Source organism: Zootoca vivipara, chromosome 1, assembly GCF_965207765.1.
Source record: "Zootoca vivipara chromosome 1, rZooViv2.hap1.1, whole genome shotgun sequence".
In the NCBI taxonomy this organism is placed as follows: Eukaryota; Metazoa; Chordata; class Lepidosauria; order Squamata; family Lacertidae; genus Zootoca; species Zootoca vivipara.
The window spans coordinates 111,517,594-111,630,554 of record NC_142582.1 but is presented as its reverse complement, the minus strand read 5'-3'; the positions used below and the strand labels follow the sequence as shown (position 1 = coordinate 111,630,554).

The 112,961-nt window shown below is 44.0% G+C and overlaps 1 protein-coding gene across 1 annotated transcript; it reads left to right on the top strand.

Moving 5' to 3' along the window:
• Window positions 1-24,794: 24,794 nt before the first annotated feature.
• On the top strand, window positions 24,795-96,311 carry KCNK10 (potassium two pore domain channel subfamily K member 10). Its single transcript, XM_035117643.3, has 7 exons — window positions 24,795-25,502; window positions 56,212-56,549; window positions 68,962-69,079; window positions 77,419-77,579; window positions 86,526-86,712; window positions 91,899-92,041; window positions 94,448-96,311. The coding sequence occupies exons 1-7, from the start codon at window positions 25,451-25,453 to the stop codon at window positions 95,066-95,068; spliced, it is 1,620 nt and encodes a 539-aa protein (XP_034973534.2). The 5' UTR covers window positions 24,795-25,450; the 3' UTR covers window positions 95,069-96,311.
• The last annotated feature ends 16,650 nt before the right edge of the window (window positions 96,312-112,961 follow it).

The window sequence follows — 112,961 nt, the reverse complement described above, 5'->3', positions numbered from 1 at the left end:
TATAGGAGCGCGGGTGTCTTGCGCCGCGCAGGGTGGACTGTAGGATGGGCGGCTGTTTTCCACGGCGAAGGTCCACTCCCTGGTTCATGCTACCACCTATTTACGTGGGGTTGGCAGCAAGGCCCCCTCCGGAATCCCAGAGAGCCACTGCCGCTCATTGTAAACAGCACTGAGCTACGTGGTGCAAGGGTCTGGCTTAACCTAAAGTCGTTTTCTATGCTAGCCTGTGCACATTTACCAGGGAGTAAACCCCCTTGCCTCGGAGTAAACAGGATTAGGCGGAGGGGAGAGCAGTGTTGCTCTAGACAGGTTGCCTGACGCCCCTCTTCTGTGATAAACAAATTTAATTTTTGCTTGCCTTTCTGGAAGTCACAGTGATCCTTTGAGGAACCCGAAGACCCCTTTGCACCTTATCCGAAAGCATGTGCTTGCTCAGCATGGACATAGCCAGAATGTATGGGGGGGGGCAGGCTTTTTGTTGGGGAGGGGACAGAACAAAGTTATCTGCAATGCAAATGGTCAGTTAAGTGTTTTACTTATTTACTTGGTTTAGGGTGGGGTAGCTGCCCCCCTGACTGCGCCCATGTTGCTCTGGGTTATGTACACATCCCTGCCTAGCAACTATTTTCCCCCTGAAGTACCATCTGGAGGAGGCAGTGAAAGGTAGTGGGCCAAATCATCGCCACTGTCACCAGATGTGTGGTGTTGAAATCACCATTAAGGCATGGGTGTAGCCAGGATTTTTGTTTGGGGGGGGGCAGCCCAACTTGTTGAGCTTTTTTCAGGCTCTGCTTCCCTGCTGCAGTGCTCTGGATGCCCTTACCGCCCTACAGCCTCCCCCCCCCTCACTGCCGCTCTGGGATCCCCCCTGTTGCCCAGTGTGCCTGCCTTTGTTACTGAGAGTAGGGGGGGGGGGCAGAACCAACCAACGTGATTGGTACGCCCATGCATTGAGGTGTTGCCTCACAGCTCACAGTTAGTTAGCTGTGAGTTAGCTCACAGCTCCAATGGGACCCACTCCTTTCTCCTCAAGGATCAACCAGACACTTTGCTTGACCATAGACCGGGGGGGGGGGGGATCTGCTGCCTTGTTGGCATAGGATTTTGAAGGGGAGAGGTAGCTTGCAGAAGGCACAGATCTCATATTCCTGACTTTGCTCTCTGCTTGCTCCAAGATAAGCTACGCTTTACCCCTCCTTTCCTTCCTTTTCTTTTCTTTTAGTGTAAGTGGTATGGAACTTTGCTATGCTCACTTTCTTTGGGCTTGGGGGCATAGCTGCCAAGTTTTCCCTTTTCTCACGAGGAAGCCTATTCAGCATAAGGGGAAATCCCTTTTAAAAAGGGATAACTTGGCAGCTATGCTTGGGGGTGTTGGAGATTTTTTTTTTTAGAACTAAGATATTTATTTATATGTGCTTAGTGATAATTTGCTACCTGCATATTTGTCACCTTTGCTATCCAAAGCAGCACCCCTATACTCTGCCTCTTTCATTTATGTGTAACAAACCCATATATAAATTTTACTTCCTAGTGTGCCGCATTCTTTGTTAAGCATAAAAGTTAAATGTATCCATGCATTTTTATCAGAAGCACATCCTGTTTCCATGCAATAGGTTCCATTCCCCTCAGTAGTGTACGTTGGGTACATTGGTGGACATTGGGGGAGGGGGAAATATTCAGTGAACCTTGACACAATATATATGAAACAGGTCTTGTATCTGGAGAATTGAGAACTAACCAGAAAACCAGTGTGACCATGTTTCATGAACACTACACAGCAAACCAGCCAACACTTATTTAAAGAGCAATGCATTGGAAATGAGAAAGAAAATGTGGAATTCTATGCTGAAAAAAATGTTACCGTCTGAAAGAGCTACCTGTCTGCCATTTAGAACTTGGCTTTGTCTGCATGCTAGCAGTAGCATCAAAATGTGTCAGTAGCATAATTTTCACATTGATTTGAAGAGTGTTTACAAATGGCAGCACATTCTACTAATTTTCATTCTTTGTAAGATACGGCTGTCTTTTAAAATGTTCAATATTTACAAGGCATTTGAGCATGTTTCTCCAGATCTAATGTCAAAAACTAGATTTTATTTTTTAAAAATTCATAGAAGACACTTCAATGAGTTTAAGTACATCAGCTCCATGCTGGGCCGGTCCTGTAAATAGTGTCTGTTGATGAACCAAATTTGGATTGCATTGGCTGAATTGTATATAATTCTCTTAACATCCTATATAGACAGTACTTGCATTAGTTATTGTCCTCAGACAGGGGCAGCCAAATACAATGCAGAAACATGCACTTTAAGTTTCTAGCCCCCTTACTATGCCAAAATTCTGTCTGCAGCAACAGCTTACTCTTTCACCTTTTTGTACTGTACTCTGAAAGTTCATTTTTCCCAATGGAAGAATTCTGTGGATGAATCTGCCCCAACCGTCACTTGATGCATTGTGCTTCCAGTTTCCCACAAAAGTTGGGGGTTTCATTCACAGAATACATTTTTTTAAGGGATGGGGACAGTCTCCCACTGAGCAAACAAACATTTCAAAAGCATCACAGCTATTCCCTTGTTACCAGGCAACGCACTATGCAACAATTTCTATTGCTTTTCTTTCTTGTCCACTGCAGTTTATTAGAATTACCCTTGTTCCAGAATTCTGGCCCACTGGTGCCAATACATTTCTACAGTTTTTAGCACATTGCCATTGGCTTGAATAGCCTCTTCTGTCTTTTACACAACACCTTTCAAGGGCAGTTTCCAATGTAATGCATGCATGGAGTTGCTTTTGGATTAATCTCTCTGTGTGTACACTGCACACATGTTTTTAAAAAGCATTTAGTTGGCTGTCTTATTCGGGCAACTTATTCATCAATGAGCCTGTGAACTCAATGATTTTAGAAACCTAACCTTGACTACCATGATAATCTTTGCACAAATTGCATGAATGATGCATTCTAACGATATGCTTGTGAATGTAACCATGCAAATAACACCAAAAGTCATGGATGGAAAAAATGTAACCTAGGAACTGGGATAGCTTTTATGATAACCCTAAAGACATTCAGATGTAGAATGACAGTTCTTTGTGATATCTTTAAAAACCACATGTTCTTATTTCTTGCACTGCTCTGCCAGAATTGAAAGCACATAATTTCATAATTTAATTCCCGCCCCCTTATATATGACATTTCTGTGCCACCCCATAACATAAAGACTGGATTAAAGTAAATGACAAAAACCCAAAACATAAAAACACTATTAATAAAATCAAAATCTAGCCAACCTCTCCCTGTTGGTGACCCACCTCACTTCATTTGTCAGAGGCACCCAGTATAGGCCCACTGTAGGGGATGCTGAGGTATGGGGGAAGGTCCCTATGGATTAGTAAAAAATGGTGGTTGATGTGTAAGAAAACCTGCTTCGGTATTTCTACCTAAACTGCACCATTTTCTGTTCACCCATTTCCTCCTATAAACTTTTTGGAGTGGAATTAAGGACATGACAAACTGCAGCTATATTTTATCACTGCTAAGAGCTGTTTTATTCTCGCTGTTTCAGTTTGAAATGCCAGGCATTAAAGAACACAGACACTAATTAGCAGCGTTAACTGGAAGAGTCAAGAAGTTGAGAATCTGACTTTAGTCATCCAGGCCATAAATTCCAAATTTTTACTTCCTCTGCCAGGTGACACCAGCCTAACGTGACATATGCAAATGCCCCTTTGCGATAATTAACGATCAAGAAGATGCATATTCCCAAAGTATGTCTATATGCCTAAAATAACAAAAGTAATGGCTCAAATTAGTTTTAAAAAAGAAGAAGTTTTGTGACAATGTAAAACAGATTTATAGCTGTGTATTTGCAGAACGGGAAATAATCCCCACTGACTCTAATGGAATTTATTTCCAAATTCGGGGGTGGGGATTGTGAAGCCCCAAATTCATGAAACTTGTTACATGCTTTGAGACATTCTGAAACGTTGGCTTTGGAAAATCTCCAGGATGAATTCCATAGTTTGTGAGGCAGGTGCTGAGAATGCTTCTGTATGCGTGCCCTGTCTGCTTGAACCTGGAACGCAGATGGTCTAATTGCCAGGAGACTCTTGGTTGAAGATTCAGATGGGACCAAGGGTTCCCAGTGGTTCAATGCAGCATGTGGGCAGCTGACAAGCAGAAGCTCTCATGGTGCAGATGTGAAGTCATCCAAGTAGCAAAAGCATTACATGGACAAGACCCTAGGGGTGGCTTAGAGCTAGGGCAGGTTAAGAGCTATTTAAAAAATAGAGGAGGGGATTACTTTGCAAAAAGGATCTTATACCAGGAAACTCCAACCTTGGAAGGGCTTTCAGGTCTCTGAACCTTTTGCCGAACCTCTGCCAAGTGAAGTGCTGGAACTAGGCATGAATTCTGGGTGGACCCTGGGATATTTTCTCAGTATTGAATCAAGGGCATTAAAAAGGGGTCGGTGGGTTATAATTTCCAGAGATTTTGGTTGGCAGTCATCTGCCTCAGGAGACAATTGGAGGAGAGTGCCTTCAGGAGTGATGTCAAAACACCAGGGAGTCGCAGCACCTGTTTGTGGCTGTAGAGACTGATATGCGAGAGACATGTTTTGCTGCAGCTGGGGCAGATGATGGCATGCATTTGTGCTGATGCAGGTGTACCATGACTTTTCTTCTTTCTGCACTCTCCTCAATGGTCACTCCACTGGCCACTGCTGTGGATACACAACCTGATTGTCCCCAATCAGAGGTACATGTGTAAAGAAGGATAGATTTGCATAGGGTGGAGGGACCTCCGGCCTGGGGACAAATGTAGCCCTGGGGGCCTCACTGGCTCATGGAATTATGCCCAGGTCACCTTTCTTCCATTTTTTTTAAAAAAAATCAATTTTATTAAGAGTTTTCAACATAAAACACACTAAAAGCCAAACTAATCTAAAGAAGATAAATAAGAAAGAAACAAGAATAAACAAGAGGAAAAAATGAAGAAGAAAGAGAAGAAGAAAAATAAATAAATACCAGGCCCTCTATCACAATTATATCTTAACTCTTATTCCACATGCAGAAGAGTGAACCCTCCCAGGTCTCATCTTGGAACTTCCCCCTCTTCCCCCAGCCTCCCACCCTGGGAGATCCTCTCTACCCTGCCCCTCACGTAGGGCCCTTTTTTTCTGTCTATCACCTTCCTGTGTGTATCTCCATCATCCAAGATAGGAAACTTCAAAAACCAAACCAAAGATATAGATAGACTTAACAGAGAGAGAATTAAAGATAATAGAAAAATAAGCTAAGAAGAGACATAAAGTCAAAGAAAAAGAGGGTCTTTGATTCTCTGTCAGCCGATTATGTATGTGACAATTATTAAAATATTCAAAGCATGCACTCTGGGATAACATCTTGCTGCCTTAATATCCAGCTTTTCTCAGTCTGCTAAGTGTTGTTTTCCCAGTCTTCAGTCCCAGGCATCCCACCCCCTCTTCCAGGGCCACACCCATCATTGGCTCTGCTTTTCACCCAAGTATTTTTGCCAGGTTGGAACATGTTTTTGAACTCTGGTTTTGCAAGTGGAGGGCAGTTGTGGATGCAAGGTGAAAGTTGATAGTTTGCTAAGTTTTCATCCCTTGGCTGAGCTGGGCTTTCTCTTTATAGCAAGCAGCATCACTGTAGTTTCAGACTTTTCTACTATAGCTTGGGATAAAAACTTGCTTTTTGATTTTGTAAGGAAGGTCAAACTATTCTCAAGCCATTAGATTCCATATCCTGTGGCATGCTCTGCAGTAAATGGCCCAACTGACCTCGTTGTATCTGGAAAAGTATTTTCAGCTTCCAGGTTTAGTGGTGATTGAAAAGTTCCGTGAACATAAAAGAAATAAGGGTCCACAGACAATGAAATAATGTGTGTTTTACTGAGTTTAGGGCTACCTGCACTACCAGGCAGTCTGACATTCTGGAATATCAAAATATAGCAAGCCTATTATGAGCTGGAAGAAAACTCTGAGTCAGTTCCCATGGCAGCACCCACAGCTGTAAAGATGCCATAGACAGTGACACTGTTATGAGCCTAATGTTTGCAACAGCTGGATTTCCTCCTCCTCCTATTCATGAATAAGAAACAAATGGCAACAACGGGAGGCCAGCTGTCTCCCACTACTTACCCCTGATTAATGAATAGGATGGTAGAGACAAAAATAGACCATGATGTAAGATGCATGCTTCCTGGAGGCTAAACTAAGCCCTTGTTCTTCCAAACAGCAGCTGAAATGGTAAACCTGTTTCCAGCCTGTGCCACTTTGGACTGCAGGTGAGAATTCACCCAGCTGAATTTTCCTCGACACACAAAAATAACATATATATAAATACCTGTGTATAGAAAACTAGATGTCAATGAAAAAGAAAGGCCCATAGCTCAGCGCTGGTGTATGTTCTAAAACCAGGACACTTGAAAGCACAATCTGTTCATAAATAAACCCAACTAGGTACAATGGGGTTTAATCCTGGGGAAGTGTGTCTAGGATTTCAGCCTTAGTGGTTTCTAGAAGTAGGAAGAGCCACTTTTCAACTTTCCCACATGACACAGGTAGGAAACCCATGGCCCGCCTCCAGAGGTTGCTGGACTACAGCTCCCATCAGCCCCAGCAGGGGGGGCGTGAGAGTTGTAGCCTAGTAACATTGGGAGGGTTACAGGTTCCCCACTCCTGCCTTAGAATATCTGCCTTGAGCTCTGGTTTGGTGTACAATAGTCTTGGCCAACCAATGCCAAGTGGCCATTCTATTGCTGGTTCCCAGAGCAGAGCTGCTTATTATTATTATGTGCAGATACACTCTGTTAGGGATTAGTTGCATTTATTCATCTTATTTATTTACTGCCCTTCATCAGACGATCTCAGGGCGGTTCACTGAATAAATGAGGCTGGTCAGACTATACTAGAGACAGGGAAGTTGTGGCCCTCTAGGAATTGTTGGACCACAAATCCTGTCATCCTGACTAGGGCTAATGGGAGTTGAAATCCAGGAACAACTGAATGGCTTGAGGTTCCCCACTTTTGCTTTAATCCAACAGGCTTTAACTGTGGTAACATATTCCACTGTTGTGCCTGCTATGCAATGAAACAATTTCAGCACACTTGTGAAAGCAACCTAAGCAAACATTTACCGGCTACAGCACTTGCCTTAATGACAGCAAACATCTTCTGCTGTTTTAGATGGGTGTGCTTGTGTGTCAAGAGAAATGCCCTATAATTCCCATAGCTGTATTTGTGGAGATGAGGAAGAAGAAGAAGAAGTAACAGAGAGCTTGGCTCTTTTAAAAATGCCATTGCCCTGCAACTAAAGAGTCTCTTAGTAAACGTTTCCATCTTCTCAATAGTCATGAAACATTGGATGGATTTACAGGAAACAGATTCCCCTTTTGCTACTGCAGGTAATTGGATGATACAACAAAAGCTATAGGAAAACAGCACCAATTGTATTTTTAAAGTGATGTGATGGATGGTTCTACAATGACAAGAGAAGCCATCGAAGTTGAAGGCTGTATTTTGAGCAATGGACAGACTTGTATTTCAATGGTTAACTCCAACATTTAGTAGTAAATGTTACATTTTGCTACTTTGTTATAGCTTCTGGTCAAACAAATAAATCATATATCTGCCCACTTGTATGATATTAGGAGCAGGAACTGAAACGACAATTGCACTGCAATGCTTCTTAATGATGTTTCTATTGACACAAATGTCAAGCTTAATCATAGGTTATTATTTCAATTCTACTGAGCGCAAAGCAGTTATATGGGAGACTGAAAATGGCTTTAGAGCTCTAATTGTTAACAAAGTTTTGAAGAAGTTGAGTAATGCAATATTCTCCCATCAGAATATAATTGGTAAGGACTGATTTTTCTCAAGAAAATGTTCAGTATTTCATGAAAGTCAGTTCCTTCTCAAGACTTTATCAATTAAACAACTACAGGATGGAAGCATCCAACTTTAGTCATCATTCCTAAACGGTTTCACAAGGCTGCTCATAATGCAAAATGATAGAAAATTCTCCATATCATGTTCTAGTTTAGACATCTTATGTCATTTTTAAAAATCTGTCTATAACTGGAGTATTATCGAAGCAAACCAATTTCTGTACTTCTATTTACATGCTGTAGATTCAGGAATCTGGTGCCAAATTTGATTCAGAGTCTTTTATCTTTAAACAAATGCAATTTTCATTTCTAACCCCAAGTTTCTAGCCATTATGATTGTTGGGGGGGGGGACCACATGCAGGTAGCACCTTCTGCAAGTTCAAGATCCAATTGGGTTTTGCAAGCAGTTCCAATGGAAAGCATGCATGATTAAACTCCAGTATGCTACACATGCCTTGTTCATAGCAGCTAATTCCTATCACCCTGCTCGTGGTTGCATCCTGACTCACAAACCTCCTTTTTTTTTGCTATCCTTTGCCATCTCACTTCCCAGAAAAAATATGTTACTTTATGCACATCTTCATCAATTTATTATAATATCCACCCTACAGAGATCTGTTCTAGGCAGTTGGATCATGGCGAGGTAGATCAGGTTATGAAATAATATGAAAGATCATGTCTCTATTAAAATTCCCCTGTAAATCGTGTTATGTTACACCTTTCCCAGCGGTATGCATTGGGAATCTATAGCATGCCTTGAAACACCAGCTGCTGTTCATGGCTGCAACACCCCCCCCCCCCGAGCCTGACAGCCGATTTAGTTTGCAGTGACAGCCTCTCCATGAGTGACAAAGTGCTGCATCCTCATGTTCATTCCACAGAAGCAATTGCTTTCTCATTATGTTCTCACCCAGAAAGTTAAACTTATTAAGATGGCAAATACCATTGGTGCTGCTTTTGTCATAGGTGCCAGTTTTTATATTTGGGGGCAGCTTAATATACTTAGTGCTATGTTTTCTCTCTCCTGCCTGATGGCAGAAGAGAAATACACAAATTTAGCTTTCCAATTTTCTGTATATGAAAGTTGTGAAGAAACCAGTGCCAGGATACATCTGCTATGTGCCTGGATATGTAAAAATGCAAGTTGGCTCCTGATATCTATCCTATTATCCATCCATCCATCCATTGTATCAGTTGTCCAACAATAATTGTTCTCAGGGTGATTCACAAAGAATAATACAGTTTAAAACCATAAAGATCCACATCCATCAAAAATCCACATCCACATCACATCCATCAAACTAACACTAAAAATAATAATTTTAAATCCAAGAAGTCTAAAGATCATGACTAGTAGAAATTAATACAAAGCCTAACAAAGGGATAGGGAATCCATGGAACTCCAGATATTGTTGGCTTTCCATCATCTCCAACTGGGGATGATGCAGTCCAGAAACATCTGAAGGACCACAGGCTCCTCATCCCTGGTATAACAAGTTCCACAGGGTCGAAACACAGCATAATAGCTGAAAATAGAAGCAATGGCCCATGAAAGTAAAAGAAACTCTTTGCCTGATGCCAAAAGGACATTAAAGTGGGTTCCTGTTGAGCTGCTCTGAGGAGGGCATTCCATAACTGAGGAACCACTGCTCAGAAAGTCCTTTCTCTGTGTCCAGCTACTGCATCTCAACTTCCGAAGGCATTAGCCATTGATGGTCTCTGGGCTCTAGTAGGTACATATGGGAAGAGATAATCCTTCTGATGGGTTTTTAATGATACTTTTATTAATATACTAATACACATGCTGCATAGGGTCTGGTCATCCAAAAGCTTGCAGTCCAACATTCAACCCACATTGATGCTTGAGGTGGAATGCAAAACTGCACCTTCTGCTTGTAAACAGGTCTCTTTTTTTTTTGGGAGGGGGGCAATCACAATGGGCAAAAGAACAATGCTGAATGCAGCTATCCTTCTGCCTATGTACTTCTTTTCACATTGCACAATTACTCTGTGGAATTTATTTCCACCAGATGTGGTGATGGACACTAGATCACATTTTTAAAAAAAGGAAATTAGACAAATCCAGTGATTATTTGCTATAATGGATATGTGGGTTCAGAGTGGCTGGGGGAACCCGGCCAGATGGGTGGGGTATAAATAATAAATTATATTATTATTATTATTATCTAATTAAATACCAGCTGCTGGGAGGAAGCCACGAGGAAGGAATATTGTCTTCAAGTTCTATTTGTATACTATCCAGAGGCACCTGGTTGGTCACTGATGGGAGGCAGGATCCTAGACTGGATAGACGTTTAATTTTATCCATAAACATTCTTCTCAGTCAAGTGGCAAGATAATTAAAATGCATTGTGTAATTGTGTGATACACACACCATGCATACTCTAAGGACTTGTTCCACACAAATGCAAGTTAATCAATGCCAATACTGACAATGCCATATGAATCTCTCTCTGTCCTGTTGTGTCACATCAGGCCAAGCTTTTTAATGCAGTGACTTCAGACCAGGGCTAGGGTGCCGGGCCACCAGGGGGCGCCGCTGCGCCCACTGCAGCGGTGCTGTGTGCTGTGCCCGCCCGCCGGCCGCAGTGAGAAACGGGGCAGGGGGGGCGCCGGAGCGATCATCGCACCATGGCGCCAGGGCACCCGATATGCTTAAGACAGCCCTGCTTCAGACATTCAGCTGTCAATCAATGTGTACATCAATCAAGTCTAATTTGTGTATATTTGAATCATCCACATTTCTGAAATCTGATTCTAGTTGCTAAAAGAATCAAGTTCTGGCATCTACGTATTTTCACTGGTTGTTCAGACATGAGATTCATTCTTGAGACCATTTACCTGACTAGTAAATTTGACATCTCAATGTAATTTCAGAGGCTGTCACCAGTGTGGTTATTATAGGCAAGATTCTGCACATTATTACTGATGCCATTATATTATTACTGGTATTAATATGAAATTGTTTATTCATATTAACAATTATTTTGGATACAGGGATCGCCACAAAAGAGAATTATGCAAATAGCTGTCCAAGGTCCTGAAATACAACTCACTATATTGCTTGTCAATTTGATCTACCTATATTGGATTTCTTTCATAATGCTCATGGAATTAATGAACTGGAAGGAAAAGCTGAAACACTGAGTTAGAAGCTACCTCCTCCATTTACTAAGCTGCTCTGAAATTTGTAGGAGGTCTGGATGAACTTTTAAAGGAAAGAACATGAAGGGATTCACAGACCAAGGAACAAGTTTAGCACTTCCAAAAGACATTATCCCTTGATTCTCCAGGGACAGCTAACATCTGTAGAACATCTACAGATCAAGTTTTTGTGTTCAGATCATTACTGCAGCAATTTCATGGTAAATAACTGAAACGTGTTACAACAGCATAGGGTATATACACCACACACACACACACAGTATCATATAACACTACTGTAAATAGCATTTATTAGTAATAATGCAATATGATGACCTTCAAAGTTGAATATTGTAAAGAATGTGTCTTTTAGACTGCCAGTTTGATTTAGTTCTTGCCACTATGGTTAGGATGACAATAGGCCTCAGTCTTGGGATGCTCAGTTAGAAGCAGAGGGCAGCACTGCCGGCCCAAGACACTCCGCTGCCCGACGCAAAGGATAACACATTCAATGTACAGGTCAACTGGACTGGCACCTGGATTTTAATACCTACAATAGGATAGTGTCCTCCATGACACCTGGGGGTCGTAGGGTACTTATGGGTGTGCAAGGCAGGCATAAGAACATGAGAAGAGCCTGCTGCTATTTATCTAGTCCAGCATGCTGTTCTCATAGACCACACATTTAAAGCACATGGCTTCCTCCAAAGAATCCTGGGAACTGTTGTTGTTGGTGCCCGTCACAGAGCCTGCTGTGGCTGCAGAGACTGGTAACTCATAACTGCTGTCTCCCACATTTTTATTTCTGCGTTAGTGACCTTTCCAGGGTGAAAGCCTGGGTAGTGTGTATGGAGGTCCTGGGCTGCCCAGGTAAAAATATAGCCTCTCCGCCTCACTGATGTGGTCCAAAGCAGAGCAATATATTTGGCGCCAACTTGGTTGCAGGAGTTGCCAGAAGGATCTGAAGATGTGTGCATGTACACGAAAGCTCATACTAATGGCAAACTTAGTTGGTCTCTAAGGTGCTACTGGAAGGAATTTTTTAATTTTCTTTCTGTACACTGTAGTTTACCCCTTACAAAGCTACCATTCCCAACACCCTTAATGAATTACAGCTTTTCCCCACCCCCAGGTAGTTCTGAAGGTACCATTAGGAGAGAGGATGCTACGTCAACCTGTTTAAGTCCTTAATGTAGCTCGGCCCTTTAAGCAGTCTGACAGCCATAAAGAAAAACCCACATTTAAACCTACCATCAGTTAATCAATACAACACCAATTGATCAATTGGTGCTTTCAGTCTAATTTGAGCCTCCTCCATCAAACACCACAATGGCAGGTACAATATGGAACATGAATTATTGCTTGGTGGAACATTTTTATATTTCAGAAGTAACACCACCACACAATTAAACATGGTGGTAATTACAGTTTAAAGGGGTAGAAATAATTCAGCAAGATTTGCCGATAGCATTTATCAGCTGCATTGCGGTTTTCTGACCCTGGGTAGCTTCAACATGCAAAGGGAATACTACTGGCTTGTCATGAGCTGCTCAAGCCATTTGGAGGATGTCAAGACAACTTTTCTTTTGGAACTCTTGACATAATGCTCTGTTCATAAATAATGAATTGTGAGTAGTCTCATTAATATGGCAGACGAAACTCTTGGCACTTAGAAAATTAGCCTTGAAAACACCATAGACACCACTGCAGCCACGGAAGCACTAAAGTAATTTTTTAAATTCCAGTATAAAACAAAGGTCTGGACAACTCATAAGATTAGCAATGACCTAATGTGATGATGTGAATAACAATGTCCATGACATTTATTTTTTTATAAAATACTTCTTACCTTCCCATCTTTATAAGGTCCCAGGTAAAGGTAAAGGTACCCTGAACGTTAGGTCCAGTTGCGGACGACTCTGGGGTTGCCCGCTCATCTTGCTCTATAGGCCAAGGGAGCCATCGTTTGTCCACAGACAGCTTCTGGGTCATGTGGCCAGCATGACTAGGCTGCTTCTGGCGAACCAGAGCAGCACATGGAAACACTGTTTACCTTCCCGCTGGAGCAGTACCTATTTATCTACTTGCACTTGACGTGCTTTCAAACTGCTAGGTGGGCAGGAGCTGGGACCAAACAATGGGAGCTCACCCCATTGCGGGGATTCGAACATCTGACCTTCCGATCCGCAAGCCCTAGGCTCTGTGGTTTAGACCACAGCGCCACCCACGTCCCATAAGGCCCCAGGGCAGGTTACAATCATAAAATATATGATTATAAAAATGGATGAAACCATTAGAATTCGAAAGCATGCAAAACCATTCCAAATGGAACAGAAGAGTGACAACCATTGCAGTTTAGAGTTTGAGATTTGTTCATTCACATCAGGTTAAATTTAAACATGTAACAAAGAACGTGTTTTTTCTTATACTGTATTTGCAACTTTAAAAAAAGAAAGGGATCGGATTTAATTGATTACAATGCCAAAAATTACCTATCACTGCAGCCTTATACTTGAATAATGTGTTATTTCTATATTGTTATTGATTTATGATTTATGACATGAGACTAGTTTTGGCAGACAGAGGTGGAACTGAAAGGGACACTGGAAAACCTGAAAGGAGCTCCCAGGAGTAGAACCAAAAGAGACCAAGGATGGCCACACTCAATTCTAGGAAGAACACAAGATTACATTTTCTTTTAAGGGTGTAATCAAATTGTTAGGCATACTCAGAGTAGAACCATGGAATTACCCATGTTTTTAAAGAACTATAGTAATACTGCTGGCATTCATCTGTCTCAGGAGACAATGGAGGAGTACGCCTTTGGAGTTGACGTCAAGCTGTTGCAGCACCTGCTGTGGCTGTAGAGAGCAATGTGGGAGAGACATGTTTCGTTGCAACTGGGGGCAGATGAAGGCATCCAGTTGTGCTGCTGCAGATGCACCATGGCGTTTCTTCTCTCTGCCCTCCTGCAGGTGGTCATTCCTCCTCTGGTCACTGCTATGGATACACAACTTGACCAACTGTCTCCAAACACTCTGGTCATCTGCAAGGGATTCCTACATGGCAGGGTTGATGTTGCCAGCCTTCGTGTCACATTTGCAGAAATCTTTTTAATGCAGAGTTGGTCTGCCAATTGGCCTGGTGCTGGAAGCCTGCTCCCCATAGAGCACGTCCTTGAGGATCCTGCCATCTTCCATTCTGTGTACATGACCAAGCCAGCATAGACATCACTGAGACAGGAGTGCAAACATGCTGGGAATGTGGGCTTGGGATAGCATATATAACTTTTAACTACATAAAATATGTCACCACAGATTACAAATTTACAATGCAGCAATAAAAACATCAATGTTAATTACCGGCAATGTGTGTGTCTTTATAGCACTTCTTGTAATCTTATCCAAATCTGCATCTGAATGATGTTTTTTTCAGCTGAGGTCAGTAGCTGGATCTGAAAGTCTGAGAAACGGGAGCTGGAATTGGCAGGAATATAGAAAACACCAAGTTAAATTATTTGTCCATCTAACCTATCAAAGTCTACCTTGACTGCCAGACTCCCGTCTCAAAACATGATAGCCGTGACTTTAACTGGAAAGTAAAGGAAAGGTCTTTATTCAAGCTGATAGCAGCACAGGATCAGCAGCAAGCAAGAAGTCCTGAAGTCCAGATTCCAAAGCAAGGCAAGAGGTTCATAACTGAACAGGCGCTACAAAGATGTCCCAACAGTGACATGCCCTTCCTGCCAAGCCTTTAAAGATGAGGCAAGGGGAGCACACTCATGGGACTCTCTCGCCCTATGAGTCTGCTGTGCACATGCCCATGTGCTCCATCTGGATGGTGCATCTAATCCTACCCATGAAGGCACCATCTAGTTCAGGCATCCCCAAACTTTGGCCCTCCAGATGTTTTGGACTACAATTCTCATCATCCCTGACCACTGGTCCTGTTAGCTAGGGATCATGGGAGTTGTAGGCCAAAACATCTGGAGGGCCGCAGTTGGGGATGCCTGATCTAGTTCTTGGCAACAAGACTGTGTCCTGCCCCTCTGTCTCCAGCTCCCTGCTTGGCAGGGGGTTGGACTGGATGGCCCTTGTCGTCTCTTCCAACTCTATGATTCTATGATTCCTCTGCCATCTGTTCCACCTGTTCAGCTGGTCAACGTCCTCCTGCCTCCCTGATGAGGCTCAGTGCTCTGCTAGAGGAGGAAGCTGGCAGATTTGTTTCTCCTTGACAATACATCTAGAATCACAAGGGGAGGACCTTTCTCCTCCATCCCCAGGTGCCAGCCTTCCAACCCCACATCTGCCCCTTCTTCTTTTTCCTCTTCCTGATCTACCTGAGGCTGCCAAACCTGACAGACAGGCTGCCAAACCTGAGCGGCCCACAACACTAACTGGAAGAGGCTGTCTAGGGAACTGGGTAGAGTGTATTTCACCCACACCACCTACTCAGTAATTTTAGATGGTATTGCCAGGGACTGAACATTGGACCTTTTCCATGCAAAGCATATGCTCTCTACCATTGAGTTAATCACCTTGCAGGAAAAAGGCATTGCTCTGTTAACCAGGCAGCAACATAAAGTCAGGCTCCCAGGGCTTGTCAATCCAGAGGTTTTATACTATCCAATTGTAGGGGCTGGTGTCGCACCTCCCCTGTCCCATTCCACCAATAAATAGAAGTCTGAGAACACACAATCCAGGCCAGTGCATTAGGCTAGGGCCTCTTCCTCTGGCCTGCATTACGCCTCCCTTTGGGTTTTCAGCTTGTAAAAAACCACCTATTGCAACCAGTAGGAGGTTTTATTCAAGAGTTAACACTGGCATGTGCAGTCACAGCTGGGGAGAGATTAATCCCACCGCCCTTTTGTGCTGTGACCCTCCCCCATGCCACACAATTTGGTTTGAAAACAGCCTTCTGTTGGTGCAGTGCGACCGTGCATTCTAACTGTAGCGCAAGGGGGTGGCATTTTCAGGGGGAATCACAGCTGGGGGAGGAAGCATTGATCTCCCCTTCTCTGTGCACTGTGACCCCAAAGTGGAAAGCATCCGTGTGCTGCAATTAAATCCTTCTGTTGAAGGCTGTTTTCAAGCCTAATTGACAAAAGTGGGAGAGATCTTTGTTAAGAGTGAAGCTGGCCGGTGGGGGAGGGAGAAAACAGCGGCCCCGCCTACTCTTCTTTTGGTCCCGCCCACCACTGACATGCACCCCCCCTCAGATGGTAGACCAAGAAAGAACGCAATCCTCAGGCTGGAAAAAGGTCCACAATTCCGAGGTGTAGACAGTACTGAGATTGACCACTGGTCTGGCTTGGTATATAAGGCAGCTTGCTATGATTCTCTTTGGGTCTTCCCAAGGTCTATAGGTCTGATGTACCTTGCTGTTAGTGCTGCAACTAAAGCAGTGTGCTTGAAGCTACTGAGACTTGTTTTCAGTGAAACCAAGGCTGTGTACACATGATTGGCTTAAAATGCAGCAAGGCCATTGTTTTTTCTCAATTCGGATCACAGCTGGTTTGGAGGGAAACAACAAAACATTCCCATGATTGTAATTTGTTTTAACTGTTTTTACTTCTGAATTTAAATTTGCTGTAACTGGGACCTGCTGGTGATGGGTGGATAATAATAATAATAATAATAATAATAATAATAATTGGTTATTATTGGTTCAAACTGATTGGTTCAAAATTGGGAAAGGAGTACGACAAGGTTGTATATTGTCTCCCTGCTTATTTAACTTATATGCAGAATTCATCATGCGAAAGGCTGGACTAGATGAATCCCAAGCAGGAATTAAGATTGCCGGAAGAAATATCAACAACCTCAGATATGCAGATGACACAACCTTGATGGCAGAAAGTGAGGAGGAATTAAAGAACCTTTTAATGAGGGTGAAAGAGGAGAGCGCAAAATATGGTCTGAAGCTCAACATCAAAAAAACCAAGATCATGGCCACTGGTCCCATCACCTCCTGGCAAATAGAAGGGGAAGAAATGGAGGCAGTGAGAGATTTTACTTTCTTGGGCTCCTTGATCACTGCAGATGGTGACAGCAGTCACGAAATTAAAAGACGCCTGCTTCTTGGGAGAAAAGCAATGACAAACCTAGACAGCATCTTAAAAAGCAGAGACATCACCTTGCCGACGAAGGTCCGTATAGTTAAAGCTATGGTTTTCCCAGTAGTGATGTATGGAAGTGAGAGCTGGACCATAAAGAAGGCTGATCGCCGAAGAATTGATGCTTTTGAATTATGGTGCTGGAGGAGACTCTTGAGAGTCCCATGGACTGCTAGAAGATCAAACCTATCCATTCTTAAGGAAATCAGCCCTGAGTGCTCCCTGGAAGGACAGATCGTGAAGCTGAGGCTCCAATACTTTGGCCACCTCATGAGAAGAGAAGAATCCTTGGAAAAGACCCTGATGTTGGGAAAGATTGAGGGCACTAGGAGAAGGGGACGACAGAGGACAAGATGGTTGGACAGTGTTCTCGAAGCTACGAACATGAGTTTGACCAAACTATGGGAGGCAGTGCAAGACAGGAGTGCCTGGCGTGCTATGGTCCATGGGGTCACGAAGAGTCGGACACGACTAAACGACTAAACAACAACAACAACAACAACAACAACAATAATAATAGAATATACAGGCCAAGACTGCTTTACTTCTTAAGCAGCCATGTTGTCAGGAAGGAGAGGGTTTTCTTTTCCAGAAATACCAGTAAAGCATTTTCTACAAGCAGTGTGTGTGTGTGTGTGTGTGTGTGTGTGTGTGTGTGTGTGTGTAAGGTGATTTTACAAGAACTCTTTCGAGGCCTCACTGATATCTGGAGAAGGTCCGGGTTTGGAATGTACCTCCCTCAATGTGGGTTTAGGAAAAGATAACCTCGAACAATCTAAGCTCCCCCGTTTACAATCAGTGTTATTGTTAACATGACTGTAAAGCACAGCCTAATCTCATTCTGTTTCCCATTCAGGGTTGCTGAACTTGTGTCACTTGGAATCCCAAAGCCTCTTCAGACTTCAATGGGATTTTCTTCCATTCAGAGGAAATAAAGTCTTTGTCCTGGTCCCATAGCAGCAACAATCACGTTAAATCCAAGTCTGACAGAACAAGCTCATTATCATTCTTGCCATGTCTGTGTGCCGCCTGGCAACTCCTTTCCCTACTATATCGACAGCAACTGAGCTCCACGGGGGTGTCAAAATTAGAGAGAAAGATGGAATGCAAACTGACAAAACTTCATGCAAACTTGTTATATGCGTCTTCCCACAACTTAACTGTCATTCATGGAAACTCTCTTGCTTGCACATGCCAAAATGATGCCAAATTAAATGGTGCCACCATTATTTTTTCCTCTTCCTGTTCCAATAGCAATGTACAAACTTTGGGATGATTCCAAAGGCTCCTGGACAAGATGTACTGGCAGTTTTTTTTTTTTTAAGGAACACGTTGGAGAAAACGTAATGGAATGTTTCCAACGATGTTCTGCTCATGCAAGAGACTTTTGCTTGTACAGTGGGACTCTCTCCCTCCTGCACTCTGATGTCCCATTGCAGATGTAGAACTCTGTGCAGTGCACAACTCAGTGGTTCCCCCAATATTATGCATTTTCTGGACTGCTCATAGGCCAAAGTCTTCTGAGTGGCTTATGACATCAAATCAAATACAAAACAAGTCAATAAAACAGTCTTGGCAGAAATGTCATAAAAAACACAGCATAAAACATTGTCAGAACAGCACAAAAAGAGACCAGTATGAAGTGCTGTTGCTCAACTATTAAAACACCAACAATAATGTGAGGGACAGGACAGTTCATGGCAAACATAAATCATGGTTTATATAGACTGAGCAGTGGCATGCTTGAAAGCGATTTGTGCCCACGATGAACGATTCAATCAATTTGCCACTGACATGGTACAACCTAAGCATCAAAAGCGCTGCTGCCATGCACAGCTGCTTATGCAGTGTGATTTGAGAAGGAGCCCATTTTAATGATCACCTTCTGGACTTATTTCAGTGTGTATAATCATCTTTTGCATTATCTACTGCATAAATTGAATGGACTGGTGTGGTGATCCGGCCCTTAAGGCAGGTATGTTGCAAAACAGCATTCCAGATACTTTGATCACTCAAGTGACTTGGGCCTATGGGTGGTTCACGCCCCCCCCCCATGAACCAACCTTGACCCAGTGTTCATCATCTGAGAAGAGGCACCTGCTTGTGAGGGCTGACATCCCAACTTAGCATGCGAGACATAAGGAGGAGCCAGGGGTGGAACCAAACACGGGGGTCATACAGCTCAAAGGCTGGTGGCTCCTCCTCTTCCTCTTCTGCTGCCACCAGTGGAAGGCTGCTCCAGCCCTCCTCCCCCTCCATGGCAGAAGGAGGAGGAGCCAGCCAATGGAGGTATGCCACACACAGCTCTGCGCTTTGGTTCTGTGGTTTTGGGACATTGGGGGAGCAGCCCCTACCCCCAAAATATAGGGGTCACCAAAAGGCCTCAACCCCCAGGAGCTGCTGTCCCTGTATCTGAGACTCTACTCTGTGTGTTTCCACCGAGGGAGGTACAGAGGGTGGTGACATGAGACATGACCTTCTCAGTGGTGGCTCCCCATTTCTGGAATGGTCCCCGCAGGGAGGCACATCTGGCACCACCCCTATCTGTTTTTAAGCACCTAGCAAACCAAAAAAGCAAAAGCATTTTTATTCACCCAGGCTTTTGGACCTTAATTTTCTGCTTATTTTTTAGTGTGGCAGGGCTGAGCTGTATCTGCTCTTTTATATAAAACATTGGTGGGCATTTTTTCACTTGTTCTGTAAGCTGCTTAGAACAAAAGCATCTAAACAATGCCAATGTGCATATTCACTATGCGAAAGAAAAAATAAGCCTCATAGACAAAGTCTAAAAGCAACACCCAAATCACTGACTGAGCTAAGCGGCCACACTGCTAATTCCAAGTCCCAACAGAGCTGAAGATTGTCTCGTTTTTCTGTCTGGGTGAGTGTAGTCAAGTGTGCAAGGCTGCTGTGATTCCGCCGTCTCCAGAACCAGCTGATCCTCCCTTGGGAGTCCTTTGGTGCCAACCTGTCTTTGACCAGAAGTCAACCCCGGAGTGGGAGGAACAGGGCAGAACCAGCAAACAACAGCTGTAGCAATGCAAACTGTGTGGCGTGTGTATGAACAGCAGAGAATCCAGTGCTCCAAAGTTGAGGGAAATTTCCTTTCAGCATAAAGAAAAATCTGATGAAGAAATTTCCCCCTTAAAAAAAAATTATAATAGAGGGACATGTATCAGAAAAAGGGTGAACTGGTACCTGCATACTTTCAAGGGAGCTTTTTTTTTACTCATTCATATGTTACAAAATTTCCATACTTCTTTTCAGTTGCAGATAGGAATACCAAAGTGTTGTTCTTTGAGTTCCTCCATGAACACAGTTGCTTCAAAACATAGTAAAAGCTACCATCCCTTATCCAGGAATGGGAAAACTTTGGCCCTTCAGATGGCGTTGAACCCCAACTCCCATCAGCCCCAGTCAGCTGATGCCAAAGGTCAAGGGTGAAGGGAGTTGTAGTCCAACAAAATCTGGAAGGCCACAAATTCCCCATTTCCAGATCTAGTCACAATGCATGCCTTGCTTGGGATAGTGTTTACCTCACATTGGACTTGTGCCAGCAAACCATGGGCAAGTGTGTTGGTTAATGTGCTGTTTATCTGCAATGAGTCTTGCACCAGCCATTTTGTGGTTTTGAAGAAGAAGAAGAAGAAGAAGAAGAAGAAGAAGAAGAAGAAGAAGAAGAAGAAGAAGAAGAGGAGGAGGAGTTTGGATTTGATATCCCACTTTATCACTACCCTAAGGAGTCTCAAAGCGGCTAACATTCTCCTTTCCCTTCCTCCCCCACAACAAACACTCTGTGAGCTGACTGAGGCTGAGAGACTTCAGAGAAGTGTGACTAGCCCAAGGTCACCTAGCAGCTGCATGTGGAGGAGCGGAGACGCGAACCCGGTTCCGCAGATTATGAGTCTGCCGCTCTTAACCACTACACTACATTTTCCTGAATGCAGAAAACTTGTTCCAATGGCCTTAATGTAACTGTGCATGGCTTTTGCTTCAGAAAAGAACGTTCTTCTTATGCCACGTGGAGGGGAAATAATTGAACACAGAAGGTCTGTGACCACAGAGGTTGCAATTCCATGCACATTTCCCATTAAATACAGAGGCGGCAGCGGCCCATTGGCACTGACGGGATGGAAGGAAAGGTGGCACTACCAGCAGTGCAGAGCTGGATTTAGGGCAGTGTGGGTGATTCCCCCACAGAGAGCACCGAGCTGAGGGGTCGCAAAATTGATAAGGCCTATAACTGAGAAGATCCATTTGAGAGCGCCAGATTTTGGCCTCGCACAGGGTGCCATATTACAAAAAATGACCAAAGTCCGGTCCTGGTAGGCGGAGCCTGAGCCAATGACAGACAGAGCCACCACTGACTTATTGTAAGAAAGGCAGGTGAGCAGGTGAGCAGGGGCTGGCTGAGGTAAGAGGGGCAGTGCTCCTCCTCAGCGGCGGAACTAGCCGCTCAGGCACCTGGAGCGGCCCTAGTTCATGCACCCGGAGTGTGTGCGATTGGTGCAGCGTTGATCCGCCCAGTGGGGATTTTGTCACCCCTCCCTCAGGGATGACACCCGGGGCAGGCTGCACCCACCACGCTCTGCTCCTCCTTTCACTCTAATGGACCCCCTGTCAGTGACAAACTCTGAAGTTGCACCTCCTAAGAAGGAGGCTGCCCGATTGTCAGGAGCCGGAGTCAGGGGCAGGTCAGAAATAAAACACCCGGGGTCAGTGAAGTTAACTCTTTATTAAAAGGAACCGAAACAGCGCAGACCTAGTGATCACAGCAACTCTTCCCAGTAGGTCTTACTCCAATGCAGCAGTGGCAAGGACTAAAAGGTCCCCACCTTCCCACCACTCCTCCTGCAGCAGCCCAAAGCTCCATCCCCTTCTCTCTGTTGCTCCATTCTCTTCATTTTTCTGTGTGTCCTGGGAGACCAGGAAGAAAGGGGACTCTCTGGATCCTTCAGCAGTCTGGCTCATCTCTGTCTCCTGGGCCCCCTCCTCTCCCGCCTCTGAGTCTGGAATGCCCTCTGCCACTGCCTCTTCCCACTCACTAAACCCTGTTACCTCTTCAGCTTCCCACACTTCCTCCCCCAACTTTGCTTCCCCTGAACACTCACTGTAGTCCCAGTGTCCCTCTGAGCTGTAGTCCCTCTGAGCCTTCTTCCCCTGGGGGTTCCCTTGGGGGGTTCCCCAACTGGCACCACTCCTCTGCACCCAGCCAGACCATGACATTGATGGTGCTCAGATTGCTCCATCTAACTCAGTATTGTCTCTACATCAACAGCTCCCAAACGTTTCCCTCCACGGACCACTAGAAAATTGCTGTGGGTCTTGGCCGACCGCTTAATGATATTTCTGTCTGCTGCAGCAATGGTAATGCACTGTGCTAGATGTTGTAGGCTTTTTAAATGGAACTCTATGGGATTCATATCGTAACGTGATAAAATGCCATCAGAGAAATAAAAGAAGCAATAAAAAGACAATTTAAAAACAATATGCGCGCGCGCACACACACACACACACACACACACACACACAGTGCTACCTCTAGTGAAGAACCTAATTCGTTTCGGAGGTCCATTTTTAACCTGAAACTGTTCTTAACCCGAAGCACCACTTTAGCTAATGGGGCCTCCTGCTGCCATCGCACCATTAGAGCACAATTTCTGTTCTCATCCTGAAGCAAAGGTCTTAACCTGAGCTTGTTTGTAACCTGAAGCGTTTGTAACCAGAAGCGTTTGTAACCTGAGGTACCATTGTATATATATATGTAATATAATCTTTATTGGTTTTCCAAGCTTCATACTTTCCATATATATTACATTACATTGTACATTTGTACAATTGTACACATGAGCTGACTTCCCTTCTTCCTTCTTCTGACTTCTTTATGTCACTTTTAAATTATTCGCATTGTCTTTGTTTGTTTTGAACACTATTGTTTGTTTACAGACTTATCTATAAATTGTTTGTAAGTAGATAAACCCTTCTAAATATACAGATTTGTTGTCTATCTTACTATTTGTAGATACATTTAATTATTTTAATTACCTTGTAGTTCATGTTGTCATTATTACTGTTAATACAATAAAAATATTTATATGCACATTATGAGGTTTAATTCAATTCTACTGTATATCATAAATCTTCCCCATTCTTTTTGAAATGTTTCATCGCCCTGTTGTCGAATTTCCCCCATTAATTTAGCCATTTCTGCGTACTCCAATACTTTCTTTTACCAATCTTCCGCTGTTGGCACTTGTTGTTTCCACATCTGAGCTAGCAATAGTCTCGCCGCAGTTGTATCATATAGGAACAGTTATTGATCAATCTTAGCAATATCTTCTCCAACCATTCCTAGCAAGAATGCTTCTGGTTTTTTCTGGTATATGTACCTAAGAATCTTCTTTAATAATATCCCAGTAAGTTTTCACATTGTCGCATAACCACCACATGTGGAAAAAACTACCCCACATTTCCAACAACTTTTGTTTCCTGTTTTATACATCTTTGTTAGTTTGGTTGGAGTGAGGTACCATCTATACATCATTTAATAGACTTTCTTTTAACGATGGAACAATATGCATATTTATAACGTGGGCATCCATGGAGCTGAAACTCCTGGGGTGCCTCGAATGCAATCCAGGAATCTAAGCTTCACAGGCCCTCCAAGTCTCCTTATTTTCCAGGGACAACCCGGGATTTACAGAAGCCGCCCTGTTTCTGATTTGATCCTGAAATGTCCCGCCGCTTTTCCTTAGGTCAGGACACCTCTATTTTCATCAGAGAAATGTTGGAGGGTATGTGACCACGGCTCTACAGAGTTTCAGGGTGGGAGTCCTTCCAAGGCCTGCTTGGAGACTGAACCCGGCGACGTTTCGCACGCACAGCTGCTTCGCCAGCGCTCAGCGTTGGACTCGCCTTTTTGCGCCAACGGTGGAAGTCCTTGGCGCGATCCAAAAGCACCCGCCTCGCCTGGCAAAACTTCTCCCGCCAGTTCGCTCTCTCTCTCCCGCCCCCGCTCCAACGTTTCCTCTTTTCCTTTTGCAGGGGCTCCCTCTGCAGCTCTTGTTGGCGCGTCCTCCCCCCCCCCCCCCAGCCATGTGCTCGTGCCGCCTCCGCCGCTCCTACTACCCAGCCAAGCGCGCATCCGCTGCAAAACTCCACCTAACAACACTGCACTGCAATCTCCTCCTCCAGGCGAGGAAGAGAGCCAGTAAGTAGCCAGCCCCCACCCGCGCCCCCACCCCACCCGGAGCTCAACTAACCCCCGCCCCCTTTCCCCACCACGTATAGCCGATCCCCCTCTCTCTTCCCCACCCCTCCCTCGGAGCACACACACCCCTCTTCCAAGGCAAGGTGCCCCCACTGAAGTTTGACATCAGCTGTTCGAGGAGAGTCTGCGCTTCCTTTTAGCTTGCGCCTCCTGCCGCCGCCGCCGCCTGCTGTTGCTGCATTCAGATGGGATGATCTCGCCCACCCTCCCACCAGCCATGCGGCTGCAGCTTCCACCAGCCAGCAGTGGGTGACTTTCTCCCCCTCCTCTCTCTATCGTCTGCTCTCTCCTGGTGTCTTCTCTCCGCCCCCGCCCCCCCCCCCCGCCACGCGCACATCTCGAGCTGGGCTCGCCCTTCAGTGGCTGTTGAGTTTGGTGGCGGTGCAGGGACGGTGATGGTTTGCTTGAACGCCTTCTCCAAATGTATTAGCAGGGCGGAAGCAGCGGCAGTGGCTGTCTGGCTCTCAGGCGAGGCTTGACTGAGTGACTGGCTGGCGAGATTCCCTGGCAGCCTTAGATCTGCATCTGGCTGGACGATGCATTCACGTGTGCGCCAGCCCAGCGTGTAATGCTGCAGTGGGCACGCTCAGCAGCGCCCAAGGAGCATCTGCAAAAAAATAGAGGGACGGGTGAGAAGACCAGCCAACTGCTGTTGGAGCGCGTATAAAACCAGGCAGCGCCTTGGATCTGACTTCCTCCTTTCTCCAGCAGGCGATTTCGACTCCCTCTCAAATTGTACCAAAGCTCATTCCACGGCTGCTTCCTTTGCCACTTGCTCTCCAGTGCAAAGCCCACTCTTCCTTGTTTTCACGTGTAGCTTATCTTTGCCTGGCAACCACTAGTTCTCTCTCCCTCCTTACACACACACTCACAACGGCGCACACTCCCCCTGACCTGAAATTAATTTGTTTGTTTGGTTGCAGCACCGAGCCAGAAAAAGGTTAGGATTTCATTTAGCCTTTTCCCCATCCTGGTGCAAAGGAAGCGATGAAATTTCCAATTGAGACTCCAAGGAAACAGGTGAACTGGGATCCTCAAGGTTGGTGTTGCTTTCTCACTCATTTTTTGTTTGTGTTTTAAATTATCTTCATTGCCCATCTTCCTAACTGGGATTGTTATTCCTCCTACCTAATGAATGGGAGAAAGGAGACAGCTTTGGTTATGATTTGGACTGGAGGCTTTGTTATGGACCCTCCTCTCCCTGCTGACTCCCGTCTTGGAAGATGGGCAACAATGCTATGATCTTTCTGGAGTGCAGAGTGGGAGGGAGAGAAACTTGTCCAACTGAAAAACAAAACAAAACCCAAGAACCAAAAAAGCAAACGTGATGTTGCTTCTCGCTCCCCCACTCTCCAATTATCATCCCCCCCTCGTACACTATTTTAGTCTTCTGGATGATAACTTGTCTTGGCTTGATAAGGTCCTGGAGATCCTTATATTTTGTTTGCGAGATTCCTTTGTTGCTTCTGGGGATCATTGTCTCCCGTAAAAGGGTCGGTGGAGGTGGAGAGTGAGCATCCGCTGTCCACTTTGGTGCCCTCAATGTCAAATGTCTCTTAGCAGCTTGGTGGGTGGGATTAAAAAGTGAATGCGGTAAGACTCCTATTGGGATTGCAGTCAGAAAGGCATGGTAAATAACAAAGCTTGACAAGACCTTCAGCTGTTGGGTCATCGCCCTGTTAACAACAACTGAGTTAGCACTCCTGCCTTGGTGGGTGGGTAGATCACCTCTGTGTTTAAGCGGAGGCTGTGTTGTGAGAAGACTGTTTGGGTGGGTGATGGTATAGCACACAAGGCTCGTGTACGTGTCACTGCTGTGGCTTTCTGTACAACGGTCGGAGTTGTTTAGAGCACAGGAGTACACACAAATGCTTGTTTTCAGCAATCTGTAGCATGTATTGATTGTGAAATAAATGCCCAGTAGCATCCTTTTGCTTTATTCTTCTTCTTGGGAGTGTGGCACATATTTATCTGGGTGTACGGATCCGTTTAGGTTTTGGAACCAGTTGAAAATGCATGTCCATAAACTTGAAAAGAAATATTCTAACAGTTCAGTGTTGTTGATGCATGTCAGGTTTATATGTTTTCTGAAGGACTTGGTTCAGCTCCTTCCTTTCCCTGCTCACCTAATTCTTTGTGCTCTAAAATGTGCATGTACTGGGGAGAAATATCCAATTCAGTGCTGACTTCATGCATGGCCATGTCTTTAACAGCATGACAACTGAATTATGGAAATATCCCAGACACTTGGATTTCACCAAGGATACGTGCAGAAGAGGTGTGCTTGCCTCTACCTTTCAGAGAATGATTTATTACCATCATGAAAACGATGACGATTCTGAAATCTTTATTGTGTGACAGCTGGGAGAATGGCTGTCATGCGATTCTTAAAAAAAAAAAAGTTTGATGCTTCTCCAGTCTAAAAATAAATAAATTGGGCATTGCATGATTACTGTGGTGAGGATGGGCAGTGATGCTTATACATGTGGCCAGAGCCAGATATTTAATCAGCTGTGAAGGATGTGATCCTTCGTTCCCAACAGGTGGCTGGCTCCAGTTCACCAATTGGCCTGAGATGTTCAAATCTTCAAGTGGCAGACAGCCAATTAGTTCAAATGCTGGGATTTGTTTCTCCTGGGTGGTGTGCTACTGTGTCCGTTCCCACGTTTGTGCTGACATCACGTATTAGTCATAAAGTAACGCCAAGTAGAAGGATAGATTAAACTTCAGCTATGTTGCAGACACTAGGGCTAGAACAACTTTGGCTGTACTTTTAGCATCACGAGAGCCGCTTTTCCATACGTTTGCCCAAGAGTGCTGTTGTGAGATTGAAAGGTCTGCTGCCACCTCAGCCAGTCCAGTGCCTTGGGTCCTTACCACCTGTTTGTCACCCTCAGTCTCACCCATGATGACCACAATGTGCCTGGAGTGAAATTGTAGGGCATTAGAGCAGTGGTTCTGTGACCTGGAACTGTCATGGTGTGAAAGGAGATGATGATGCCATTTTGCTGATGCTAAGCATGTCTGAGTATGGTCAGTAGCTGGATGGGAGGCTGCCTGAGAGACATGTTTGCCACCTCAGATTCCACAATGGGAGAAAAAGTGGGCTATAAATATTAAGGTTGTTATTTTCATGATTAGCAAATATTAGTAGCAAATGAATAACAACAACAACAACAACAACAACAACAACAACATATGGTCATATAGTAATAATATGGTATTGTATTCATATATCTCAGTACTCTTAAGAGTCAGCATGGTATAGAGCTTAGAGTGCTGAATTAAGACTGGGGAGACAGATTCAAATTCCCACTTGAATATGAATGGGTGATTGGGGGCCAGTCACCTACCTCACAGTGTTGTTGTGAGGATAAAATGGGGGGGACCGAGAACTCCCAGAAGTGCAAGCTGGATTTCGAAAGGGCAGAGGAACCAGAGACCAAATAGCAAACATGCGCTGGATTATGGAGAAAGCTAGAGAGTTCCAGAAAAACGTCTACTTCTGCTTCATTGACTATGCAAAAGCCTTTGACTGTGTCGACCACAGCAAACTATGGCAAGTTCTTAAAGAAATGGGAGTGCCTGATCACCTCATCTGTCTCCTGAGAAATCTCTATGTGGGACAAGAAGCTACAGTTAGAACTGGATATGGAACAACTGATTGGATCCAAATTGGGAAAGGAGTACAACAAGGTTGTATATTGTCTCCCTGCTTATTTAACTTATATGCAGAATTCATCATGCGAAAGGCTGGACTAGATGAATCCCTAGCCGGAATTAAGATTGCCGGAAGAAATATCAACAACCTCAGATATGCAGATGACACAACCTTGATGGCAGAAAGCGAGGAGGAATTAAAGAACCTTTTAATGAGGGTGAAAGAGGAGAGCGCAAAATATGGTCTGAAGCTCAACATCAAAAAAACCAAGATCATGGCCACTGGTCCCATCACCTCCTGGCAAATGGAAGGGGAAGAAATGGAGGCAGTGAGAGATTTTACTTTCTTGGGCTCCTTGATCACTGCAGATGGTGACAGCAGTCACGAAATTAAAAGACGCCTGCTTCTTGGGAGAAAAGCAATGACAAACCTAGACAGCATCTTAAAAAGCAGAGACATCACCTTGCCGACAAAGGTCCGTATAGTTAAAGCTATGGTTTTCCCAGTAGTGATGTATGGAAGTGAGAGCTGGACCATAAAGAAGGCTGATCGCCGAAGAATTGATGCTTTTGAATTATGGTGCTGGAGGAGACTCTTGAGAGTCCCATGGACTGCAAGAAGATCAAACCTGCGGGAGGCAGTGCAAGACAGGAGTGCCTGGCGTGCTATGGTCCATGGGGTCACGAAGAGTCGGACACGACTAAACGACTAAACAACAACAACAACAACAACAAGCTCAATGAAGGAAAGGCAGAATATAATTGTAATTAATAAATAAAAATAATAACTACATTATCTTGAATTATACCCTCTGTTTTCTCCACTAGGGATCCCTCTAGTTGGAAACATGGGCCAATTCAGACTAAAACTTCCAAGCTGCCACTGCTAACCTATCCTTCTTTTCTGAGAAATCAGCAGGGAGCACCCCTTCTCCCCAGATTGTGAGCATAGCAGGATCTGGGAATATGAGATCTCTTGAGCACATGTCATTATTGGATGATGTGCTGTCAGAAGGTTCTGGTGGTTTGATTTCAATGAGCAGTTTCCCTCTCATAGCAAACACATTATTTGCAAATGCTCCTAGCTTGCATTAAAACAAAGCAGATGACCTATCTCTCCATTACACATTTGCCTTGGTGCATCAAAGATAATTCAATGTACAAAGGGTTGGATCCAGAGTTCCCATGAGAAGAACTCTGCTCATGAGATGCTCTCAAAGGAGGAAGGGTGTGGGCGAGGAGGCAGTTTCTGGCAGTTCCTTCTTCCATTTGTAGCCATCTCTGCCCACTAAAAAAACTGCTGGAGGGAGGCAGTGAGTGACCCTCTGGAATAGAGTGTGACAGGCAAAGGTGAATTGGAGAAAATTGCTGCTGTCCACTTCAGCGTCGGCCTCCCTTGAGGCAAGGTGAGGTGACCTCAGGTGGCAGATTCCAACGGGGCAGCAGATCTCAATGTTGATATCTCCTTGTTTCTGATGAAAAGCTTCCCTGATCCCTTCTTCTCTGGTGTGGACAGGAGCACCATTTTGGAGTCAGCCTCAGGTGCCAAAATGTCTTGAGCCAGCCCTGCTCTCCTTCCTCCAGAAGTGGAAGGTTGCTAGATCTCAGTCGCTTCCGTGAACAGAAGGGAAATCCTGGATTTCATTCAAAGAATTAATAAAATAAACAAATGAAACCAATAGGAAGGTTGTTTTCTGCTGCTCCAGAGAAGCAGACACGGAGCAATGGATTCAAGCTACAAGAAAGAAGATTCCACCTAAACATTAGGAAGAACTTCCTGATAGTAAGAGCTGTTCGAAAGAGGAATTTGCTGCCAAGGAGTGTGGTGGAGTCTCCTTCTTTGGAGGTCTTTAAGCGGAGGTTTGACAGCCATTTGTCAGGAATGCTTTGATGGTGTTTCCTGCTTGGCAGGGGGTTGGACTGGATGGCCCTTGTGGTCTCTTCCAACTCTATGATTCTAGGAAACTTTCAACACACAACTCCATTAGTTTATCCTTTTTTTTGAGGGGGGACACACCTGAATTACTAAATTACTAAATTACAGTGGTACCTCACAAGACGAATGCCCTGCAAGATGAATTTTTCACAAGACGAATGCATCTTGCGATCTGATGGTGACTCGCAAGACGAATTTGTTTTGCGAAAAATTCGTCTTGCGAATCGCGGTTTCCCATAGGAATGCATTGAAATTTAATTAATGCGTTCCTATGGGCAAAAAAGAAATTTCAATGCATTCCTATGGGAAACCGCGATTTGCAAGACGAATTTTTTGCAAAATGAATTGACTCGCGGAATGAATTAAATTTGTCTTGCGAGGCACCACTGTACTTGTTCACAATGTATGTTAATGCCTTATATTGAGGTAGGGGGTCATATAATATAGTTTCCTTAATACCATTGAAAGGAACTGGTATTCTGGGTCTGTGGTTGGCAGTATCATCCACCTATGTCTGTTGATTTTTAAAAATGTGAACTGCTTTGAGAACCATTATTATTATTATTATTATTTATTGAATTTATATACCTCCTGATACCAAAGAAATCTCAGGACTGTTCACAGAACATTATGGCTGAAAAGCAGTATAGAAATATGGTAAATAAATACATTATATGGCAAAATGTAGGGGATGGTTTCACTTGGTACCATAACCTTGCACAATTATTAAGATAGACACTTAGAATTTCAAACCTCATGGATCACTTACATGCGAGAGATTGGATGAGTATTTGGAAAAATAGAATAATGTAACCCTGACCCTGAATCCAAAGTAAGAGGTCTGGCAGATTGCTTATTTGTTTGTTTATGTGCATTTTAGTTTTCATGGCCATCAATTGTGGGGTAATAATAATTATCTGAAGAATGTGGGGTGGGCAATGATAAACATAATTGTCAACTGTTAAGTGATTTGACGTCTGACATGGATGGAAGTATTGCAAGGTAATTACAGTGCTAAAAACAGTTAAAGTGGGTGAACAACTTCAAAAGTCTACCTACATTACTTTTCTGAGTGTACGTGTTGTGAAATGTCTCTAAGATGTGTGCCTTGTGATTGGCAAGTGACTAAATGTGTGCCTGACTCCTGGGCTGAGTTCCGATCACCCTAGCTTTTAATGTGATGAATGATGTTTGCTTGAGGTTTTTAACCCACAAATATATCCAGTATTTCAAACCCTTACACTTGGTATCTGTCATTGAGACAATAGCTCCCATTTGTTCGAATTATCACTCTGCAAAGTAGTTGTTGACAGACTGAATCTATACCCAGAGGCAAACTCAACCATTCTCATGGAAGAACCAAGGACTGGTCCAAACACAGCTTTGTATCCTGCTTTCTTCGCACAAGTGTGAACAATGGTAGGTTTGGAACTTGTGAAACTTAGAAATGGCAAGTTCTGTTGGGCTCCCTGTTGAACACACATGCTCTGAGTGATAAGTGACATGGCCCCGAGAGCACCATGTATAAGACAAGCATTGATAATAATTGCAGAGCCGCTCAATTCACTTGAATGGAATCAGCATGAGCGTAAGACGATGAAGTGATGAGGAAAAGCTAGATAGATTGGCAGAGATGCTGGAGAATCATTTGCAAACTTTGTGGGACTAATTTTACGGTGCTTATCTGCGGCTCAGTGTTTTGAACTTCTGTAGTGTTATAGTTGTGTAGCCTGAGAGAGAGCGCAAGCTCTCCACAGTTGCCACGGTAACACTAGTCATTTGGGCCTGTCTTTGTTGGGGAGAATGTGCGCAAGCTCTTCAGCCTTAAAAGAGAACTTTGTGAGATCTGAACACCTCTAGAGTTTCTCACCAACCGAGCTTGGATCTTTATGATGTATTGCCTTTTGCTTTTGACAGGCTTTTTGAGATACAAGATATAAATGGAACCTGCCACATCTCCACAGAAGACTATAGCTTATGAGAAACTACACACCCACCCACCCTTAAATTTCTTTAGCAGGGGCAGAAATTCTCAGATTCTCAAAAAAACCCACCCCCCCCAAAAAAACCCACAAAAAACACCCAGTAAAACCACCGAGTGAAGAATTTGAGGACTGTGGCCTAAGAAAAAGGAGAGGGCAGTGAGGCAGTAGAGACACCATAAATGACCGAGCACACAAAAACAAAACAGGATTACAACTGTGTGTAGGAAATTGCCTACAGTACAAAGGTAACATTCACATGTCTTGCTCTGCCCATTTTTCCTTCTGACCCTGCCTACCACCAGCATGTGGTCCCTGGAAAGTTGCCCAGAAGGAAATGTGGCCCTTAACCTGGACAGGATTTATCACTCCTGAACCACATCAGTGCCAAGTGCTATATGTGGAAGATGGAACAACCCCCCCCCCCAGCTTGCCTACCTAGGCATGTAATTTTAGGAGGCATGTAATTTTAGCATACAATTTTAACGTGATTTCAGTAAGTATAATAACGTTTAAATGACTGGTTTTGTTCTATATTTTAACTATTTTAATGTAATTTGTTTTTAATATTCACTTTTACTGGTGCCTTTAAGGAATATCTTAGATTGTCTTTTGTCAACTGTTTAGAGGTCTTTCATTTGAGAAAGCGGTGTATTCCGGCAGGCGTTTTAAAACGGATTATATAGTTTTAACTCTTTTTCAGTCTTATCGTATTAAATCTTCTGTACACTGCTTAGAGGTGACTGTGATTAAGTGGAATGCAAATTGTTGTTGTTGTTTAGTCGTTTAGTCGTGTCCGACTCTTCGTGACCCCATGGACCATAGCACGCCAGGCACTCCTGTCTTGCACTGCCTCCCGCAGTTTGGTCAAACTCATGTTCGTAGCTTTGAGAACACTGTCCAACCATCTTGTCCTCTGTCGTCCCCTTCTCCTAGTGCCCTCAATCTTTCCCAACATCAGGGTCTTTTCCAAGGATTCTTCTCTTCTCATGAGGTGGCCAAAGTATTGGAGCCTCAGCTTCACGATCTGTCCTTCCAGGGAGCACTCAGGGCTGATTTCCTTAAGAATGGATAGGTTTGATCTTCTAGCAGTCCATGGGACTCTCAAGAGTCTCCTCCAGCACCATAATTCAAAAGCATCAATTCTTCGGCGATCAGCCTTCTTTATGGTCCAGCTCTCACTTCCATACATCACTACTGGGAAAACCATAGCTTTAACTATACGGACCTTTGTCGGCAAGGTGATGTCTCTGCTTTTTAAGATGCTGTCTAGGTTTGTCATTGCTTTTCTCCCAAGAAGCAGGCGTCTTTTAATTTCGTGACTGCTGTCACCATCTGCAGTGATCAAGGAGCCCAAGAAAGTAAAATCTCTCACTGCCTCCCTTTCTTCCCCTTCTATTTGCCAGGAGGTGATGGGACCAGTGGCCATGATCTTGGTTTTTTTGATGTTGAGCTTCAGACCATATTTTGCGCTCTCCTCTTTCACCCTCATTAAAAGGTTCTTTAATTCCTCCTCGCTTTCTGCCATCAAGGTTGTGTCATCTGCATATCTGAGGTTGTTGATATTTCTTCCGGCAATCTTAATTCCGGCTTGGGATTCATCTAGTCCAGCCTTTCGCATGATGAATTCTGCATATAAGTTAAATAAGCAGGGAGACAATATACAACCTTGTCGTACTCCTTTCCCAATTTTGAACCAATCAGTTGTTCCATATCCAGTTCTAACTGTAGCTTCTTGTCCCACATAGAGATTTCTCAGGAGACAGATTGTTGACATAAGATAAATAAATAATATATACATGTTGTTAAATAGAGTAATACATAAATAAATAAGCCTTGGCAATTGTTTACAATCAAGCATAGTTTTTTTTAAAAAAAAAACTGTAAATGTCAGTTAAAACAAAGAAAAGATAGACAGAGCTTGATTATAAGAAGAATGGGAGAGAGAGAGAGAGAGAGAGAGAGAGAGAGAGAGAGAGAGAGAGAGAGAAGGACTCTTGGGAACTGTTCGTGGTTAAACTGTGTTAATCCTGGGCTTCACTTTAAATGATAAATATCACACTTTATACTGTTGCCACATATGGATGTGAGAGGTCCATTCATTGATTTATGGATAGTCCCTGAATAATCTCTCATTTCCATGCATTGCCACCTCTAAGCCCTTTTGTGCCTCTTCTACAGAAGGAGGGGACAGTGAGAAACCACATGCCATTGGACACACCTTGATTTACTATGGATTAGAAGATACTTTCATATATACTTATTTCCCTGTAGAGATGTACAGAATGTGCTAAGGTGGCATTGCAGCATGATTCTCGCAGTCATAATTTAGCATAATATTGTTGTTGACTTATTTTTACAGCAGCTACATATAACTAAACCTCGTCCAAGCCTTTATTCAAACCACATTGGTCTCATTGTGATCAATAGCAAGTCAACCGGTAGTTCCTCAGTATCGCAACCACCAATTCAGGTTGTCACAACTGAGCCACTAAATTGGCAGTTTGTTACAGGCAATTTTGGGGTCCACACATTCACCTGGAAGCCTGAAAAGATGCTCAGGTCACTGGCATTATCAGAGGGACAAATGAAAAACTCATGGTTAGCTGCTTCCACTTTAACTTCCTCCAAGATTCATGGTGCCTACTCTATAGTTTGGGGAGCTCATAATACAGCAACAGCTTCCTTGCCATGCAGCCAGAGATGTCCACCCTTCAGCAAATTAGTCATTGAGAAACAGTGTCATCTACAAATTGGATGAGCACCCCTCTCAGTTCCTTCATCCAAGTCTTTTATGAAGACATTGAACAATAATGGGCCCAGGACAGAACCCCGCAGCACCCCACTTATCACTTTTTCCAGGATGATGCTTCACAGGAAGTCACTCATAAATGAAATAAATAATAAAAGAATAATGATACCGTAGTAGCAGAAAGCTGGGACTTTGGTGGAGCCCTTTGACAAAGTCCATGTATTGCTTACTGCCCTTTAGTGGAGCAGCAACAGAGTGATTGAAATCTGTACTAGTGGAAAAGGATCGGGAACTGATTCCATGATTCTGTACTTCACAGTCATGGGACTAGACGTGACCCCTCACCTTCTTTTTGTACATCTCCTGCTGAAAGCGTGGAGCTGTCCCTAAAAAAATGGGTTGGGTAAATCTTATAAAGATGCTTTGTTGTGGTGAAGCAACAATTAGCACTACTATAGCAACACAATCCCACAGGAACTGCTTGCTGTTTCGTGCAACAGGTATAAAACACTGAGATTTGCTGCAGCCGCAGAGTTCATATCCCCGAAGAACTGACTCAGCCGTTCTCTTGCCTAGGAAGATAAATAGGAAGCTATGCAGTTTGCTATAAGGAGATCTCTGGAACAAGACCTTAAAAAAAGTGGGTATGCTTTATTTTCCTTTGTGCTCCTTGAAGAGTAATGTGAGGAAGGAAATTTAATTATATTCCCCATTGAGAGGGGGTTTAAATCTGTGCTTTAAAGAGAGCATACAAGATGGATTCAGCTGCACCATAAATGCGCAGAACATGAATTTTTTTAAAAAAAGAAAGCTTTATAGGTCATGTGATTGATGTTTGGGTCAGCAGGAAGCTGCAGGTGTCCACTATGGAGTTATTTGGACAAGCTTTCACCATCCTTTTCACGGTGGATGTAAGAATGGCTGCCATCAATTGTCTTTATATCAAAGGCACCTTCTGAAATGCCCTTGGGGTGAGAAAATAAATTAACCTTGTGAATGATTTTATTCTGATTGCGGTGACTGGAAACCCCCCTCCCCCCAAAAAAATATAAACAAGAAGCTGCTCAAAGGCCACTGCCCATGAAATCCAAGCCACATATAAACTGCTCTGTGTGGGTAGATGTTTGTGTGTACTCCTGCGCTAGGCAGATATGGCAGATTCATTGTGTTGCTGCAAAACATGTTCTCTGTAGGCGCGATCAGTATGTGCCTCCTTTGTTTAGAAGTCAAAATCCTGTGGCTTGTTGTATCTGATGTGGTTCTGAATGGGCAAAACCGAAGAGAGCAGGACTGAGATGGGGGAGGGGGAGTGACGGGGGAGGGCAGGGGGTGGTGATAGTTTCACACAAAAAAGGTAGAATAAAAAAATCTTAACCATTACTCCACTGTATCCAATTTATGATAAATATAATTGGCATTAGGCTACTTTTATGGATCCAATATGTTTGAAGGGAGAACCACTTGCCTAAGTGGAAAGGCACAAAAGAGGAGTCTTGAGAAATCCTGGACTCTACTTGTTTGTAACTCAATAACTTCCTTGACCATTGGGCTATTGCAATGAAATGTGGTGCTTAAGTTCAGGATGCAATTCTACGTTTCAAGCTAGAACACCTGTTTTCAGAGGGCTGGAAATATGCAACACAACATAATATACTATGTTTCTTGAGCACTGAGATATTTTAGTGTATGTTTATGACATGATTCTCAGTTTTAAAGTTCAAATTTACAGGAAGCACTAGCTGCTTCAGGTGTCTTGTAAATACATCTTTTTGCCCAGACTTTCCCTGGCCCATAAAATTGAACCCTGTTATTACTTAATTTCAGATATTGTTTGTTTTTATAATTCTTAACTGTGTTCCATGATGTATCTCAGTTTTTATGATACAGCTTTAATGTTTTTAGGTTGTCTTTTTGTATAGCACTTGGTGATTTTTTTAAAAAAATATTAAGCAGTTTAGAAATGCTTTTAAACAAACAAACTTCTCGGGATGCAAAGTACAATGAAGTGTGTTATTTAAACAAAGCTGCTTGAATATTGTGCTTTCCTAAAAGAGTAGAGGAACACATGGAATTGGCCTCAAGAAACTTTAAATGGATGTGCAGACGTACAGTACTGGTAAAACATTAATTCTTTTTTTGGTCACTTATCTATGACCAAACATTTCAAAATATGGTTACTATGTAGAGTAAGATGTGTGGAGCACTTGCATGAGGAAGAAACGAAGGAGAATTCTAAGCCCACAATTCAATAAGTTTCATCAAGTTTCAGAAGGCTCGAAGCATTCATAAGGCTGTGTGTATAATCATGGTTTAGAGAACAGGGATGTGACCTTTTTTGAGACTAGTTTAGGCCACAAAAGGGGATCCTGAGACCCCCATTATTGATTTAAGATAGCAGAGCCTGATATCTGAATGATTTCAAAGTTATTACTATCCATAGCTGCTAGCAGAAACAGGGAAGGCAAACTTTCACAGGTGGCAAACATTACTGACTGTACTTAACTAAATTGGAAAAAGATACATCAGGGATGCAGGGTCTTGTGGAAATTAGGCTGGAACAAGAAAGTGGGGAATGGAACTAGTGGACAGTGAAACTAGCAGAGCAAGTGTTAGAGGCACTCTGCGCATGCTTGCGATCTAAATAGATACAGGATACAGGCAGATAGGTAAGGTAAATGGCATGGGTTTTGGATGGAATATCTGGTGACTATTTCAACAATCAGAAAAGGGAAATGTTATCATTTCGAAGCTCTTCATGAACATGTAACCAGGGTGAGCTCATGGCAGCAAGGACTCTGGGGTGTTTCTTCTAAACTAGGGTGGCACTAGGGAAGGAGTTGTGGTTGCGGCACCCCAATGCTTTTCAATATTGTTAATGCGCCTCGTTGCCCAGATTGTCCGGAGTTTTGGGCTGGGTTGTCATCACTATGCTGATGATACCCAACTTTATCTGTTGATGGACAACCATCCTGACTCGGCCTCGAACACATTGACCAGATGCTTGGAAGCTGTGGCTGGATGGCTGCGTGGGAGCCGGTTGAAGTTAAATCCTTCGAAGACAGAGGTCCTCTTGCTGGGTTGGGACGACATGGGCTTGGGGGGGCAACTCCCATCTCTTGCGGGGGCTCAATTAGTGCCAGCGCCTTCTGTCAAGAGTTTGAGTGTAACCTTCGATGCCTCCCTTTCCAGTGAGGCGCAGGTTGCAGCCACAGCTAAGGTGGCATTTTTCCATCTCCACCGTATTAAGCAGTTGGTCCCTTACCTTTCTCGCCCTGATCTGGCCACAGTGATCCATGCAACGGTCACCTCCAGGTTTGATGATTATAACTCGCTCTATGCAGGACTGCCCTTGAAGCTGACCCAGAAACTCCAGTGGGTGCAGAATGCTGCGGCGATGCTCCTTATGGGGTCCTTGCTGTGGGATCACATTCATCCAGTGCTTTACCAGCTGCACTGGCTCCCGGTGGAGTACAGGGTCAGGTTTAAGGTGCTGGTTTTGACATTTAAAGCCCTATGCGGCCTAGGACCCTCATACCTATGGGACCACCTCTCCTGGTATGCCCCGCAGAGGACCTTAAGGTCCATAAATAACAACACTTTGGAGGTCCCGAGCCTCAAAGAGGTTAGATTGGTTTCAACTAGGGCCAGGGCCTTTTCAGCATTGGCCCCGACTTGGTGGAATGCTCTGTCACAAGAGACCAGGGCCCTGCAGGATTTGACATGTTTCCGCAGGGCCTGCAAGACGGAGCTGTTCTGTCTGTCCTTCAGCTTAGACTCACTCTGATCCCTTATATGGGATTTGGTATATAAATTTTCCCTTGGCTTTTTTGCTGGCCCATGTAGGACCAGCATGGATAGCTGGCTCAGGTGAATATCTGATGTTTCCTCCCTTTATGGTCTTGATTTAAGGGCTACTACTAAAATGAGGCTGCATTTTAAGCTGTATTTTAAGCCGTATTTTAATTGTTTGTTTGTTGTTGTTTTCTATTACAATTTATTGTAATTTATATTTAGTGTTAGCTGCTTTAAGCCCGGCCCTGGCCGGGGAGGGCGGGATATAAATAAATAAATAAATTATTATTAATAATATTATTATTAAATAGTTGTGTGACTTTATCCTGTTAAGTGCACATACATATTCTTGAATAATATAACTTTTTTAAAAAACAAAAACAAAACCATAGCCTCATTTGCTGTGTTTGTACTATAAGTTCAGTCATTTAAACTGGCATTACTTCATTCAGACAGTCATGGACCAGTTGGTGTTTTCACTTATTTCCAACCAGTGTCAGATGTTGCCAAAGCTAGTTCATTACCTGTTTCCTTAGATGGCTCACATGACGATTATTCACACTGAATGTGAATCTGTAAATAGTAGAGGCTGTTTGAACTCATAGTCCCCAAATATTCATCCAGAGGCTGGTAGAAGTATATAAAAGCCTAGGAATAGTTCGCTTTAAAACTTTAGATGGGGTAAATACACACACACACACACACACACACACCCCTCCAAGAATAGAGCCCTTCAAAGCGGTTAGACAAATTCATGGAGGATAATAAGTCATGATGGCAGCATGACAGTGAAGGCCAGTGGCTTGAGACCAACAGTAGGAGAGGGCGACTGCATTCGTGTCCTGAACTTGGGTTTCCCATACTAGGCATCTGATTGGCTTGAAACTGGTTGCTGGATTTGATAAGACTGTTGATTTGATCCAGCGAGGCTGCCCTCGTGCTCTGAAGAAGGATATAATGAAGGAAGGCAACAAATGAGAAGATTTGGAAGGAGCTAAGTATAAAGACAAGCAGACAGAAATCTATATGGCTCATCAGCCTTGTCCAAACACTGTTTGGCAGCTTGCAGGTGCTGATGACCGCAGACAGGATGAGGTTCCAAGCCACAAGTTGAGTTAAAGGAATTGATTTCAGATATTTTGTTTGTGTGTGTGTGATTTTTCTTGGAATCAGGGCAGAGTTGGGAGTCTTGAACAGGATCCAGAGTCTTGATTCGTGATCAAGCCTCCATCCTAACCAGGCAGCAATTGCTATTTATTTATTTATTTATTGAATTTATATTCCACCCCTTTCTCTCAAGGTGGTTCTCCCCTCACTCCTAATTTAATCCCCACAACAAACCTGTTGTTAGGTTAGGGTGGGAGCTGCTGGCCCAAGGTCACCCACTGAGCTTCATCCAACACCCTTTTAAATGTGTTTGTGGGAGCAGGTGGAGGAGAGTGGGGTTATAGTTTTTATTATGTATTTTGCGTTCTTTATCTTGTGTTTTTTATGTTGTCAACTGCCCTGAGATCAACGGATGAAGGGTGGTACACAAATAAATTAATTAAATATGATGATGATGATGATGGCCTCCCAGGTCCTAGTCCAACACTCTAATCGCTACCCCACTTGGGCTCTAGTTTAAAACTACCATTGTTAAATGCGACAGTGCATTTAACATGATGCGCCATTTGGCCCTTAGCTATACATGGAATGCGGTGTGGTGCAAGAGAAGTCAAAGGCACAATAACTTCATGTAATGACAGAAGATATCATTTCCTGAAGGTTAAAAGGAAATCTCCCCCAACCCTCTTTAAAATATTTTAGGTCTTCACAGAGCAGTCTCCAGGGTGTCATAGTCCTTTTCCAGACTTGCAGAACTTGTCCAATCAGGAAAGAGGTGCAGCGTAAGGGAAGGGAGAAAGGACAGCTGCTCATGCCTGTGATGTTTATCTCAGCCCTGAGATTTTGCGTGGGAATTTGTGCACTGCTGAAAAGCCAGCCTTGGGGCTCCTTCCCGTAGTTTCACTGCTCTCATTACTGCGGAGCACTTGTAAAACTCCCTCCCCTGAGCAATCTGACCTTGGTTGCAGTAGGGGCAAATGAAAGTTCGGACTGTCTTTCATAGTTCAGTGTTGCATTTTTGCCTGTGTCAGATCCATGGAAGATGCTTGCTGTGACAGGTAGGTTGCTGTAGCATCCAAATTGGTCCTTATCAACTGGGTCAGCCTTCCCTAAACTGATGCCCTTCGGATTTTGTTGGACTGCAACTCTATTCAGCACCAGCCAGACTAGCCCATATTAATAATCAACTGAAAGGACTATCAACAAATTGATGGTGTTTAAACATACAATTGGCTCTTACCCCATCATATCAAACATGCTTTTTAATGCACAATTTCCCACTTGTGAACCAGCCGTACAATTGGCTGTGAAGTGTGGTCTCCCTGCTTTATTTCATTGTCTGGACGACTGTTTTCTACAAAAGCAGTTGTCACAGATGGGGTGTTGGCTACTCCCGAGTAAGCACTCCACACATCCTCTGGATTTTCATAGTTTTATTGTGCATGCTATATACAGTGGTGAGATGTCTCAAATCATGTCTGCTCTGCATGGGGCAGAAGCCCACAATGGCGTCTCGTGGGCTCTGACCCCCCTTTTAAGACTCCAAACGCCCCTCCTCCTTGCTCTATGGGTCCTCCGTGGTCCCAAACCAGGCTCCTGAGGTGCCGTTCTCTCTCCTCCCTCCTTTCCAGCCCCTGCTGAAGCTAGCTCCTCCCCTGCTTCCCTGCTACCAACCTGGAGCTGAGCCACCAGGACTCTGCAGAGCCCTGGACCCGTCTTAACCCTTCCTGTTCCTGATTTGAACTCCCAGACTTGCTGCTGCTCTCTCATCTGATGGAAGTAAGCAGAGTGGGCTGCTCTCTGCAAGCCCTCTCTCTTACATCCACCCCCCCTCCAGGCTCCCCCCCCTCTTTCTGAGGCCTGGTTTGCCTGGTCTGATGTCTGTAAAGAGGGCTGGAAGCCTGACAGGTCTTCTTCCTCTGTAGTGTGTGTAAAATCCTGTTCCCCGTCGGTGCTGGGTGGCTGGTCCGTGTAGTTCCTTCCGTTGTCATCCTCCTCCTCCCTCTGGAAAATTGCTTCCGATTCCCGGAGGGCTCCTTGGGTCTGCGTCTCCCCTGTTCCCCACCTGGGATCGCCCTCCCCCTCTGTGTTCCCTGTGCTACTGACGTGTGGTGGTTTGGGTCTGTGGGAGAAAGGAGCGTGCAGTTCCAGTGTGCGGTCCTCCCCTTGCATGGTGTGCGTGGTTGCCTCCGCGTTTTGGGAAGCAGGAGTGCCCTGCCTGGCCATCAGACATTTTAACCCCCCCTCCCCCCACCGGGAGCCCGGGCTCGCTGTGGCACTGTAGACCTCCTCCTCTTCCTTTCTTTCTGGAACCTCTTGGCTGCCTTCTCCCTCCACCCTTCTGTCTAGTGTCTTTTGTGTGATTTCCTCCCCCTCCCTCCTGTCAGCGTCTTGTGTTGGATGTGTGTCACGTCCTCTGAACCTTGGGCTTTCCCTAAAGTGTGAGAGCAAAGACCTGTGACCCACGGGATGGACCTTTCTCGCTGTAGGTGCTTCCCCCCTGAAGGTGACAGGGTTGATCTGTGTCAGAACCTTGAAGGGCCCCAGCCTTCTGGGTGCCAGCTTCTTCCCCCTTCCCCCCATGGGAAGGCCTTCTGACCACAGCCAGACCCTGTCCCCTCCGTGGAAGACCTTCTCCAGTCCCCTGTGATGGTCTGCCCCCTCCTTGTAAGCCTCATTGCCCCTTGCCACGTCTCCATCCAGTTGTTGGTGTACTGTCTCCCTCCTCTCACCCCATGCCTCAATAGGTGGTCCCCCAATCTCCCCCTCCCCCTGCTCTGGGAAGGCTCTGGGGTTTCGCCCAAGACTGGCCTTACTGGGTGTGAGCCTCGTGAAGACATGTACTGCATGCCCCTCCGTGGGGTTGTCATGATATTGCTTGAGAATCTTCCCTCTGAGGGAGTCCTGGGGCATATACCGGGCATCATTGCTAAAGAGTAACCCCTCTTTCTCGGCAAGCCCTTCCCCTGCCCCCTTTTTCTCCCTCAAGTCCCTCCGTATGTTCTGGGTAAAAGTGTCCTCTTTGGTGAGTTGGCTCAGTTTCTCTTCCTGCATCCCCGCCTCTGCGTCGTTCCATCCGCCTGGGGAGCTGATGTGGTGCGATCCTGAGGATTCTCCTTCTTTCCTGCAGTGCTCCTTGCCGTCTGCATCTCCAAAGGTGAGATCTCCCCGGCGCTGGCTGCCCACAGGGTCATTGTCCATTAAGTCCAAAGCTAGCACTTCTGCGTGCTTGTTCACTGTCATCTTCCGAGAGGGGGTCTGTTGCGTGACCTCACCCTCCTGCAATTCCCGGCCGCCTACGGTCAAGACGCTCATGGGCAGCTCCCTTGGGAAAATGGGAATCTGATCCTGCTTAGCCAAGTGCACCGATAGGAAATCGTTGCTGCTGCCCCTGCGGAGAAGCCCGACTGTCTCCTGGGTCTGGCCTCTTGGCAGCTGCAGACTCACTTCCATCTCTTTGTCGTGCTGTGGGGTGTTACAGGAGGGCTCAGTTGTTGGTGCTCTGCCTGGCCCCTCCCCTCCTGATCTGGCATCCAGGCTTGTGTCTGTGCCTGCCTGCTCTCGCCATTCCTTCCTCTGGGGGCAGTGTTCCACCCAGTGGCTGGGTGCATTGTAAAGGCATCTCCCGCCTTTCTCTTCCCTCTGTTTTCCCGCGTCAGCGTTTGAAAGTACCCGCGCGCGGGCTTTGTCCCTCTGCATCACATCTGGCTGGAGGGGGCTGTGCTGTGCTGCAGCTGCCTCCCCGGGACTGTATGGGAACTTGTGGCCGCTGCCTTTCCCCTCCGTCTGTCCCCTCTGCCCGGACTCGCCTCTCAGCCTCCTGCACTTCCACGCCACCATGCCTCTCAGTCTTAGAGCCAGCTTGTGCTGAGGGTCGCCCTACAAAGTGCTGGCCCGTCCCGAGTGTCCTCTCTGCTTGTCCAGCCTCCGCTCCTCTGGCTTGGCTGTGTTCCGAGCTGCTCGGTTCACTAAGCTTGGCTTCCCCTGTGCCTGGGTGCCTACCTGGTGCTTGAGCCGTTCCATAGTTGCAGGGTGCTGGCAACTCATGCCAATCCTCCCTCGGCATCTCTCTCTTCTGCTTTAGATGCTGCCAACTTCATGCCGGCTGCTCCATTTGCAGCCCTCTTCCCTCGGGGTAGCCATCAAAAGATTGTGGGCTTGCTGTCACAGATGGGGTGTTGGCTACTCCCGAGTAAGCACTCCACACATCCTCTGGATTTTCATAGTTTTATTGTGCATGCTATATACAGTGGTGAGATGTCTCAAATCATGTCTGCTCTGCATGGGGCAGAAGCCCACAATGGCGTCTCGTGGGCTCTGACCCCCCTTTTAAGACTCCAAACGCCCCTCCTCCTTGCTCTATGGGTCCTCCGTGGTCCCAAACCAGGCTCCTGAGGTGCCGTTCTCTCTCCTCCCTCCTTTCCAGCCCCTGCTGAAGCTAGCTCCTCCCCTGCTTCCCTGCTACCAACCTGGAGCTGAGCCACCAGGACTCTGCAGAGCCCTGGACCCGTCTTAACCCTTCCTGTTCCTGATTTGAACTCCCAGACTTGCTGCTGCTCTCTCATCTGATGGAAGTAAGCAGAGTGGGCTGCTCTCTGCAAGCCCTCTCTCTTACAGCAGTGAACAAAGCATCTGCAAAATTAGAGGCATTTAAAATTTACTCTTTATACTAAATTCCAAACTAATTAGGAGTTGCTTTGGCCTAAGAGCTATTAATTACTTGGATTCCAATTATAGGCTGGTGGAATAGAACAATGTTGATTTTTCAAAGACTATCAGGAATCATGTTATTAGACTCTGGTTGGTAATAGCTGACAATTGCCACTTCAGAATTGCTTTAATGTGACAGTTTCAGGGTTGTTGGGGTTTCTTTTTGGAAAAAGATCTGCTAGGATGACAACCAAGCTTCATTCCTCGTGGTATGCGGCATCATAAGATCTCCTGAGCACCATATATATCAAAAATGAAGGATCAAGGTCAGGCATCCCCAAACTGCGGCCCTCCAGATGTTTTGGCCTACAACTCCCATGATCCCTAGCTAACAGGACCAGTGGTCGGGGAAGATGGGAATTGTAGTCCAAAACATCTGGAGGGCCGAAGTTTGGGGATGCCTGACCAAGGTTATAATAAAAGCCCTGTGGGATCAGACTAAAGCTACACCTCTCCCTAGGCCACAGCTCTGTCCCCAGGCATCACCCCTCGCTGGTCTTGCTCTGTATCCTCCTCAAGTGCTTTTGCATGACTGGAATGTACCCCCAAATTCTGATAATGCTTCCTGCATGCTTGGACAGAGGTTAGAGAGAGCCGGGTGGCTGTGAACTGTGTAAATGTAGAAACCCTGGACTTCCTGTGGCTCAGATGTACTCTACTGGCCAATGCAGTGTGTTAGCCCCGTCTAAGTCCTGTTGCCAAGCAAGCAGGGGCTTGGAGTCTCCAAGGAAGTCTTGCCTGAGAGCAGAACTCACATACAAAGTCAGACAGTCCAGAGGCCAGGGAATCCAGATGACCACAGAGCCAATGGTCTGGTTGGAGAGCAGGAAGCAGCAAGTTTGGGCCGGGGACCACAGGCGCTGTTTCCAGCATCCGACTGCTGCTGAGAGCTCTGTTGAAGAAGGCTGGAGCCAGCTGGTTCTCATCAGCACCTTCCCCTCTGTGCAGGCTGATCAGTTGCAGGTGGAGTCACTCCACTTCCCCCTTCAGACTGCTGTTAAGCTGGTGAAGCATGGCCCATGGCATGCAGTACTCCAGCTGCTTTTGCCTCTGACTCCACTCACCACTGGGGAGCTTATGAGGGAACGTGGTCCTCGGGCTGAAAAAGGTTTCCCAGAGCTGAGTTAGAACCTTAAAGGTCAACACCAGGACTCTGAGTTGCGGTGCTCTGAGCAGAGCAGGCACCCACCAAGCTGAAGGCAGGGGCTGCTTTTGAAGTTGCATCAAAGTGAAAAGCAATTCCAGTGTCGCTTCAAAGAAGCAAAATTTCTCCCTGTTGCTGGTCAACAACATTTGATGTCAACCATAGTTTATGCCTTTATTCTGGCTTGCTTGCCTCTGCTTCTGCTCCACCCCCCCCCCCAAATTCATTGACACCAACAGCAGCGATTGCTGCAGCTTGCTGAAATGTTGCTGAAGTCAGCAACTCTATGCACTGCATTAGAGAATCCACTTTAGGGAAACGGACGCAGCTGTTCTCTTAGCAGTTTCTCTTACAACCTCTCTTCAGTGTTCTGCGACTGCTATAATGGCAATTCTGCCATGGTGAAAAATAAAGCCCCCCCCCCTAGCTCAGTCTGCAATGCAGTTACGCCAAAGGCAGGGAATTGTTCCGGGGACTTGTTCTGTCATCAACTGTCAAGGTTCAGCCTGATAAGTATGAAATAATGATTAAAAAAGAGGAAAGTGCACCTCTGATTCTGTATCAAGTACCTTTATCTCACCGATAAATAACCACAAGGAGCTTCCAGAAATCTGGAATGTGGGGGGATTGCTTCCAGGTAAGAGAACATGACTAGAACACTAGGATTTATCTTGTAAAGTGCTGGCTGTTAAGCCCTTGCCAAAACACTTAAGGGCTGTGTTGATTTAGTGATGAAGACTGCAATCCTAACCCCACTTACCTTGGAGTAAGCCTGGTGGAAATCACTTCTGAGTAGCCATAGTCAGTAAGTAACAGTAAGAGCTGTTCAACAGTGGAACAATCTCCCCTGGAAGGTTGTGGATTCTCCTTCCTGGGAGGTTTTTAAGCAGAGGTTGGATGGCCATCTGTCATGGATGCTTTAGTTTAGATTCCTGCATTGCAGGGGGTTGGGCTAGATGACCCTTGGGGTCACTATGGTACTATGGATCAGGATTGTGCGGTAAGGCGACATGGTAGCAGTCTTTTTGTTTTCTGTTGGAATCTGCCATTGCTCACTTCCTTAATCTCCACAGTTCATTTGAATACATGTCTATTCCTGTACCTCTAGATTCCTTCGGCGGACGCCTCTTCTGGTTTGGCAAGCCATTCTTTCTTTTCTTCTTAGAACAGCAAGGTCCAGTTTAGATGCTCTAAAATACTCGCTTCTTGGGTTCGCCATGCTAGTAGGCACTCTTGCCCCAGCGTCAATTTACAGGAACACAGTGAGCAATAAATACGCTACTGTGCACATATGAATTTCTCCTGGGAGGTAGCATCTGTTGGCATGCATGGGCATTACTGTTCTGGCATTGGCTTCCTCTTCCTGACTGGGTCTATCAGGAAGGCCCTGCACCACCAACCTGGTGCTCTCCAGGTATTTTGGACTACAACTCCCATCAGCGCCAGTTTTTGTGGTCTGAAAACAACTGGAGGGCACCAGGTTAGCAAAGGCTGGCACAGAGCACAACTTGGGTCAGAAGACAGCAAACCATAGGCTATGTTCAAGCCTCTAGTTTCCTTCAATGGGTTGACTTCAGTGGGTATTCACAAAAGTCATACTGGCTTGTTCCAGTGTGCATAAGATATATCAGGCACCCCCAAACTCGGCCTTCCAGATGTTTTGGGACTACAACTCCCACCATCCCTAGCTAACAGGACCAGTGGTCAGGGATGATGGGAATTGTAGTCTCAAAACATCTGGAGGGCCGAGTTTGGGGATGCATGAGATACATTGACCACAACCCCTAAATTTAGGCTTCTTGTGAGATATTCTTGACTCTGGAGAAGTCAATAGTAAGCTTGCAGTTGAAAAGGGTGTGTGTGTGTGTTGTGGGGATGGGAACAGAGGGGAACCCACTCTTTTGAGTAATTAATTTCCTTTTTTTCTGTCAGATCTGAGCCCTAGACAGCTGTGAGGTAAGAGTCAGGAGCCGAGAGCAAGGAGTCAATGGGGCAGAGCCCGAAAACAAGCTAAGAGCTACCCCTCATCAACAATGATGCTCCAACTTGATCCCCTTATATTCACCACACAGGGAAGCTATGTACAGAGGCAGGAGCCTCTGTTTCCCCCCCCCCCCCTGGCAGTCCCAGCTGTTGACTAAGGGCAAGGGTAGCCAACTCAAATCCGCCCTCACCACTGACCATGGTGGCCGGGACTCCTGGCACTTGTGGTCCTACAATATCTGGAGAGCCTCGTGTTGGCTACCGCTGACTAAGCAGGGGAGCAATTCACATGGCTATTTTGTTCCTGTTATTTCTCCCCCCCCCCCGGAGAGATTATGCTAGTTTAATGAGGAACAATTTTGCTGAATCCTGTGTCACAACCACTGATCACACCTATGGAAGCCACTGCTGAAGGGGCATGTGGCAGGTTCAATTTGTCAACATAAAGCAAACTGAGCAAGAAAAAAGAAAGTGCATTGCCCTGCATGTTGTCATTTATGCCCTGTGAATTGAAGAGCAAGCAGCTAGCCCTAACTGACTGACAGTAAATATTTCAATAGATTACTATCTTTCAGTGTTTATTAATGTAGCCAACCACCTTTTTCTTCTCTATCAACAATTGAGCATTTCAAAGAAAAGAATTCCTGGATATATTTTGCATGCCTCATCTGGTGAGTAGGATAAAAACAGCAGACAGAGTGTGGGTTACCACAGCTCTGCACTGATGCATAATTGTAGATTCATAACAAAGGAAATTTGGAAGAGAATCCGCAGGGTTCGGTCTTGTTAGGAGCTGCTCCTATGGAAGCTTAAAACTGGAGTTCACGTCACCTTCAGATTAAATTAGGTACATAAAAGGATGACAGAAATTGAATTAGAGCTGGACTGACATTTAGACCATCTGGTCCTGTTCCAATTGTATGACACCTCTCACCCATTCCCCTCAGATAATATGTAACGGATACATTTTTAGTGCCCAATTTTCATAATATAGCTGTTAACTTGTCAGAGGTATATCATCTTTATATGTAAACATTTATATACCTATGAAATCACCGCAGGCCACAGATAATGGAAAGATAGCTTGCAAGGTTGCTGATGTCTGCTGCTCAGAAGTAAGTCCCACTGTATTCAATGGGGCATACTACAAGTGTGCAACGCCTTCCAACTCTATAATTCTATTATTGTATGACTACCTTTGAACTTTTTTTTTTTTTGGTGCTGGAAATATTAAATGCAGCTTTTATTATTCAACATTACAGTAAATGATCTCCCCCTTCCTTTGGATGAAGTAGTAAGGTGTTGTTCAGCTTACATGCACCCCCTACTTATTTGAATGATAGAATGAAGGGAAGACTTACAGTATTCTTTTGGTACAGCCCTAGAGCCCTTTTCTACAAATGTTGCTGCCTGTAACTCTTGAAGAGGGCTGTGGTGTAAATCGGGAATGGGGAACCTTTGACTCTCCAGATGTTGCTGGAATACAGCTCTCCTCTTTCAGGACCATTGGCCAAGCTGCCTGGGGCTGATAGGAGCTGGAGTCCAGCAATGTCTGGAGGATGGCAAGTTCTCGATTCCTGGTGTAAAGTGATTTCTGCAAGTGGGCATGGAAGCTGCAGTTGTGCCACTAGCTTATACTACTAGAATTCGGGATTCTGAAATAATATTTATTACATAAGTATCCAGCCAACACATACCATCGGTGAAAGGATTTATGCTAGCACAGCTTAACTTTCCTTCACTTTCCTCCCCCTGTGTGTTCCCCAAATCTGCTCTGGCATGTTGGGAGAACCTCTTGTACAGATTAAGGGGCATGTGCAGGGAGGAGAAAACTTCTATTGCAAATGTGTAAATGCTTGTGCTGACAGGACACATTAGTTGGTCACCACCCAACATCTGATCCTTATATGAAGTTTCCAGATGTTGCCAATCCACAGATCCAGAACTTCTTGTCTTCTGTAATAGTGTAGCTTTCAGATGCTCTCTGACCATTCACTGACTCCAGCATTTAGTGGTCTTTAATTGATGCAGACATTGCAGTTTCTGTGGTTGTGTTTTTAGTACCATCTTGTATGTGTGTGTGTGTGTGAAGTACATTTCTAAATGTGATTGCTTTTATGACTGCATTATTTTACCTTCTTCATTATTCATCGCCTTGGGTGACTTTGTGCTGAGAATCAATTCGTAAATATTAAAACTAGAATGAGCTAGACGTGTAAAGGAGGAAATGCTGACATTTAAGGCAGCTTGTTCATGGTTCCTTAATGTTTCTATACTGTGCCCTCTCCAAACAAACAGGAAGATACCTTTCCCAAATGGCACCATCTCGCGGGGGAAAGGGCTGTGTCACAACACTGGCGAGTCCCCCATGAGGCACAAGGATCTGCCAATTTAATGTGCATGTTGCATAAACTGAGATTTGTCATTGCTTTTAATGAGAGAGATTAAAACCTCTTTCGTGACAAGTTAACAAACAGACACAAGAGAACCTGTCATGCTAGGGAAAGCGGACTCTGAAGATGCCTCTTGAAGAAGTCAGGCTCTAGACAGACACTTATTTAAGAGTTTCAATGTAGGTTGGAAGCAGGCAGACTCTTAGTGGTAGCCCTTTTCAGACGTTTTGATGCAGGGGTGAGGAAGTGGCTTCGGCTGGAGGATGTAGGAAGGGCTGTTGTAGCACATCTGCTTGGCATCAATCTCTAGTATCTCTAGCAGTGCTTGAAATTAGCCAGGCGCCAAGTGCATTTTGCACCTGGCTTTCAACCACTTGCGACCAGGTGAAGATGCCTGGGCACCAGGCTGGTACGTGACATCTCCACCATCCAGAGGTGCATGCCTAGGGATCATTGGATCTGGACTGGTTTCACACACTGATGCTCCATCCTGTAGAATTCTATCAGTTATATTTTATCTGTACAATCAGAATGCAGTCGCCATTAAGAAAAAGAGGTCAGAATGGGCCAATATATATGTGGACTGCCCCTGGATCAAGCGACTTTTCTTCTTTAAGTTCTCAAAGCTCTTAACCTAGCCCAAGGTTGTCATATGAACTAGCCAGATGTTTAACTAAGAATCAACCACAGTCAGCCCATTGTTTGAAAAAATAAGGCATTAGAGGCGTCTTGCCTCAAATTGATAACTAGACATTCCATTTTGGTGACTGTAACCTTTGTTTAAGAAGCCAGTTGGCACCTAGCTTATATATCTGAGTTTCTAACACTGATCTAGTTGGGGCTGGGAGAGAACCCAGTCTGAAATCCTGGGAAGCTACTTTTGCTCAATGTAGACAGTTCTGAGCTAGAGGGTCTAACTTGGTCAGCTTCCTAACTTTCCTGGTGGCAGCCATGGTTTTTTCTTGTTCAGTTCCTCCCCAAAGTTATGGAATGTCATCATCACTCCTGGGTCCAAGTTGCTGTATGTGCAGCCAAAGCAAAGCATGGCAGCAAGTAGCCCCCTGCAGTTGAGACTCTAGGGTGAGGGTTCCAAAGAAAGACTTAGACTTTAAAGGAAAAGAGGCAGTGCTGCAGCCTCACAAGCCCTAGGACATCCCACCTCCTCCAATATGTTCAGCTATTCTATTTACCATTTAGGCCCACATTTTGACTAGAGCAGACTAAAAATGGTGTGTGTGTTTTTAAAACTCTCGCTAGCATCAGTGTAGGTGTAGTGCTCAAAATGTCAATTTTTTGCTGATGCTGGTAGCTAGATTGTACCCAAAATTATCAAATGCCAGTGAAATAGACTGCTATTAGGATCAGGTTAGGGGGAAAGCTTGGTAAATTTATTGACGCTTTTAATCATATTTCAGAGTTTAACAGCCTTTGTGAATGGATTGCATTTTGCTTTATTTATTGTACATTGAAAAGTTTTCAGGATCTTTCCACCTCACTTTCCAGCCTGACATCAATACCAGGAAAGATTCTTAAGCAAACGGTCTGTGAGCACCTAGAAAGGAACGCTGTGATCGTCAGCACTGGTTTCTGAAAAATAAGTCATGTCAGACTAATCTGATGTCATTTTTTGACAGAATTACAAGCCTGGTAGATGAAGGGAACGCTGTGGATGTAGCCTATCTTGATTTTAGCAAGGCCTTTGACAAGGTGCCCCATGATATTCTTGTAAAGAAGCTGGTAAAATGCAGGCTAGACAATTCAGTGGATTTGTAACTGGCTGACTGACCGAACCCAAAGGGTGCTCATCAATGGCTCCTCTTCATCCTGGAGAGAAGTGACTAGTGGGGTGCCACAGGGTTCTGTCTTGGGCCCAGTCTTATTCAACATCTTTATAAACGACTTGGATGATGGGTTTGAGGGCATCCTGATCAAGTTTGCAGATGATACCAAATTGGGAGGGGTGGTTAATATCCCAGAGGACAGGATCACACTTCAAAAAGACCTTAACAGATTAGAGAACTGGGCCAAAGCAAACAAGATGAATTTTAACAGGGAGAAATGTAAAGTACTACACTTGGGCAAAAATATATATGAAAGGCACAAATACAGGATGGGTGACACCTGGCTTGAGAGCAGTACATGTGAAAAGGATCTAGGAGTCTTGGTCGACCACAAACTTGACATGAGTCAACAGTGTGATGCAGCAGCTAAAAAAGCCAATGCAATTCTGGGCTGCATCAATAGGAGTATAGCATCTAGATCAAGGGAAGTAATAGTACCACTGTATTCCGCTCTGGTCAGACCTCACCTGGAATACTGTGTCCAGTTCTGGGCACCACAGTTCAAGAAGGATACTGACAAGCTGGAACGTGTCCAGAAGAGGGCAACGAAAATGGTCAAAGGCCTGGAAACGATGCCTTATGAGGAACAGCTTAGGGAGCTGGGCATGTTTAGCCTGGAGAAGAGAAGGTTAAGGGGTGATATGATAGCCATGTTCAAATCTATTAAAGGATGCCATATAGAGGAGGGAGAAAGGTTGTTTTCTGCTGCTCCAGAGAAGCGGACACAGAGCAATGGATTCAAACTACTGTATAAGAAAGAAGATTCCACCTAAACATTAGGAAGAACTTCCTGACAAGTAAGAGCTGTTCGGCAGTAGAATTTGCTGCCAAGGAGTGTGGTGGAGTCTCCTTCTTTGGAGGTCTTTAAGCAGAGGCTTGACAGGCATATGTCAAGAATGCTTTGATGGTGTTTCCTGCTTGGCAGGGGGTTGGACTGGATGGCCCTTGTGGTCTCTTCCAACTCTATGATTCTATGACTTCCTATAAACTTGGTGATTGATATATTTAAGTACTGCATTTATACCCCCACTTTTTCTCGAAGGAGCTTGAAGTGTTGCACACAGTCCTCCCCCCCTTCATTTTATCCTCAAAACAACCTTGTGAAGTAGGTTGGGCTGTGAGACTGTAACTGGCTCAAGGTCACGCTGTGAGCTTCATGGCTAAGTGAGGATTTGAACTCTGGTCTCCTGGATTTTCTACAGCACTCTAGCCACTACATCCACCCCACACACCCTAGAGTTTTGACAATAAAATGTGCTTGGTTAGAAGGCGCAAGGACAATGGGGAGCTGACAATGATGATGTCCTCCAAAAGTTTTAGACTATAAGCCCTATCTTCTCTGACCAAGCTGGTTGGGGCTGATGAAACTTGTAGTCCAAAAACACTACCTGGGTACTGTTGGGCTAGGGCACAAAACATATAATATTTGTTATGATAGTTCACCCAAATTTGAGGTGAATAGGAATTTATTTTTAAAGGAGACAGAACTGTATAAATAGAATATCTGACCACACTGCTCCTTTTATAAGATGCAAAGAAAAAAAATTGCAAAAATAACCCATTTGCTTTCCTGGGAGGCATTAAGGCAGGTTCTCTGAAAGATGATGTCACACTTCAGGGAATTCTCATACACCATTTATCGGAAACATTGTCTAACATGTGCAGATTAACCTTTGACTTCTGACACCATTTCTCTCAAAGTCTTGAGCTAATATGATCCTTCTGGAGACTCTGCAATTTATAAATGATCAAACACAGTTACTAATGACTTCAGGTCGGCGCCTCAATCCCGACATACTGATGTGAATGAGAAACACCTGTGAGTGTTCTTGATGCAACCCATCTCCCATTGAAATAAATGGCACCCTTCTGTTCGCCAAGAGATTGGTTCTGCACCCTTCATTCTGTTGCATGATCCTATGTACAAGGTGCTCAAAAAGTAACTATACACTATACTGTAAGTAAATGTCCATAGGTGTAGAGTTACTTTTTGAACACCCTGTACATCTTTATGCATTGTTTTGAAAATCAGAAAAATAGGCAGAGGTAACATTTGCAGGATGCTAGGCTTTAAACATCTAAACTGAGTAACTATTTAGTTCTCCCGCTTACAGATTGAGAAATAATAACAATGGGTGTAATCCAACTATGTCTTCCTCATAGTAGCCCCATTGAAATTAATGAACCTGACTAAGTTAGAGCCGCTAAGTTCAGTGGATCTACTCTGTGGAAAACTTTGTTAAAATAGTAATATGAATACGGAAAGCCTTTTGCATATGTTATCTCAGCAGTTCTTATAACACTTCTGCAAGTTAGGTAAGTATTTTAGCTTTGAGGGTTGAGAGAATACAGTAGCTGCTTGCCCGAGGCCACTTAGTGAGTTTATGACAGATACTTGAACTAATTCACTGCTCCCTCACTTCCATCCATTAAACTACAGGAGAGGACCAAGAGTTGCTTAGGAAGTTTTGGCCTGAGATCATAGACTCGTATTCCAAGCCTCTGATAGTAACCTTATTATGGCCCTCCTGGCCCTCTGCATCATTATTCTGCTAAATATTAATGAGTTAATAATCTCACAATCTGTGTGAAAGACATTGTGAGTCATGGTATCTATATCCCTACTGCCTTCCAAGCAGCGCTGATTTCCTTGGTGTATGTGGTGGGATTTTGATGAGGAAACAGTTCAGGGTGCTACTTTTTCAGTTCAGTTTCCCCTTTTATAAAAGTTGCTTGCAGTTCGACCCTTATTTTAACCATTTACCTGTATAATTGAGCTTGCTAATGCCAGGATGTTTGTGTTATTGTTAACACTTGTGAACAGTCACTGTAATACCACACTGCATTCCTATACTTGTCTACTCAGAAGTAAATCTCATTTAATTCAGTGTACAGGATTGCATCCTTAAACATGATCATAATGGTCACAGGGCATTTTTTGTTTCTTAGCATTTCATTTCCCTCTGACCTTGCTTCTTGTGACCCCACACCCCCAATCCCTCGCCTTGTGTATGTATTGCCTGCCAACTTGGAACAACGCTTTGTACATCTGATGAAATGAACCTCAAAAAACTTATGCCACTATGTTCTGTTTTGAGGGACGGCTTCATCAGTAGCGGAGTCGTGATCTAAGAGCAGAGTTCCAGTTTAGGCAACCACAGCAAGGCAAGGGCAAGGTCTAGATTGCAGTTCAGCACCTTGGATAGCTCCATGTGTGTCAAGTGGACAGAAAGGGATGGGAACGCTTGATGACAAGATCTGGTGTTGTAGGAATATAGAACAGCAAGTCTTCTTAAGCTCATAAAAAACATAATGAAAATTCATGCCAAGTTCCACTTTTAAAAACAGCAGTTGCTGGGCAAAAGTCTAGGATCATTGTTATAGGGTTTTCAGCCATACAGTTAACAGACAAGTAACACCAGGGCTGGCCCTATAGTTAGGCAGAGTGAGGCAGTCACCTCTGGCAGCTGATTTTGCTTGCCATGAAAAGACAGCAAGTTATTATTTATGGACTTCAATTAGTAGGCAGGGTATAAATGCTCCCAAACACACACACATAAACAAACAAACTACCATATTTTTCTGTGTATAAGACTAGGTTTTTTTAACCCAAAAATTAGGTTTAGAATTGTGGCTCGCCTCATACACAGGTAGCGCTGAGAGATGATTTCTTAATTGGAGTCCCCCAAAATAGGGGGCGTCATATATGGGGGCGTCTTATACATGGAACAATATCATTAGTGTATTCTTTGTGCCAGGGAGCAGGAGATATGTTTATGGGATTTTCTGCTTCAGGTACCAGAATGGCTTGACCGGTTTGAGGCATTATAGATTGTAATCAACCCATTGAAACTAATGGAGCCAAATTAGTAATGTTCACTAATTTTAATGAGTCTGCTCTGAATACGTCTAATATTGGATAAATGCTTTGTGCCTTGACATTGTTGTGGAGGACAGTGGTGCCATTTGCTTCTCCATTTCAGGCTGCACAATATCCTGGTTATAATAATTTTATTTATTTGCTTGTTTTAAAAACTTATATACCACTTTTCATTTATAAATCTTCAAAGGTGGTTCACCGTAGGCATAAAAGCCATTAAAATAAATATCAACAATGAATACATCCAGGCCAGAACACAAAATTCCAGCAACTGCAGCAGCCAGAATTCATTATCAACAGCGAGGAAATTCCAAGGCAAACAGAAAGATCTTTAAATCTGTGAAAACATCCCATTTTTGGTCCCTATGGTGTTGGTCCATAGGGAGCTCATTCCATAGAATGGGTGATGCAACAGAATAGAGTCCCCTCTGAATCCCAAGCCAGCTGAATTTTTGATAGGTCGCAATGCAGTCAGGAGGGCCTCAGGACTATAAATCTAAAAGAAAACCAAACTCTTGTTATCAAGCAGAGATTTTAACATCCTGATTTGCTTTTTTGTTTTGTTTAGTGACTGTTCCAGCAGCTGTTCCCTTGGCGCGTGAACCTGAGAGCAATAAGACTAAGGCACACAATCCGGGGCCACGACTCTCTATTTCGTCCCCCCGGGCAACTGTGATCGCCAGCATGGAAGCCCCATCACAGGGTTTGCAGACGGTCATGAAGTGGAAAACGGTGGTGGCCATCTTCTTTGTGGTTGTGGCCTACCTGGTCACCGGGGGGCTTGTGTTTCGTGCCCTGGAGCAGCCAGAAGAAAGCAGGCAGAAGGACAGAACAGCCAACGACAAGGCAGATTTCCTTCTGGAGAACAAATGCGTATCTCAACAGGAGTTGGAGGAATTGATTAAGGTGAGAAAACTAGAGGGGACATACTAATGAAACTCAATGACACTGCCATCTAAATTTGAAGTTATGGGAAATCATGGTTCACCACTGTGAAAATGAACTACAGCAAGCATTGGGCTTGGGTGCTCCCCACCCCCCAATTTCTTCAGTTTTATGACCATAGGAATGAAATCAAAAGCACCTGCCTTTGGTTTTAAGTGAAGTGTGGCTTTCCGTCATGCCTGAAGCTGAAAACTGTGGCTTGTTAAAATTATGGTTAATGAGAATGTGCCATGCTCAAAGTGTGCTTTTACTTGAGGTGTGATCTGAAAGCATCTTTTTGCACAAGTTCTGGAGTGGTTTTCCTGGTGACCTGAAGGGGCTGCTGTGGATCCATTGGATCCCAGCCACTGTTTCCTAAAATGTTTCCTCTTCCAATAAGCCTTTTATGCCGAGATCTTTCATAGTATGCATCTGTATTGACATTGCTTTTAGCCGTTTTGTTGTTTGCGTGTTTGGGAGGAAGGCCAGCATGTGAACATGGACAACAATGACATCCAGTTTTGACTCTGTTTTTATTAGGAATAGCTGGCCCTGCACGTGTTGCTGTGCGTTAGTCTGTCAAATGGAGGGTAATAGGCCCCCTTCAGATCCCCCTGAGCCTCAGAGTCCCCCTGTTTTACACGTGTCCCAATCCATTATCTATTCTGTTTGTGTCCCGTCCCCCCCCCCCCGTGACCGGCGTATTTCATGACGTTTTGAAGGATGGTATTTATTTTTGTCTTGTGGTTATTTGGGGGGGGGATTTGGGGGGGTAGTGGTGCTAAATTTTAAAGTAAAAACCACTTGCCGTGCCCCCAAGTGCGTTGCTGTGGGTTATCTGCCCCCCCCCCCGGGGCCTAGTGGGGGCCTGGCAGCGGGCTACATAAAACAAAGGCCATGCTGCGGCCTGCAATCCATGCGCTTGTCCTCCCCCCCAGGGAGACCCCCCCAGCCAGACGTTTTGCAAGCCAGCAAAGGTGGGGCAGGTTGTTGGAGACAGCAGCTGAACAGCTGATCGGCTGAGCATCCATGACCAGATCCACTTGGCTGAGGAAGAGCAGATTAAAGTGCAACACCAATAAAGTGTGAAGTTGTACTTAAACCAACAAACCTCTTGGCAGTACATGTTGGCTGTCTTGCAAGCCAGCAGGTTTGAAGCCAAAGAGAGCAGGAAATGGGTTGACAGGATGGCCAGCTATTAATAAAACCCCAAGCAAAAAAAAAAACACACATCTGCCCATATATAAGCTTTGGAGCAGCTGTCCTATCAACTTTGTATGTGACTTCATTTGCAAGGATCCAGAAACAGTGTGAATTCTTGCATCAGAAGTCAGCCTTTAAGGTGACTTCAAATAGGGATTTAAAAAGCCCACACAGAGACCAACCAATGGTAATAGGTGGAGGCTTCCAGCCTAATCCCTCCATCTGCATTCAATGCATGGGGTAGCGATCACAAACTGTTATCACCAGACAGCTGTGTGTTGGTCTGTATGAAATAGATTCCATCTTGCCGCAGTTCTCGGTTGAAAGGTGACTTTGTTTCCAGAGCCTTTCTTTGTCAAACTAAGCAGGGGTCCAGAGTTATATGAGTGGCCTTGGAGACCTGATTCTTGTCTGTGCAGTTTAATGGGTTTTCTTTCCTGTCAGTAAATGTGGGGCAGGAGGGGGGTGGGAGGAGGCTCTGTTGCTGCTCATGCTGTTTGTGTTGTGTGTGTGGAAAACAAAGGACTTGGTATTGCTGCTTTTAATGTGGCACTTTCATTCATAGCGATATTTCTTTTTACAAACATCAAGGAACTGGCTGCAGGTCTGCTCATTAGTCCTGTACAGTTGTATGAAAGAGGTATTCTTGATCGTGTGCTTGATCAAAACAAGGGCTTGTTAATTAGAAATTAGAGGGGTTTTTAGTTGAATTTCAAAGAAAATGAAGATTTTGGAAATTCACTGACCTCTTTCACATGTTGCAGTATGCATGCTTTATCCTGCATGAGCAGATTGTGTTCGTTTTACTTCTCCCTACTAGCATGTGGACTATGATCTCTGGCTCAGGCTACATTCACACCATACATTTAAAGCACTATGGCTTCCCCCCTCCCAAAAAATCATGTGAGCTGTAGTTATGTAGTGCTGAGAGTTATTAGGAGACCCCCCATTCCCCTCACAGGACTACAATTCCCCCAAAACCCTGTGAAGGGGGATTGTTACAACACTCTGGGAACTTTAGCTCTTTTAATTGTAAGACACCTTTGTACAAATAAAATAAACTTGGAGGTAAGGTAGGCTATGGATGGGTTCAGTGCCCCACTATGCACTTATTTATTACATTTTTATCCCACCTTTCCTCCAAGGAGCTCAAGGTAGCACACAAGGCTCTTTTCTTCCCCATTTTATCCTTCCAACAACCCTATGAGAGAGGTTAGGCTGAAAGACCAGGACTGGTCCAATGAGAATTGTGAATGGGGAAGTTTCAAGAGACATGAGGGGGACACATTTTTATTAAAAAAGAAGAAGAGAGATTGGGATTTTGACCCCCAGGGTAGAAGACTGCCTACTAATATTCTGCACCTTTAGGAGTTTGGCCAAAATGTGATTGCACCTACACCAGAGTTGTGTAGGAGAGGGGTAAAGACATTCTGCTCTCTGCCAAAAGTCAGTGGTGTGAAACCCACACCACTGTCCATTCCCACACTGTTCTGTCCATTCTCAGTGAAATATTTATTCCCTGAAAGGTCAGTTCTGGTTTTGCTTGTGCAAAGTAGGTCATCAAGCCATTATGGTTGCCAGCTGGCCATTTTTAGAGCATTTTGGGAGTTCCAGAGGCCTGTAGAATATATAAAAAAGAGCCAGTTTTGCATTAGCGGGCTCCCTATCCCTTTCTTATGCCCCCCCCATGCTTGAATCTCCTCCATTGGGCCAGTCACAGTCTCTCAGCCTAGCCTGCCACAGAGGGTTGTTTTGAGGATAAAATGGGGAGGAGCTCCTTGGAGAAAGGCAGGCTAGAAATGTAATGAATGAATGAATGAATGAATGAATGAATGAAGTTATCTGATAAAAAATAAATTGATACCCCTCTTGTGCTGGGGGAAGAGCAAAGCAGAAAAGCCACCTACGGGTTCATGCTAAACCATTCGCCGTGGGTTTCCATGACCTGCAAATGCTGCTAATGCAGAAGTGGAGCGTGTGTACCTGGGGTTTGTCTCTGCTGTTCTGCTGGTGGGTTGTAAGTCCAAACTGCACATCACCTTACTTGAAGCTGACCTCCATCAATTGCACCAACACATTTTTTCAGAAAGAGAGAAAGCAAGAAACACAAGTGGAAATGATGAAGGAGAGAGGGCGAGAGGGGAGAGAGAAACAGAGACCGAGAAAGAGAGAAGAGGTGGGAGGGGAGCAATTGAGGAAGAGAAAGGCATAAGACACAGGCTGCATTCACATGCTACTTCATTCCATTTTCACTATGTTTCCCTAGCTGTTTCCACATGTATGTTATGGATTATTTCTGGAAATGAGTACTAAGCTTGCAAAGTATTCCTCTATTGTTCCAGAAGTGGCTTTTGTGCTGTCTGAAAGCTCAGCTATAACGTGGAACTTAACAGCTAGGGAGATGTCATGAAAATGTACATGTACACATACACACACACACTCACACACTGAAGGTTAAGTGAAAGGTAAGTTCTGGGCCTGCAAAGGCTGGAGACTCTTGCCCCGAACCTTCGTGTGAATGTCAGTGGCTCTTTTCTCCTGAGCGGCAACTGGGTTTTCTCTCTCCCTTTTGTCATGCGTTATTGCCTCCTGTGCTGTGTGCTGTGGTCGGTCTGCTTTTGCCCAGCCGTGGCGCATTTTTGTTCCTTTTCTCTCTTATCCTTTAACCTCAGTTGAGGTAATGAATGATCGCGGAGCTAATGAGCAGGCCGGCTTTGTCAGCGTACAAGCCAGGTATTCTAAGCAAGCTTTTCCGCAGGGGAATTAACTTTTGTCCTTAGGCGTTTCATTGGCTCGAACGGGAATCGTTTCTGAAAAGTAAATTAAATAGGTTTAGCTGCTTATCGTATCAAATGGCTTACGGCCAGCAAGTGCACGGTATTGGAATGGATTTTTTGCTGGTAAAGGATTTTTGATTTTTTTGCTTAGGTGCTGGGAAGTGGGTAAAGATATCTACACAGAAGCACATATTTTAAACATAAACTTTCCCCAAAACGTTGGTTGTAAGTAAAGAGGTCAGAAGGTCAGAAGGTAGAGGGTGGCTTTTTTTAAAGAGTACTGTTGCTAAAGGGTTATAGCATTATCCTCTCATACCTCCATGTGGATTTTTAAAAATAATGCTTCCCCTACAGCTGGCAAAGGATCTTACTGCATTGCAGCAAGTGTTGACCTGCCTGTAAAAAAAGAAATTGTGTGCAGAATGATAGAGACCCAGTGGAGCATCTTCCTTGGACACGGCCTTCAGAGCTACATCTAGGCAAGAACAATGCGAATTAAAGTGTGACTTACTTGCAATGTAATAATAATAATAATAATGATAATAATAATAATTTGTGACAAAACATCAAATATTAAAAACTTCCCTAAACAGGGCTACCTTTAGATGTCTTCTAAAAGTTGTGTAGTTCTTTATCTCCTTGACACCTGGAGGGAGGGCGTTCCGCAGGGGGGTGCCACTACTGAGAAGACCCTCTGCCTGGTTCCCTGTAGCTTCACTTCTCGCAGTGAAGGAACCACCAGAAGGCCCTATTCTGTTGGATACTTGGTTCACGACTCTCCCAATGGCAGTGCCTGATTCCTTTTATTCTGCAATTGAATGCTCCCATGGAACAGATTCAGTGTGTGGCAGGAACGATTTAAGTCAGCGGAGGATGCTCCATTAGGGCGAATGGGGCACCCATCAGCCAGCCCCCACTTGCTTGCCTCCTTACTTACAACCAGAGTACTACTCCCATCAGCCCCGGTCAGCTGTGCCATGGCAGATTACAACAATTCTGACCTCATTATAAGTCCCAGGGTACAGTCTGAAGGCACACAAGGCCACCATCTTGCTGAAGCTAAGTATGCTATTGTATTGTGAGTGGAACAGCGTTCGTATAAGGTACGTTTACATTGCAATGTAGCCGAAGCAAAATTCCAAGTATGTTGGTACTTGGCCAATAAAATTATTCCTGATTCCTAATTCCCTATTCCTAAAATTTATACGGTATGCAGAATAAATGAAGTAACATCAACTTTATGCCAAAACGGGCACATCAGTTTTTATGAACAACTGGTATCCATGTCCGGCAAGGGCCGGAGAGAATATATAAATAGCAGTTGTCAGAATGCCAGTCAGTGTCTGCTTTAATTCAGAGGTGATCTGAAAGAGAAGGTACCACTACCAAAAGGGCTGTCCTGCATTCCTAAGAGGTTGGGTAGAGAAAGACCATAGCTTAACAGCAGATGACATAGTGAAGTTTGCGCGGTGTAAACTGACTGGTGGAGCCAATCTGGCATTCCTGATGGCACACTTGCACTTTGCAAACCTCCTCTCCATCTCAGTGTGTTGCAGTGACTCAGCCGGATGGAGGTCAGGTGGGCAAAGCAGCCCCTCCACCATCTCCACCATCTGCCGCTGGCACAGCCTTTGAACATATTCTACAAATTTGAGTGTGATCAGCATTAGAGCCCATTACACATTTACTAAATGTTTGGAAATTATAATCAACAGCACATTTACTATAACAGGATTTCTTGCTAGTTTGCTAGAATTTGGTTAGGGCAATTGGTGGCGAGGAGAGAAAACTGTTCTATTATAATTCATAAGACTCTTTCACACACACACCCCACATTTCTTACATAAAAAGTGGGACCCCTCCCCCTATTATTTCCACAAATATTTTGCCTCACTTAAAGTGGCATCTTACAGGTAAGGTAAAGGTAAAGGACCCCTGGACGGTTAAGTCCAGTCAAAGGCGACCATGGGGTTGCAGCACTCATCTTACTTTCAGGCCAAGGGAGCTGGCGCTTGTCCACAGACAGATTTCTGGGTCATGTGGCCAGCATGACTATAAACCGCTTCTGGCGCAGCAGGACACCGTGAAAGAAGCTAGAGTGCACAGAAACGCCCTTTACCATCCTGCTGCAGCAAAACATATTTATCTCCTTCCACTGGCATGCTTTTGAACTGCTAGGTTGGCAGGAGCTGGGACCAAACAACGGGAGCTCACCCCGTTGCGGGGATTTGAACCGCCGACCTTCTGATCGGCAAGCCCAAGACTAGAGGCTCAGTGGTTTAGACCACAGCGCCACCCGCACTTACATCTTACATCTTATAGTTGGGATACTCGCTCACCAAAGCAGGATAGAGCTTTTCAAGAGGCTAGATTTTTCTCACAAGCTATTTTGGATCCAAGAATTATTGAATTATAAGTAAGTAAGTAAGTAAGTAAGTAAGTAAGTAAGTAAGTAAGTGAATCAAAATAGGATGAATTAATTCCGCATTCAGATATTTAAATAACCTAGTATTCTACATGCTGTGAAATGGACAATATCACACTAATCTTGTGCAGTTTAATCATCCATGCCTTTGTAACTTCCTGGTAGACTATGGCAATATAGTTTTCTGGGGCTGCCTTTTAGGACTCCTCATAAATATGCGTAATAATAGAATGTAGAATTCTGCCGTCTAACACCTGTGGATCTCATACTGTACTAGTGATTGAGAATCAACACTGGCTTCTTGTTACTTTCTGATGATAGCAATTGAAGCCATGGGCTTTAACTTGTCACGCCCCCATACCTTGGATGAAATATATTTCTCCACCCTGCTTAAGATCACCAAGAGGACTGCATCTCTGCATTCATGTAGAGTCTGTCCCTCAGTTACGAAAGTCCCACAAGTCCAAGCTCCTTGCAGAAGTACAGTAATATAAAACTTTTAACATGTCATTTTGGGGTAGATCATTCCTGTGAGGTGCTGTCACTCTCTTAGTTTTGTTTCTGTTCGGTTTTATCCTGTTTTTCTTGGTTACTGTTGCCTATTTGGAATCTTCTGAATTGAAGGCAATCTACAGATAAAATAACTTTTGTTGTTCACCACACATCATACAGATTCATGCTTTCGTTATTTCATTTTATTGAATGTGCTTTTGTACGCCCTCGAATTAAAACTCGCCAGGTTAGTTTACAGTAGGCCATAAAACACAATAAACAAGAGCTATTGGGAAAACAGTAAGTTATATCACTACAAGTATTAAAAACAACCACAAAAGAAATAAAAGCACACACACCACAGTTTAACAGAGTCATGATGTCCAGTGAAATTAGCTGGCAAAATTATGCAGGATTGAGATGGGTCATCACCTATCCCCCCCCCACCAATGGCAGTAACTCAGGCAATTAATTGGCCACCAGGGAATATCACTTTGTGCGATGAATATGCCACCTGACAGCCATTGACCAAGCTTTCTGCAGGCCCATAGTGCTGTTTACAACTTCATTCACTCTTTTAAAGATGTTCTTACAGAGTGTGGCTAGGAGCTAATTTATTTTTCATGAAGACAGTGATTCCAGAGAACAAGATAGGAACTTAAATCATGTATGTTGCAATGCAGTCTCCCAAAAGCAGGGATAAGTGGTGATCTACCAAATAATTCAAAAGGGTAGAATGGATTTTGGAATCCATTCATTTGAGCTCTGGGTCTGTTGCCTGTTTTTGGCAGGGGTCGGGCATGAAGAGAGCTTATCTTTTTCATCTTCCACGTATGCTCCAGAGCAGGCTTCCTCAACCTCGGCCCTCCAGATGTTTTTGGCCTACAACTCCCATGATCCCTAGCTAGCAGGACCAGTGGTCAGGTATGATGAGAATTGTAGTCTCAAAACATCTGGAGGGCCGAGGTTGAGGAAGCCTACTCCAGAGCAAGGGTTACCAAAGTGTTGCCTTTGGATGCGCATGCACTTAAAGAGATCTCCCCTGGTACCCACAGGGTCCCTTCCCCCTGTCTTTTGTCCTGGTTTGCAAATGTAGCCATGCACCCAAAAAGGTTGGCAACCCTTCCCCCAGCATGTTCTGGACTTGGGTGGGGCGGAATCCATAAAAAGGGACCAAAGTTTAATGAATGGAGTGCAAATTTCACAGGTAGTTTTCATGTTTTGTTCTGGTTGGTTCTTTGATTACCCCCCCCCCCCCGCCGCCCCATTGTGGAAGGACGTGTGGATTCAGAATTGACCTCCACAGTCACTTATGGACTCAACTGTTATCGCCGCCGCAACAGGGCGGAGGGTCACCGCCCCCCACCCCTCCCCTTTATGTAAATGACTAAAGGATTCCGCCCAAGGCCTGCATCCGCCAAAGTTGTGACGAATTGCTACGGGAAAGGCAAAACCTGCCAAAGCAGGGAAATTCCTTTCCAGCCCCTTAACAGCGACCGGTCGTAGCAGTGCCTGCGTGCGTGTATGCCTGTGGAAGAAAATGAAGAAGACATGCTTTGTACACAAAAGGTTCAATTCCTAGCATCTCTAGGTAGGGCTGGAAAGGACTCCTTTCTGAAATTGTTGAGAACGTATGCTAATCAGTGTGGAAAATGCTGAGCTAAATGGATCACTGATCTTATTCTGTACATGTTTTCAGTGTCTGGGACTATAACTTTATTAAAAAGCTTCTTGATCATCGTAATTCTGCAGCCCCTTTCCATCTTCTCTTAGACCTTCAAGCTGGTGACTTGTTCTGTGTTTGACAGAATATTTATGGATTAGCCAGGAGTCTATTAGCAAGAAAGATGAGCAATTTGGGGTCTCATTTAGACTTACAAATCAGTCACTGTAATCATAGCCAATTAGGCTCCTTTTGTCATCTTCCACCATTTAAGTTCCCCCCTAACATTTCTCCTACACAGAATTAGAGAAAGTTCAAAGAAAGTATCTTGCAATCCTGTACACACTTCCTTGGGAGTAAGGGTGCTTCCAGTTGGGGGTTTAATATTGTAAATGGGTCACTGAGCTATCAGAAAAGGGTTGGTTTTCTTGGAGTATGTGATATGAGCTGGCATTTTGATGATAACAATGTTGTGTGAACATTAAAAAAAAAAAGCTTGCATGATACTGATACAACAAGAAACATCCATACAGGGCCGTCTTACCCATAGGCACTAGGGGTGCGGGGCACTTGGCCTCTGGGCTCTCAGGGGCGCCAGGCCAAGAGGCCGGGGCCCAAGAGTTGAGTCAGGTAAGAGCCCGCATGTTGGTCGGAGCACCACGGCGGACTCTTCTGCTACCAGTGGCGCTGCGCCATGAGTTTGGGGCGACCGAGCCAGTGAGACACTGAGGTGGCCTGTCTGCTCCGCCCTCCTGTGCACCTGGGATTGAGCAACTGGGGGGGGAGGGCGCCAGGTGGATCTTTGCACCCTGGCACTGCATATGCTTAAGACAGCCCTGCATCCAGTGGCGGAGCTTCATACTCCAGCACCGGGGGCGGGGCTGGCGCCTGTTCTGGGGCTGGGGCGCACCTCCCGGAGGGGCGGGGCACACATTCCAGAGCTGTGGCATGCCTCCCGGGGAAATGGCGCTCCTCCCGGAGGGGTGTGGTACGCATTCTGGGGGCAGGGCACGCATTTTGGGGGTGGGGCGGGCGCCCGGGATGGCACCCCTTGGAGCCCGCCGCTCGGGGCAGCCCGCCCCCCACCGCCCCTATCTTCCTACACAGAGCCATTTGCACAGTGAGTAATACACACAAAGTCTGTTTCAGAAGAATAATTAAAAACAACAATGACCCCACATTACTTTTGTAGAAAAGATCAAATCAGACAACAGATGGGAGCCTCAGACTGGAAACCCTTCAAACCACTCTGTCTATGCCTCGGGACTCCCTCCAGGCCACCCCTGGTATTCAGGGTAGGATTCTTCTCAGGAGCCCCATATGTGGAAGCCCTGCACAAGGACTTCTACCTCCCCCTGCACACTTTCTGAACCTCCCAAATTGGCTCTGGTTGGAATGTGACTTTGAACCGTGATAATGCCTCTTGCTTGGGAGATGGAAAGATGGGGTAGGGTTGTAGAAACCTCTGGTGCCTGGAATGTAGCCTATCATGCAAAAGCAAGGGCTGCATCCATGGCTTCACCCGCTAATGTCTTTGGCCCCACCCACCCCTGGAAGGTTGTGCATGAGAAAATGCAGCCCGTGGGCTGAAAAGGGTTCCTTGTTCAACAAGCACACACTGGTCCGTTTAGTTGTAAAGCTTTCCCCTCTAAATTCATGAAGTGAAAAACGCTGTCATGTCGCAAGCAGAATGCCAAAGCAGCCTTTGTCTGGGGTGCACTGCTTTCAGGCAACTTGTTCCTGGAGGTGCACTGCACACCTTTGGCCGAGCATGTTTAAGTTAGGCTGGGCGAACCACAGATGTGGTTCTCGTACTCTGGGTCATGCCGCATACGGTGCTGCCTCTGGAATGGAGAAGGCGACACATCCTCTGGCACAAATAACACCAGTTGAGGTGGCCTGCCTGTCACGTCGAGGTGTCAATTATGCTGATTTATGCTCTTCCGGGTAAATAAACAGAATGCTCTCTGCACTCTGAGATTCTGCTATGTAGCAAACAAATTTTTCCCTGACACTACTGGGAACGTAGGAGAAAGACATCCTAGTCCCCTTCCTCTATATTTTAGCTATGCTGTTAACATTTCCCAACTTCTCTTTTCCCTGTTTAAGTATCTAGATTTTAGGGTAATTAAATATTCAAAGATAATTAAATAACCAGAGGTATTTAAATGATTTGGGGCTTTGGATAATTTTGACCAACACGAGCCATGCTGCACACAGAGATCCCCGCCCTGGCTCTCCACATTGTTTCAGCACCAGAGTTGTACTTGGTTAGAATGGACAGGAGGCCCTCCTTTGTCTCTATGCCAAGACTTTGGAAGCCCCTACCAAGGGAGGCTTATTTTGCCTCTTCTCTCTGATGGTCTTTCAACGCGGGGCAGAGACATTTCTTTGCTGAGTTGCTCATCTTAATCTTCCTGAAGATTAAGATGACACATGAACGATATGCTGCCTTTCTTTTGCTTTTGTTTGTCAGGTTTCGTGGGTTGCTTAAGCTGCAAAGCAACCTGAGCATTAATCCTACATCACTTGCAGGAAGCCACCATTCCCTCAGCCTCAGGGCCAAACCTAAGAGGCTGTGAAACCTTAGAGACAGGTGATAAAGGCTTTCCCATGTAAACAATCCTCTGCCAATCGCTCCCACCCGAATGCACTTGCCGTGGGGAAATAGTCATTTCTTTTGTGAGCCAGAGAATCATAGTTTCTTAATGCCAATGTGATACCTTCTAGATGTTGCGGATTACAACTTCCATTTGATGTAGCTAGCATGGTTTTCATGCACCATCACAATTCAGATATTATTATTATTATTTTGAAAAAAACACAAGTCCAAAGATTTTGTGAATTTGCTCATGTAATATTACTATTTCGTATGAATGAAGATGGATGTACGCCCTATGCAACATTAGCAAAGAGGAATGGTTGCTAATGGTTACCTTAAAGAAGCAGGACTTAAAACATGAGAGTAGCACCCCCCAAAGAGCAGGGTGAAGCCCGCTTCATAAATCCACCTGTTCTGCTAGACCAGCCAACTAGTTAGACATAGCAACTGCCTTTGGTAACTCTATCCCTATGCAGCTTGTGTGACTGAGAGCTCTTGAATAAATGAATTTAATAGATTTCGACAACTGGTGCCAATGCCATGGGCTCTGTGCTTTCCCTCTCTGATCCCAGGTTGCATTCATGACATGGTCAATGGTCAGGGATGATGGGAGTTGTATTCCACAATATTTGGAGGGTTACTACATTGGCTACCACTGCTCTATGCAACTAGGAAGATGAACACAACAAGTGCATTTAAACATGGCAGGATAGACATTGAATGCTTAGGCAAGTAAGCATTTTACCTGTGGTCTTCAGCATGTCTGATTCAACTCTCTCTTCCCCATTTGCAGTAGTAATGCTGGCTTGTTTTACTGGGCTGTTGAGATAATGTGCATCAAGTGCTTGGAATGCTGTACAAATGTTTTGTGGTGATTTAAATGGTTTGTGGTGATTAGATATGAATGAGATGAAGGCATTACTGTGCTTTCTGAGTGTGTCTGTTCAGATCTCTATGCTGCACATTTCCTTAGTGAGCTTTGGATAACAGGTGAGAGGAGCATAGCTCAGTGGCAGTACACATGCACTGCGTTGAGAAGGTCCTGGGTGATGGGAAATACCTATACTGAAGAGCCACTGTCAGTTAAAGCAGCGGTAAAATGGACAATAGGTCTGACCTGATAGAAGCAGTTTCCTAGTTCTTAAGCTTCCATTGAAGTCCAGTTCCAGCTGTGCTGTATTTCACAATAAAGTATTTTGCGGGTTAATTTTACTGTTGATTTTTTTCCCCAGAGGCTCATTAATGCTACCAGTGCTGGAGTCAATCCTGTCGGAGATCCCGTTAACAGCAGCAGTCACTGGGACATCGGAAGTGCCTTTTTCTTCGCTGGAACCGTCATCACAACTATAGGTATGCATTTATATAGTATTTAAGGTGGAGGCAGAGATGGAAAAGATTGGGGGTTTTATAGGGCTGTTCATGTAGGCAAACAATCCTGATCAGTTTCTGCATGGAAAATAGGGGCAGGCACCCCAGATACTTTGGTTTCTTTCTTTCTTTTAAAGCAGCAGTCTGGTCCTTCTAGAAAGAAAGTTATGAAGCAAAGTGTGGAGGTAGCTTTCTAAGCAATTTATGTGACGTGAGCTTGCTGGCTACTCTTGGCTGTCAGTATTTTAGCTAATGAGTGAAGGCAAAGCTGTGATTGATAAGTGAGTTGTTTGGACACATGGCAATAGGAACCCCATGGGGCCCTAAAGAGCAGCTCTTCCCCCCTCTGGTCTTATTATTGGAATCTCCCTAACCATGTATTGGTTTGCATATCCAAGAGAATGTACCAGCTCCTTGAGAGCCAGTGTGGTGTAGTGGTTAAGAGTGGTAGACTCATAATCTGGTGAACTGGGTTCGCGTCTCTGCTCCTCCACATACAGCTGCTGGGTGACCTTTGGCTAGTCACACTTCTTTGAAGTCTCTCATCCCCACTCACCTCACAGAGTGTTTGTTGTGGGGGAGGAAGGGAAAGGAGAATGTTAGCCGCTTTGAGACTCCTTAGGGTAGTGATAAAACGGGATATCAATCCAAACTCCTCCTCCTCCTCCTCCTCCTCCTCCTCCTCCTCCTCCTCCTCCTCCTCCTCCTCCTCCTCCTCCTCCTCCTCTTCTTCTTCTTCTTCTTCTTCTTCTTCTTCTTCTTCTTCTTCTTCTTCTTCTTCTTCTTCTTCTTCTTCCTGGCAAGGAGGTTACACCTGCTTTTCTCCCCTCCTGGGCTTCCTAGGTCAGCACGGGATGACAGCTAAGCCAAGGTTTGAGTTAACAATTCACACATCTGCAGGTAAATGTTTATTGAATTGTAGGTAGCTGCAGAGATTGAAAACCAGAGTGCCAAATGCACGTTCTTGGCTCTTGGAAAAATGAGCAGAGTGCATTTCTCCAGGGGCTGAAACTTCAACCTGCATTCTGAACTTAACAATGACATCAACACAAGAGTGAGAGAGAACAAACAGAAAATAATAGCATAGGTCGTAATCCAACTCTTGTCATCTTACAATTGTGCTACTGATGTTAACGCAGATGGTGCTCTCTGTTTTGGCTCTGGGTTATGAGGTGGTTATTAAGGGGGTAAAATAAAAAATATAAATATCTCAATTAAAATTAATATTGAAATGATAAGAGATCAAGTTCATAGGAAGCTCAGCTTCTGGATCAAAATGCAAATGGACTGCAGCATTATATGTGAGGATAGGGTCCACCTATTCATTGGGCGAAGAGCTGCATGGCTGATCTTGCTGTGTATAGTCATGCAACATTCCCAACAAGGGGGATCCTATGCATGCAGACCTTCTGAGGAGCCGGGATGCTAAGAGGAGCCCTGATGGATCTGGCCCTGTTCTAGTCATATTATTTCTCCTAGCTGCTGATATTCTGCCAGAGTCCACCCACCACCCTTTGTTAGGGCTGCTTTCTCTCTCTTGCTTTACTCACATGGGTGATCCAGTTCAATCCAATCAGAGGGAATCTAGGGAATTTGATGTTGTTGTGATGGTTACTGACATCACTTAGGGCAGCACCTATTCAGGGTTAGGGCTGTGCTTCCTGAATAGAACACTTCTGAGGACATCAAAGCAATCATTGGCTCATTTTGCCCCACAGTGCCTCTCTACTACTACTACTACGCCATGATGTAGTATCCATTCAGATGTAGTGTTGAAGGGAAATGCTGGCGCTAATCCATTTAAGAAGTGTGTGTGTGAGGAGAGTGATGGAGGGACAGAGGGATACTAGAGTCTTTTGCAGGGTGCATGGCAGATCTAATCTAAAAAGCTTATCCTTTGTTCTGCTTGTTTCTGGGTCTGAATAATTCATTTTTGGTCTGATCTCTGTACATGGGTGGCATGTTTCCGATGTGAAAGTGCATTTTTATTGCCAGGCTGCAAACCGCTGAAATGAAATGGATTTTAATGGAGTAGGCAGTAAAATGGTCTGAACTTTGGTGCCGTAACTATACTTTTAATTTCTGCCTCTTGTTTCAATGAAAAGGGGTGAGTTGAGGAAGCCCAGTGCAACAGATAATGAAGCAATGAAGTCTAAGTGGCAGTACATTGATATCAATGAACATCTGTTGGATTAAATTGTCTGCAGCTATAGGTAACTAGAATATATATATATATATATATATATATATATATATGGGAAACCTCCAACCTGCAAATCTAGATAGGCCTACCAGGCCTCCCCATTTGACCCAAGAAGCCATTTGGCTAACTGACACCCATCTGTCATCGTATATGATGTCACATGTGGGGCAGGTGAAGAGATCTGACACAACCAAAAGGGGGTTTACAGGCACAGGCAGTCAGCTGATCGGCAGCACCAGTAAAGCCCAATGTAAAGTTCTGTGTATACAGGACTTTGCAAGCCCCAACAGTCAGCTGAGTGCCAAGTCTTTTGAAGCTCCTTGCAAAGTGCTATACCAGGCACCCCCAAACTTCGGCCATCCAGATGTTTTGGACTACAGTTCCCATCATCCCTGACCACTGGTCCTGTTAGCTAGGGATCATGGGAGTTGTAGGCCGAAACATCTGGAGGGCCGCAGCTTGGGGATGCCTGTGCTATACGATATGGTGCTTTGCAAAACTGAACAATCAGCTGATTTTCAGAGCTCAGGAAGCCCTTGGCAAAAGCACTATGAAAGAGAGACCTTGCAAAGCTCCTTACATAGCACTGACAATCAAGTCAATGTTGTTCCAAATCCTTATTGCAAGAAATTAAAATGTCTGGGTGAATAAATTTGTCTGGATTGCAGTCACCAGGTGAACCTCTTTGTAGGCAGGGCATCCCATACCTGGGGTACCACTGCTACGAAAGCCCCTTGTTGTTGTTGTTGTTGTTGTTGTTGTTGTTGTTGTAATAATAATAGTAATAATTATATATTTATTTATTATTTATACCCCGCCCATCTGGCTGGGTTTCCCCAGCCACTCTGGGCGGCTTTCAACAGAATATTAAAATTCAATTATCTATTAAACATTAAAAGCTTCCCTAAACAGGGCTGCCTGTTAAATGCACCTCTATTAATGAAAGCACTGGAGGAGGCCCTGGGCTTTGAAAAACTAAATTGCAAATATTGGAAGCTATTTGCACTGGGAAGTAGTTCCAATTCACTGCAGACAGTGTGTGGGTGTGGGTGTGGTGATCCTGATGAGGGCTGGATCCCCTCCTCCCCCTCCGCCATCGCCGGGGCGGGAGGAGGGAAAGCTGGCAAGGGAAAAGGGAGCTTTCCTTGCCCCGCTGTGGCCCCTCCCCCACCCCTTGGCCCCGCCCCTTGGCCCCGCCCCTTGCCCCCCTGATTTTCATCCTGGCTACGCCCCTGCCCTGGACATAAATTGCATTGAGAATTTGTGGGCTACACGCCAATGTCGCCTCCGTGCTATAGACTGTATGACTATGAAGAAGCTCATTCAGGCGCTGATTCAAGTGTGGTACAGGGATCCGAAAAGCAACAGTGACTGTTTGAAACTAGTAGACTCCATGCCAAACCGTTTTCAAATGCTGCTTAAAAATAGTGGAGGTCATATCTGTTACTAATGTACGTATATGTGAGTTTTGTACATGTATATGTGAGTTTTGTACTACTAAATTCATTATTTGTTTCAATTAATTTGCACAAGGGTGTACTTCATCCAATATGTGAGACAATAGGCAAGTTTAAAACCTGCAGTTGTTTCTATCGTGGCAGGACTGATATTGCTTTAATCTAGAAGTTAGGGAACATATCTTGAAAGTCCAAGTTCTTGGACAATGCATGAAAACAAGTGCTTAAAAAGGGTGTGTGTGTGTGTGTGTGTGTGTGTGTGTGTGTGTGTGTGTGTAAGAATGTCAGATAATCTCTTGAAGATTCACATAAACTGGGAAATGTGGGGAGAGGGGTGTGTGTAAGAACTGGACATTTCACTAGGTATAATATGAGATAAAGACCGGACATAATTCAGAACTCCAGCCTGAAAATGTGATTACCCTGTTGAGTCACATCAGGAGTCAGTTTGCAAAGGCTGTGTGCAGGAGCATGACAAAGCATGGCTTTCCTTTAGCAAAATTTGTATCCTGCCGTGCTGACAAAATGCATTTCAGATTAATCAAATGATAGGTTTCATTAGGAACTCAATTCCATTAAGAAATGGTAGAAATGGTGGGGACTGCAGGTTTTCAGGGCAATTAACTCCCGAGCTGCTGTGAATCCCATTTAAATGGAGGACCAGGCAGTGCTATCTCAAAGTACATCTTATAGAGATGAGCACAATGTATACTTGGGTTCACACAACCTTGCTCCTGTGGCTAGATCCTGGCAATAGCTCCCTCTGATTGCACCAGTTCCCTATGGGCATTATCAATCGGAACTGTATTTTGGCTTGGTTGAGGAAATGTTTGTCCTGTGTGTTTTGTATGATGTCTGAATAGACATTGCAGTTCACATCTCAAATTAGATCTGCTGGCTGGGAGCACTCCAGGCTCTTGCCTGAAATGAATCCCCCATTCATTGGCAGATAGATGCCTTACATGTTTCCTCGGTCGCGGTGGCTGTGCTTGGACCAGCAGAAAAGGACCCTGTTTCTTAGAACTGAGCTCCCCTACTCACCCCAATCAGGCAGATTTCCAAGTACCTCAGTAAATCCGCCAGTGCCAGTGAATGAGGACCCTGATTCAGTTGAGAGGCTGGAGTCATTTCAGGAAGTCCTTCCATTGAGGAAGTCCTTCCATTGAGGAAGTCCTTCCATTGAGGAGTCCTTCCATTGAGGAAGTCCTTCCATTGAGGAAGGACCACAGCTCAGTGGTAGAGCATGCAGTAAGTCCCATGTTCAATCCCCGGCATCTTTACATAGGGCTAAGAAAGGAAGTGGCTTGTCAGGTAGGAAGGAACTGCTGTGTTGGTTTCCTGGCAGGTCGGTAGCTGTTGCTTACAGGCAGGGAGAAGGTAGGGAAGTCAGGAGGTTGGCATGGTGCATCTGCATCTGCAGGAATGCTAGATTGCACTTTGCTGGATTGCACCCCACTGCTGCATTTGCGCTACCTACCAGGAAGCTACCACATTGGATCAGCTCCAGCTGGCAAGCTGCTTCTAGCTGGGATTGTATCCTCTATGAAGCCCAAGAGAGCCATTGCCAGTCAGTGTAGATCGCACTGAGCTAGGTGGACCAGTGGTCTAAGTCAACATGTAAAGGTAATAGGGAAGCGGGTAGCACTGTGGTCTAAACCACTGAGCCTCTTGGGCTTGCTGATCAGAAGGTCAGTGGTTTGAATCTGCATGATGGGTTGAGCTCCCGGTGCCAACCTAACAGTCCAAAAGCATGGCAGTGCAAGTAGATAAATAGGTACCACTGCGGCAGGAAGGTAAACAGCATTTCCATGCTCCCTGGCTTCCGTCATGGTGTTCTGTTGCAGCAGAAGCTGCTAGGTCACGCTGGCCAGATGACCTTCAAAAATGTCTGTGGACAAACACTGTATCCCTTGGCCTGAAAGTGAGATGAGCACCACAACCCCATAGTCACCTTTGACTGGACTTAACTGTCCAGGGGTACTTTACCTTCTTTTCCCTTCTAACTCAATATAAACTCTGTTCCTAATTCCTGGCCACCTTGAAATTATTCTGCTGTGAATATATTTGATTGCTTTAAAAACTTTCATCTTTTGTTTTGTTGTTTGCTTCCCTGGTTGCCTTTGGGGAAAGGGGCTGGATTAAATCTAGTAAATAAGTACCTGTGAATAAGTACCTGTTTGGAACAGGGCTCTTGCTTTTGGGTATTGTGCAGCTCCTTTTGGTGGGGACAAACCCAACGTAACCTCAGATGAGATCAGAGAGGTTTGCAATACCTGCAGTATGTCCAAGGCCTGTCAGTGAACCATGCTGCTTTTCCCATTCATTTAACCAGAGATTTATTTAAATGAGGGTTAAGTAAAGGGATGTTTCAGTATGTTGACAGTTCAAACAATCACAAAATGCTGCACTACCACACACTTCAGTGTCATTCAGGTGAGGATAAGGCACTTTGAGCAAAGTGCTAATAGCTGCTAAAAGGGCTTCAGCGGATGTGCAGTTCAGTGAGGAAGAGAAAGGAACAACGGTAAGGTTCCTTTTATTTGCGTCAACGGTCCGCTTCTATATCTGTGCAGAAATCAGTTGGGAGCCCTTTGTATTCATTTCCATTACTCTTACTTAAAAATAATTTGCTACAATTTCTTCTTACTCAGGGTTAAAGGTTCAGATGGTAATGGTTGCAAAATTATTTCTGGGTTGGGTTTTTGTTTGTTTGTTTAAAGAGTACAGCTAAAAATGGGAAGTTTGGACCTGACAAACTTGTGTTTGAAAATGTGTATTGTAGACAGGCAATAAGAGAATTGGGACTAGCTGCAGCTCCCTGTTGAGTACACCTAGTGACTAGTGGGGTTTTTTGTGCAATGTGTGAAAAGGTAGTCAGATAATCAGTAATCAGGTATCATTTCACTTTTACTTTATGGCAAGATAGCATTGTGTCATCCTGCTACTTAGCATGATGGCTATATCCTGACTCCATAGTTGCAGGCAGTAATACTTCTGAATACCAGATGCTAGAATCCACACGAGGGGAGAGGGCTCTTTTGCTCGAATCCTGCTCTTGGGTCTTCCACAAGCACTTGGGTGGAATCTACACACATATAAAAACTGTTCTGAAGAGCATTTTTAAAAATACATTGAATTTTCCATAAGCCTGACCATCGCCATCTAGTGTCACATTGTATATTGCACTTAAGACACACCTAAAACGTTTCATTTGCAGCTGTATAACTGAGTCCCTGGTTAGCCACTGTCAGAACAGGATGCTGGACTCGATGGGCCATTGACATGATCCATCAGGCTCTTCTTGTGATGTTCCAGTGGCATTATTTCTTTTGAGGAGTTGCTAACATAAGCTGGCATTTATTGAAGTAGAATCCATTGTAATTAATTAACATGACTAAGTTAGATCCATTAATTTCAATTTCTGCTCTGAGTAAAACTTTGTTGAATACCACCCAGACATCTTTAAAATATGCTGGAACAATCTCCACATGATCATCAACATCAGATCCCAGTATCTGTCTGCCAAGAACTCTTATCCGTATCTCAGTTTTACTTTGTCAGTGAGGACTCAACCACCACTCCTTTTGTTTTCATTCAGTATTCGATATGTTCTACTTGTTTAATAGGTTCGAAAAAGCTTCTCAATAAAGTTAACAATTACAACAAAAGAAATTGAGTGCTAACAAGTATGCTTTGTTTATGGGATTCACATCAAGTTGAACACTTGTGCAGATGTACATGATGCTGGAGGTTCAGCCCCACAGGGTGTATAAATTAAGGCAAGGTGAATGCAATGCTTTCCACACCCCATTTTTATTCAATTTCTGGCACACAAAGCAGGTGAGATACTGTAAGGGTAGTGGGGGTGCTCTCCGCAAGAAATGGTGCTGATCACTCAAAGCTATACATATTTCAGTCTTTATTTACATATGTACAAAGCAGCAGGCATCATTCAGCCATCTGTACTGTTGGATTCAGATCCAGGAAGTAACTTTTGGCGGCTTTTCTTCCAACATAAAAACTTGGGCAGCCCTACTCTCCGCCTCTGTGTTTTACGCTGATGGGACCTGCGTAATTTCCCCCTCTGTTCCCAAGCTGGTGGAGCAGTGCTGAGGCTCCTGCTCAGCATCCCCGAGCCCTTTCACTCCCTGGCTACTTCCTGCCACCCCCTCCCCTTCTCCTACTGCTATTTCCTGTCCTTCTTCTCCCAGCCGTCCCTGCCCAGCCTCCTCCTCCTCCCTCTCTATCCTTAAGGTCTTGCTGGGCAGTGCCCCGAAAGATACTAAAAACTCCAAGTAAATCATTGCATGTGCAGAATGATTTTTGTGAACACAACAGAGGTTCTTCTGCCTTTGCAGCTCCTGCACCACCCGCAATGTGCTCCAGAGGCTTGGAGGAATTCCTAGAGCAGATTTGGGGGTGCATGATTGGAAGAGAGGGAGGGGAGATTCTGTTGCATTTGAGGAACTCATTCCACATGTGCAGTGTAACTGGATATAACCTCATGAGGAGATGTGGGGCAATGGAAATGGGAAATTCCTCTTTCTTTATATACCTTCATTGTTGTTTAGCATCTCTCCCTTTTTCATTTTCCTCAATGACTCTTCAGATACTGATCTGAGAGATGAAGGTGCTTTCTCTCTCTCTCTCTCTCTCAACAGGGTATGGAAACATTGCCCCAAGCACAGAAGGTGGGAAAATTTTCTGTATTTTGTATGCCATCTTTGGGATTCCACTCTTTGGCTTTCTGCTAGCCGGCATTGGTGACCAGCTTGGGACCATCTTTGGAAAGAGCATCGCACGAGTGGAAAAGGTTTTTCGAGTAAGATTGAAATGGCTTTATCTCTTTCTAGTCTTGAACCCTAATGACAGGTCATACACACAGCTAGATTTTGAGTGGTAAGACACAGTGAGAGTTAGGTATTAAAAACATTTCTTGTGTCATAAATACGCCTTAAAATTTTGGGGAAATGTGTTCTTTATACCTCTCCAAATTCATTCATTCATTCATCTTCATAATCACTGATTCAGGAGATGAATGGATTTGGAGTGCTTGTAGACTAGAAGAGAAAATAGATATAGTGGTCGTATCAGAACTGGTGGCCCTGTGAAAATATCTGGCTAGAAAACCTATATTGAAAAATCCCTGGATATGAAACTTGTATAAAATAGATCCCTGGGTATAAAACCTGTAGAAAGATCCAATACTGGTGTTATATTTATTTTATTTTATTTATTTAACAAATCTGATATACTGCTTGGTTGTTAAAAAAAGAAGCCCATCTTACATGGGGAAAAAACACCTCATGAAAGCAAACAAGTAAATGCTTTAATGAGTGACTTACCTAACATACATAATGAGCTACCCTTACATTGACCTAGTTTACACGTAATGCTAAGCCATGGTTTATTCAAATACAGTGAATTGAACTATGGCTTGTTTGATACTCCAAACCCTGTCCAGTGACTTGTATGCTACCAAGAAACCAAGCTCTGAAGACATGATTTGTTTTTGGCTTATAAGCCTTGGTTTGTTTTAGCTATGGCTTGGTGTGTACGTACAAAGTTGCACTCGTCTTTAATCATGGGTTGCATGACTGTCCCATCCCAGATGCTACAAAGGCATGGAAAAGGTAAAGGGACCCCTGACCATTAGGTCCAGTCGTGACCGTCTCTGGGGTTGTGGTGCTCATCTCGCGTTATTGGCCGAGGGAGCCGCCGTACAGCTTCCAGGTCATGTGGCCAGCATGACTAAGCCGCTTCTGGTGAACCAGAGCAGCGCACGGAAACACCGTTTACCTTCCCGCTTGGAGCGGTACCTATTTATCTACTTGTACTTTGACGTGCTTTCGAACTGCTAGGTTGGCAGGAGCTGGGACCGAGCAACGGGAGCTCACCCCGTTGCAGGGATTTGAACCGCTGACCTTCTGATCAGCAAGCCCTAGGCTCTGTGGTTTAACCCACACCGCCACCTGCGTCCCACAAAGGCATGAGGCAAGAACAATTGGAAAAGAAACAAAACTTTGGAGAAACAAGCCACGGTTTGGTTGCCTGTAGAAAAATGCATGGTTCAGTTCTCATTAACTTGTGGTTTGTTAAACAAACCATAGTTTTGCATCACGTGCAAACTAGGCCATTGACTGTTAAAAATAACCATGTGACTTCTATTGGCCCAGCCCCATAATGTCAACTTGGAAATAAACCCCTATGAGTTCAGTGGGACTTACTTCCAGTTAGGCATGTATAGAATTGTGGCCTCAGTATATACAAAACTACATAGGACAAAATGCCTGAATGCAGCAAATGATTGTTTCTTAACAGTCACATGAACAAAAAATAGAGAGGCAATGCTTGCTTTAATCCTGAGTGGCACCTGAGATCTGGTGCAAGATTACTGCTATGCACCACTTGAGTCTCCAAGTAGTGAGAGACTCCAGGGTTCCTGTGCTTACCCAATTTTGGTTTGGAATGAAGGTCAATGGTGACTGTGGTGTCTCTAAGATACAGTTGTACCTTGGAAGTTGAACGGAATCCGTTCCGGAAGTCCGTTCGACTTCCAAAATGTTTGGAAACCAAAGCGCGGCTTCTGATTGGCTGCAGGAAGCCCCATTGGACGTTCAGCTTCCAAAGTACATTCACAAATTGGAACACTCACTTCTGGGTTTGCGACGTTTGGGAGCCAAAACATCCGAGTACCAAGGCGTTCGGGATTTAAGGTGCGACTGTATATGGTTTTATTGACACACAAATACAACCTCAGCATTAAATGGAGGGACTCATAGCATCAACACCCCAATGGATCTTGCTTCCTCATTTGGTTTCAAGGGAAGCCCTGAAATCTAGCAGAGAGCATGCACACCTAACAACAACAACAACAACAACAACAACAACAACAACAACAACAACAACAACAACAACAAAAACACTCTTGTTCTGTGTAGCAGCTAAGTGAGGGAAGGCCCTCCCATTTGTTTCTATGGCACAGGACAGCTTCTTCAGATAGGCTAAATCAAGGCACTTACTGTAAGTAGCAGGCAAAGCCATTGCCTTGACAAAGGAACTGGTTCTGTGAGCTTCCCCTTATACATTCTACCCTCAGAGATACAGGATTGCAGGTTTGGAAGGGGACTCATGGGGGGGGGGACATCCAAACTATGATCCCCTGTGCTCATGTCATTATAAAGGATGTTGAACCACTAGGAAACATGGTCTTTCAGGGCTCTTTTCTCCTTAGGAGTGAGGAGTTAAAACTGCTTTTCTCTTAGTGATTTTTCTTATGCAACCCAGTTGGACTTTTCGGGTTGAAAGAGTATCTGTGACAACAGGGTATCAGCGCCATGTTTTGCCAGGATCTACCCCTTCCACTTATCTCTGCTGGACTCCAAGGCAGTCTGCTTTTCAGTCTGCCAGGCTATCACTATAGATAATTTATAAATGCTTTTAAAACCTACAATCCTTTGAGATCTGTGGATGAATACACTTCCTCTTTCCTCCTTTTGGCATAGCTCTCAGATCCCATGGGACTGTCTCCAGAACCATATGCAAATTAATATTAATCATATCCTCTATTAGGATATTTTTCTAAGTCTGCAGAAGGAATTTGCCTGCGGGGTGGGGTGGCTGGGAGGAAGTGACTCTCCAGATCAGGTACTGCGATGAACTGCAGCATCCCCTGACTTAAGCTAGTGGACCCATGAAAAGAGCAAAACTCTAGTTTCTGTGAAGTTAATCTTGACTGGGACTTGAAGAATCTCCCCTACTGAGCTCCAACTAAATCAACCGTGTTTCTGTAAAGCTCTGAGTATATAGAAATTGCTTTTGTGCTAGCTGTAGCTTATAGTCTTCTCCTTTTGATGTTTGCTGTTTGACCCTAAGGGAAATCAGTGTACTAAAGGATTTTTCCTTCCTTCCTATTCTTCTATTTTTTTAAATGAAAAAATATTTAGTTTTTCAGTTTAAAATTTTAAATCAATTATCGAACAACCAACATAAAAACAAGATTCCAAAGAATCTCCTGAACTTCCCTCCTCCTCGTTGTGCTTCCTTTTGTTAACCATTTCCTCCTGCATCTTTTATAATAATCCAGATCTTTTTCATCTCCATTATATCCAAAATTCAACATGAAACTACAAGTGTTATTCCAATCCTACTAATGATTTTAGCCATTTATAATGGTTTTTAAAGATAAATTATGTATTTCCCCCATTCCTTATTAAAATTTTGGTCTTCCTGATTTCTGATTCTTCCAGTCATTTTTGCCATTTCGGCATAGTCCATCTGCCATTCTTCTCTGGTAGGGACTTTGTCTTCTTCCCATCTCTGGGCCATTAATATCCAGCAACCTTCCATTCATTCTAGTGTCCTGCACAAAGTCTCTCTCTCTCTCGCACTCCAACAACATAAAACTGCATTCCTGCTTTTGTGTCCTCAACTTGTTCCATTGCTATGCGGTGGAACTGACTTGGACACAAACCTTTCTCTAACTCTGCTGGCTGATGATGTGTGCGTGTGGGAAGGGTTGTTCTTTCTCTCTGTGCGTGTGCCTGGAAAGCCGATGGGATGTGCTCCACAATTTGGAACTCTTCCCAACCAATTTCTTCTGTGAGCAATTCGGTTGCTCGCTGCAGCAACAGTACTTTTAGCAGTTCTCCTGGAGCAGAACTGGAAAAAGGTAATTTCTGCCACAGGAATAAAACTATAGTTCAGCTTTAGCTGAACTGAATTTGAAAGGACTAAATCTGGTTGCACCACGTTTTGCAGACACCTTCAAATGTTCAGATTGCACACAGGCTTCAGAACTGCTGAGATCATAATTGAACCTCTTCAATGTGATGTCCAGAGGTATTCTGTTCTCATGCTGCAAACATTTTGATATATGAAGTTTAAATTATGTTTGAGTCTCTCTTGTACCGTTTACAGCAGGCATGGCCAAACTTGGCCCTCCAGGTGTTTTGGGACTACAAACCCCATCATCCCTAGCTAACAGGACCAGTGGTTAGGGATGATGGGAATTGTAGTCCCAAAACAGCTGGAGGCCCAAGTTTGGCCATGCCTGATTTATGGGAATGTTAATATGGAATGGAAAATCAAAGGGAGGTGTTTGTATTTTCAGATGAGAATTCTGGCCAACCTAGGCTTTACATTCTTATTAGAAACTCAACTGAATCAAAAACTGCTTTAAGCCTCAGGGCCTTTTGGGGGGTGGGATATAAACCATGGCTGTAGGTTAAAATCAAACTGAATCCAATTTCAATAATTTAGAAACTTACAGTTACAAAAAATGTGAACAAACCTTTTGTACAAACAAACGGACACCCTTCATTCCTTTCCTGTGAGCTACCTACTTAACCATGGTTTCCTGTTTCATTCAAACAGGAATGAATTCCGCTTCTTAAGCTTGAATTCCGCTTCTTAAGCTTGAATTCCGCTTCTTAAGCTGTGATATCCTTTCCTGACGATTTCCTTACCTGATATTTTTTAGCAGTGTGAACTGCATTATACTGTGCAGGCTCCTCTAGAATATAAGCTATGGAGATGTTGCAAACTGTTGTGACTTTAGCTCTTAAGAATCTGCTATCGTTGCTTTAGAAAAGTAGGGAGCTGCTGTTTCAAAGACACATTTTTTTTTTAAAGTCAGTGTGATATGGGGATTTAGCTGCATGGCTCCCCACTAAATGTGTTGTTTAAACACTCCACTTTAAATCTCACTGCAATGGTTTTATGAGTCCAAACCAATTATTCCCATCACATGGAGCTGGGAAACAAGCAAGTATTGAATGCGCGATTAAGAGTTTACTGCACTGCTTGTGTTACCTGGGCTGCACTGTGTGAAAAGGACAGTTTGATATTGAGGCTACCTCTCAGATTAAGAGTAAAGATTTATTCACATTTTCCAAACACCAGAGCTATATGCTAGCTAAATCACAGCCTGCATTTTGCACAAAATCACCATGGTAAGTAGAAACAAAAGAATGCTGAAGAAGCACGCTTGTAGAACCAGCACTTTTAAAATGCCTATCATCAGTAAAGCTAAAATGAAAAAAGATGTCATTCATTTTTCCAGCATGGTTATTTCTCAATGCACACATTCCATTGGTTTTCAGCCCCTTCCCATCACTTGCTTTCCCTTAAATGAAGCAGCCACCTGGAGAGGATGTCCAAGAGGGATGTGGGTGGCGCTGTGGTCTAAACCACTGAGACTAGGGCTTGCCGATCAGAAAGGTTGGTGGTTTGAATCCCCGCGATGGGGTGAGCTCCCGTTGCTCGGTCCCTGCTCCTGCCAACCTAGCAGTTCGAAAGCACGTCAAGTGCAAGTAGATAAATAGGTACTGCTCCGGCGGGAAGGTAAACGGCGTTTCCGTGCGCTGCTCTGGTTCATCAGAAGTGGCTTAGTCATGCTGGCCACATGACCTGGAAGCTGTCCATGGACAAACACCGGCTCCCTCGGCTTATAGAGCGAGATGAACACTGCAACCCCAGAGTCATCTGCGACTGGACCTAATAGTCAGGGGTACCTTTACCTTTACCTAGAGATTAACATGCATTCATGTTGGGTGCTGAATGATTTTCACCTGGGCTGGATCAACGCGTTTAACAGAATAATAAAAGTGATTCAGTTAAATGCATTGTAAACTTCATACAGGGAAATCCCAGTGGTGAAAGATGGGCCTCCACAGCGCCATCTGGTGTCACTATGTTATAACGCATGTAAAGCACTTTATTTTTAGAAAGGTAGCTGAGACCCTGAAGTAAATAAAAGGGTAGAAAACGCAAGGCAGATAGTCTTTGAGTTAAACATAGTTCTTTTCAATTAGACCCTTCTCCAAACATTGAGCTACAGGAGACTTCCCATTCTTAGCATGCATGTGTGTGTGTGTGCAATAATTGAAAATGTTGTGGTTGTTTAGTTGAGTCTGACTCACCTGATGTTGTTCGTGCCAGCAACTAAAATGAAAAGCTGCAGTCCATTACCTCAGAAGATTTGTGCACCCCATACGGCGTTGGCATCTCTAGGAGAAGAACAAAAGGGGGCTGAGAGATTGCTTTTGTAAAGAATGCAAACCATCCATCATACATTATTTGGCTTTAGCAACTGCAGTCTTTTGGAAGCATGGTCGATTTTATGGGATTGCAGTTGCTTCATATTTTAGTGCTTATACTGCATTATGTGTTTCTTTGGACGAGCAGAAACATGCGTTGGGCACAGCAGGGGGTAAAATAAATCATGAGCACTTCTATACCTGTCAGCAGTAGGATCCCTGTCAACCTAAGGCATGCTTTGTTATTCATGTTTTTAGCAGGATAGGTGCACTGTGCAGACAGTGGCTACCTCCAAAATGAGGGTCTGTTTGGAAGGGTAGGCAGAAGGTAGGTTGGGATCTACTGGTAGATTTCCAGATGATTGGCAATAGATCAGCCTGGGTTTCCAACTACCAAGGTTTCAAAATCAGCAGCACTTTTTTTTTGGGGGGGGGGGAGTTTGGAGATATGCTGCTTTGGCTTGGAGGAGCCCCAGATCTGTCCAAACATCTTGATGATCTGGGATTTGTCTGAATTCAATGCACAACCCCACAGGGAACCTCAGTGGGTACAAAAAGCTGCCCACTGCAGTCTCCTTTCGTGACAGAGGGGTTTGTGGAATTATTGCATTTGCCCCCATTGCCTCCCCTATGTGTTAATTAATATTTTAAAGGAAAGCCTGAAGAGAGCTATAGATACAGATATGTCACACGTTGTGGATTTGATGGGCTTTTTTATTGGGTTATATTGCTCCTGTTCATTTGATTTCTTCAAAGATAGACACAGAGCAGACATATAACCAGGGAAATTACAGGAGGGAATAATAACTTGCAGTCTTAGCAGCAAAATTGTGTTGCTGAGACCTGTGGGATTATTATTCCGCCCCCCTTCCAAGCTGCTACCTGGCGATTGACTCTGCAACATTTCACATTCAGGTGACCTTTTCAGAGCTGAGGAAATGCAGTTTCAGCTTCTTCAGTCCAGAGCAATGGAGATGCTCTTTGGCAGGTGGGATTGGTAACTGCCAATTTTGCAGCTGGCATTTCCATAGGGAATGAGGTAGAGAGAGTTTTCTGAAACCCTATTTCCTTTTAAACCACTGAGCCTAGGGCTTGCTGATCAGAAGGTCGGCGGTTCGAATCCCTGTGACGGGGTGAGCTTCCGTTGCTTGGTCCCAGCTCCTGCCAACCTAGCAGTTCGAAAGCACATCAAAAATGCAAGTAGATAAATAGGAACCGCTACAGTGGGAAGGTAAACGGTGTTTCCATGTGCTGCTCTGGTTTGCCAGAAGCGGCTTTGTCATGCTGGCCACATGACCTGGAAGCTGTACGCCGGCTCCCTCGGCCAATAATGCAAGATGAGTGCGCAAACCCAGTCGGTCACGACTGGACCTAATGGTCAGGGGTCCCTTTAATCTGAAATGAGATCACAGCTCTGCATAAAAGCATATTCCTGGTTTGAAAAAAACCCACCCAGTTGGGAAGCATGAGAGGAACAGGCCTAATTCTCACTGAGGTGGTATGTTTTTGTTTTGAATTTCATTTGTAACCTACCTTTCGTCCGTGGAACTCAAGGCAGTTCATGGAGTTACCATCCAGGCACTGACTGGACCCAGACCTGTTTAGATTCAGCAAGGTGGTGGCCTCACGTGCCTTCAGAATATGTGGTAAACCGCTGCCAAATGGGCTCATATAATTTAATGTTCCTCTACCCCCGCTCTAACCTGGAACTCTACCTCACATTCTAGTTGTCTATGTGCAGGATATTTCTCTTTTTTATGGATAATTCCATCTCATGATCCATCACCCCTGGAGACAAGTGGAACACCCAAGGCACTGTTTCATCACCTCAGTGGGAACTAGGCCACGAGCCAACCAATGTGAGGCACTTCGATATCTCCTTGATTTTAATGAAAAAATTGACAATATGTGTTAAATCTCTCCCATTGAGGTAGCTATTCTGTAATCTTCCTTCCCACTCCTTTATACCTCACCATGGCACTGTCATACGTGTGGAGGAAAACCTTCAACATGTAGCAGAGTTCCCAAAAATAGACCGGAGGCAATTGTATTTCATCCAGCAGAGCTTTCCTAGTGCTGAAGGCAAATGAGCTTAATGGTCACAAATCCAAATACATTCAGGATTGGCACAGTCTATAAAAAAATCCAGTTGCAGCACTTACAAAAACTTATAACAAGACTAAAACTTAACAATAAGCATACTATGTATAGAACACCACACCAGAAGGAAGAAAGATAGAAAGAGAAAGTAAGGCCCAGGCTCCTTCTGCCCTATATTTATAGTCAGCATGACCTTAATTGGAAGAGATAAGAGAACTAGTTCAAACTAGCTTCCCAGAAGCTATAACCCAAACAGTCATGAAGCTTCTGCCTGCTTCTCTCACTCAGAGAAACTTCTAGTAGCTTCTAGAATCCTCTTGTATTAATCAGAACAGGAAAGATCTCCACACATCAGATCAATACTTTCTGCACTAAGAAATGCAAATTGACATAGCACTAGTGGAATTCCTTGCATGGACTTCCACTAGCAGGACAAGTTAGGAGAATCTGGGCCACATTCGTCATTAAATTGCAATGCCATAAAAGTTACTTGATTTTTTATTGCCCTATCTTTCTGCAGGCTGCTTTGAAGTGCTCCCAGGCAAATGATTCATTTTCTCTTGGTTTCAGGAAGCAGTGCATTAACAATCACAAATGAAGTTTTGATTCCATTTCATTTTCTTTTGCAGAAGAAACAAGTGAGTCAGACCAAGATCCGGGTGATTTCAACCATCCTCTTCATCCTGGCTGGTTGTATCCTCTTTGTCACTATTCCTGCAGTCAGTTTCAAATATATTGAAGACTGGTCAGTTCTGGACTCCTTTTACTTTGTGGTTGTCACTCTGACCACAGTTGGCTTTGGTGATTTTGTGGCAGGTGAGGCATGTAATTTGGCACCCCAGTGCCTAGTGGTACATGCTGGGGGAAGAAGTTCTATGGTAATTGTGTTTTGAAATAGACAGTACTTTACAGAATTTGTTTTCATTCCCTCCCCTTAAATTTAACTGCAATGTAATCTGTAATGTAATCCAGTTGAGGATAATCAGGTTGGAGATCAGACACTGGATCAGGCAAACAAGAGTCAAGGGCCAGAGGGAAGTGATATGGTCATGGATGGGCTAGTGGGCAGATCCCAAGTCTGAGCAAAAACTGGATTTTCACTTTTTGAAATATGGCAACTCTAGCCTTCATTGGTTCCTCAGGTTACCAGTACCCTTTTTGGTCATTATAATGGTGGTGTTTCAGAACAGAAAACACCAGGACAAACTCATTCAGCCCACAAGCTGCCTATTTGGCATGAGGAGTGCAATGCCTGGGCCCTTCTATCTGAGCCCCAGATGCAAATCACCCAAGTACCTAACAGTAGCTCTATTTCCTGATTCAGTAGCTAGGCTGCACAAACAGAACCAGTTTTTTTAAAAAAAACCTAAACTTTAATTATTATTATTATTATTATTATTATTATTATTATTATTATTATTATTATTATTTATACCCCACCCATCTGGCTGGGTTTCCCCAGCCACTCTGGGCAGCTTCCAACAAAACATTTAAATACAATGGTCTGTTAAACATTAAAAGCTTCCCTAAACAGGGCTGCCTTCAGATGTCTTCTAAAAACCTGGTAGATGTTTTTCTCTTTGACATCTGGTGGGAGGGCGTTCCACAGAGTGGGTGCCACTACCAAGAAGGCCCTCTGCCTGGTTTCCTGTAACTTGGCTTCTCGCAGCGAGGGAACCACCAGAAGGCCCTCGGAGGAGGACCTCAGTGTCCGGGCTGAACGAAGTGGGTGGAGACGCTCCTTCAGGTATAATGGACCGAGGCCGTTTAGAGCTTTAAAGGTCAGCACCAACACTTTGAATTGTGCTCGGAAACGTACTGGGAAATCCCACCAGGAGGAGAGGGAGAGGGAATAGATTAACTCTCCCCATGTTTGGTAGGATTTTAGCATTTTAAAAGGATGGTGCATGCATAGCCCAACCCATCCATGCATCTTCAGTTTGATTGGAACCTGGAGGGGAAAGGGAATCGTTTGTTTGTTTTGTCTTGGGGTAGAGAAAAGAGGTGCAGTAGTTAGTAGGGGAAGAAAGGAAATTATCTGGAAAAAGGAACTTTTCAGAATGCAGATGTCCTGCTGAAGAAATGAGTGAACAGCTGCAAGTCATTTGACAAAATACTAGTGTGTGTGGTATCCCCTGCTGGGAATCAGCAGTGTCCAAACCATGCATAAAAGTGAATGCAGTTTTTCTATTTCATACATATTTCTTCGGAATAAAAACAGCCTTCCTAAGGACAACATCAATGTTTTAGAAACACCTAAATTCAAAAGTGGAATTAAGATCAGAGGTATAAATGATAGCTGTCCAAAACGCTGTTCTACAGTCTTTGAAAAAAGGGACACACACAAACACTCAAAGCAAATGGACAACAGCTTCCTAAGCGCTAGCTTGCAGAATTATGTTCTCTATCTTTAATAGAATTATTGGCGCTGGAGCCATCCCATTATAGAAACCTGACATTGGAAGTGAAAGACTAATGAGGTGTGTAGTGCAGATGTTATGTACTTGCTGGGATGAGAACACTACAATTCGGAGCCATAAATATCTGTTCCTGTCAATTACCAAAAAGCAAATGTACCATTTTGGACTGGAGGTCAACGAGAAGAGGGAGTGTCGTCCCCCGCCCACCCAGTTGCCATGATGAAGAGAAGATGCTTTGACTCCATGTTTTTCTGTAGAATCTCTTCAACATAACGTGCTTAACATAACATATCAGTTGGCAGGAGGGGGCAACAGTGGGGGGCGGTATTACCTTCGTGCCTTATTTGTGGGTTTCTTGCAGGCATCTGAATGGCCATTACTTGATGCCAAATGAGGGATAAGGTGGGCATTTGATCTCAACCAGACAAGCTCTTCTTATAATACTATTACTGTATTTGGTTGCAAAACCAGTCATTGCTGCCACAAATTCCATTCATTTCAGTGTGCTTTCTCAAGAAGGCCATGAATGAAGGATATACAGTGGGGAATCATTGTGAGATGGCTCTTTTTATCTCTTCTTTTTTCAACATTTTTTGTTTCAGTTGTATCAATATTATCAGGGTTTAACAAGTGCTTCGAAATGAAGATGAAGCCCTGTGTTAAAATGAAAGGATGTAGGGAATTGACCATTTTGCTTTCTATGAAATGCACAAAATTCTGGGTAGATTAGGCTGCAAAACTATATTCCAGGGGTTGGCAACATGGTGCCCATGGGGACAGTGATGCCCTGTTGGTCTGCTCCAGTATCCACAGAACCTCTGAGCCCACACCCCTTGCTCCTCCCTTGGTGATGAGGTGATAAAATTGGTTAGCTTTCTCATCCCTGAAAATCACATAGGGTTGTATTCAACCAAGTCCCACTCAGACCAATTAAAATTAATGAACCTATGTTAGCCATGCTCATTAACTTCAGTGGGCCTGCTCTGAGTACAGCTAGTGTTGAATACCACCTATAGATCTGAATGAGGATGACACTTTGTCCACTTCCTCATTCAACGCTATTTACTCAGATCCCTTGGAGGAGAGAAATGTTTGTGCATGCAGTTTCTCTCCTCTCTCTCTCTCTCTCTCTGGGGTGGGGAGCTGATTGAGGGAGAGGTGATAAGAGCAGAGATCTAGTTATTGGGCCCTGGAATGTTTACCCAGAAAACTTGAATAGAACTGAGTTTATCCATGTTTCCTTATCCTATCAGTGTTGCCAGTCTCGATGGTTTTCTTCTGAGATTTATGAATGGAATAGAATACGGAATTTGTAAGGATGGAGCTGGTAGCGAATCTTAGGGCACTGGGCAGATCCAGATCATCCATTAACAATCCAATAACATGTTGATGAACCTAGGAGCTTTCTTCCTGTTGGCAGCTTTTTTAGGAGACTAACTCTTGAGAAGAATTGTCATATGACAAGTTCCTTCAATGCACCACTGTGTTCTAATACCTAGCAACTGCCATCCAATAATGTGTCGGTTGCCTGGACCTTCCGATTGCTCTGTATTGGCAGCCTGTCAGGCTATCTCCCCTTTGATCTTGAAGGAGCTGTTTGTAAAATATAAATGACACATTACCACAGAGACACAGATTAGTGGACGTTGGTTGAATTACACCAAAATGGCACTCGCTGTGCTTATTACCTTTTTAAAAAAATGTGTGTGGAATTGTAACTGTTGATAGATTGAGGTGGCACCGGTGGATGGACAAAGAAAATAGCACAGGATGAAGCGGCACCTCTGCCATGCTCCCTCCTTAACTCTGTGCTTAGATCGCCATTATCTTGGTTTATGGCAAATTCCCACCGGGGCACATGTGATCAGAATAACCTCACCGCCTCGTAGCAACAAAGAGTACAACCGCTTGCCCTTTGTTATACTGGGAAAGGCATAAAGCAGTGGCAGCACGTATAGCGTACGTTGAGAGAAAACAATATTTGGATCCCTGCCAGCAATTGTATGCTTTGGTTTTTATATGAGTCTTCAATCATTGCAAGCCCGCTCCTGGACAGGTTGGGCAGAATGCACTTTAAGGCTTCATTGAAATGGATCAGATTGCTAACAGCCTGCAAGAGTGCAAACGCTCAGGGGGAGTGAGAGGGATGTCTGGACTGAACCATAGTGCAGGGGAGGGGGGGCACATCTACATGCATAAATGTTATTGGGCATTGGTGCTGTCAGGGCAGAAGCCAAGGGCCTTGAATGAACAGGAGGGCCCCAGGAAATTGCTTAGTTTTGAAGTAAGGTAATACAAATATATTGTATATATTGTGGTGTTGAGGACTGAGCTCCGTAGGGCTAGTTAAGTCCAGGCTTAGGAACATAGGAATCTGCCTTATACAGAGTCAGATCATTGGCTCATCCAGCTCTACACTGTTTACACTGACTGGCAGTAGCTCTCCAGGGTTTCAGGTAGGAGTCTGAGGAATCTCACTCAGATCTACCTGGAGATGCCAGGGATAGAATTGGGGACCTTCTGCATGCAGAGAAGATGCTCTTCCATTGAGCTGTGGTCCCTTAAAATTGCCTAACTGCACCACTGATCTCAAGTGGGCCTTTGCCAATCTGTCAATATTTAGCTACATGGAAAAGGGGGAAATTTAGGGTGCAATCTAATAAACATTCACTATAGTTGAAACTTAATTGGGCTTCCAAATAGGCATGGAAAGTTGCACTTCAGCACTGCAAGTTGGTTATGTTTGAAATCTGCCTTGGCATACAGCAAAAACATTTCAAACTCTATACTTGGATTCAACATTTGCATTCCTGAACTTTAAACTTTGAAGAAAAAACCCTTGCATAATGACCTGGCATATGGTTGCCAGTTGCTACCCCAATTAGTTTGAAACAGAGCTTGCTCTAATATGATCATTATTGCTTTTAAAAAGTTATGAACAAGAAAAAAGGAAATAAACAAATGAAAGTTCCAATTTTAGTTATGGATTTGCAACATTTTAATTTGATATTCCAATCCCTGCACAGTGCTGGCTGCTGGGACAGAAGTTATTACAGCCTGATTTTAAAGGACTGATTCATGCTGCTGTTTTAAAGCCATTGGCATGGAGGAAATTGTTTCAGGAAATGAGTGGTTGAAGGTCCAGTTTCAGTAACGCTATTGACTCGAAAAAGGAGCCACTACCATACCAATTGAAGACTTTGTTCCTAAAGCAAAGGTTCCAGAACTGAACTGGGTGTATTTCTGAATAAGAATACTTCGGATATTATTATTGTAAGTCTGCCATCTTGCATCATGTATGGTTAAGAAATCATCGAACCTGCACAGGACAATGTAAATTTATCAAGCAGCAATTTGCTATCACTTTGTAAATAGTCATTTGCAATGCTTATAGAATATTAGAGTTGGAAGGGACTCAAGGGTCATCTAGTCCAACCCCCTGCAATGCAGGAATCTCATTGCAAAAGAAAAAGGTGGGCTGATAACAGTGACAAAACATGGTTTCGCCCTTTGATATTTCTGCATTTAAATTCCTGGGTAAAACCAAACACTCTTTGTTTTTGTCTGTTCCCGTCCCCCCAGGAGGAAATGCCGAAATTCCTTACCGGGAGTGGTATAAGCCCTTAGTATGGTTCTGGATCCTCGTGGGCCTTGCGTACTTTGCTGCTGTCCTCAGTATGATTGGAGATTGGTTGCGAGTTATTTCAAAGAAGACTAAAGAGGAGGTAACTACAGGCAAATGATTGGCCCTGGTGGGTTTTCCTTTGCCAGTTAGTGCTGGCTTTGATTTTCCCTTATTAGTTCATTAAGTCTGTTTTAGAAGACTTGTACCCCACCTTCCACTGTTAAAAAAAGTGTTCGAAATGGTTTGTATAAAATATTAAACAAAACATTTTATTTGTTTTTGCCCTTATCACGGAGAAGAAAAGGCTAAGGAGTAAATCCTACACAAATCCGGAGTGGAGTCCCTAAGATGGATGGGTGGCATCTTGTATGCCTCCTTCTGGCAACTCCTGCAGCCAAGCTGGTGCCAAACATATCACTCTGCTTCCCTTTGGCCTGCATTAGCAAGACTGAGAGGAAGGTCTTCTCATTTGGGCAGCCCAGGACCTCCATCCACTCTACTGAGGCTCGTGCTCCCGAAAGGTCACTTTGGGGCTGCAAAGGCAGTGGTTTGACTTCACCTCCAGAGGCATACTCCATTGTTTCTCGAGACAGATGGATGCCATCATCAATACCCTTATCACCACCACAATTTTATTTGTATGCTGCCTTTCCGCAAAAAGAATCAGGCTCAAAGTGGCTTACATCAAAGAAAAGGGGAAGGCATCTCAAAATCTACCATCATTAGAACAATCCTATATAATAAAGTCCCTGTGTCTCTGCGTCCAGTCCCTGTGTCCCTGGGTTTGCGCCCAATCCCCGCACACTCCCTGTCCCCATGCACTCACTCGCGCCCTCAAGCTGGGGGCGCGGGGGGGCAGAATGCGGTTCTCTCTCCCTCAACGGCTTCCCCTCCAAACTGCCGTTCCGCGCCTTGCCTCCCGACTAACGGTGCGAGGGGAAGAGGGAAAGGGACCGCGAGGGATTGTGACGTGAGCGCGCGATGGAGCGTGTGCGTTCGCGTCCCCGCCACCACCGTTCCCCACCCTCACCCCATCGCCACATCCCAACCCCTCCCCCCACCCGGCGTGAGGCGGGCTCGGCTCTGGGTGGGTTGGGAAAGGCGGGCGGGAGATGCGACGACGTCGGGGGAAGCACACAACGGACGCAGGCCTCCCCCCAGTGACCAGCAGCAAGATGACGAGGCAGCCCTGCTCCTCCGTTGCTGCTCCGCCTCCTCCTCCCGTTCTAGCACCCGTTAATTTAACAGGCTTCACGATACTAGTTTAATAATAAAATAATAAAAAAACCGGCATAATGGCAAATATAACGACATACACAAAAACCACAACAATTTTCAGTGCTATAAATATAGCAAGATTGCATTACCAACAGTACACCTCCTGGCCATAGCAAAAATAAGAAGGGAGCTTGACAGTTTCAGCTTGGTCAAAGAAACACCTCTTCCATGATGTTGCTCTTATACCCTGCATTTTTTCCATCATAGAATCCAGGTCGGCATACATGTGATGGATGCCCATTCAAGCACCAACCAGATTCAGGCCTCCTTAGCTACAGCAAAGTGGTAGCATTGCGTGCTTTCAGATCATGCCCTGTGATGATAGATATAATATCTTAACAAAAGCATCAATAAAACAAAGCACAGATGGAATCCATTAAAAACAGGCAAGGGGCCATTGAAAACAACCAGATCCCGTGTTAGAAATTGCTAAGAAGGCAAATTCTAAGCCTATCTAAGACAAAACAAGGGAGGGCAAATAGAGAGGGAGCCTGCCAGGCCTTCCTTGGAAGAGAATCCCAAATTTTAGGTGTAATCTCATAGAAGGCTCTCACTCAGTTTTGCCTCAGTCATAGTTGAGACACAGAAAAGAAGCACCTCTATTTAAATTCCTTTTAACATTCTTGCTGGTGGCACTTTATAGAGCTGTGGTATTGATCCTATAGGGTGAAAGAAAAGGGACCAGGCATTGATTGAATCTGAAAGCATTTTGATCATCAAAGCTAACGTCATGGGGGAAACAGAAGGGTGGGTCCATACTTATTAACACAATGCAGAGACCTTCTGGTTTCCTGGAAATCCACCTCATGGTGTGTGTGTATGGGGGGAACCACACACAAAAGCCTGGCTCCTTGTGAAGAATCTCAATTTGTTATTTAAGCTTGGTGTTGTATGTCTAAATGGTGTATTTTGTATGAAGCTGAATGTCACAGCTTTGCCACAACTGGTCTCAAAGGGAGCTCTTATGCATTGAATAGCTTGTGTGAAAGAAGACATTTGGCCAGCATCGCCTCCCGTGTAACTTTAAATGGCATGAATGCAATATAGTAGGAAGTAGACAAGAGCCATTTAGAAACCAATTGAATAATTATAACTAGCGTAGCTTCCCTTCCCTGCACCATTTGATCTATACTTGCAGGAGTTTCTAAGTACCAAACAACAACAACCCACCCTTTTTAAAAAAAATACTATGATTTTTTCAGCTCTTTGTTCTTGACTTTTTTTACAGGTTGGTGAAATAAAAGCCCATGCGGCTGAATGGAAAGCCAACGTGACTGCAGAGTTCAGGGAAACGCGGCGGCGGCTGAGCGTGGAAATCCATGACAAGCTCCAGAGAGCAGCAACGATTCGGAGCATGGAGCGCAGGCGGCTGGGGCTGGACCAGAGAGCCCACTCGCTGGATATGCTCTCTCCAGAGAAACGCTGCGTCTTTGCTGCCTTGGACAGTGGCCACTTGAAGGCTTCATCTCAGGAAAGCATCAACAGCAGGCCTAACAACCTGCGCCTTAAAGGGACGGAACAATTGAGCAAGCATGGGCAGGGGGCCTCTGAGGACAACATCATCAACAAGTTTGGCTCTTCCTCCAAGCTGACAAAGAGGAAAAACAAAGACCTGAAGAAGAGCATCCCGGAAGACGTGCGCAAAATCTACGAGACCTTCCGGAACTACTCCTTGGATGAGGAGAAGAAGGAGGAAGATTCCGAGAAAGGGTGTCTCTCGGAACATTCCAGCACCGCCGTTCTCACCGAATGCATTGAGCAGCACATGGGCCTCGAGAACGGGATGATCCCCAGCGAAACCAAAGAAAGGGAACACGAAAACAAAGCATTACTTGAAGTTAGGAATTAAATGTGAAAACAGACAAAAACAATGACCCTTGACTCTCATGAACCAATGTTAGTCTTTTATATACGTACAGGATATATATACAGATATATCAAGAAGACATGTGCCTTATGCAGACTCCTAATTCAGTCTGATTCCATAACATCCTGGGATATTTCACTGTGCCATAACAACCGAAGTTTGCTCTGCCAAAAGAAATGACACTGGAAAATGGCGTCTGCAGCTGGAATATTGGCAATGACAGCCTACGTGTGCTTGCCATGGAGGAACATCCAGACACCAGGGTAATACAGCTGGAAAGGCAAATAACACAGCAGGAATGTTTGAGAGCAAAGACAGACCTCTTAGAAGAGCATTTCGGGAAGTGAGGAAAGAAGGCTTCTATCTTTTCAATGAATGACAAGTTCTTTGCTTCTATCACTGCTGTTTTTTTTTTAATGGAAAGGCAAAATAACTTTAAAATAAGGCAGTGTTTATGATTTGGCATAGGATCCAAATATGATTGTTCTCCCATTTTGTATTTCAAATATATATATATACACACACATACAAAAATGGATGAATTAGCTTTCAGTAATCCAAAAAAAAAAATGCCCATGCACAAGGAAGTTGCCTGGACACTGCTGAAACACTGCTGAAGATAACAGCAGGATATTCCCCCCCCCCAAGAATAAAGAAAAGAAAACACATAAAAACAGCACATAAGAAATAAAAATTTTAAAAGGGGGAAATTGGGGTGTGGGTGGGTGTTTTTCCCTGCCCTTGGAAGAAATTCCTGTTATAAACTGATAATCATACACTGGAGAAGCTTCAAAATTTCAGGATCTGCATTGTTTAAGCGAGGAATAACCTTGCACTTGGTTCAGTTAAACAGTGAGCCCCTTGTTTTAAAATGTTCGCGTCCACACTTTGTATCACTGATGGAGCTTCAGTTTTAATGCTGTAATACAATGAAGACAGAGGGCGAAGCCTTTGCATGATGAGAAGTTGAATTTTTTTAAAAACAGTAGGCATTGCATATAAAATGTAAAGTCATGGGGCAGGGCAACTTTCAAAACTCAGGGCTCTGTGTCCCTATTGGTGGTTAGGGTTTAGGTATGAGGGACAGACAACTTCCCAAAATTCCATGTGGATGATGAAGACTATGATAAAAAATATGATCAAAATTTTTAAGTGCTTATAGCTTTAAGTGCCATTAATAACATCATATTGTGCAACTGTTAAATCACATGCTTTGTCGACTATCTTCCTGTATGTGTTACTTTTCTTTCTCATTCGTCTTAGTTTCTCTTCCTCCCTCCCTCAGAACCTAAGCAAAACCCCTTTTGTTTTCAAAGCTAACAACAAACAACAAGATAATTATTGCTACACATTTTATACCCATTGCCATATCTTTGATGAGCGCACATGCAGAGCACAAATAGCTTCAGACCTCAAAACAGAGGAAGAGGATGTGAGAAAATTAATTAATGAGATCTTTGGTGTAAGAAATAGAGTGAGGGGAAAGGCATTGAAATGAAAGGTTGGTTGGAATACATGTGCAAACTTGCATATCGTCTATGAATTTTCCGCATAGCCTTCAAAGACTGTCGCCAACAACTGTGGTTCTTCAAATCCCACCAAACCCAGTGCAACACACTGCACCTCCCTCCTTCCATACAATCCACCCAAACTTAGTTTATGAAGATAATACAACCAGGAATAGTTTCTGTAATCATGCCTTGACATTCTAGGGAAAGCATGGGGTGGGCCCCATCTACAATGCATTGGGTTTTTGAAAAAAACCCCTCACCAATGAAGAGTTGTCACCTGTAGCAAATGTGGGGAGGTGGTGGTGATTGAGACAGTGGGGAGCTTTGTACACCCACAATACCAAACCTGATTCCCCTTGTGAGGTTTTTTTTTTAAAGAGACGCATTGAATGCTGTGTAGCTTGATCCTCTGTTTCAGAAGGATGCGATTAAAGTGCATAATGAAAGGAGGTGCTTGGGAGTTGGGACCAGATGCAAAACTTGGGGTGGGAGTGTCCGGAGCGAGAGCAGAGGCTGCGAGAAACTTACCTGTGGCTGACATTTTCTCAAAGGCTGCCTTGGAATCAGCTGGTCTAGGAGGCCATTGAAGCAGTGACAAGATCAATGCTGGATAAATTCATAGATTAAAAGCCTTGTGTGACCTTTATAATGAAAGATGTTGCTTCAGAAACTGAAAAAAGGCTAGAAAAACAACTCTTCCCACCCTTGCAGTCTATGGATTTGTTGAACCAAGACAACCGTGAAAGCTTGCTCAGTCGGTTGCCCTTCACTTTATGATCAGATACTGGGAATTACATTCTCTTAAGACATGCAGTTTCTATGATAACCTTGAGAGGGAAATAGTGGCTAGACTTGAGAGAGCTCGAATCGCACAGATCTGATGTTTTAAAGACCTGATCCTTCAAACTTTCATTCTTTGAACATCAGATATGAAAAAAAAGTTTAACAAAAACACCCTCTTTAAAATGCCAGCCATTAAATGTTACTGCGTTCCCAGCTTTCTCTTACAAGTGTGCACTGGGGGGTGCTAGTGCTGCTAGGTGAGAATTAATTAAATATCAAAGGGCTTTAGTGAGCCCAAAATGTCCCATCATCAAGGATGCCCCAAGTGCCTGCTGCTCTGGCCTTGCCATCTTTCAGACAGCCTCCGCTGGGAGGCAGGTATTTCTTCTTTGCATTGAATATAATTGGAGAATCCATTCATTCCAGGAGCAGAGGGACAACAAAATGGCTGCTCCTACAGGAACCTGTCACTTCTTTCTGAGGTGGGAATGCCCAGCCATTGCCTATTTACATGCATTAACTAGTGGATAAGAATGCAAATTGAAATTGCCCACTGACTGTTTATTGATTGACTGCATTTCCATTAGTGCTGCTAATATAACTTTTGGCACAATCCTTTTTGTGTGTGGTGGTGGTGGTGGTGGTGGGATCTTCCCTGGCAAATTTTAGTGACACCATGGAAACATCAGGGTGTTCTTTATGGTGGCTGTGAGTTGGTGACCTTTTTTAAAAAATAAAAAAAATATTCAAAGACAGAGTGACACTGCATAATTATGTAGCGTCACTCCTGGAGGATTCGGGGAGAAAAAGTGGCTGCTATCAAAGGAGTGCCAGAGGCAGGCGATGAGTTTCCAACTCGCCCTGAATTCTTGGCCTCCTGAAAATTGACCAGAAGAAGAGAAGAAGAGTTTGGATTTGATATCCCGCTCTATCACTACCTGAAGGAGTCTCAAAGCGGCTAACATTCTCCTTTCCCTTCCTCCCCCACAACACTCTGTGAGTTGGGTGGGGCTGAGAGACTTCAGAGAAGTGTGACTAGCCCAAGGTCACCCAGCAGCTGCATGTGGAGGAGCGGAGAAGCGAACCCGGTTCCCCAGATTATGAGTCTACCGCTCTTAACCGCTACACCACACTGGCTCTCTTCTATCAGTTCTTGCAAAATGGAGAATTTCAGATTAAGCCCTATACGTCTGCTTAGCTGTGTGAGTCTTCAGACCCTATTCTTCCTGGTGCAGGGCCTGACATGAAAAGTATAAACAAACCTAGGGCTGTCTGATATGTAAACAACTGTTGAACTCAGCATTGGTATCGTGAAGCCTGATTCTACTTTTCTAAATTCAAACGGCAAGTAAAGTCCCTAGGATTTCACCCTTTTAGATCTGTTTACGTTAAACTACACTGAAAGCAGCATTTGTCAAGGCAGGTGAGCAAGCTGACTTCTCTTCATGACAGTTTGCAAGTTACAGTTGGCCCCTTTCTACAATAACGAGAGCAATCAACTTGAGAATCTGGAAGACGCATCTTAGAACTTCTCTGAGGCCCATCAGCTTCACACTCATAAATGATGCTGCTGGTGCAGATTGATGTCTTACATGAATGATGGGAGTGGCTGAAAATAACATCTAAGTAAAGGGACTATCTGGTTGTTTTTTGTTTGTTTTTTAAATGAGGTAGTTTACTGTTTCAACTCCAAGGGAACAATGGATGATGATGAGATAGGATGCACACACCTCTGTAAATTAGCAATTGGCTCAGACCCTGGGGGATTAAGTGCAGCCCTCTTTGTGTGGTTTCAATGAGCTACATTGTGTGTGTGTGTGTGTGTGTGTGTGTGTGTGTGTGTGTGTGTAGAGAGAGAGTGTGTTCACAGGCATCCTTCCTAAAATAGCTGAGCTGTTTATGTTTATGAGCTGTCCTATAGCAATACCAAATGTGTTGGAGAAACTGGCTCTCTAGCTGTTGTGTTACAACTCCCACCATCCTTGGCCATTAGCAATGCTGACAGAGGCTGATGAGAGTTGAAATCCAACAACCTCTGGAGGACCACAGGTTCCTCACCCCCCCCTTTTAAGGGTTGGGTGGCCTCATAGGTTTAAACAAGCAAAATTTATTTTGGAGAAAAATATCTCTAAGGAATGACTATGGGTGCCTATGTTTGGAAGAAATTGATTACTTTTGAATTGATGGGGTTATAAATGTTTGTTTCATGGTTTCCCATCATTTCTCTTTTTTATTGCCAGGCTTTGATAAGGTGTTACTATTTCCCTTTCTCTAGTTCAAATAACATCTGGTTTCTGCCCTGCGGATCTGAGAAAATTGTTAATTGATATATGTAGATATGCCACTGTGTAAATGACAAAAAATAATTGCAGTCTTTTAGATGGATTCTGAGGCTTAAGCTATTCACATTAGATGAGATAATCCCAAATGCAAATTAAGGTGGAAAATAATCCAATGTTAACTATAGAAAACCGTTTTGAAGTCTAATTGTAGTGGCTGGGGGTAGGGTGAGGCAGGAACCTGCAGACCAGATGTGGAGGTCCCAGAACCACATCTGGCCTGTGGGCCACTGTTTACCCACCTCTGCCTTAACAACTTCCAAGGCCAGGCCCACAGCTTCCAAGATCATGCAGAAAATATTCCTGCCCCACTCCATCAAGGGAGATTCAGGCATAATGCCCACCCAAACCCTACTGAGATGGCTAAATGTACCTTCTTAGTTGAATAAGAATGTGCACCCATATTTTGAAGCCACCATGTGTTATATATGACTAGACCATTATTCCAGTTGGATTGGGACCATTAATTTCAGTTTGAAAGGTGGGCGAGAACAGCTTAAGGGCTGAAATTTTTGAATAACTCATTTGGACTCATTGGAGATAAAGGTTCTCATTACTGTGACTTAGGTAAATGTTGAGATTTCTTAAAACCCAAAGCCATGAACTGGAAGTCTGTTTTGACTGAATGAAATTGAGGATTTGGAGTGAGGGCTAGGATGGGCTTTCTCAGTAGCAATGTGGCGTCCAATATTTTCAGTGTGGCTCCCTCTCTAAATTGATAACAACAACAACAACTCGGTCCTGTTGCGGAAAAACCTTCTACGCCTTCTCATGCCATTTTGACCTGCTGGTTTCCATATAATTTCACAGTGCTCTAGAAAGCTATTTTTAGAACATGAGGATTCTCTAATCAATATCATTAGCTGGCTAACAAGCCACATACACCTCTTGCCATCTCAATAAGTTCTGGTGCAACTGTGTTGTTTTGTTTTAAATAATGTAATGTCTTCCAAAGATGAGTAAAACTGCAACAAAGACCTTCTGGAGGATTACAACCATTCTTCCTGTTGTTTCTTCTTCTTCTAAATCTTTTGTAGTTGGATATTCCATTCATCTTTTGTCAACACTGTTAGCATGTTGTGACTAATATTTCATGAAGAAGAGAGTGATCAATGGCTACAAGCCATGATGGATATGCTCTATGGCCACAATTGGAGGCAGCAATACTTCCAAATACCAGTTGCTTGAAACCATGGGAGGAGGGAGTGCTCTTGTGCTCATATTCTGTTCCCTGATTTCCCACATGCACCTGGCTGGTTACTGTAAGAACAGGATGCTGAACTAGATGGGAGATTAGCCTGATCCAGTGGGCTCTTCTTATCTACTTATTTCTTTATCCCGGGTCACCTTGTGATTTGAGATCTAGTGTTGTGGAGGGAATGCTGGACCAGAAGGATTCAAAGACATGTCTCTGGTCAGCCACTATCTTCCATTGCTAAAGGCCTCCCATTGTACTTGCGTGACACTGTACCCAACACGCTGCCCTCTCAATATTGACAGTCTTAAATTCAGTGGTTTGCAGCACCAGGGACCCATTATCAGGACTGGAACTGTGTCATGTGGGGAGGGAGGATTTAACCCCTTTCCTCCTAGGCGTCAGTCTCAATGAAAATTACTTCCCACCACCAAGAGTTCTGTTCCAGGAATGGGCACAGCAGTGTGAGCCTTTGGACTGAAGCAGGGGGAGGGAGGTGGTTGTCCTGGCAAGAGTTCAGGGTTCAGCAATGCAGAGTGAAGAGAAGCTAAGCAGAGCAAAGACCACACTTTAGCAAACACAGGATGCAGGTAGCACCATGGACAGCTCTGCAAGACACCCAAGCTGGGGATTCATTGGAACAAGATTCAAATGTTGAGCAATGGGCAATCTCTTGACTGAGCCACAAAACAAATCAAAACAAAACAAAAGCAGCACTTCTGTCTGAAAGTCTTGCTCCATTTCTGGTGAGAGATGCTTCCTCAGGTAAAGTGGCATACTTGCTTCAGCAGCTACTGAGTGTAAGGGAACGTGGTTCCATGGGGGTTCCATGGTATTGGAGTCCATGGAACCAGAGGAGGGCCAGACAATCTGCACCATCTGCCAAAGAGCAGGGCATCTGCAGCTGACTCTGCAGGAAATTCTCTCTCATGGGAATATATGAAGGAACATCAGAAGCTGCCTCATACAGAACCAGGCTATTGGTCCATCTAGTTTGATATTGTCTACATTGACTGGTAGCAGCTCCGCAGCCTCATCCTTTGAAGACAGGGAATGAGATCCCGAGTTCTTACACCAAGGTTCTAGTTGGCATAGGAAAAAGTTGTATGTTCTGTTAATCTTTGTCAGGTTTGTAGCATCAGAGGACACACCCACCCTGTGTGCCGTGCCCATCCTGTGTAGCTACTGGGGCAAACTATGGTACCTAGAACTTGTAGGGAGGGTGGGATTAGACAAATTCATGGACAATAAGGTTATCATTCATGATGGCTATGCTCTGCCTCCATGGTTGACAGTAGTATCCTTCTAAATACCAGTTGCTAGAAATGGCAGGAGGGGAGAGTGCTCTTGTGCCTTGGTCCTGCTTGTGGGTTTTCTATAGGTATCTGGGTAGTGATGGTGAGAATAGAATGCTGGACTAGATGGGGCATGGGCCTGATCCAACTGGCTCTTCTTGGGTTCTTATGGGTGTAAATGCAGCCATAGAAATAATAACAATAAAAGAGGTGTATTCATCACTGAAATACACAAGTTACATAAAATTTCTCCAAAGGGTGATGTGGGAGTTCTCTTTGAAGTCAGAATCCTGATACAAGTTGGAGCTGCTTGTGGTTATTCAGTGGTGACTCATATTCTTTCACATTGTATGGCACCATATGCTTATGCTGCAAGCCAAGACTTGCTGCAGGCAGCCTCCAGTCAGTACCTTATGTTTTGCCACCAGGGCTGTGTTTCCAGCAGGTCCAGCAGGAGGGGTTGGTATTGTTGGGCAGCTGCTGAGACCTAGGCTTAGTAGAAGGCCTGGAAACTCCTGGCTCTGTAGGGGCTCACCCTTCTTTCTGTTCCTTCTTGTTCACCTGCCATCTCCAAGCAAAGGAGCAATGAGAGCAGAAAGAAGGTGAAACAGCAGGAACCTCTGCTACATCACTTCTCTCTCTCCTTTCTTTCTATCTGTCCTGTCTCTGTAACACACTTTGGGAGGAAGGGTGGAATATAAATTGTGTAAATAAAATACCAACTCTCACACTGAAGTCCCGAAATGATTGGTTTCCTGGTGAGAGTAATGGAACTTTTTGGATGACTGTAGCACCCCTCCCTGTCATACCAACCTGCCGAGATGGGCAAAGCTGGATAAAGGCAAGGCCCCTTGGCTTGCCCACCCAAGTTTTGGGGATGTGCATGACCTTGTGTGCATAACCCAAACTTGGGTGGACAAGCTGTGGGGCCCTGTCCCTGTTGGGAGATCTATGATCCCCTGTTGGGGATCTGTGATCAAATCATGGATGGGATTTGCTTTATTGTGGATTGAGCTGGCATTATTTAACCACCAGATGGAAGGGCACATCGGCATGGTTACCCAAATCTCCATTTAGGGATGACTTTGCAGGGGTGACAGGCATCAAGAATCTTCCCTTCTCCTATGCTGATTATTACTTTTCAGCCCACTCCATACTTCTCCGTCCCCCAACCCCCCAAACTTCCTCTACCTGTCCTCTCTGTCCCAGGCACATGATGCTTTTGTTATTGTTTCCTCCACCCAAATGCCACTGCTCAGTCCCACCACAGAGAAGTTCGAGATCACTCCTGCCCCTATCAATGTGAGAGATAAAATGGTAGTTATTCCACTTAGCAGAGTTATTCCCTTGCATCCAGGTCCTCTCTTTCACTCAGAACCCAGACTCTTGTTCTGGTCCACCTCTGCCTTCTCTTGTTAAGGGTGACTACCACAAACACATGCCAGGGGTTCATGCTCATGCCCCTGTATTGGCTCCCCAAGGGGGCAACCCGCAATTCCCCCCTTTTCATCTGTCTCAACCCACTGACTGACAGTCACTGAGAACTGGGCCGAGGGATGGGAGGAGAAATTTGATCCTGTTTGCATTGAAAGTATAGCCTATTTGCACTTTCTGAAACTAATTGTGAATTGAAACTTCTCTGAAGTTTGCAGCACACTTTCCCAGCCTGTTTCCTGTTGCTTCTACAAGGTCTTGATCAACATAATTTGTCTTTCTCAGGGAGAGGCAGACAGAAAGCAGGAGCCATTAGCAATGTAGCAGATTTCATGCGTTGCTTTTAACCAGATCTGATTTGCTACTCTAAGCACACATCAATATTCCTCCTCTCTGTAGCTGAGACTGCTGAAGGAAATTTTATTCTGGAAAATTAATGACCCTCCTTCTACCACCACACTTTCATGCTGCCAATTTAACTACTTTAATTAGATGATTTAATTGGACCAGAATACACTAAGAATAGCTTACTGGTTACTTCCAGTCTTTTCAGCATTATTGGGCATATATTTTAAACTGATTCTATCAGAAAATCGTATCAGGTGTCCATCGTTTGTCAGGACAATGGTCCATGCAGCTCAGCACTGCCTATTTTGAATTCCAGGGTGTCAAACAGAAGTCTTCCCTGGAATTTCTAACAAAGATGGTTTTTAAAAGGCAGATTGGATGTCACAGGTATGTATGTGGAACTTTTTAAAAAGACATACTTGCAACCCCCTGTCTGCAATCACATGTTGAGGTGAAAAACTGGGATGCACTTGTCATGTGACCCTTGTGAAGTTGTGGCCTCAAAAGACATGGTGTTTTTTTTCCGGGACGGGGCATGATTTCACACGGCGCCCAAAAATGTGTGTTTGGGGGTGCTGTGTGAGACCACGGCCCCGGAAGAGATAATGGCACCCCCAAAAAACATGTTTTTGGGTGCTGCGCTCTCATAGGAAAAAAATAGGGTGTCCCTATTGAGACATTTGGAGGGTATTTATTAAGAAAATTAATGTCTCGTAGCTCACTATATTAAGGAAAATGTGTGTGTGGAGGGGGGTGAGGCTTGTGGGAGAGCAAACAGTAGAGTGGAGAGGGAGAAGTGGGAGGGAGAACGCCATTGTTATTGACAGGTGAGACGGGAAATCAGAAAGAATTGTTTTATCAGGGCTCTCCAATCCTCATGATTTTGGAGAGGGATGTTGAAGTAAATTGGCATACCACCTAGGGCATCTATAATGCTATTGTACCCAAAACTCTTGAGCAAATGTTTGCAGGGAGGAAAGTAAATCCCTTTTATGAATCCCTGCCCCCGCATCAATCAACTTTAAAGACTACAAATATGGCCTTGTTTGCCTGAATGCATGGCTTCTGGTAGTTACAAGCATCTGAACCATGGAGCACCACTAACAGAGACTCCTCTGGATCTCTGTGACTTGGCTGGGCTATAAGGGATTCAGGTATGGTATCCATGTACTGTAGTAAATTAACACAAGAACCTTGAACCAGCCCCATTAACATATGGGCAACCTGTGAAAGTTTTTAAGCACAGGTGTTAGGGTGCTGGTGGTAGCCTGTCCCCACCTGCAGTCTAGAAGCATTTTGAACAAGCTGGAGCTACCCAACCAGGTGGAAGGGTAGCTCCACACAGAGTGCATTGCAGCAATCAAGACAATGTTCCAGACCACGGTCAGCCTCTCTTGACTCAGTTGTAATGGAGAAACAGAGCTACCCATCGTCAGTGTACTGGTGACATTTTGCCCCCAAACTCTGAATGGCCACTTTCAATGGCTCCCATTCAGGACTTTTCCAAACAAATTTCCTATTGGATTTTAGCCATCACAGACTTGACTTTCCTTTGAAAGTTTAAGCACAACTGAATCAGCTTTGAGAGGTGCCCATTTGAGAGAAGTTTCCGTGCATTTCACCTGACAGATTTACAGCCCCTTTGATGGATGTTCCCAGCCCTGAGCATGTTCCATTATTAGCCTCTGTGAAACAACAAATAAAAGGCGACTTTGAAAGCGGGCACCTTCTTTCTATTCCTTCAGAATTTATGGTGGCACTAAATCAGGAGTGTTCTTGCTGGAAGTGAAGGGGTGAAATCTTCACATCACCACTTTCACATGCTTCTCCAACCGTCATTCTACAAACACATGCTGTGAAAAAGCAAAATTGTTGGGGGTTTTACCAACGCATTCCCTCCTGGTTTGCCTTTAATATGATTGCTGTGCCCTCAGATTACATTACACTGTGTTTATTTCCTGAGTTTGAAATTGAGCTTAACGTTGACTATGTGAAACTGAGCAGCAGGGCCATAAATCAGACACTTTCTATTGGCCCTTCTGCATCATGATTAATCATTCTGCAGATGTAGAACCAAAAGTCTTCTCATGACAGTCCTTTCTTTTAAGCTACTTAACACCATTCTTCCCCCACTTTTTAAAATTAAACAATACCAGTTGTCACTATAGATCCATGGATGGGAATCCATTCAAAAATGATGCCATATTGACAGTTTGGGTGCAATTATAATGTTGTTCCACCACCCATAAATGAAACTTCGTTTTTTCCATTCATAGGACAGATTGACCAAATATCTGGCCAAATATTGAGTTCAATGTGCATTACATCATCTCTGTCCAGATTGGTTTTCAGCCCATAGTGACAATCTAGAGTTGCGGAAACTTCAAATAAAGCAATCTGAGGATAAAAAATGATCCAATTATCATCATTCATCATCCTCATCCTTAAAATTTGTATGCTGCCCTTCATCACTGATCTCAGGGCAGTTCACAACATAAAAATACAACATAAAAGCACAAAATACATGATAAATAGAAGAACAAAACATAACACATAACCCCTACCCCCACAATCCAAAAATCACATTCAAAAGGTAAAAGATATTCATCAGTCAAAGACCTCGTTGAAGAGGAACGTTTTCACCTGGCACCTTAAGCAGACCCTCCAAGTGTCCTTATTTCCCAGGGACATCCCTGATTTAGAGAAGCCATCCCAGTTTCTAATTTGATCCTCGAATGTCCCACTTTTCCTTAGGATGCCCTTATTTTCATTGGAGAAATGTTGGAGGGTATGCTAAAGGTGTATAATGAAGGTGCCATCTGAACCTCCCTGCTGGATCTTCATCCCTCACACTGGCCACTTGTGTATAAGATAAATAAAGTAACCATTTGCTTTGGCTATATATATATAAATCATAATCATAAAATAAAACCAAAGTACACAAGAAGCTTCTCTCCTTTTAGATTCTGAAGCAAGTAAAACTTCCTCACAAAAAGCTCATTAGAAATTACATTTGTTCTCCTCAGCTTTTCTCCTTCCAGCTGTCTGGAATATCCAGGGGCTGTCTGCTCCCCCTGGGTGAAAAGGAAGAGGCAGAAGACTTCCTCGGGGAAAGGAGATGGAACAGCAGAAGGCTTCCTGTCTGCCAGGCAGTCACAAATGGCTTCCTGCTTCCTGTTCCTTGCTGCTGATATATGGAAATGCCTATGAGCAAGAACCAGAGTAGCTACATTTGGGAAATCTTAAATGGATTCCCCTACCCCCCCTTTGTCTGAAGAGGAACGTTAGTACAATTACATTTGTAATAATGTGTGAGATCTTCCAACGGGGGCTGGGAAAAATATTTAAGAAGAAAGAACAGAATCGTTTTGTTGTTCTTGGTAACCATTAATAAACTGCTGCATTGGTGCATTTTAATCATTTATCCTTTCAGTAGCACTTAACACACACACACACACACACACACACACACACACACCTTGTTAGAATAGGGACATGGAAGCCACTTAAACATGTAACTGTGTGGGCACCATTCTATGTGGGAAGCTTTTTGTGCAAGTTGGCTTCTCACATGGTTATGACAGTTTCAACCACACCATCGTGAATCTTCTTTCTCTAGGGGAACTGAAAGTGTAAGGAGAAGAGATTACCCAGGTTGAATTCCCAGCTGCTTCAACACTACTCCCATCATCCCTAACTAGCAAGACCAGTGGTCTGGGATGATGGGAATTGTAGTCCCCAAAACAGCTGGAGACTGAAGTTTGGGAAACACTGGTTTATGTGTCCTTAAACCGTGACTAGGCCCAAAGGCATGTCATACCTGTGCACCAGACAAGGGCCCTGTCATGGCTCTGGAATCCATCAGCAATCAAGAAAAATAAATAGAATTGATTTAAAAAGGAAAGGGAAGGATATTCCACAAGGTTTGCAGAAGAACAAAACTAATAGAGAGTGAGGGAGACAACTTCAAAAGCAGTTCAATGAAAAGACTGAGGGTGCTCAATGACTGCTTGTTTGTGGAAGGGTGATTAAAAACTCTAGAGTGGGTGGGAAAGTGGATGGAATGGAAAATAACAGGAGGACTCCAGACTGCAGCATTTTGTCCTCAGGCCCATTTTGTTCCCTGTTTAGGGAAGTTTTTAATGTCTGATGTTTTATTGTATTTTTAATATTTTGTTGGAAGCCGCCCAGAGTGGCTGGGGAAGCCCAGTCAGATAGGTGGGGTAATAATAATAATAATAATAATAATAATAATAATAATAATAATAATAATAATTTATTATTTCTACCCTGCCCATCTGCCTGGGTTTCCCCAGCCACTCTGGGCGGCTTCCAACAGAAGATTAAAAGTACATTAAAACATCAGTAATTAAAAACTTCCCTAAACAGGGCTGCCTTCAGATGTCTTCTAAATGCCATGTACAGTAGTTGTTTAATTCTTTTAATTTATTATTATTATTATTATTATTATTATTATTATTATCCTTAATGAGGAAAGCTTCAAACGAGGAAAGTCTATCTGCACTATATAGTTAAAGCAGCATCATGACACAATAAACAGTTGTGGCTTCCCCCAAAAGGAATGATTGGAACTGTAGTTTGTTAAGAGTGCTGAGAGTTACTCAGAGAACCGACTTCTCCACAAAGAGCTATAGTGGTCCGAATGGTTTAACAACCAAGCCCCATTCCTAGAGAACTCTGGGAATTGTAGCTCTGTGAGGTGGATAAATGGTCTCTTAGTAGCGCTTGGCACCCTTAACAAACTACAGTTCCCAGCATTCTTGGGGGCAAGCCACAACTGGAAAGTGATTAAAGAGAGCGCAGCTGCCTGGACAATAATATGTATATTATAATCACCGTGCTTCCTGAGGCAAACAACCCCACACAACATATATCTTCTCAGTACCGCATTCATGGCATGTACAAATTGAAAAATAGCAAGGGTCTTGCTGTTTGCTATACATGGCAATTACCTCAGGCAGTGAAAGAGCAAAGTATTTAGGATTGCAGTCATTATTTGAGGCCGCAAACATATCCATCACTGTAATGTGTTCGAGGGTAGAGTTTGGATTTTTAAAAATAATAATAATAATTTCTTTTTGCCTGAAGAGCTTCTAAACCAAAATTACAGTGACGTATCTTAGTCACTGGAAAACTTTTTTTAGGGATAAAAATTAAAGAGATTCTATGTATAGAATAAGCAGAGATTCAATGTACAATATTTGCAAAAAATAAAATAAAAAAAATGAAGAGACTGCCAAGGCCAGATATTTATAACTTGTGTTTCTTGGTTGTCGGTTGTTTCTGGACTGAAAGACTGCCCGGAAATTTCTCGGGTGATAAGAACGGCAGAGAGGCCCTCTTGATTATTTGGCTGCCCTCAGAGGTTCAGGGAAGTCGAGTGGTGCTGGTAGTCTGAGAGAGGGCAGCCCCTAAATTGTGGATCAGTGCATAATCGGTGTACTAATGGATTTGTATACTGCTTTCCCCCAAAAGTGCCTAAACGGTCTGGCTTCAGTCATCCTCCTCTGTTCTGCAAAATGTCCCATTTACTTGCAATTCTTTTAGAAATATTGCTTGAACAAAGAAAAAAAGAAACAGCCTAATGAGCTGCCACCATCCAGCTCCCAGGGGTGGTGAATTTCTCCTAATAAACACAATTTTATAGGCTGCTTTGGCTGATATTGAACATATTTTCCCCTAATACAATGCATTTCATTGCTATTTCCACCAATGTATGCAGTTTATTATTATATAATTTATTTTCACTGACATATCCTTATCTGATTCTATTGCTTATCACTTTCCCCTCAATCGTTTACTGTTAGCGCACATGAGAGATAGGCAACTGTTTTGTTATTGGTGTTCTTTATTTGTACTGCAATTTGCAAAATAAAATTATTATTTTTAAAAACTAAGTTTATGCACACTTTCCCCTGCTATATGCATCATTGCATGCCTTGCTTGGTTGGAGAACTCTATCACAAAAATCAAATTTTCCAATATAATTTTTAATTTTTTGTAAATCAGCTTCAAATTCAATAGTTACATTGTTTCTCCCACCCCACCTCTACAGTGCTTTTATTCAAACTAATTTCATTATATAACAAATTATCATCTATTACCAATATCCCTCTGGATAAAATTAAAATTTTCCAGTTTATTTACTACTGTACTCTAAAAATCTTAAGTTCACCACTTGTGACGTTCACCTGAAGATAAGCTATTTATACTTTAAATGAAACAAAATAATGAATAGCTATTTGGTGGTCTAGTTTTTATTAGGAACACAGGAAGCTACCTTCTATATCAAGTAATAATACCTTGGTCTGTCAAGTTCAGGATTCTCTATAGTGCCCAGCAGTGGCTATCCAACATGGGACTGCTGACAACTGTACTGCCCCTAGGCCCACTGCCCTACAACCATGGGCCTCCTACTATAGCCGGCTGCCTTTTCCCCACAACAGGGCAAGAAAAGATTATTGTCTTTCTGCAAGCAAAACAGGCAAACACCCGAGTTTTCAGCCAGCCACCACCTACTGTTGGGTTAAGCCATGACTCTTGAGAGGAAGAGTCTCATGCTCTTACCATGCTCTTTCTAGTCCTGTGTAACACTCTTGCACACATCAGTCTGGAGGCTCATTGTCAAGAAAATATCATCCATGGCCCAATGCTGTTAAATGAAGCATGCTCTAACCTGGTTTCAGGTGGAGAAATCTTTCAAAGAAATCAAGGCATGTCAGTAGGACAATTGGACTTAATACTTAATCTCTGTTTAGTACGTTAATAATAACCAAGGAGAAGGATATTTACTAGGGATTAATTTCCTTTGGGTCATCAAGGAGTCTGAGCTGATCATTAATCTCCCGGAAATGCACTGTGTCTGGATCATTAGTTAAACAACAAACTGTATATTAAATCTAAATTAGATTGGGCACTCTACTTCCCTTGCAAATATCACAGGCGGTCTTCTTGTTGTCAGTTCTAGGAGTCATGGGAAGCTGCCTTATATAATACTAAAATGTTTGACCAATCTAGTCCAGCACACTGGCTGGTGTTAGTGCTCCGGGGCCTCAGACAGTGTCCTGCCCCCCCATCCGCTACCAATGCCAAGGGATTTAATCTCAGACCTTCGGTACGCACCCTAGTATCAAGCTAAGGTTGCTTTTCTGTCCTGTCCATTTGGCTTGCTATGATCAAATGATCTGAATGAAAATATCCTATCCAGGGCAAAGCTCCATGCAGATGTGCTCTTGAAGTAAAATCAAAGGCATATTTTATTTCCTTAAACTTTTTTTTTTATGTCACCATGTTTCTCGAAGGATAGTGCCAGAAAGCCAAGGTTTTGCCAGGTTACATTTGATTAAAATCTATCCTTGCACAGCTCTTTCTTACTAAGATTTTCTTAATTTTGACCTGCAGATTAGTAACTTGTGTGTGTGAGGTCTTCAATGAAATCCAGTTTTCTGTGAGGTTAAACTTGTACACTCCCCCCCCCAAAGGTTTTTCCTAGCAGAACACTGGAGTCCATTGCTTCCCTTCCTTCAAACCTCCTCTCCATCATTCATTGAGTATACAGAAGTGTCTATGTTGCACCATATACTTTATGATCCCTTTTCCATACCTTGCAGCACTTTCCCAACCCTGCCTAATATTTTCATCCAGTTCACTTTTACACATTATTCTCTATCACCATGCTTCAAAAGTTTCCATTCATTTCCTCCATGTCTTTCATGGCTCCCATTTATACAGAATTGTACTCAGAGTCACTGTTTTTTTTAAAAGGTCTTTTTTCAGCTGTAAACTATTTCCTCCTGCCTGCAGGCATTTAATCTAATAGAACACCATTTTTGCCATGCCAATTTCACTTCTAATTTCTGTTCTGGATCTTCCATCTTCTCGTTATTTTACTTCTGAGACTTTTTATATACTGTATGAGTCAGTCTTGCAACCATAAACATTGGAAATGATTTCTCAATAATTTTCCAGCATCCACTGACTTTTGAACAACCATTTACATCAGAGGTGGTCAAGAGGAGTACCTGGCATCCATATATTTTTGGACTTTAACACCCATCATCCCCAACCAGAATGGTCAATGGTCAAGGGATGATGAATGTTGTAGTCCAACAATATCTGGGTTACAACTGATTCATGCTCTGATTCCTGCAGTCTGGTTTTCCATCATAAGCTGGAAGAAAGATGCAATACCTGAGCCATCATTGCTATTGATCTTTAGGTATTGCTATGATATGTTTCCTAGGCTATTTCGGTCCAAAGCCTTAATCAGAAAGAGAATACCCAAAGCAAACCAGGTTGCAACTGTGCAGATGTCTGGTTTTTTAAAGAACCTTTCTTGCTCAAGACAATTACCCTTCCACCCGTTTCCTTGCACAATAATTCTAAAGACTACTCAGTGTAGCAATCAATTGTCTATGATTGATAGTTGGTGGTCCTGCAGTTTCTCAGCCTCCATGTCCGTCCTAAATTCCTGTATTCTTCAGGCACTATTATTCCTTCAATAATGATGTCGTTTCTCTGCAGTGCTTTAATGGAGTGTCATGCTGGTATAGGCAGGCTATCAGATAATGAATAGCCCGATGGGGGCACAGGGGAACAGTGAAGCTGAGATATTTTCTGGATTCCATCTTTGGGTTAAAAGACTCACATATGTAATCAATAGATTATACTTTGAAAGTGACAGCAGAGATAATAGTATGTTGCTTCTCTAATACATTGTTGGAACAGTTTTTTAAAAGCCATCATGTGTGTGTGTGTGTGTGTGTGTGTGTGTGTGTAATGGTCCTTAAATTATTTGTTTCCATTGAGGCTATTAAAAGCAAAATTGGGGCAGATGGGTGGGTAAGTAAATTTAACCGAAGAAATGACCGATTAGCTATAAATATGCATATGGTGTAGTGATGTAGTGGTTAAGAGCGGTAGACTCGTAATCTGGGGAACCGGGTTCGC

What these genes read in the sequence shown, in the direction of transcription:
- KCNK10 (XM_035117643.3), top strand. Translation starts at nt 25,451, where the DNA reads ATGAAATTTCCAATTGAGACTCCAAGGAAACAGGTGAACTGGGATCCT. An exon ending in AGTTGGAGGAATTGATTAAG is followed by an intron (nt 56,550 to 68,961) that starts GTGAGAAAACTA and finishes TTTTTTCCCCAG; the next exon opens with AGGCTCATTAATGCTACCAG. An exon ending in GAGTGGAAAAGGTTTTTCGA is followed by an intron (nt 77,580 to 86,525) that starts GTAAGATTGAAA and finishes TTTCTTTTGCAG; the next exon opens with AAGAAACAAGTGAGTCAGAC.